This window comes from Oncorhynchus nerka, linkage group LG15, assembly GCF_034236695.1.
Source record: "Oncorhynchus nerka isolate Pitt River linkage group LG15, Oner_Uvic_2.0, whole genome shotgun sequence".
In the NCBI taxonomy this organism is placed as follows: Eukaryota; Metazoa; Chordata; class Actinopteri; order Salmoniformes; family Salmonidae; genus Oncorhynchus; species Oncorhynchus nerka.
This window is the reverse complement of record NC_088410.1, coordinates 80247285-80391463: the sequence shown is the minus strand read 5'-3', so window position 1 is coordinate 80391463 and position 144179 is coordinate 80247285. Positions and strand designations below refer to the sequence as shown.

General features: G+C 42.4%; 9 protein-coding genes across 16 annotated transcripts in view; 3 read left to right on the top strand and 6 right to left on the bottom strand.

The window, feature by feature from the left end:
- Positions 1-9677, top strand: part of gata1a (GATA binding protein 1a) — a 13974-nt gene extending 4297 nt beyond the window's left edge. Inside the window, exons 4-6 of the mRNA XM_029683725.2 lie at positions 8400-8545; positions 8704-8829; positions 9091-9677. Coding sequence (XP_029539585.1) covers positions 8400-8545; positions 8704-8829; positions 9091-9378 — 560 coding nt within the window. The 3' untranslated portion in view covers positions 9379-9677. The remainder of the gene's footprint in view (positions 1-8399; positions 8546-8703; positions 8830-9090) is intronic.
- Positions 9678-13605: 3928 nt separating this feature from the next.
- On the bottom strand, positions 13606-16515 carry LOC115143375 (bcl-2-like protein 1). 3 transcript variants are annotated; one of them, XM_029683723.2, is made up of 3 exons: positions 16334-16515; positions 14959-15628; positions 13606-14711 (listed from the first exon to the last, which is right to left on the bottom strand). In XM_029683723.2, exons 2-3 carry the CDS (start codon positions 15472-15474, stop codon positions 14568-14570), a joined length of 660 nt encoding a protein of 219 aa, XP_029539583.1. In that variant the 5' UTR covers positions 15475-15628; positions 16334-16515; the 3' UTR covers positions 13606-14567. The 3 variants fall into 3 exon arrangements, with proteins under 3 accessions (XP_029539583.1, XP_029539584.1, XP_064858001.1); XM_029683724.1 differs by lacking the exon at positions 16334-16515 and adding an exon at positions 15745-16327; XM_065001929.1 differs by lacking the exon at positions 16334-16515 and having other exon boundaries at positions 14959-15737.
- A 4307-nt stretch (positions 16516-20822) lies between these two features.
- adnpa (activity-dependent neuroprotector homeobox a) lies at positions 20823-26056 on the bottom strand. The gene is made up of 4 exons (XM_029683722.2): positions 25699-26056; positions 24441-24557; positions 24132-24224; positions 20823-23716 (listed from the first exon to the last, which is right to left on the bottom strand). The coding sequence occupies exons 2-4, from the start codon at positions 24546-24548 to the stop codon at positions 21521-21523; spliced, it is 2397 nt and encodes a 798-aa protein (XP_029539582.1). The 5' UTR covers positions 24549-24557; positions 25699-26056; the 3' UTR covers positions 20823-21520.
- Positions 26057-26593: 537 nt separating this feature from the next.
- si:dkeyp-97e7.9 (DEP domain-containing mTOR-interacting protein) lies at positions 26594-47559 on the bottom strand. The gene is given in 8 exon segments (XM_065000729.1): positions 26594-26748; positions 26904-26943; positions 44759-44924; positions 44926-44937; positions 45203-45320; positions 45580-45600; positions 45603-45757; positions 47510-47559. Coding segments are annotated over 8 exon segments (717 nt in total).
- Positions 47560-48396: 837 nt separating this feature from the next.
- On the top strand, positions 48397-50418 carry mafbb (v-maf avian musculoaponeurotic fibrosarcoma oncogene homolog Bb). The gene has a single exon (XM_029683721.2). The coding sequence runs from the start codon at positions 48664-48666 to the stop codon at positions 49648-49650; it is 987 nt and encodes a 328-aa protein (XP_029539581.1). The 5' UTR covers positions 48397-48663; the 3' UTR covers positions 49651-50418.
- Positions 50419-82821: 32403 nt separating this feature from the next.
- fam83d (family with sequence similarity 83 member D) lies at positions 82822-90132 on the bottom strand. Of its 2 annotated transcripts, none has more exons than XM_029683720.2 (4): positions 88060-90132; positions 85462-85629; positions 85218-85342; positions 82822-85008 (listed from the first exon to the last, which is right to left on the bottom strand). In XM_029683720.2, exons 1-4 carry the CDS (start codon positions 88540-88542, stop codon positions 83997-83999), a joined length of 1788 nt encoding a protein of 595 aa, XP_029539580.1. In that variant the 5' UTR covers positions 88543-90132; the 3' UTR covers positions 82822-83996. The 2 variants fall into 2 exon arrangements, with proteins under 2 accessions (XP_029539580.1, XP_064858000.1); XM_065001928.1 differs by lacking the exon at positions 88060-90132 and adding an exon at positions 87147-88047.
- Positions 90102-111521, top strand: LOC115143370 (zinc fingers and homeoboxes protein 3-like). Its single transcript, XM_029683719.2, has 3 exons — positions 90102-90370; positions 106548-109522; positions 110126-111521. The coding sequence occupies exons 2-3, from the start codon at positions 106758-106760 to the stop codon at positions 110157-110159; spliced, it is 2799 nt and encodes a 932-aa protein (XP_029539579.2). The 5' UTR covers positions 90102-90370; positions 106548-106757; the 3' UTR covers positions 110160-111521.
- A 1415-nt stretch (positions 111522-112936) lies between these two features.
- top1a (DNA topoisomerase Ia) lies at positions 112937-124728 on the bottom strand. 5 transcript variants are annotated; one of them, XM_065001926.1, is made up of 22 exons: positions 124601-124663; positions 124137-124161; positions 123637-123738; positions 121016-121112; positions 120620-120737; positions 120415-120452; positions 119521-119604; positions 119150-119228; positions 118965-119059; positions 118658-118773; positions 118414-118535; positions 118145-118267; positions 117764-117951; positions 116833-116981; positions 116199-116338; positions 115932-116117; positions 115707-115775; positions 115401-115515; positions 115054-115181; positions 114678-114772; positions 114434-114583; positions 112937-114288 (listed from the first exon to the last, which is right to left on the bottom strand). In XM_065001926.1, exons 3-22 carry the CDS (start codon positions 123704-123706, stop codon positions 114186-114188), a joined length of 2265 nt encoding a protein of 754 aa, XP_064857998.1. In that variant the 5' UTR covers positions 123707-123738; positions 124137-124161; positions 124601-124663; the 3' UTR covers positions 112937-114185. The 5 variants fall into 5 exon arrangements, with proteins under 5 accessions (XP_064857998.1, XP_064857999.1, XP_064857995.1 ...); XM_065001927.1 differs by lacking the exon at positions 123637-123738 and having other exon boundaries at positions 124601-124727; XM_065001923.1 differs by having other exon boundaries at positions 118965-119228; positions 124601-124665.
- A 7754-nt stretch (positions 124729-132482) lies between these two features.
- Positions 132483-142070, bottom strand: LOC115143368 (ubiquitin carboxyl-terminal hydrolase CYLD-like). Its single transcript, XM_065001917.1, has 14 exons — positions 141556-142070; positions 140669-141168; positions 139768-139900; positions 138916-139160; positions 138633-138801; positions 135746-135878; positions 135477-135584; positions 135123-135202; positions 134907-134973; positions 134559-134691; positions 134327-134435; positions 134025-134143; positions 133678-133882; positions 132483-133091 (listed from the first exon to the last, which is right to left on the bottom strand). Exons 1-14 carry the CDS (start codon positions 141602-141604, stop codon positions 132904-132906), a joined length of 2238 nt encoding a protein of 745 aa, XP_064857989.1. The 5' UTR covers positions 141605-142070; the 3' UTR covers positions 132483-132903.
- Between the last annotated feature and the right edge of the window lie 2109 nt (positions 142071-144179).

The following is a 144179-nucleotide window of genomic DNA, read 5'->3' as shown; positions in this document are numbered from 1 at the left end:
CAGGACCTCCACATCCGGATTCTTCACCTACGGGATCGTCTGAGACCAGCCACTAGGACATCTGACTAAACTGTGGATTTGTATAAGCGAAGAATTTCTGCACAAACTTCACCAGGATCTTGACATGACTGCAGTTTGGCATTGTAACTGACTTTAGTGGACAAATGCACACCTTCGATGGCCATAGGCACACTGGCGAAGTGTGTTCTTCATGGATGAATCGCAGTTTCAACTGTATTGGGCAAATGGCAGACGTTGTGTGGAACAGCGTTTGCTGATGTCAATGTTGTGAACAGAGTGCCCCATGGTGGCGGTGGGGTTATGGTATGGGCCGGAATAAGCTACGAGCAACGAACACAATTAAATTTTATCAATGGCAATTTGAATGCACACAGATACCATGGCGAGATCATGAGGCCCATTGTCGTGCCATTCATCCGGTGCCATCACCTCATGTTTTAGCATAATAATGCACGGCCCTATGTCACAAGGATCTGTACACAATTCCTGTAAGCTGATCATTTCCCAGTTCTTCCATGGCCTGCACATGCACCAGACATGTCACCCATTAAGCATGTTTGGGATGCTCTGGATTGATGTGTACGACAGTGTGATCCAGTTCCCACCAATGTCCAGCAACTTCGCACACCCATTGAAGAGGAACTGGGACAACATTCCACCGGCCATAATCAACAGCCTGATCAACTTTTTGGAGGCAAATGGTGGTCACACCAGATACTGACTGGTTTTCTGATTCACGACCCTACCTTTTATTAAGGCATCTGTGACCAGCAGATGGATATCTGTATTTCCAGTCTTGTGAAATCCATAGCGTAGGGCCTAATGAATGTATTTAAATTGACTGATTTCCTGATATGAACTGTAACTCAGTCAAATCTTTTAAATAGACTCTTGTTGCGTTTATATTTTTGTTCAGTGTAATTATAATTCCCTTCTCCCGGCTGCTGTGCTCCAAAGTACTTTCACTCACATGGCTTTCTCAGATATCTAAATTCTTATTAGCTAATGGCCATCACGTGGTCAGGTCCTTGTCACAGCTAAGGAGTAGGCTACAAGTGAAGACAGGCACATCGGGGATGCAATTGCACGTGTCCCTCTTATCAAATTCCGAGGCGCATATTGAAGATGTTAGAACTGTCCAAATTTAGCCTACTTTTCGTCAGCCAATAAGATGAGCAGGCAAAAGCATTAGCCTATGTCAATCTACTAGCTCCCATCGTACAGAAGTTGACCTATTCTATTGGAAAACTTGTCCTTCTGTGCAATAAATAAATATTCCAAACATGCTCTGGGACAGTTGTGGGATGTGATAGATCCCAAATTAATACAACCACTCGCATCAATTTCTTTTTTTTTTAAACGAGGCTGATACAACAGATCAGAACATTTTGCTTAAAATGTTGATAAACTATTCGACTATTTCTTCATATTATAAGTGTAGCAATGCGCACACGGCAGTGGGCTAAAAAAGTGTGATTTGTCGATAGTGCAATTAATTAGCGGAAAACACTGTTCTCAAAAATTACCGCAAATGCGATTATGCAAATGCACCTTTATTATAAAGGGTTATATTTTCCCAAAAATTGAAACTCGTGCTGCCTATGTATTTCTGTTAGGCTCTACACCCGTTGTAAAGAAGATTAATGTGCTTCATTTTAAGAAGTTATTTGGCCGCTTTAGATAGAGTCCTGGGTACCCGACAGTTGTCAAGTTTGGTAGGCTATTAATGACCATCAGCAGCATCAGAGCTTGGAGAAGCCAAGTTACCATGACTAAATGGTCATGTGGAATTTTATTGTGAATTTGATTGTGTGGTGGTAATATGTTCACCTTAACAGCCCTACAGTATTAACAATGAGACCTATAGGCCTATACCCTCAACAACAATTGCATTTCACTCAAGTTCTACTCAATACCTCAAAACCATACCAAATAGTAGCTTATTGAGCTGAATATTCAGAGTTGAGAAATAACAATTATAACTACAGAAAGCTGAGACTCTCCTCTCTTTGACAGTGACAAGGGAGTGAAGCTTCCAAAGCTGTGTTTTAACCGCATTTTCATTTTGAAATGTTCAGTGGCGTAAAGTACTACTTAAGTACTTTACTATTTATATTTTTGACTACTTTTACTTTTACTTCACTACATTACTTACGAAAATATTGTATTTTTTCTCCATACATTTACCTTGACACTCAAAAGTACTCGTTACATTTTGAAATGCCAAGGTATATAGTCAAATTCACACACTTATCGACTGAACATCCCTGGTCATCCCTACTGCCTCTGATCTGGTGGACTCACTAAACACACATGCTTCGTTTGTAAAATATGTCTGAATGTTGGAGTGTAACCGTGGCTTTCCGTAAATAAATAAAAACAAGAAAAAGGTGCCATCTGGTTTGCTTAATATAAAGAATTTGAAATTATTTATACTTTCACTCAAGTAGAATTTTACTGGGTGACTATTACTTTTACTCGAGTCATTTTCTATTAAGGTATCTTTACTTTTACTCAAGTATGATGGTTGGGTACTTTTTCCACCACTGGAAATGTTATACGATCAGAACACATTTTTCTCTCAAGCGCATTTTGGGAGAGGAGAGTGGCTCACTCATCACAGCAGCAGGCCTCAGCGAGTGCATAGGCACAGGGGCAGGGCAGACAGTTTTAATACAGGAATCATGAGCATAATGCACTTTACTGTTTGACTAAATCATGCTTTTAGCCTCCCAAAAAACTGGAAGTTTTAATTGAGGTGACAATGTAGAATGTTTTTTGTTTTCTTTATTTTTTTATTTCACCTTTATTTAACCAGGTAAGCCAGTTGAGAACAAGCTCTCCTTTACAACTGTGAGCTGGCCAAGATAAAGCAAAGCAGTGCGACTAAAACAACAGCACAGAGGTACACATGGGATAAACATACGTACAGTCAACAACACAATAGAAAAATCTATGTACAGTGTGTGCAAATGTAGTAAGAGGGATAGATGTGCAGATGATGATGTGCAAGTAGAGTTACTGGGGTGCAAAAGAGCAACAAATAAAAAAATAACAATATGGGGGATGAGGTAGTTGGGTGTGGTATTTACAGATGGACTGTGTACAGGTACAGTGATTTTTGCAATGCGTACCAGTCATTGGCAGCAGAGAACTGGAAGGAAAGGAGGACAAAGGACATGTTGACTTTGGGGATGACCAGTGAAATATACCTGCTGGAGCACATGCTACGGGTGGGTGTTGCTATGGTGACCAGTGAGCTGAGATAAGGCGGGGCTTTACCTAGCAAAGACTTATAGATGACCTGGAGCCAGCGGGTTTAGAGACAAATATGAAGCGAGGGCCAGCCAATGAGAGCATACAGGTCGCAGTGGTGGGTAGTATATGGGCCTTTGGTGACAAAACGGATGGCACTGTGATAGACTACATCCAATTTGCTGAGTTGAGTGTTGGAGGCTATTTTGTAAATGATTGCCGAAGTTGAGGATCGGTAGGATAGTCAGTTTTACAAGGGTATGTTTGGCAGCATGAGTGAAGGAGGCTTTGTTGTGAAATAGGAAGACAATTCTAGATTTAATTTTGGATTGGAGATGCTTAATGTGAGTCTGGAAGGAGAGTTTACAGTCTAACCAGACACCTAGTTATTTGCAGTTGTCCACATATTCTAAGTCAGAACCGTCCAGCGTAGTGATGCTAGTCGGGCGGGCGGGTGCGGGCAGCAATCTGTTGAAGAGCATGCATTTTGTTTTACTAGCATTTAAAAGCAGTTGGAAGCCACGGAACGAGTGTTGTATGGCATTGAAGCTCGTTTGGAGGTTTATTCACACAGTGTCCAAAGAAGGGCCAGATGTATACAGAAGGGTGTCGTCTGCTTAGAGGTGGATCAGAGAATCACCCATAGCAAGAGCGACATCATTGATATATACAGAGAAAAGAGTCGGCCCGAGGTTTGAACCCTGTGGCACCCCATAGAGACTGCCAGAGGTCTATTTGAGAAGTAGTTGGTGAACCGGGCGAGGCAGTCATTTGAGAAACCAAGGCTATTGAGTCTGCCGATAAGAATGCGATGATTGACAGAGTCTAAAGCCTTGGCCAGGTTGATGAAGACGGCTGCACAGTACAGTACTGTCTTTTATCGACGGCGTTTATGATATCGTTTAGGACCTTGACCATGGCTGAGGTGGACCCATGACCAGTAGAACCTTGAATTGTTTGGGCACAGACCTGGATAGTATGACAGAACTCTTCAAGCTATCTCTGCAGTAGATTGAAACTCTGCCCCCTTTGGCAGTTCTTATCTTATCTTGTTGGATAATGTTGTAGTTGGGGATGGAAATATCAGAATTTTTGGTGACCTTCCTAAGCCAGGATTCAGACATGGCTCGGACATCTGGGTTGGCTGAGTGTGCTAAAGCAGTAAATAAAACAAATTTAGGGAGGAGGCTTCTAATGTTAACATGCATGAAACCAAGTCTTTTACGGTTACAGAAGTCAACAAATGAGAGCGCCTGGGGAATGAGAGTGGTGCTGGGGGCTGCAGGGCTTGGGTTAACCTCTACATCACCAGAGGAACAGAGGAGGAGTAGGAGTAGGATAAGGGTACGGCTAAAGGCTATAAGAACTGGTAGTCTAGTGCGTTGGGAACAGAGAATAAAAGGAGCAGATTTCTGGGCGTGGTAGAATAGATTCAGAGCATAATGTACAGACAAGGGTATGGTAGGATGTGAATACAGTGGAGGTAAACCTAGGCACTGAGTGACGATGAGAGAGGTTGTGTCTCTGGAGGCACAAGTTAAGCCAGGTGAGATCTCAGAATGTGTGGGGGGTGGGACGAAAAAGCTATCTAAGGCATGTTGGGCGGGATTGGGGGATCTACAGTGAAATAAAACAATAATAACTAACCTAAACAGCAGTAGAAAAGGCATATTGACATTAGGGAGAGGTATGTGTAGCCGAGTGATCATAGGGTCCAATAAGCAGCAATAGGTGAGTCAGGGAGCCGTTCGGTCATCGCTACTACGCTAGGCGAGCTGGAGACACGGCGATTCAGAAAGCTAGCGGGCCGGGGCTAGCAGATGGGTCTTCGCAACGTCGCAACGGAAAAGCCTGTTGAAACCACCTCGGACGATTACGTCGGCAGACGTACTAATGGATCGTGATGGATCGGCGCAGCTCCGTGTTAGCAATAAAGGGCCCAGGCCAATTGGCAAAAGAGGTAATGTAGCCCAAGAATTAGCTGGTAGACCTCTTCGGCTAGCTGGGAGATGGGCCTAGCTCGAAGCTAGCTCAAGGCTAACTGTTGCTTGCTTCGGGACAAAGGTGTTAGCCAGCAGTAGCCATGTACTCTTTCTACATTTATAGGAGCTCTTTCTGTTTTTTACTATCCATGATCTTAGCTGTCTAACTGATGACACTAGAGTCTGGGAGTCAGAACAGGTCTCTGCTGATGTCGCATTTAACTTTGAATGTGAGTTTGCATGACCTCAGCTCAGCCTATCACAAAACTGTCCATTGCACACTAATCAGCCAAAGGCTCATTATATACTAAACAAAAATATAAACGCAACATTGAACAATTTCAACTATTTTAATGAGTTACCGTTCATATAAGGAAATCAGTCAATTGAAATAAATTCATTAGGTGTCACGTCCTGACCTTAGCTCCTTTTTTATGTCTCCATTTTAGTTTGGTCGGGGCGTGAGTTGGGGTGGGCATTCTATGTTTTGTGTTCTATGTTTTCTATTTCTATGTGTTTGGCCTGGTATGGTTCCCAATCAGAGGCAGCTGGCAATCGTTGTCTCTGACTGAGAACCATACTTAGGTAGCCTGTGCCCACCTGGTGTTTGTGGGTAGTTGTTTTCTGTGTCTGTGTTTTCCATACAGAACTGTTTAGTTATTTTCATTTATTTCTCTTGTTCTTTTGTATTCTGTGTTCAGTTTATTAAATATATTATGGACACTTACCACACTGCGCATTGGTCCGATATTTCATACTCCTCGCCAGAGGAAGAAGAAAACCGTTACATTAGGCCCTAATCTATGGATTTCACTTGACTGGGCTGGGGCGCAGCCATGGCTGGCCATGGGAGGGCATAGGCCCATCCACTTGCGAGCCAGGCCCACCTACTAGGGAGCCAGGCCCAGCCAATCAGAATGAGTTTTTCCTCACAAAAGGGCTTCATTTTAGACAGAAATACTCCTTAGGTCTCCTGAGTGGTGCAGTGGGCTAAGACACTGCTTTGCAGTGCTAGCTGTGCCACTAAAGATTCTTGGTTTGAGTCCAGGCTCTATCGCGACCGGCACATTGGTGCGGCTGGCTTCCAGATTAAGTGGGCATTGTGTCAAGAAGCAAAGCGACCTGGTTGGGTTGTGTTTCGGAGGATGCACGGCTCTCGATCTTCGCCTCTCCATACGGGAGTTGCAGCGATGAGACAAGACTGTAACTACCAATTGGATTCCATGAAAAAGGGGGTAAACATTTTTACAAATTTAAATAAAAAATTAATAAAATAAATAGTCCTCAGTTTCAACAGCTGTCCGGGTGGCTGGTCTTAGACTCTCCTGTAGGTGAAGAAGCCGGATGTGGAGGTCCTGGGCTGGCATGATTACACGTGGTCTCGGTTGTGAGGCCAGTTGGACGTACTGCCAAATTCTCTAAAACGACGTTGGAGGTGGTTTATGGTAGAGAAATTAATATTCAACTATCTGGCACCAGCTCTGGGGGACATTCCTGCAGTCAGCATACCAATCGCATGCTCCCTCAAACCTTGAGACATCTGTGGCATTGTGTTGTGAGACAAAATTGCACATTTTAGAGTGGCCTTTTATTGTCCCCCAGCACAAGGTGCATCTGTGTAATGATCGTGCTGTTTAATAACCTCTCTGGGCTAGGGGGCGGTATTTTCTCGTCCGGATGAAAAGCGCGCCCAAAGTAAACTGCCTGCTACTCAGGCCCAGAAGATTTGGATAGAAAACACTCTGAAGTTTCTATAACTGTTTGAATAATGTCTGTGAGTATAACAGAACTGATTTGGCAGGCGAAACCCCAAGCACAATCCATCCAGGGAATTTGTTTTTTGAGGTCAATCTATTTTCTATTGGTTTTCTATGGCAAGCCAGTTTTAATAGAAATATGCTTGCAATTCCTATGGCTTCCACCAGATGTCAACAGTCTTAGAAATTGGTTGATGTTTTTCCTTTGAGTAGTGAAGAAGTAGCCCTTTCCATTCTGGGTGTATAGCCAAGTGTACTCTTTTGTTTGGGGCGCGTGACTTGAAGCTCGCTCCACTTTCATTTCGTCCTCTATTGAACACAGTTTATCCCATCTTAAATTTGATCGATTATTTACGTTTTAAAATACCTAAAGTTGAATTAGGAAAGTTGTTTGAAATGTTTGGACAAAGTTTACAGGTAACTTATTAGATAATGTGTAGTCATGTCGGGCGAGTTGGAACCAGTGTTTTTCTGAATCAAACGCGCCAAATAAATTAAAATTTTGGAGATATAACAACGGAATTTATCGAACAAAAGGACCATTTGTGATGTTTATGGGACACATTGGAGTGCCAACAGAAGGAGATCTTCAAAGGTAAGGCATGAATTATATCGTTATTTCTGAGTTTTGTGTCGAGCCTGGCGGCTTGAAATATGATTGTCATGTGTTTGTATGCGGGGTTCTGTCCTTAGATAATAGCATGGTTTGCTTTCGCCGTAAAGCCTTTTTGAAATCTGACATGGTGGCTGGATTAACAACACGTTCAGCTTTAATTTGGTGTATTGCACTTGTGATTGTATAAAAGTTAAATATTTTGAATAATTTAATTTCAATTTGGCGCTCTGCCATTTCACCGGGGGTTGTCAAATCAATCCCGCTAACGGGATCTGATCCATAAGAATTAATCAGTTTCTTGATATGCCACACCTGTCAGGTGGATGGATTATCTTGGCAAAGTAGAAATTCTCACTAACAGGGATGTGAACAAATATGTGCACCAAATTTGAGAGAAAGAAGCTTTTTGTGCATATGGAACATTTCTGGGGATCTTATATTTCAGCTCATGAAACATGGGACCAACACTTTACATGTTGGGTTTACATTTTTGTCCAGTTTATATTAAGAAATTGAGCAACATGCCCATGGTCCGCCAGCCATGTTAGGTTTTTTAATTGTTTTATTTTTATATAGTTTAATTTTTGTGTATTAATTTCAACCAGCCCACCCAACTAAAAAATGGTCCAGCCCAATAGGTATTTGCCAGAATTTCCAGATGGCCAATCCATCCATGCTTTCCTCTGAACATCCTTTGGGATTTCAGATGATTCTTTGGGACAAATGACCGGTAGGTGACTGATGTAGTGTGTTTGTGATTTGTGGCAGACGCCAGGGAGTGCGTCAACTGTGGAGCCACTAACACCCCTCTATGGCGTCGAGATGGGACAGGACACTACCTGTGTAACGCCTGTGGGCTTTATCACAAGATGAATGGCCAAAACCGTCCCCTGATCCGGCCAAAGAAAAGACTGGTATGATATGGCACAAGGATTGGATAAGCTAATCAGTTGTAAATTCTATTGTGTTGACATGTCAATCTACTGATTGAAAAACTCAAAGATTCCAAATGAACATTGGAACTCACCTTTCATCCACAGAATTGACGTACATTCCTCTCTCTCTGTTTCAGATTGTCAGTAAGCGGGCTGGGACACAATGTGCCAACTGTAACACCAGCACCACCACATTGTGGAGACGGAACGCCAGCGGTGAGCCTGTGTGCAACGCCTGTGGACTCTACTTCAAGCTGCACAACGTGAGTCAATGAAGAAGATACACTGATACAGTATACTGACAGCTAGAGAGCTACTATTACCAGCTTCTAGCTAGCACCCCTTCACTGGTTAAAAAGACAAAACCCCACACAACTCCAAGCTACTGAACCCTAGTCATTGAACCACAATAGCAGTTTGTTTTAGATCTACCTCATGTAGTATAGTAGTTTCAGGGTAATAACGTAGAAAGAGAATGTACTAACTTATGTATATGAAGTAAAGGCACACTTCTCTTTTCACAGGTCAACAGACCCCTTACTATGAAGAAAGACGGTATCCAAACACGAAACCGTAAAGTGTCCAACAAGAACAAGAAGGGCAAGATGAGTGCCATGTTGGAGCAATACCCTGACCTATCACAGGGTCCCACCCTCGATTACCACGGGGGCCCTTACTCCCTTGGCCCAGGGTCACTGCTCTCCTACAGCCACACCCCTCACTTCCCCCCCCTCCCTTCCGGCCTGCACCCATCTGCCAACCTGTCCTACACCCAACACCCAAACACTGCCATGGTGCCCACTCTGGTGTGAAACAGACCTAGGCATATGCAGACCCATAAAGGCAGCACCATACAGAGCATACAGACACAAAGTAGCCTACTGAGGAAAAGCTTCTTTGTAGCAATGGATGCCCTGTACATAAATGCATTTATACTTGCTTACCAATTTTGTGTGTGAAGTTGATCTTGTCTAAACACTGGACATAATATGGTGGCAAATTCTTTCAAGATCAAAAAATTTTAACTTTTACAGAATAATTTGACTGTATTTTGTTAAAAGGCATATTCTATGTTTATGAAAAGTAAAACAATAAAAGTAAAGTTTATACATCCCACTGTGATCATTGATACGGCTAACACTGGTATGAGCTTGTAGCTGTATTTTGTAAATACGCACCGACTACAGTTGCCTTTTCAAATGTTTATGATTTTAGTAGACCAATATGAAAGGGCATTTAAATGTGAAATTGTTTTGCATTTGCTACATTTCTATATTTGTCATTTCTTACAAGCTCCACATAAACAATAAAACATGAATGGTAATATTAAGATAACTTCTATACTATTTCTGGTTAATTACTAAACAAATACCTGGGTTTTAGGCACAAGTTGGTCGTTTTCAATGTGTAAATGGTATTTAAATTATCAGCACTGTTTCAGGTGCTGCAGTGAGTATCACTATAGTGGCATTGTACTCTCACTTGCTGAGGTATAATGGTGTCTTTGTCCAGGTTCTGTTGGGGTAAGGCTCTGACAGCGGAATTGTATTGGAAGCACCAGACATGCAAATCCTCGGTTTTCCATTAAGCTGCGGGAAAGTGACAAAACATTTAACTCAAGTGAGGAACTTGTGCCAGGTTCTAAATGTAGATTGATGTGGCATTACTTACCGTTAGGTGAACAAAAAATGACACATGCGCACAAACACACACACCATGGGCACACACAGTGTTCCACAAACACCTGTATGCTCATGGTGTTTCATGCATTACACAATTTCCCTGCTGTTTGCTATGGTGCGTGAACACAAAGGTCATGTATTAACAACAAACAACATTTGCTTTGTAATAACTCAGAAACAAATATGATATGAGAGTTTGATATTCTGATTAAAATCAGCTTACAGGCAGAATAAATATGTTCAAATCAATATCATGTGATAATATCTAACTGTAAGTCGTTCTGGATAAAAGCATCTGCTAAATGACTTTTTTTAAATGTAAAATGTAGCATGGCTGAACTAGGCAACATTCGACCTGCTATATGTACAGATTGGTATGGACAAGTACATCTCAATATAATATAGAAGTTGTGACCTCGAAAGTCTCTTTTTCTATTTCATGGTGGGGAGCGGGGTTGGGGTTATTCAGTACAGTGGCTGTCGGACTACTGATAACTTATCACTGAAGCCACACACTCTAAACCATCCACCTGCTGCCAAAAGCCAATCATACACACTCCCCTCCAGTTACTCACTAAGAGGCTCTGCAGTGCACATATGTACTCAGCCCAATGCCCACGCATGCTTCAACAGACTTAATCTAACAATAGACAGACTATTCAATCTAAACAGACACATCAATCTAACAATAATGATTATCACAGTAATATTAATCCAATGATAATATCAAACTAATAAATGACAGTATGGCAACAGTCACATTTTAATAAAAAACATGATTTGTGGTGTCAAGCTATTCATGAGGCATGACCATAAAGAAGGCTACATTTGTGAGCAGCTCTCTAAAGAGAATCATTTTGATTTCAGTATTACTGTACATTCCTGTACATAAACTTATTTTCAAAAACACAATAATATCTTCATAAACATGCCAAGCTGTGGACATAAATCCCGACAAATAGATTCAATGGACCAGATCTAGATGTAAACAGTCATTTGCAAAGTTGTGTTTATACAACCCTTGAATCCACGCTTCACTGACATGACGGTCACAGGGAGAAAGGACTCTGACATGACGGTCACAGGGAGAAAGGACACTGACATGACGGTCACAGGGAGAAAGGACTCTGACATAACGGTCACAGGGAGAAAGGACTCTGACATGACGGTCACAGGGAGAAAGGACTCTGACATGACGTCACAGGGAGAAAGGACTCTGACATGACGGTCACAGGAAGAAAGGACTCTGACATGATGGTCACAGGGAAAAAGGACTCTGACATGATGGTCACAGGGAGAAAGGACTCTGACATGACGGTCACAGGGAAAAAGGACTCTGACATGACGGTCACAGGGATAAAGGACTCTGACATGACGTCACAGGGAGAAAGGACTCTGACATGACGGTCACAGGGAAAAACGACTCTGACATGACGGTCACAGGGAGAAAGGACTCTGACATGACGGTCACAGGGAGAAAGGACTCTGACATGACGGTCACAGGGAGAAAGGACTCTGACATGACGGTCACAGGGAGAAGCAGGACCTTTATTTATGCAACATTTTGTTTCAGCCTTGTGAGCACACCACCCTGTTGCAAGAAGAGCCAGTGAACATAGGGACATGCCACCTAGACTCAAGCTTACATCCACTTTCATTATGAGAGCGGATCATAATCATCTTCAGCCTGCTTTTGAAGAATGCATATCAAAAATGAACTTCATACAGTATGCTTCATACAGTATGACTTCCAGGGCTCTCTGACCATAGTGTCAAGCCAATGTATATGAAATAAATCACTGAGAATTCAGCCATCTCTATTTCCCATAACTATCCCTCCTAATATTATATATATAGTATATATCATTTATTTGATCATTTATCACTCCAGTGTTAATCTGCAAAATTGTATTATTCGCCTACCTCCTCATGCCTTTTGCACACATTGTATATAGACTGCCCATTTTTTTTCTACTGTGTTATTGACTTGTTAATTGTTTACTCCATGTGTAACTCTGTGTTGTCTGTTCACACTGCTATGCTTTATCTTGGCCAGGTCGCAGTTGCAAATGAGAACTTGTTCTCAACTAGCCTACCTGGTTAAATAAAGGTGAAATAAAATAAAAAAATATACAATACATGCTCTCTATAATAATTTATTTTTGAATACACAACTTTGCCTGTTTTTCTTCCTCTCACTGTTTTGTGAGCTTAAAAAAAGTTGAATTAGTGAATATGACATGAGAATATGAAGAGTAAGAGTTAGATTATCCTAGAGGCTGGTGAGTTTCCATAGTTTATTCAGCCTTTCCTTAATTGGCTTTATCTGCTGGTGCGGCCAGCTATGGTTTGGGGAAATGGCAAAAAATGACAGGGAGAGATTAGCAACCACAGGCCATCCGTTGGTTCCCATCTGTCTATTCCATTGACACTTTCAGTATTATTCTTTGAGAAGTCATTGCTTCATGTGTTTTGAATATCATACACTCCAATGAATAGATACAATAGTATGTAATCAGAAATAACCTAAAAGTTTGGTATTAGCCTATGTGATCATTTTTCAGAGTAAAACATCAATAAACATTGTGTAAGAAAAAACACCACTATGTGAATCTAATTCTGCTCCTGTGAAATGACTGCAGAGTTGTTTTGTATGTGCTGTACATGTTCTGTACCTGCTCTTGAATATACATTTACGTTGAAAAAGACAAACAAGTAGGATAAGAAATAAATATACCGGTACATGATTTACAACTACATGTATATATACAAATATTGAATTCAAAGGGATTGTTATAGCCAGGGATAATCATCTGTCAGTGCACAAGCAGACTGGGCTTATGTAAACATGACAAACTCTTAAGTTCCATTTTTGTTGATTTAGCATTTATGTGCTGGAGGTAAACTAAATGTGGCTCTTTTTACACATCATTGGTGTTTACAATGATATACATTCAAATATTACATTAAAAGGGATTGTGATGTCTTCTTTTAATTGTGCAAGGGTAGAAGGACTATGATTCCAAACCAAGTTGGATGTTTCACTGCCATCAGTACTGTAGACAATTTCCAAACTCTACTAGCGAGGAGCTCCGAGAGACAATGTGATATTGGCAGTATAGAGGTAGACTTTTCAGAGCAACACTTTCTCTGGGAAACAGGACAAGGTATTCCTGACATGTTGCACTGAGTTGAGGCTGAAAAATAGTCGCTTCAGAAATGGTATTTGTTGAGAACATGCACCCCCTAAAGGCATATTATGAGAATGCAACATGGACAAACTGAATTCATTACTTTCTCCATGTTCCCACTATCTGTGTTGAAATGTTGTCTGTGAATCACGTAGAAAACCCCCACTTAAAACATAAATATGTTTTATTATTTAGTGCATGCCTGAAACTCCAGTACAGCAAGGAAAGAACGTAACATTTTAAAGAAATTGTCACATTGAAACTAAGGTTTCAGTTAAAGGCCGAATGCAGTAAAAAACATGATATTACTATGTTTTATATATATATTTTCACTAAGAGGTTGGTAGAATACTGTGAAAATGATGATAATGCCCATTTTGTGAGAGCTGTTACCCCTCCCTACTAAGACCACAACCAGAGTCCTAGCTGAAATTCCCTTGCTAAGGGAGTAAAAAATAAAATAAATTACCATTTTCATTGAAAGCAATCACAGTAAGGTACTTAATTGTTGCACCAAAATGATTACATATGAAGATAAAAACAGCAGCATTGGGCCTTTAACACAAAATAAAAAAAACAATATTCTAAAATCTTCAATGTAATTGGTCAAATGTCCATTTGGAAAGAATGTATTTAGTTGGTACTAGGGTAACACACAAACCTAAAAATAAAAAACCCTATAAAGGGTAACACACAAACCTAATAATACATAAACAATCTCCTATGTCCTACCACACCAGCTGTAGTTTTCCCATTCACGCTTAGCTTCAGATCCATTTAAAGCACCTCCAGTCTCAAATGCAACACCCTCTATCCAAGTTTTAAAAAATAAAACCAATAATAATTATAAAAGTAAGAAAATAATGTCATAAAATGTTATTTTACATATTACTTTTCAAATGTAAAAACAAACGTTACAGAGCGCAGGACAGGAGAGGTGAGTTGTGAGATAGCTCACCAAGCTACATATTCATTGCCCAAAAACTGTTATAGCCATGGCTAATCATAAGGTTTGTCAGTGCACAAGCAGACTGTGCTTATGTAAACAAACTATAAAAGTTCTATTTTTGTTGATTTTGCGTTTATATGTGCTGGGGGTAAACTAGATGTGGCTCATATTACACCACTTCATTGGCGTTTCTTCATGATGAGAGTGCCGACCAGCACTCCTGAAAGCAGAATCACCCCAACTAGCAGCCATTTAATTATGCTCTCCTGGGACCGTCGACCGTCTGCAGCAGCATCTCTGCCAAAGATCTCTGCAAAACGGTCCTTTCAAGGAACAGAGACAGAGGAAGATTAATACAGTGAACTATGTGTTAGCAGCCCAGCTGTTTGCCAGAGTACTTCTCTGTAGCTTCACCCTTTAGTGTAGTCTATCATGGTATTCTCTATTTCTCCGAGTGGGTGCAGCAAAGGATGCGCACGCACACACAATAGTGTTGACAATGAGAATGTATTACTAAATCCCATAACAAGGATGTATAATGTGCAGAGTAAAGTATCAGCTCCAACCTACCCATCCTCCTTGGCTCTGGATCCAGGGCTGGATATGGTTGTCCAGGTAGGTGGTCATCCAATCTGCGATGCGCGCCACCAGTGGGCTCATATCCTTCTCAACACACTCGACACACAAGGCCCCACCAAAAGCAAACAGACCCACCACGCGACCCCAGTTGACCCCGTCCCTGAACACTTCGTCCATCACACTCTCAAAGCTGTGGTAGGCTGTGGCAGGGGTGATGTGGAGCTGGGAGGAGAGGTCACTGAAGGCGCGGGTGTAGCGCAGCTCAAATTCATCCACTGAGTCCCGTAGTGCTGCTTTCACCGGCTCCATACCCCCCTGTGGAGAGGAGGGCTTCGCCAAATTGCTTCTGCTGTTCCGGTAGTTCCCCACAGACCCATTTGCAATGGCCTCATCACCCTCAGTCCGTCCACAAGCACCCTCCAGCCCCAATTGACAACATGAATAATTCCTCTGGGACAGTCTATAGCTTATAAAAAACACCACCAGTTCCCTGTTACTGTAAGACATCTTTTCCACCTTCTACGCACCCTCTTTAGCCATTGACTTTTCACTCTATTTGAATTCCCAGGGCTCTTCTGCCATACCTCACACTAACTAAGATGTCTGGAATAAAGGCTTGCTGTCTGGCAGTTTCCTCTGGGCTGCAACAAGTTATCATACCCTGGAAGAAAAAAAAACACTCACACAAATTCTCTGGTGCAGAAACCATGAAAACACTGGATTCTATTGTTCATTGTTATTAAGAATGGAACTCTGCCCCAGCAGCATCACAATCACCTTGAAATACTGCACTGCTAAACCCAGGTCTGTTGGGTATGGTAGATGTTTCTTTTTTTTTTTTTTAGACACATAACTGTATGAAACGTATTACGCCATACCATTGGGGCGCCGCTTTGATGTCAGGTAACGTTAGCAAGCTATCGGTCTTGGCTATCTAAAGCTATAACCATCATGTTAATCATTTCCACCGAACAATGCACTTCTTTGGCTATATACAACGAACCAACTAATATAGCTACTATTTTACATTATAACACGTTTGACAAGAGTGCATACCAAATTGTCAAAATGTGTTTGCTTTAATGCTGCGCTACTGCCATATAAATGGATTTCAAAGATCAAAACCAAACGTATTAAGATCAAGTTAATATCACCTAGGGTACAAGTGACAAACAAGCAGAAATGTCCTAATACGGTATTCATAAAATAAGTCAAATGTATGTATGTATACGTAACTAGCAAATTAGCATCGCCGCTACCTAGCTACACATGACAGCTGCTTTCACACTCACTATACAAGCTTCCCATCTCCATAGCAATATTTCTAAACCAATCTTTTTAAAATATCATGGTCTGTCATACTTACAATTGCAAATAAGACTCAAGTACCGTTCAATAAATAAGTATCGATTTTTTAAAAGGTAAATTCCATTTTTGTGCATAAAAGCTTTTAAAATAACGACATATTTCAAGCGAATTGGAGCGGAGAGAAGGCCAATAATGCCATTGGCCAGTTTTGTCACGTAGATCGGATGTTCCGCCTTCTCACAAAATTCATCACCAATCAAAGACACACCGGAAGTTGAGATCCTGTTCAAATTATCGCGGGCAGATTATCCGTGTTCAGATATTTATGTCAACGTGTTCCCCCAAAAATGTTGGAGTATAATCTCTAGTATAGAGAGTCGTACAGCGTCTAATGCACTGCATCTCAGTGCAAGAGGTGTCCCTAAATTCAAATCCAGGCTGTATCACATCAGGTTGTGATTGGGAGTCCCATAGGGCTGCGCACAATTGGCCCAGGTTTGGCTGGGGTAGGCCGTCATTGTAACTAAGTGTGTTCTTAACTGACTTGCCTAGTTAAATAAAGGTAAAATATATACAGCACCAGTCAAAAGTTTGGACACATATTTTTACTATTCTCTACATTGTATAATAATATTGAAGACATCAAAACTATGGAATCATGTAGTAACCAGTGTTAAATCAAAATATATTTTAGATTCTTCAAAGTAGCCACTCTTTGCCTTGACAGTTTTGCACTCTTGTCATTCTGTCAACCAGCTTCACCTGGAATGCTTTTCCAACAGTCTTGAAGGAGTTCCCACATATGCGGAGCACATCACACCTCCTCCTCCATGCTTCACGGTGGGAACCACACGTGCAGAGATAATCTGTTCACCTACTCTGCGTCTCACAAAGACACAGAAGCTCGAACCAAAAATCAAAAATGTGGACTCAGACCAAAGGACAGATTTCCACCGGTCCAATGTCCATTGCTCGTGTTTCTTGAACCAAGCAAGTCTCTTCTTATTATCGGTGTCCTTTAGAAGTGGTTTCTTTGCAGCAATTCAACCATGAATTTGATGCCCGAGATGTGTCTGTTACTTGAACACTGATGTATTTATTTGGGCTGCAATTTCTGACGCTGGTAACTCTAACAAAATCATCCTCTGCAGCAGAAGTAACTCTGGGTCTTTCCTGTGTTGGTCCTCAAGAGAGGCAGTTTCATCATAGCGCTTGATGGTTTTTGGGACAGCACTTGAAGAAACTTTCAAAGTTCTTGACATTTTCCATATTGACTGACCTTCACGTGTTAATAAGGTAATGGACTGTCATTTCCCTTTGCTTATTTGTTCTCGACATAAATAGGGCTAACTTCTGTATACCACCACTACCTCGTCATAACACAACTATTTGGCTCAAATGCAGCAAGGAAAGAAATTCCACAAACTACCTTTTAACAAGGCACACCTGTTAATTGAAATGCATTCTAGGTGACTACCTCAAGAAGCTGGTTGAGAGAATGCAAAGAGCGTGCAAAGCTCTCATCAAGGCAAAGGGTGGCTACTTTGAAGAATCTAAAATATATTTTGATTTATCACTTTTTTGGTTACTACATTTGTTTTTTCATAGTTTTGATGTATTCACTATTATTCTACAATGTAGAAAATAGTAAATTAAAACCATTGAATGAGTAGTTGTGTCCAAACTTCTGACTGGTACTGTTAGGGTTGCACATTTTGGGGGATATTCAGAGATGGAAACTTTCCATTGGAATTAACAGGAATCTATGCAAATTAATATTGATATTTTTGCATTGGATAAATTTACCATATCATATAGAGGCAGAAACATAAACCTTTTACCTTATTATAAGTAGACAATTGCAAATTATTAAATCCTTCCAAAATAAATAAAATAATTAGTTACGAATTGAACTTCAATTAAATGAGTTGCCTCTTCACATAGGATGATTTCACTGAACAAAAGAAAGGGAATATTGAATCATCCCCAATGATCCATCGCATCTCCCCAAAAACATTTAACATACATCTGTAAAATGAAAGCCTAGAAACTAAAGCTTTGGTTGTCTTCCTCTCAGGCTTCCATGTTTTTCTCCCTCGACCTACTCAATGTCCACCTCTTGAACATCAGAGGCCTCATCTTCATTGTCACTTTCCAACCTTGGGGATGGCAACCACTTTTCAACCCTTGTATTGGTCAGCCTGTTGCGTGCCTTTGTGTGTGTTCCAAAACAAGGACCAGTTGCACTCTGAGGCAGCTCATGGTGGGATTTGGAGGATGGTGGAGGCAACAGGGGAAAGAGCCTCAGATTCACAAAGTCCCTTCCACCAGGTGGCTGATGAGATATGTTGGCACGACTGCCATATTGCATATCCATCCCAAAGCCCTTGCTTGGAAGTGTACTTCGCCATACTGCCAAGAACCTTGCCCTCATCCAGGCCAAGGTGGCGAGACACGGTAGTGATGACACCATAGGCCTGATTGATCTCTGCACCAGATAGGATGCTCTTGCCAGCATACTTGGGGTCCAACATGTACTCTGTATGGGCTTCAGGCAGAGGTCTTCACGCTTTTTGATGCATTTCAGAACTGCAGTTTCCTCTGCTTGGAGCAACAGTGAAGTGGGCAGGGTAGTACAGATTTCTTCTCTTACATCTGCAAGCAGTCTGAAAATCATACAGGATGGCATGGTCTCCCTCAATCCATGCAATGGATACTGCTATAGGTTTCAGGAGTTTCAGTCTGCTTACCACTCTCCCAAAATAAATCATCCAGGAGGATCCTCTTGATGAGGTTGTTCATATCGGCAGACTGTGATATGGCCATTTCTTGGAGATTCCTTCCCCTCCAGGACTGTCAAACATGATGACAACAGCACCCCAACAGATGTTGCTGGGCAGCTTTAATGTGGTGCTCTTATTCTTCTCACTTTACTCAGTGAAGTAAATAAATTGCTGCTATAACTTGACCCTTCACATACCTAACCATTTCCTTGGCTCGCTTGTAGAATGTATCCATTGTTTTCAGTGCCATGATGTCCTTGGGGAGCAGATTCAATACATGAGCAGCACAGCCAATAGGTGTGATGTGAGGGTAGGACTCCTCCACTTTAGACCAGCAGCCTTCATGTTTGCAGCATTGTCTGTCACCAGTGCAAATACCTTTGGTCCAAGGTCATTGATGACGGACTTCAGCTCATCTGCAATGTGGAGACCGGTGTGTCTGTTGTCCCTTGTGTCTGTGCTCTTGTAGAATACTGGTTGAGGGGTGGAGTTGATGTAGTTAATTTTTCCTTTCCCATGGACATTCAACCACCCATCAGAGATGATTGCAATAGTCTGCTTTCTCTATGATTTGCTTGACCTTCACTTGAACTCTGCACCCAGCAAATTAGTGGATAAAGCATGCCTGGTTGGAGGGGTGTATGCTGGGCGAAGAACATTCAGAAATCTCTTCCAATACACATGGCCTGTGAGCAGAGGTGAACCAGTTGCATACAACTCGAGCAAGACATTCATCAGAATTTATCTGATTACATTGCTCCATTGAGTCAAAAAAACTGGATTCCAGGAGGACCATGAGCTGTTGCTATCGATAAGGTGTCCGATTCATCATTTTCACCTTGAATAGAAGTAGAGGGACTTTTGTCAGAGGTTGCTTGTTGTGAGCACTGAGGAAACTTTATGCACTTGGCCAGATGATTCTGCATCTCACATATGCATTCTTCACATATGATTTGGCACAGTATTGGCAAATGTACACAACTTTTCCTTCTACATTAGCTGCAATGAAATGTCTCCACACAATCAGATAGTGCCCGTGGCATTTTCCTGTACAGGTTAGGGGGAAAAATTAGTAAAACAATATATATAATTCCCATGTACAGATAGTTAGGCAGTTAAACTCCTTTGTAAGATAAATGATTTAAAATGAAACATGTATGGAAACAGGTTAATTAACACTCAGTTAGCAGGCTCAAGCAAGTCCAAATCCACATGGTAGCAAAAACTGACTTGCAGAAATTAACAAGTTAGAAATGCTTTAAAACACACTTTTCTGTAAGCTACCATTTACTATTAACAAAAAGATAATGCATGTCATACAAAATATATTCACCCCACCCATTATTGTAATCAAAACATACCAGAAAGCAAGTAGTCCTTTGCTCAGACAGTGTAGTAGTGTGGGCTCAATAGCATCTCATTAGCATGCAAGATCTTGAGAATCAGCTGTACATGTGATGGAAGAGTGCACTGTGCATGCAGAGGGTTGCAATTCCATTGAATTGAGGTTAGTTTAACCAAAATATGCCACAAGATCTAAAATTTCCTTGTGTATCCCACAAAAAAAGGTTCACTGTTATAAGCTAACCTTTTTGATGAATTTAAGCAAAATTCCCCAAATCCAAGGCTTAAATTCCCATGGAAAATTTACCGGAAAGTTTCCGAACCTTTGCAACCCTAGGTACTGTATATATATTTTTTTATTACAATGGAGTATATTTGTATAATGGAGGGGCACAAAAACATTATATAGTGTTAGTCAAATGAAGATTCTTTGAAAAAGCTTTATTAAACCAATTTCTTTGTTTAAACAAAAGTGAACATAGGTATGTATACATGTTACCCTGCTATCTCTAAAATTGAAATGACAATAATACATCATATGGGAGGACAATCCATATGCCTATAAGAAGTGAAAGTTTTTGAATTTTACTTAAAACTGACAGTCTAAATGTATGCATAATCTAATGTAGGCCTACTAAATATGTACAATGTTCCCACCAATATTAGCTACAGACACCATACATTTTCTTTTGCACCATTTCAGCATACCTTTATCTGGAGCCAGAAGTTTTAACAGCTATTTTCTATACTTGTGTAGTTCCTAATTTATGAATGAGTAATTATTCTTTACTTAAACTGAGCATCCCACTGACTTTATGAAGTCTTAATTTGTCCTGTCAGTCTCCCCTACCTTCTCTGACTTTCCTATAACTGAAGAACTGCAGTGTAAGGATTACCTGCACCAAACCCTCATGCTTCCCCTGTACCGCAGGTCTTCTAGGCTGCTCTCATTTTGATGCATCATCTTACCAACCCAAGGCACCTTATTTAGGCCTAGAGTCTGTAGTAAACTAACAGAAGGTGATTCAGGTTTTTGATCAACCATCTTGATAAGGGCCCATCTCTATTTTAGGCCCCTCAATGCTTGGAGAGTTCTCTTCTGGCAGGTTTGATTTTCCTTAAGACGTGACATCCACAGATTTTGGTGTGTCAACTTGCCCATTCTCAATGGAACAGTCCTCTGGTTCCGACTCACTATCAGACGAGTCAATAGATATGGGTTCTGTGTAAGTACTTAGCTTGAGGGTACAGTTAATGGTCTCGCATTGCTTTCTTTGGTCTGTGTTAAGTGCCGGCCGAGACTTAAAGGCCTTCTCCACTGATGTGATGGGGAGCTTGGTTTTCTCCTCAAAGTCCATGTCATGCTTCAGTCCCTTGAGTGCCTGCATGTCAAAGCCAAGTAGCACTTTCAATTTCCTGGTCTCACAGTCTCCCTCACATGACCTCCGTCGATTAGCGAAGTGACTGGCAATGTCAGACTTCCAGAGCCACAGGCTTGCAGACAGCTTCTCTTCTTCCTGTGAAGTTAAATAGGGGCAACGATTGAAATAGGTCGTGAGGAAGGCTTTGCGTGCTTCATAAGTCTTGTGCTCATAGTTCCTAGGGTCCAACACTAGATCCACAGCCTCCCCTGGCTTGTCCATATTCATGGGGGAATATACATCATTTTTTATCTTCATCCTCTTGGAGCCAGACATGGGTTGGGAGGGTAGCTGACGCTTTAAGAACCCTGCACCAGAGGAGTTGAGTGTCAAGGCAGACTTTGGTCCCAGGCCCTTCTGGGCCCTTCCCACAGCTCGGCACTGCACAAGGTGCAGAGTGATCGTGGAGGCCACCATGTTGCTAGTATAGACGCCCAAACAGTGGATGCACTTGTATGTCATCTTCTTCTCCACAGGGTGCATTGTCTGAAGCACTTGGTGTCGTTCTCTCAGATGCTGTGACAAGGCATCAGATATAGGACCCTTGAGGATGGTAAAACATAGTGGACATAAGGTCTTGCCAACCTCATTGCTGCCAGATACAGTGGCTTGACTTCTGGCAAGCATGTCTTTCTTATTCACTGGCATCTTTGAAGGCATACTCTTCACTGGAGTGTGGAAGCTGTTCTGGGCATGGGAAGCCATAGACTGCTCCTGAGCAGCTACAGGTTCCTTCATGTTATAGGTTATAACAATAAGCTGTATGATTTTGTTCTTAGCCTGCCCAATCGTGAGGTCGAAAGTAAGCGGGGAGGCGGCTGGAGGACCAACAAAGTCATCTGGATGAGCCTGCCCCACATGATCTAGCATTTTCTCCACATTATTGAAGCTGGCATGACACTGTGGGCAGGTGAGCCCATGAATCAGCATGTGGTTAAGCAATGTGTCACTAGGCAGATATCGGTTGCAAAGCAAACACTTACTGGTGAAGTTGTGGATCTTCATGATATACTTGGCAATTGCCCATACCTTCTTAGCCCTGTGTGCCTTCTCAAAATGAGCACTGTACAGGTTTTCAGGGAAGAGCTCATTGCAGACCGTGCACATTTTCCACTTCTGTGTTTGGGATGTAAGACTAGCATTAGCACCTTCTCCCAAACCACCATTGCCAGGAATGGTCAAACGCTGGCCAGCAATAGAGGACTGACATGTCACATTCTTTAGTCCAGTAGGTCCCTGCTTTAGATGGACCCCTACCATATGGCTAACCTGTTCAGACGTCAGGGTACGACCCCCAGTCATCACAGAACCCTTCTGGGCCATCCCATAGCTTTGCGGTCTGGACACCACAACATTAGCATGTCCAATCATGGTTGTCACCTGAGAGCCAATGCGCTCATGATATTCAATGACATGCTGCACTAGCGCCTCATAACTACGGGTGGAGAACTGACAGCGCTTACAGAGGATGTTGTTGCCGTTGACAGCATTGGCTCCATTTTTGACTGATGTTTCTGAGACCATGGCAACATAGGGTGAGACCACATGCTGGAAGTGCTCCCTGTAGATGTGCCTTCGCACAACATTGTACAGAGGGTCCCGGAAGTTACACTTCTTGCAATAGTACATTGCCTTCTCCACCTTGTTATTTGCCCCCACAGCAGCCCCCTGGTAGCCCCCTAGACCCTGACGTGCCACACTAGATATGTGGAAGACCTTGACATGCGTTTCCATTGTCTTCTTGCTCGCAGTGAAGGTGCAGTAAGGGCAGTTGAGCAGGATGCGGTTCTCAAAGTTGTGCCTGTGGACATTTCGGAAGTGGTTTTTGTAGCCCGAGTAGTACTTGGAAGAGAAGTTGCACTCTGTGCAGCAGAAAGGTTTTGACCGGTACTCCTGTAAAAAAAATATATATATATATACAGGCGAGTTTAATAACGTTGTTTAATTTTTCGAACTTTGTAATCACAACATTTACAAAACTGAAATGGTTACTCCTTTATCCAAAACTAGTTGTATTTATGATTGTGACAAACAAAGCAGCACTATAATCATTACAAGCCCCAGAATTTTTTAAACATTTATTTTACCTTTATTTAACTAGGAAAGTCAGTTAAGAACAAATTCTTATTTTCAATGACGCCATAGGAACAGTGGTTACCTGCCTGTTCAGGGGCAGAACAGCTCTGGGATTTGAATTTGCAACCTTCTGGTTACTATTCCAACGCTCTAACCACTAGGCTACCCTGCCGCCCCCATAAGGGGTAATTAACTTAATTATCTTGTCCCTTTTCTAGTGTGAATCATTTACCTGTGTTTTTGAGAATGTCGGATCCCATGAACAAAGTTCCAGACAGAGAGTATTCTTCACATAGTTCTCATCTGGGCAAAATTCTTTGAGGTCCTATGTGAGAGGGACAATTATTCTGATCAGAAATCACAGTACTGTATGCTGGAACTTGTCAAATTAGATTATATGCCTACTAATTTCTACCACCATAATTTTTTCGGAAGCACAAATGACTATAAAAATATGAGTGAAACTCTTACGTTAGGCACACACACCACACTAAAACCTTAGTGATAGGTAAAAGCTATGACTTGTTTTATTTTCTCTCACCTCCGCTTGCTCCTTACAGTACTCCAGCCCAATGTCACAAAGTGCCGCCTTCACCTGTTTCCTTGCTCTCCGTATCCTAGTGAGGTTGTTCACAGGGAGTTGATACATCTTTCCAGACTGCAATAATAAATGACAGAGAATTCTATTACTACTCATGTCAAACTCATATGGCCTGCTCATACCCAAAGCTAGCCAAGTACCTCAACTCCATGATGATTTTATCCAGGGTTGATCTCAGACTAGTTTTTTTCCAAACGAACCACTGACTTGCTATGAAGTCAATACAAAAAAAAGTATTCTTAAACCCTTACCGTGTACCAGTTTATCCTCTGATGTTGCGAGCGTTTGTTTGTTGAAACGTTTTAATAAAACATTAATCAAATACAACCGTTACCATGTTGAGATTTAATTGGCACATGCGCATTCGTGCCGACTTGGCATCTTAGAGCTGGTTGTAGCTACTTCATTAACGTCTTGTTAAAAAGTATGCATTTCAGCAAACAAAGAAATGCACGCAATAGAGGACAAACATTGTAATGTTTGACGTATCGACTGCATAGAGACTCGAATGCGTTGTAAGGTAATAAAAAAAACGATAGTCTACATTCAACTCCGTAGATGAAATCGTCGTGGAGTTGAGGTACTTGGCAATAACGTGAAGATTATTTGCATTCGAAGATCATAGCTAAATCACAAACAGCATCGATTGGCACAGACATGATGGGACTTCAGTTTTGGGAAAACATTCTCATCTATTGGTTTCCTGTACAGCTGAAACGTCCTTATGTAGCTATGCGGCCGTCACTACTTACCATAGCCACAAAATCATAATTTCTACAATTTATCTTTAAGTGAATTTAAACCTAACCACAGTGCTAACCTTATGACTGACCTTAAATTAAGACTAAAAAGCGAATATGGGCCTAACGCGTTAGCGAATTTAGCTAGCTAACATCACTTAGATCTCTGATGGTTAGTTACAAATCCTTTGTCAAAGGTTGGTTATCTAACTAACGTTATAATGTCAGCAATCATTATGAAGAGAGGTAAAGAAAATATACAATGGATGCTTGTTAGTTACCTTACTTGTTAGCTAGCGTCAGTTTAGCAAAGGCGAACTGGCTAGCATGCAGTAGCTAGCCAACGTCTAGCCGAACAACTAGTTAGCCGATGATAGTCAGGCATGTTTGTTCGCTAGTTAACTTGCCGCCATAACTAGTTATACAAAATGCTGCGCCTCAACTCTAACCAATCTTACCTGGTATGTCTCCGAATCCAACCACACAAAAACTGGCTGCCCAAATGGTTTGCTGAGATAAATGCTAGCTAACAAGAAACGGTAGCTCGTTGGCTAACAAATGAATCCAACTCAATGATGCGGTTGTTGTTCGTCCTCGCCAAGCCGGTGGTGCTGTTTAGCTAGTTAGCAAAATCTCTGCAATATACGTTAAATTAATTGCTAGCTAATACCCACGATATGTTGGGTGGATTTCTAGTGCATATTTTACAACATACATGGCCAATTAGACTGTTACAATTGAATCCGACAATCATCAGCACTTCTCTTGAACGTTCCCAACTAACCCGAGCCAAGTCAATCCAAAATGGCGAGGAGGAAAAGACGGAAGTGAATGTTTGGGGGGATAAGTTTTAAATCTACAATATTTTTTTTCTGAGATATGTGCTTCCCTTAGTACGGAGTATCTAATTGTTTCAAAAGTCACACCTATGTTTCTTGGGTGTAAAATCAAGGAAAGTGGTCCAAAAGCATCATATATTTTTTACTTTGACTGGACCCACCCATCTATTCCACGACATGTGGGCCCATAGAAGACTAGGCCACAGACAGAACAATGAGCTAGTTATAAAAATTATTTGACTAGGCTAATACACCCTGACCCTGTGATATAGTTTTAGTTAGTTTTGCCAATTTTTCTCTAGGTTAGCAACTGTAGCCACCACCATGAATAGGCTAATACTATTTAACTAAACAATCTACAGCATGGATGCTCAACAACAAAGCCATGCACTCTGATATTTATTTTTTCAAGAGACTCCCAAGAAATTGGAAGTAGTATCTCACAGATCAATATATAGCTTTACAGATCAATTTGTACAAATCTAAAATAAAAACACAGAACACAATAGTTTAGCTAGTTCAGGAGATTTCTGGGGCAGGTTTTGGAGAATTTAGAAGGTACTTCTGGTTCCATGACCTCCAACACAATAGTGCGAGGTCCGGTCATCACCAGCCTGGTGACCTGGCAGTAATCCAGGTGAAGAATGCTTTTCCCATTCACCTGACTCACTTAGGCGTACAATAAGAATCAGGAGAATGTCACAAAAAATAGGCCTACATATTAATATATTACTGTGTGTGGCACTATGTTTGTGTTACCTTAACCCCTGCAGCAGCAGCAGGGCTTCCAGGATCGACTGCCTGGACGTAAACTGGGGCCATACCTCTGACCACAAAGCCCCAGCCCACTGCATCCCCCATCACCTGAGATGCAAAACACTGTTATAAGGAGACTATATTTATTTCCCCCAATAGAGACAAGACTAGAAAATGAAGGTCAAACACTACATATTTTATTTTATTTTACCAGGCAAGTCTGTTAAAGAACAAATACTTATTTTCAATGATGGCCTAGGAACAGTGGGTTAACTGCCTTGTTCAGGGGCAGAACAACAGATTTGTACCTTGTCAGCTCAGGGATTTGATCTTGCAACCTTTTGGTTACTAGTCAAACGCTCTAACCTCTAGGCTACGCCGCTGCCCCATATTTATTTGGACAGTGAAGCTACAACTTTTAATTTGGTTCTGTACTCCGGCATTTTGGATTTGAGACTTGGGAGAGGGTCCGAAAATGAAGACGTTCTTGCTCAATATTATTATTCAAAAATGTTGTTATCAGTGGCGATTCTATCATGTAAATCTTGGTGGGGCAGAAAAAAAGTGGGATGCATGCCAGCAAAGCCACTACACTACACAACACTAAACAATACATAAATTGCACTATAATGGTAACTGTTCAAACGGCCAACTCATCTCCTTTCCAAGACCCCAACTTTCTTTTGGTTTTCCTATTGGAATGAGGTCACGCCAATCATCATAATTTTATTAGCCAATAAGCAGTCTTCTATCCCGGGACATGGTAATACCCGACGAGGCAGAGCCTCATGCAGTCTATAGTGTCCATTCTGATGATCAAGCTGTTTTTCTCTCCTGCTTATTTTACCTCCTCAGAAGAAATTGCTTTTATTTCTGATGTTATTGTGCATGCAGCTAAATAACCACAATTAGTATCAGAGAGAGAAGTGTTGTATGCGTGTGTGTGGATCTTCATTAAATCCTTGATCTGGAACTACTGCTTCCTCATGTTCTGAACGGACACCCTATGGTGGTTGCTACCAGCCTAAAACCCAGCACCTAACTATTTTACAGTAACAAATGGTGCCTACAAACTGTTAGGGCCTACATAAAGCTGTCCCAACAGCAGTCCCAACACCTTACCACTGCTATACCTGGCTATCAGCGGAGCCTTGTCTGGCAGCGAAACAGTTCATTCAGCCTCATTTACTGCCTTTTAAAAAACATAGCTGATAAGGCAGACTTGCATAAACAAATGTGGTTTCTACTGACAATTGAGATGTACAAACTATGGCATAAGGGGATGACAAGCGGATAAGAGGCCATCCGTAATTTCGATTAAGACATTAATGAGCAAGCGACGACGGACGTAGTCAATTGAACTATTTGTTCAGCATTTTTGAAATGTACAGCGACAGAATTCAGAACATGGGCCATTCTTACAGTATGCTCCCTGTACAAGTCAGAAACATAGGATAAATAAATGGGGCATATAACCAGACAATGACAACTCTTACAATATTCAATAATTACATTTCTCTGAAACAGGTTATAGGTTATAGTCACCACCAAGTTAGAACAGGAGGTGAAAATAGACCAAATTATTAGGGTGAGGCACATTGAACGCCATTTTTATCTTTGTGTGTCAAAAAAGATGTACGTTATATAACACTATTTGACACGTTAAAAAAGCTTTTAATTTGACGTGTCAAACAACACAAATCTATTATAGAATGTTGTGTGTGCTGAATTTGCACATGCAAGCCAAGCACCACAACTACTATGTGTTTACAATACCGCATTGGTGAAAATAGACCGAATTATTAGGGTGAGGCACATGGGCTACTGACAGCTTACTACACAACATGCACTTAGTATTATGTTACTTTTTTAGCTACAGTATACATTTCTCCCTTGCATATTACATAATTTATGCAGTAGCATACAAGACTTTGCGATTTCCAACTTGTGTAATCTTTATGTACAATGGCCGATGAGCACCGATACGTTTTATCTATAATTTCTCTTCATTATTTTTCATCATATGACAAGGATTAAAAAGGATTTGCCAGTAGATTGTCAACTTGATGACAACTGATGATGACTTCTAGCTAAGACATTGAAAGTGAGATATTGACATGATCAACATCTCAATCAAAGTTCAATCAAACTTACTGTAGATATAACATGATTTGATGTCATTCTTTCTGTGGCCAATGACCTTGAGCCTTCTTAGATGGGCACTTCTAATATAACTCTATGGCAGAATTCAAGAGACTAACATTTTCGAGCTCTAATCTTAGAATTGGGGATGACGTACTGTCCCATGAGTGACAGATAACTGGGCCAATCATGACAGAAAACTGAGCCAATCAGGTGCAATGCTCTGTATTTTCTGCTGGCTAGCCCCACCATCACAGAAAGCACTGAGCTAGGCTGGAACACCAGCATTTTGGAGCAGCCTTACTCAAGAAAGCAAAAAAGAGACCATGTTTGTATGCGGCTTTGTTAACTCAATTACATTTGATTTTTTTTTTTACATTGTTTGAAAACGGATATGTGACACGTATTAATGCCAAAATAACAAACAAAAAAATGTACCTAAAAGTGTGGTGCTCTGCCTCACCTGCATCGAACGACGGGTCGCCACTGGTTGCTATACTTTTCAGTTAAAACATATTTTGGCCCAAATGGCCTTCAGAAACGAACTGCTCAAGTAGACTACATACACCTGAGTAAGCCTGAAAATAACAAATTATGTCAAAGAAGAACAGAGGGACGATCTGACCTGATTTTGGATTTCATCTCACCACTGGGGCAGAGGAGAGTGTGGCAGGGGGTAAATATCCACTAGTATGTACAGTACCAGTCAACATTTTGGACGCACCAACTCATTCAAGGGTTTTTCTTTATTTTTACTATTTTCTACATTGTATGATAATAGTCTTGACAGCAAAACTTTGAAATTACACTTATGGAATCATGTAGTAACCAAAAAAGTGTTAAACAAATCAAAATAGATTTTAGATTCTTCAAAGTAGACACCCTTTGCGTTGATGACAGCTTTGCACACTCTTGGCATTCTCTCAACCAGCTTCACCTGGAATGCTTTTCCAACAGCCTTAAAGGAGTTCCCACATATGCTCAGCACTTGTTGGCAGCTTTTCCCTCACTTTGCGGTCCAACACATCCAAAACCATGTCAATTGGCTTGTGGTCGGGTGACTACGGAGGCCAGGTCATCTGATGCAGCACTCCATCACTCTCCTTCTTAGTCAAATAGTCCTCACACAGTCTGTAGATGTGTTGGGTCATTGTCCTGTTGAAAAACAAATGATAGTCCCACTAAGAGCAAACCAGATGGGATAGTGTATTGCTGCAGAATGCTGTGGTAGCCATGCTGGTTAAGTGTGCCTTGAATTCTAAATAAATCTCAAACAGTGTCATCAGCAAAGCATGAATTAACTTATCCTCTGCAGCAGAGGTAACTCTGGGTCTTCCTTTCCTGTGGCAGTTGAAGAGGGTTAAACCAAGGCCTTATACCTTTTAAAGGGTTAATAAATTATGTTATGATAAACTGTAAGGTCTCTTCTTCAGGAGACCTTTGTGTGTGTGTTAAAACCTTTTTTTAGTGTTGTGACCTTCAGACACTATCAGAAGGCGTCTACGTTCAGACTCCTCCTGTCTGGATCACACTGTGGCAATCTGGTTTTCTGAGAACACAAGGCTGCCACAGACCTGATGAAATCAGCTACCTGTCAGAAGATGCTTACACTCATTCACATTGTTATGACTCTATACTTGTGATGAAAGGTAAAGTTTCGGTCAAACCCACTTCTGAGCTTTTAATTGTTGATAAGATGGTTACTGCTGTCAGGGGAGGTTAGATTTATTAAAATGTTGTTGCCAGGGAAACTCACGCAAGGAGGACTGGGAGAGGCTATTTGAGTTACAGGATGTCTTAGACATTTTGCAGAACTTGGGGAGAACTATCATATATTGTTATACTGTACTCTGTACCAACTTCTGCCTACAGTTGTATTACTAAAAGGAGTATTTTAATACTTAAACAAAGAGTCTGTGTTTCCTTTCCATTACTAATGTATGTTTGATAATAATATAGACCTGATCATTTGTTGAAGAAATTTACCAAAACTTTGGCGAGCTTGCCAGGAGCGAGTGACCACTTCGCTGGACTGACCATTGATCCACGTGCAAGCGCTACAAAATTACAAGGTAAGCAGACGCCTGTTATATCTAAAGTCTGAATTTGTATAGCAAGCTGTGGTTAATGAGTCATTCTGGCAGGTAAGTGGCACCTCGCTGTTAAATGTATATGAACCTAAATTTATTTGTAACAGTGGAATAATTGAAAGTGTGAAATTATTGTTACACAACCAGTGGGAGGAAGCACAGACGGTTGGAAATAGGTTATAAATTCCTGGGTTAATTGTTATTATTATTGTGAGACTTGGTGATAAGTTTAGGGCGAAATTCCAAGTATAAACTCCAATTGTTATTATTGTGATGACACTTGGTGATAGGATTTAGGGTGAAATTCCAAGTGTAAACGCCGATTGCTGAGATTAAGGTATTCTGTAATTGTTCTATGTATTTTGTAATTGTTCTTTGTGTCATGTCTTCTGTGTGGTATGGCTGGAGGGTGGGACATTAAATCAGGAGTTAGTCATAAACAATATAATGCCTGTGTATTTGAATTAACTGAGTGGACATTCGGATCAGATGCTGGAAGAGTTGCCTGTGGAGGTATGAACCTTAATGCATACACCCTTGCTGTATTAGGAAATAGACCTACCCGTGTGTTACTGACCCATGTTATTTTAAAAATAAATCGTTTTGAAGTAATAGTTTCTCCCTTGGAAGGAGAAGGTTATCACAGAGTTACTAGGATTATTGTGGAGGTTACACCAAAGTCTATACCAGCTATAAGTTATCTTGAACCCTTTACTATTTTGTGGTTGCTCCATAGAGGACGATTATTTTACACCACCCATACATTACATGGTATTCTGTTATCATTTACTTAATACCCTGCTTTAAATAAACGTATGTGAGTTAAGGGATAGACTATACACATATAGGGTTATTTTGCATTCATTTATCTGTATTCACATTACAAGTAGAGCCTAATTAAAAATAATAATAATAAAAAATAAAAACATTTTGGAGATACGGCAGACGGGAGATCTGAGTTGTCTGAGGGGGCCGGTCACAATGAAAGCCTGCCATCCCGCTACAGTTTTTAATTGGGAAGTACCACACTATGAAAAAAGACAACCTGGGTTTTCATGAAAAGGCATGATTGGACTAAAGACGCCACTGAATATAGATGGCCTACGGACGGGTCATTTAATAAAACCAAATATCAACATGTGCAGGACATCGTGAAAAGAAGACACGAAAAAAAAAAGACCATGGGAAAGAAAAAAAGAAAAAAATTCACCCTATTTTCTGTGGCTGCTTTTCGATGTTCAAAACTGAGGGTGACCTATTCTGGACTCAACAGAAAGCTACCTGTTTGGAAAAGGAATTGACAAAGATTAAAGACCCTGCCTCCGTCAAGACAGAGAAGTTTCCTATAGAATGCAGCGCTCCACCATATGCTCCACCAAGCCCCACCTACTGCGGAGATAGGTTTAAAGGAATTTATCCACTACTCCCAAACTAACTAGTAGCTCCAGGTGCTTGGTCTCCAGGACCAGAGGGAGGAAGAGCCGAGACAAGGAGGGGATTCGGATGGTACCAGGAGGGTTGTCTTTACTGGAGACTTAACTTTTCTGAATACGGAGACACAGGAACCGGGTCCACTGCCAGACCAAGATGACAAGTCTCCCCACCATCGGGTAGAATGTATCAAGAACTAGGAGATATATGGAATGATGCCAAGACACAATCAACACCTCTCTATCCTAGAGTACCACGGCATAGGACCTCATGGCAGCTCAAGAAAAGAAAGTACAGAGAGAAATGGATAACGCTGTTGAGGTTATCAGACGTGGTTGTAATGATGAAGATAAAGAATAAAGTCTAAGTGGTAATCACACAGTGAATGAAGAGAACAGAAGAGAGGAAGAAGAACTGGTACGACTGAGAACAGAATATGAAGAAAAAATGAACAACACAGGAGAGAGTGGGAGGAGAAGAAGAGAGAGGAGAGAGAACATGGATAAATCACTGAACACGAGAGTGGAACTGCCCTTCACCCATTTCAGACAAGCACTCTACTGACAGGTGAGGGAAATGTTTCCCACCACCAGAGGTGTGGCAAGACTGGGTGGACTGCTCTTCACTGAAGATGATGATATCCTCGACTGGATGGATAAGATGAAGACAGAATAGCAAGGAGAAACCACTGAGAGATTTGAAGGCCCTAATAAGGAGGACCACATTAGACACCACTGCAGAGCCTGGAAAAAGATGAAGACTGAAGAAAAAGCAAGGAAGACTGGACTTGATACACAGCTCGAGAAGGCCCAGCTTGACAAGGGGAAGACCAGCAATCTAATGGTGGCTGTAATCCCAGCTGCTGTGCAGCAGCAGCCTCCTCCACCATCTGCTTCACAGTTTACCCAAGCACCCACTACTCAGTTCCCTCCTCAACCATATGGGAACCCACAACCATACCTACCCACAATGAGACAACCGCTGGTGTGCTGGTACTGCGTTGTGGCAGGCCATATGAGAAACGTGCCCTCACCAACCACAGAAGCAGCAGCCATCCTTGCAGCAGAGAGGGAGAGGTCAATGGAGAGGGAATGCTGGCAGAGGGAACTTCCAAGGTGGAACACCAGCCTACACTGGACAGCCTCAACCTGGCTTTTCTCAGACTCAACCAATGAATGGTCGACAATATGGATGGCCCCAACAGCCTCCTGTGACAAACCAGGCGTGGTTCCCACCGCAGAATAATCAACAATAGGGATGCACTGACCCCCTTCTCCAATGTCACCAGTACATATTTCCGGATGGTACCAAAGAACCAATCATTACTCTGAAGGTCAACAATTAAGAGGTACCATTTTTAATAGATACTGGAGCTCACACCTCCTGCATTGGATCTACAGGCCAACACCTCGGTCTGCGACTCACATCTAAGTCAGTGAGGACGATGGGAGTCGCTGGGATATCGCAAAAGCTGTACTGGACTGAAGATAAAACAATTGACCTGGGGGTAGGTAATACTATTAAGGCTCCCTTTCTGACCTCTCCGGTCACTCCTGTTAGCCTACTAGGTAGAGACATTTTCCCGATCAAGTCCAACGTGATTCCAAGGCCCGACCTGACCTTTATGATGAACCTCTTGAGCTCCCTGATGTAACTCTCTTTGTTGATGGCTCTGCCTTTATTGATAGGGAGACTGGTAGGAAACATGCAGGTTTTGGTATAGTCTCACTGGATAGGTCATTGTTGATTGAACAGCACTTGCCTGAACATTGCTCAGCCTGAACATTGCTCAGCACAACAAGCTGAGCTTCTAGCACTCACTGAAGCATCTAAATTAGGTAGTGGCTTGAAGGTTAACATTTATTCTGACTCTGCATATGCCATTGGTGTTTGCCTGTCTTGGATAGGGGTTTGGAAAGGTAGGGATTTTGTTAACGCGTCTGGTACCCCTATTAAACACTGTTTACAGATAGAAGCACTGCTTGAAGCTAAGTTGCTTCCTGCCATGTTGGCTATTCTTGAGGTCAATGCCCACACAGGCACAGGGCGGCAGGGTTACGGGGCGGCAGGGTAGCCTAGTGGTTAGAGCGTTGGACTAGTAACCAAAAGGTTGCAAGTTCGAATCCCCGAGCTGACAAGGTACAATCTGTCTTTCTGCCCCTGAACAGGCAATTAACCCACTGTTCCTAGGCTGTCATTGAAAATAAGAATTTGTTCTTAACTGACTTGCCTAGTAAAATAAAAAGGCAACACTGATAGCGTTAGTTTAGGCAATGCTGCTTCTCGCTGCCATACTCATGCTGTTATGCTTTTCTACCCGTGTACGTCTGAAATTACTGATTTGGACCAACACCAGGCTGCTGATGCACTGAATCACCCTTTGTGGGAGTCTAGAGTCTATTCCAGAGGCCCTGGTGGCCTGTGGAGACAATCACTCTCTGGCAAACCAGTTCTGCCTCTGCCTCTCGTCTCCTCTGTGTGTCACCTGGCCCACATGGTGGGCCACTCGCCAAGGGGGAGATGGTTAGAATAATAGCTGTCCAAATCTGATTGAAATGTGCAAAACACACATGTATAAATGTACTACATGCATTGGTAAGGGTACCCCCTGAAACCAGAGAAATGTCCAGTTCCGGCCGGCCCGTTCACCCATTTAGCTATGGATTTCACAGACATGGCTGAACGAAAAGAAAGAAAGAGATACTGCCTGGTAATAATTGGCCGTTTTACTAGGTGGGTCAAAGCATTTCCAACTGTGCACTGTGATGCTAAAACGGTAGCAAAACTTTTGGTAAGAGAAATTCTCTCCACAGACTACACCCATTTCACGGGAGATTTGGTTGCACAGGTGACTGCCCAATTGTGGATAGATCAGAAGTTTGTTTGTATGTACCACCCACAAAGTAATGGGATTACTGAGAGGGCTAATCAAACCATAAAAGGGGGGCTTACCAAAGCATGCCACTCCACCGTGAAGTCATGGGTAGTGTCTCCCCTTAGTCTTGATGAAAATGTGCAATAATATAAACCACGGAACAGGGCTTAGCCTACATGAGCTCTTAACTGGCCATCCAATGAACGTTCCTTTACACAGACCAATGACTCCAAAACTGACTGACCTGACTGCTCTGGACGATGATTTGAACAAATATATGAAGGAACTAACCCATGCTGTTAGGTCTTTGTATTCCCAATACAGGAAGGTCCAGGAAGTTCCAGAACAGGGCGACCCAGACAGCCTGCCCGTTGATGTTGGAGAATGGATCAAGCTGAAGGTCTTCAAGAGAAAATGTAACCACCCCAGATGGATGGGCCCATACCAGGTCATCGCAGCAACACCCACAGCTATCACCTATCACACACCTATCACACTGCCAAAAGACGTCCCAACCATCATAACAGATAAGAGTGCACATCCAGACCCAGATGTTGTTACACATGACCACTATGGTCACATTGTTAAAAACAAAACTTGGGGTAAACCTTTAAGATACATGTTTTTGGTGCTTCTTATTCTGCACCAGCAGTCTCTGCTCAGAGGAATAGAGATCCAGGGGAACCAATTGAAAACCAGTAATCAATGGGTAAATATTGGTCCAAAATCTGAGTAGACGAGCCATGCCTAGTGGTTTGTCTATAGTCGTTTTGAAAAACCCTCAGAGTCAGAGTGAGTTGTTAGGATCAATTGTCGTAGGTGATTGGATTAACAACATCACCTACTCCATGCAGGCCCATATGAATTTGACTATTGCTGGTTTTGCCCTTCTTTCTACTGATGTTCAGCATCTTAAAGCTGTTACAGCCAGGCATAGCCTGGCATTAGACTACATCCTGGATAAGGAGGGGGGATATTGCAGGGCCCTAAATTCTATTTCCCCCACTGAATGTGTAATGCTTCTCCCTGACTCCTCTGATAATATGACAGAGATATTGAAAGGATTAACACAGTTGGCTGATACCTACACTCCCACAGGAGAAGACTCCTGGTTCCCCTTTGGGTGGTTGAAAGATAAACTAGGACATTTTGGATTTAAGTTGTTTTCCATTTTGGTTCCGTTACTGCTCCCACTGATTGTTTTGTTAATTTGCATTTGTGCATTCTGTGCAGCTGGCAAATGTGTACTTCATAAGGCTATGCCAGGCATGTTTATGCTTCATGTTCCTCATCCCCCAGGCCCTTATTTCTATCCTCAATCTCCTGAGGATTGCTTGCAATCTAATGCATCTTTTATGGATGATTCTTATAATTACGATGCTTGAGTTGCTTTGCTTTTGTTGAGGCCTGCTGGCCTCAAAGGGGGGGATGAAGAGGGTTAAACCAAGGCCTTATACCTTTTAATGGGTTAATAAATGATGTTATGATAAACTGTAAGGTTTCCTCTTCAGGAGACCTTTGTGTGTGTGTTAAAACCTGTTTTTGAGTGTCTACGTTCAGACTCCTCCTGTCTGGATTCCACCGTGGTAATCTGGTTTTCTGAGAACACAAGGCTGCCACAGACCTGATGAGACCAGCCAGCTGTCAGAAGATGCTTACACTCTTTCACATTGTTATGACTCTATACTTGAAAGGTCAACTTTCGGTCAAACCCACTTCTGAGCTTTTAATTGCTGATAAGATGGTTACTGCTGTCAGGGGAGGTTAGATTTATTAAAATGTTGTTGCCAGGGAAACTCACGCAAGGAGGACTGGGAGAGGCTATATGAGTTACAGGATGTCTTAGACATTTTGCAGAACTTGGGGAGAACTATCATATATTGTTATACTGTACTCTGTACCAACTTCTGCCTACAATTGTATGGCATAGCAGTGAAGACGTGTTTGTTTTGTCCTCTCGTGTACTTTTGTATTTTTTCATATTTTTTGTATATATATTTCAATTTATTTTCAATCTCTTTTCGATTTTTGATTCGATTATACCTTCCGGTAACCTGCCTCACCCAATGTGATACGGAATCGCTATTATTTTCAATTTTAGAACACATTCAAGAATCTCCAGAAGCTAACCAGCTAATTAGCTACAAGCTATTTAGTCATTGTTAGCCACTGCTAGCGGCTTTTACCTTCTCCACAGATACCAGCCCTGTTTTTAGCCTGGATAATACTCGCCTGTCTACTAATATCGCTTGTCTACCAATATCGGACTGTCTTTCCACAACAACGCCGGATTCCTGCCGTAATCCCTGGACCACTACTTCTGATCTTCACAGCTAGCTTGCAGCTAGCTAGCTAGCTCACAGCTTGCAGCTAGCTAGCTCACAGCTAGCTTCCACTCACTGTGGCACCCAGTACCGAAGCTATTCCCTGAGGGCCACCTCCCGGCCTACTCAGCTGTTCACCCGAACCCCACTCATACACGGCTAGAGCCCAAAACTCCACCGGATCCCTGCTGTAAACTCTGGACCTTGGCACCGGATCACCGCTGCTACCGATTGGATATAGTGGCTAACGCCACTGCCACGAAGCTAGCACCAGTTAGCCGTGAGCCAGGCACATCTCCCGGCTAGCAAACTAAATTCCACAATACCTATTTCGCCATCTGGCTTTGATTCTCTGTCGACACGGCGCCCCCACCGCACCTCCACGACTGGTCTGCCGACGAATACTCCATCCGCTGTGCCTTCATCCGGTCTCCGTCGGAGCAGACGCTCCTACTAGCCCAGGGCTACTAACTTTAAATGCAGTGTCGCTAGCGTAGTGGGGCTCCCCTGTTCCATCTACTGCTGCCCCCTGGACACTATGATCACTTGGCTACATAGCTGATGCCTGCTGGACTGTCCATTAATCATGGTACTCCATTCTGTTTATTTATTTTTTATCTGCCGGCCCCAGCCGCGAACTCAGGCTCTGTGTGTAGTTAATCCGACCCTCTTTGCATAGTCATCGCCATTTTACCTGCTGTTGTCGTGTTAGCTGATTAGCTGTTGTTGTCTCACCTGTTGTTTTAGCTAGCTCTCCCAATCAACACCTGTGATTACTTTATGCCTCGCTGTATGTCTCTCTCAAATGTCAATATGCCTTGTATACTGTTGTTCAGGTTAGTTATCATTGTTTTAGTTTACAATGGACTCCCTAGTTCCACTCTTCATACCTGATACCTCCTTTGTCCCACCTCCCACACATGCGGTGACCTCACCCATTACAACCAGCATGTCCAGAGATACAACCTCTCTTATCATCACCCAGTGCCTGGGCTTACCTCCGCTGTACCCGCACCCCACCATACCGATGTTTGCACATTATGCCCTGAATATATTCTACCACGCCCAGAAATCTGCTCCTTTTATTCTTTGTCCCCAACGCTCTAGGCGACGAGTTTTGATAGCCTTTAGCCGCACCCTCATCCTACTCCTCCTCTGTTCCGAGGGTGATGTGGAGGTAAACCCAGGCCCTGCATGTCTCCAGGCACCCTCATTTTTTGACTTCTGTGATCGAAAAAGCCTTGGTTTCATGCATGTCAACATCCGAAGCCTCCTCCCTAAGTTTGTTTTACTCACTGCTTTAGCACACTCTGCCAACCCTGATGTCCTTGCTGTGTCTGAATCCTGGCTTAGGAAGGCCACCAAAAATTCTGAGATTTCCATACCCAACTATAACATTTTCCGTCAAGATAAAACTGCCAAAGGGGGAGGAGTTGCAGTCTACTGCAGAGATAGCCTGCAAAGCAATGTCATACTTTCCAGGTCCATACACAAACAGTTCGAACTTCTAATTTAAAAAATTAATCTCTCCAGAAATAAGTCTCTCACTGTTGCCGCCTGCTACCGACCCCCCTCAGCTCCCAGCTGTGCCCTGGACACCATTTGTGAATTGATCGCCCCCCATCTAGCTTCAGAGTTTGTTCTGTTAGGTGACCTAAACTGGGATATGCTTAACACCCCGGCAGTCCTACAATCTAAGCTAGATGCCCTCATTCTCACACAAATCATCAAGGAACCCACCAGGTACAACCCTAAAGCTGTAAACAAGGGCACCCTCATAGACGTTATCCTGACCAACTGGCCCTCCAAATACACCTCCGCTGTCTTCAATCAGGATCTCAGCGATCACTGCCTCATTGCCTGTATCCGCTACGGGTTCGCAGTCAAACGACCACCCCTAATCACTGTCAAACGCTCCCTAAAACACTTCTGCGAGCAGGCCTTTCTAATCGACCTGGCCCGGGTATCCTGGAAGGATATTGACCTCATCCCGTCAGTTGAGGATGCCTGGTCATTCTTTAAAAGTAACTTCCTCACCATCTTAGATAAGCATGCTCCGTTCAAAAAATGCAGAACTAAGAACAGATATATCTACTGGTTCACTCCAGACCTGACTGCCCTCGAAGAGCACAAAAACATTCTGTGGCGGACTGCAATAGCATCGAATAGTCCCCGCGATATGCAACTGTTCAGGGAAGTCAGGAACCAATACACGCAGCAAAGGCCAGCATTTTCAAGCAGAAATTTGCATCCTGTAGCTCTAACTCCAAAAAGTTATGGGACACTGTAAAGTCCATGGAGAACAAGAGCACCTCCTCCCAGCTGCCCACTGCACTGAGGCTAGGTAACACGGTCACCACCGATAAATCCATGATAATCGAAAACTTCAACAAGCATTTCTCAACGGCTGGCCATGCCTTCCTCCTGGCTACTCCAACCTCGGTCAACAGCAACCCCCCCCACCCCCCCGCAGCTATTCGCCCAAGCCTCCCCAGCTTCTCCTTTACCCAAATCAAGATAGCAGATGTTCTGAAAGAGCTGCAAAACCTGGACCTGTACAAATCCGCCGCCATTGTCGCAACCCCTATTACCAGCCTGTTCAACCTCTCTTTCATATCGTCTGAGATCCCCAAGGACTGGAAAGCTGCCCCTCTTCAAAGGGGGAGACACCCTGGACCCAAACTGTTACAGACCTATATCCATCCTGCCCTGCCTATCTAAGATCTTCGAAAGCCAAGTCAACAAACAGATCACTGACCATCTTGAATCCCACCGTACCTTCTCCGCTGTGCAATCTGTTTTCTGAGCTGGTCACGGGTGCACCTCAGCCACGCTAAAGGTACTAAACGATATCATAACCGCCATCGATAAAAGACAGTACTGTGCAGCCGTCTTCATCGACCTGGCCAAGGCTTTCGACTCTGTCAATCACCATATTCTTATCGGCAGACTCAGTAGCCTCGGTTTTTCTAATGACTGCCTTGCCTGGTTCTCCAACTACTTTGCAGACAGAGTTCAGTGTGTCAAATCGGAGGGCATGTTGTCCGGTCCTCTGGCAGTCTCTATGGGGGTGCCACAGGGTTCAATTCTCGGACCGACTCTTTTCTCTGTATATATTAATGACGTTGCTCTTGCGGCGGGCGATTTCCTGATCCACCTCTACGCAGACGACACCATCCTGTATGCTTCTGGCCCTTCCTTGGACATTGTGCTATCTAACCTCCAAACGAGCTTCAATGTCATACAACACTCCTTCCGTGGCCTCCAACTGCTCTTAAATGCTAGTAAAACCAAATGCATGCTTTTCAACCGTTCGCTGCCTGCACCCGCACGCCCGACTAGCATCACCACCCTGGATGGTTCCAACCTAGAACTTGTGGATATCTATAAGTACCTAGGTGTCTGGCTAGACTGTAAACTCTCCTTCCAGACTCATATCAAACATCTCCAATCCAAAATCAAATCTAAAATCTGCTTTCTATTTCGCAACAAAGCCTCCTTCCCTCACGCCGCCAAACTTACCCTAGTAAAACTGACTATCCTACCGATCCTCGACTTCGGCGATGTCATCTACAAAATGGCTTCCAATACTCTACTCAGCAAACTGGATGCAGTTTATCACAGTGCCATCCACTTTGTTACTAAAGCACCTTATACCACCCACCACTGCGACCTGTATGCTCTAGTCGGCTGGCCCTCGCTACATATTCGTCGCCAGACCCACTGGCTCCAGGTCATCTACAAGTCCATGCTAGGTAAAGCTCCGCCTTATCTCAGTTCACTGCTCACGATGGCAACACCCACCCGTAGCACGCGCTCCAGCAGGTGTATCTCACTGATCATCCCTAAAGCCAACACCTCATTTGGCCGCCTTTCCTTCCAGTTCTCTGCTGCCTGTGACTGGAACGAATTGCAAAAATCGTTGAAGTTGGAGACTTTCATCTCCCTCACCAACTTTAAACATCTGCTATCTGAGCAGCTAACTGATCTCTGCAGCTGTACATAGTCCATCGGTAGATAGCCCACCCAATTTACCTACCTCATCCCCGTACTCTTTTTATTTATTTACTTTTCTGCTCTTTTGCACACCAGTATCTCTACCTGCACATGACCATATGATCATTTATCACTCCAGTGTTAATCTGCTAAATTGTAATTATTCGCCTACCTCCTCATGCCTTTTGCACACAATGCATATAGAATCTTTTTTTTTCCTACTGTGTAATTGACTTGTTTATTGTTTACTCCATGTGTAACTCTGTGTTGTCTGTTCACACTGCTATGCTTTATCTTGGCCAGGTCGCAGTTGTAAATGAGAACTTGTTCTCGACTAGCCTACCTGGTTAAATAAAGGTGAAATAAAATAATTACTAAAAGGAGTATTTTAATACTTAAACAAAGAGTCTGTGTTTCCTTTCCATTACCAATGTATGTATGAAAGCAATATAGACCTGATCATTTGTTGAAGACATTGACCAACACAGTCCTCATGAGAACCAGTTTCATCATAGTGCTTGATGGTTTTTGCGACTACACTTGAAGAAACATTCAAAGTTCTTAACATTTTCCGGATTGACCTTCATGTCTTTAAGTGATGATGGACTGTCGTTTCTCTTTGCTTATTTTTGCTGTTTTTGCCATAATATGGACTTGGTGTTTTACCAAATGGGGCTATCTTCTGTATATCAACCCTACCTTGTCACAACACAACTGATTTGGCTCAAACAAAATAAGAAGGAAAGAAATTTCACAAATGAACCTTTTAAGAAGGTACACCTGTTAATTGACATACATTCCAGGTGACTAACTCATGAAGCTGGTTGAGAGAATGCCAAGGGTGTGCAAAGCTGACATCAAGGCAAAGGGTGGCTACTTAGAATAATCTAAAATCTAAAACCCTTGAATGAAACCCTTGAATGAGTACTGTCTATATATATATATATATATATATATATATATATATATATATATATATATATATATAGACAGTACTCATTCAGGGGTTTTAGATTTTAGATTATTCTAAGTAGCTACCCTTTGCCTTGATGACAGCTTTGCACATCCTTGGCATTCTCTCAACCAGCTTCATGAGTTAGTCGTGCCTTCTTAAAAGGTCATTTGTGGAATTTATTTCCTTAATGCTTTTTAGCCAATTAGTTGTGTTGTGACAAAGTAAGGGTGGCATACAGAAGATAGTCCTATTTCGTAAAAGACCAAGTCCATATTATGTCAAGAACAGCTCAAATAATCAAAGTGAAACGACAGTCCATCATTACCTTACGACATGAAGGTCAGTCAATACGGAACATCTTAAGAACTTTGAAAGCTTCTTCAAGTACAGTCGTAAAAAACATCAAGCGCTATGATGAAACTTGCTTTCATGAGGACTGCCACAGGAAAGGAAAACCCAGAGTTACCTCTGCTGCAGAGGATAAGTTAATTAGAGTTACCAGCCTCAGAAATTGCAGCCCAAATAAATGCTTCAAAGAGTTCAAGTAACAGACACATCTCAACATCAACTGTTCAGAGGAGATTGTGTGAATCAGGCGTTCATGGTCGAATTACTGCAAAGAAACTACGACTAAAGGACACCAATAAGAAGAAGAGGCTTGCTTGGGCCAAGAAACATGAGCATTGGACATTTGCCTGGTGGAAATCTATCCTTTGGTCTGATGAGTCCAAATTTGAGATTTTGGGTTCCAGTCGCCGTGTCTTTGTGAGACGCAGAGTAGGTTAATGGATGATCTCTGCATGTGTGGTTCCCATCGTGACGCATGGAGGAGGAGGTGTGATGGTGTGGGGGTTCTTTGCTGGTGACACTGTAGGTGATCTACTTACAATTCAAGGCACACTTAACTAGCATGGCTACCACAACATTCTGCAGCGATACGCCATCCCATCTGTTTACGGTTAGTGGGACTATTATTTGTTTTTCAACAGGACAATGACCCAACACACCTCCAGGCTGTATAAGGGCTATTTGACCAAGAAGGAGAGTAATGGAGTCTGCATCAGATGACCTGGCCTCCACAATCCCCTGACCTCAACCCAATTGAGATGGTTTGGGATGAGTTGGGCCGCAGAGTGAAGGAAAAGCAGCCAACAAGTGCTCAGCACATGTGGGAACTCCTTCAAGACAGTTGGAAAAGAATTCCAGGTGAAGCTGGTTGAGAGAATGTCAAGCGTGTGCAAAGCTGTCATCAAGGCAAAGGGTGGCTAATTTGAAGAATCTAAAATAGAAAATATATTTCGATTTTGTTTTTAACCACTTTTTTTGGTTACTACATGATTTCACATGCATTATTTCATAGTTATTCTACAATGTAGAAAATATAAAAAATAAAGAAGTTTTGACTGGTACTATATACAGTATATGAGAGGACCACAAAAAGCATAATTGTCACGCCCTGACCTTAGAGAGCCTTGTTTATTCTCTTTTGGTTTGGTCAGGGTGTGACTTGGGTGGGCAAATCTATGTTTCTATTTCTTTGTTGGCCTAGTATGGTTCCCAATCAGAAGCAGCTGTTTATCGTTGTCACTGATTGGGGATCATACTTAGGCAGCCCTTTTTCTCACCTTAGATTGTGGGATCTTGTTTTTGTATAGTTGCTGTGTTAGCACTACAAAACCTTACATGTCGGTTATCTTTCTTGTTTTTTTGGTGTTCATTTAATAAATTCAAAATGTACGCCTACTATGCTGCACCTTGGTCCAATCCATATTTAAACGATTGTAACAATCATAGTAATTGGTTATGATAGAAGTAATTTAAGTAGGCTAGCAACTGTGAGGCTGAGGAACCCGTATTACCTCCAATTTTAATTTAATTTATTTAACATTTATTTAAGTAGGCAAGTCAGTTAAGAACAAATTCTTATTTTACAATGACGGCCTACACAGGCCAAACCCGGATGACACTGGGCCAATTGTGCGCCGCCCTATGGGACTCTCAATCACGGCTGGTTGTGATACAGCCTGGATTCGAACCAGGGTGTCTGTAGTGACACCTCTAGTACTGAGATGCAGTGTAATGGGCCAAAGGTCAAAAGGTAACATCTCACAACGGGATGAATGATGCCATGCTCCAGCAAGGCACGGCAGAGCTCCAAACCCTGGCGCCTGCTCTCTGTCTTTCCATTCTATAGCAACTAGTCGATCAACTGGCAGCCAGGGAAGAAGCGCTGGTATGCAACACCCTGCGCCTCCCTTAGATGCAGAATGGAGTCTGCCAGTTATTACACTGCAAAACACAACACACACACAAAACATGTCACATCCATTTTGCACTCGAGAGATAGAATGAATGGAACAGTTACACACAAACTTGTGTACACAATTGGTAGAGTTGAATGTTTCAGTCCATAATCACCAAAACCAGCACATACTGAGAACATTCTGTAATTCAGATGATGTGGCTACCCTTCTTCCCAAGCTAGGCTTGACTTCTTCAAGGGCACCAGTTCCTACCAGGCAGAGACCCCCAGGGTAAACAACGTAGTTCTTACTACTTATACAATCATTGTCCTTGGATGATTACCTTAACAGTGTTCAAAAATATGCCATCATCCTTACGGAAACGGTACAGCAATTTTGCATCCTTGAACATAGGGTACTTGTCACAAACTAAAGAGATCAGAGAGGAAACATTTCCTGAATTTTTTTTCACATTGCCCTACTTTATAGTTCAGCATTTTGGATCTCCTGTATCAATGTTAGTATATTGGCAAAGCTCCTTGGCTCTTGGTATCCCTGATGTAGGAGGAAGTGTATAATAGGAGTTGAATATACACTTGGTCCTGTGTCAGGGCTATAGGCTCTTGGAAAAGCTATTACTATGCATTTTATATCCCCTTAGAGATGTTACTGTGGTGCCCTACAGTACCATGGTGCACAATGTCATGTCCATAAGGTGTTGCAAGAGGCAGACCACCGTTGCCCGATCAAGGGCTTCCTTGTGGCTGTTCAGCCAGTCTGTAAGCTCTTGGGCCAAAAAGTAGTTGGGGTAAGTGCGCAGATGGTACAGTCGGTCCTTGATCAGTTTGCCATCATGCAGCCTCAATGTTGCAGTGAGATACAATGTACAATTAATCAGCTATAACTATTATAAGTGGCAAGGGCACATTAAGAACAAATATTGAAACATGTATTTAATCAATTTCAGTTATGACATTTCTGCATGATACAGTGGGGCAAAAAAGTATTTAGTCAGCCACTAATTGTGCAAGTTCTCCCACTTAAAAAGATGAGAGAGGCCTGTAATTTTCATCATAGGTACACGTCAACTATGACAGACAAAATGAGAAAAAAAAATCCAGAAAATCACATTGTAGGATTTTTAATTAATTTATTTGCAAATTATGGTGGAAAATAAGTATTTGGTCAATAACATCTAGAGCAGTGATGTTTTGGGGCTGTTGCTGGGCAACACGGACTTTCAACTCCCTCCAAAGATTTTCTATGGGGTTGAGATCTGGAGATTGGCTAGGCCACTCCAGGACCTTAAAATGCTTCTTACGAAGCCACTCCTTCGTTGCCCGGGCGGTGTGTTTGGGATCATTGTCATGCTGAAAGACCCAGCCACGTTTCATCTTCAATGCCCTTGCTGATGGAAGGAGGTTTTCACTCAAAATCTCACGATACATGGCCCCATTCATCCTTTCCTTTACACGGATCAGTCGTCCTGGTCCCTTTGCAGAAAACAGCCCCAAAGCATGATGTTTCCACCCCCATGCTTCACAGTAGGTATGGTGTTCTTTGGATGCAACTCAGCATTCTTTGTCCTCCAAACACGACAAGTTGAGTTTTCACCAAAAAAGTTATATTTTGTTTCATCTGACCATATGACATTCTCCCAATCTTCTTCTGGATCATTCAAATGCTCTCTAGCAAACTTCAGACGGGCCTGGACATGTACTGGCTTAAGCAGGGGGACACGTCTGGCACTGCAGGATTTGAGTCCCTGGCGGCGTAGTGTGTTACTGATGGTAGGCTTTGTTACTTTGGTCCCAGCTCTCTGCAGGTCATTCACTAGGTCCCCCCGTGTGGTTCTGGGATTTTTGCTCACCGTTCTTGTGAATTTTTTGACCCCACGGGGTGAGATCTTGCGTGGAGCCCCAGATCGAGGGAGATTATCAGTGGTCTTGTATGTCTTCCATTTCCTAATAATTGCTCCCACAGTTGATTTCTTCAAACCAAGCTGCTTACCTATTGCAGATTCAGTCTTCCCAGCCTGGTGCAGGTCTACAATTTTGTTTCTGGTGTCCTTTGACAGCTCTTTGGTCTTGGCTATAGTGGAGTTTGGAGTGTGACTGTTTGAGGTTGTGGATAGGTGTCTTTTATACTGATAACATGTTCAAACAGGTGCCATTAATCCAGGTAACGAGTGGAGGACAGAGGAGCCTCTTAAAGAAGAAGTTACAGGTCTGTGAGAGCCAGAAATCTTGCTTGTTTGTAGGTGACCAAATACTTGTTTTCCACCATAATTTGCAAATAAATTCATTAAAAATCCTACAATGTGATTTTCTGGAAAAATAAATGCAAATTTTGTCTGTCATAGTTGAAGTGTACCTATGATGAAAATTACAGGCCTCTCTCATCTTTTTAAGTGGGAGAACTTGCACAATTGGTGGCTGACTAAATACTTTTTTGCCCCACTGTATATTGTATCTATTATTGTTAGATTTTTATGGAAGGTCGGCTGAAGAAAATATGTGAATTATCTGAAATGAACTTTTTGGATTTCAACACAGTATGTTTCTACAGGTAGCATAACTGTAAAGAAAATCAAGCTTCTCTTTCGCTCTCTTCCATACCTCAGTTGTTCTACAGCAATCATAATTTCAGCCTTGTGCAGTCTGGTCATATCACCACAAGAGGTCAGCATAGATCTATAAATATACAATTTGGCTACCAGAACTCTCAGGAGAAACCCCATAGAAATACAATTATTTATAATTAGCCTATTTCTAACTCTATGGTCCACCCCTTATGCTTGTCCATATAATATAACCAGAAATCAAATAATAGCACATACAAGTGGAAAATAAAGATTTATTTTCAGTGGGCTAGTCATGGACTGGAGAGAGTATAGGCTATTTGTTTATTATGGGCGGTGGTGGATTATTGCAAACGTACAACAGCTCTATTAGAATTCTTGAATTATGTTTTTGCATGATGGACTTCCACTTAAATATAAAGACCACTGTCCAAATACAATTGTGACTTTAAAACTGTGATAGTTGTATGTTATTTATATGGAAAGTCAGATGGTAATTTAGTGCGTCTACATTTTTAATAACTAGCCATATTGACTATAATATATCCCTGGACATATAGCCTACAGACTACATATTTAGTCCTCAGATGCTTTGCATTCCAGCATCAGTTCCCTTGTGGTCTTTCACAATACACTATTTTAATATATCAAGTGGTGAGGTAGTGTGTGAGAGAAAGAGAAACATATGCACAAATTAAATAAAGTAGACAGTAGCCTGTAAAATGTCTAGTCTACAATATGTCTTTGCAGGTCTATGTAAAAGAAATGTTGGGCATCATTCTACATTCAACCTTTGTTGGATTGTCAAAACGCACACATCAGCTATTATGCAAATTACCCTTCTCGTCGTCTTTTTATTGGAGAAGAGCAGGGAGGTGTAGTCTATACCGTGTGACATCATGCAACGGTTCTTTATGAAGAAAGTGCGCTCGCAAGCATAAACCAGTACAGCTACACATATGCAGAGCTTTTGGCCCCGCCGTGGACTCAGAGCACCTTTCTTCTATCCGATTAAGAGGACGGTTTTCTTTCCATTTTTACGCACGCGTGTTTTCACTGTAGATTTAATTTGACGGACTTACTAATTGTATGAAGCGTCTCATCAATAGTGCAATTGTTGCAAAATACTGCATGAAAGAATAGAGTTTTGTGCCCCTTGGAAGTGGCCAAGACAAATAGATCCTGGAAAGAATGACCGCCGAATCGCATACAAATCTGGGTCTGCCGAAAACCCCTTTGGGTTATGTCAGTGAGTTCGACTTGATGAAGTTCGAAGTGAAGAAGGAGACAATGCAGGGGATTGATCACTCGTTCATTGGGCCGTGCAGCGAGCTCCAGAGACCGGACTCAGTCTCATCTACACCGGTCAGCACCCCTTGCAGTTCGGTGCCATCGTCACCGAGTTTCAATCCGGGTGAGCAAAGGAACCCTGATGATCTTTACTGGACGCCCAGCAGTGGAGGTTATTCTCAGCAAATGTATCCCCACACTTTTGGCCTGACACCTGAGGACGCAGTGGAGGCCCTTATCGGTACCACAGTCCACGGGCACCAACCCACTCCAAACGGTCATCAACATGCTCTCCAAGCAGAATTCGAAGGGTACGGGGCGGCACATAACCTCAACGGCCATGTCCAGCAGTACCCTGGACTTATCCGTCAACCCGACGGTCTCTCGGGTCACCCTGATATGCAAGATATGCACTGCCAAAATCAATATCACCACAAGCAGGACCTCGACAGCTCGGCTCCGCACTCACCCGACTCCCAGCTTAGTGCGCACCACCTCCATCAGCAGAATCGCCACGACAGACGACTCAACGTGGAGAGCGCCTTCTCGGACGACCAGCTGGTCTCCATGTCAGTGAGGGAGCTCAATCGGCACTTGAGGGGTCTGACCAAGGACGACATGATGCGTCTGAAGCAGAAGCGCCGAACCCTGAAAAACCGTGGTTACGCACAATCGTGCCGCTACAAACGCGTTCAGCAGAAACACGTTCTTGAGCACGAGAAGACCAGCCTTGTCACACAGGTGGAGCAGCTGAAGCACGAGCTCAACCGACTGGCACGCGAGAGGGACGCATATAAACTCAAATGCGAGAAATTGACTGGTTCGAATGGTTACCATGAAACTGGGTCTACCAGTGACAACCCTTCCTCGCCTGAGTATTTTATGTGAGTTTATTCTTTGTATCAGCTACCAAAGTTATTTTACTGATTTTATTGATAAACTTATTTGTTTCAACAATATTAATGATTTCTTACCAGTTCTTGATGCAAACGTACCATTTAATTCACCTTTTCAAATTAAGATAATAAGATTTGTAATATGAATCTATAATCAATCATGCATGCTGGACATGTATGGAACTGTCTATTTAGTAGGTCTAAAATCTGTTGTACATTGTCACACAAGTCTTCGTGAAAATACTTTAAATAGTTCCTCTTACTTTTGTTGAATTGAAAAACCAGTCTGGTTTATGAAATTACATTACTTTTGGCTTCATGTACTAGGCCTACTCTCAATTTAGTCTTAAATGGAATCATCCATCAAAACAATTTGAAATTATTTTTATTTTTGTGTTAAAATCTTCACTTGAGTGGTATTCATGTGTTAATTCTGCCTGCTGTAGGCTATCTATTATAACAAATATAATGAGTACATGGGTGATGATGATGTATCTACTTGTTCTAGATATCCTTTTATGTTATATTACATTACATTTTGAGGAGCTGGTTCTGCTGGCCAGATGTGGCTAATGTTTTTGTTGTTTTCTTTCACATACATTTATGTTAACTGTACAAGAAAAAGAGCGAGATTTTTTAAAAGTATTATTCATGCATTATTGCCTGCAAATGACCATCATTGTTACCTGTCCAGTTGTGTTGAAATCTATTGTCACCTGCTTTAGACTTGTAAAGATCAATAAAGCCATTAATACTTTTATTCTGCAACTTTGTGTTTAATCTGTTGAGTAATCATTGGATCCACTTATAGACATTGTGCAGGCTCACTTAGCTATGTATTCATTTGGAGCTGGTCTGATTAATTTATTGATTACATTTATTGAGCATGGAAGCCAGTGGCTTTAAAATACAAATCATATTTATTTTTCCAGAATATTTTGTTTTTACAGAGATAAAGGTTTGCTTCATGTGGCCATATTGTTAGCAGTATGAGAGTAGTTTTTCTCATGTCTATAAAGAAGAAGTGAAGTGCGACTGGCAGACATAATGTAAAGGAACATCTTGCTTACATCTAATTAAGCTAATTGATGTAGAAATATTTGATTGCTGAAAAAGAAAGAGTCATTACAACAAGAAGGAGCTCAATAAAACGCAAAATTCAAAGCTGTGACCAATGTGTTTTAGATTTTTTTTTAAACAAATACAGTTGAGTGATTGATTGATTAAAACAAATGTCTCTTCATTTACACTCTTTCTTTCACCTTACTATACCTTCTATTATTACTTTCATCATGGAAAAACAAATGCAAACCTTGCACCTGGTGTGTAAATCAGGTGCCAAGTAAGCTGCGGAATCCTTTTTTAAAAGTCTGTTCTGTGCACTGCATACAATATATCACACAAATGCCTGTGCTGCATAATACACATAATCCTACACCATTTTACTCATTCACTTGTGTGGAAGACAGAGCAGTGAATGTCCCCAATGCACAGTATTACATTCCAGGTTATTGGTACTGTCATGACAGGAATAAAGTTTTTTGGCATTTATAGTGAAAAAATGTAGTTGTATTTATTTTTATTTTTATCACACGGTTATTGCATTTTACACACAGTCAACTGATTTGATAGACAAGTAATTGGAATACAAAAAGTAAATATAACTGCGAGCAGCAATGAATGGGGTTCACAGGATGACGGAAAGGACACAACACCAGTTGCATAACAAAGCAAGCACTCTATCATGTAGGAACTCATTGTCTTACATCAGATCGCAACGCTCATCCCTCAACCAATCTGTCTTGTAGGACGTGGAACACATCTAAAAAAAATGTGATTTTGCTCATCCGCCTAATACTAGTTCCTAATTCTGAAAATCACTCCGCTCTCGGTAGCTATAGATGCACCTGATATTATGGCAAACCATGCTCCAGCTAGCAGCAAAGTGCAAGCTTGTTTGAATGGTCATATGTGACTCCACCTGGATTCGGTCTTATGTAGCAAAATTTGAAATTGTGTTTTTTACAGAGCTACAAAAGGGTATATCATACACTGCAGTTGAGGAACAATGTGAAAGTAATTCTGCTATGAAAGTTGATCAACTTGTAAACTTACTTTTGAGAAAATGGCCTTTGAATATTTTGGTATCTAGAGAAGAGCTCCTCTTTGTGTATACCCATTCAGGATCGTTCACACCCTTTTAGACAGTTGTAAATCATGCAGCGCCTTGTGTTACAAACGCAGATTTTAGAGAAACAACAAATGTCAGTACATATAAGTGCCTTATATCGGCTGAAAGCTTATATTCTTGTTAATATAACTGCACTGTCCAATTTACAGTATCTATTACTGTGAAAAAATGCCATGCTATTGTTTGAGGAGAGCTCCTAACAACAAAACACTATTTTCCCCGCGATAGGTTTGATAAATAAACCAATACAAAAATTCACCTCTGAAGGTGAAATGTCTACTTCCATTTCATCCAAAGGGTCCCAGAGATAACTTGATGCGTCGTTTTGTTAGATAAAATCCTTTTTCATATCATTAAAACGTCCATATAGCATGCACGATTGATTTTATATTTCCACTCGTTTAATTTGTAAAGAAGAGAATCTGTGAAAATCTAACCCTAAACATGGTTTCAACCAGTCAAATTAAGTTTGTACATATTCCTCAGAGATCTTAAAACGTAACCAGACTTCACTATATCATTAGGGGTGTAGTATATCCTATAGGACACCAAATTTGGTCATAGCACGCCGATGATGCGGGCGGTCTTCACTTGAACAACTCAAACTTTGTGAAATAAGCGCCAATCGGGATCAAACAAAGATAGTTAGATAGCCAATGAGCTGGGCTTTACGGGAGTATCTGGAAACCCTGTATCTGTCGTAAAATTTAGCTACTAACCTTGTGCGACAGCATGCCTTTTCCTTTTGGACAAAAATTATAAAAATATACACAGAGTAATAAAGTTATGAAAACTGGTTGTTTTGCAAATGTTTAACTTATAATATGGCTACTAATACTTGAAAAGCTAAATCAAAGTCCAAGTATACAGATTTGACGATATTCTTGCAAATATGAATGCAAATGTCTTCTTCACGATTTGCCCAAATGTACCTGGGTGACTTCACACTAAATGTCATGTAGTTATCCGCCTGACACTTTGCACATACACTGCTGCCATCTTGTGGACACCATCTGAATTACAACCAGAGTGATGGCTAGAACTGGGAACTTTCTCTTGAATTTCAAAGATGGTGGTAGAATTATTATTATTTTTTTTTTGTATTTTCTTCTTCCAGATCTATTGTGTTATATTCTCATATATTCAATTCACATTTCCACAAACTTCAACGTGTTTCCTTTCAAATGCTACCACAAATATCCATATCCTTGCTTCAGGGCCTGAGCTACAGGCAGTTAGATTCGGTATGTCATTCTAGGCAAAAATTGAAAAAAAGGGGGCTATCCCCAAGAAGTTTTAACCTCTCTAGGGTATGTGGGACACTAGTGTCCCACCTGGCCAACATCCAGTGAGATTGCAGAGTGCCAAATTCAAATACAGAAATACTCATAAAAATTCAAAAAACAAAACATATTTTACATAGGTTTAAAGATGAACTTCTTGTGAATCCAACCACGGTGTCAGATTTTTAAAATGCTTTACGGCGAAAACATACCTTACGATTATTTGAGAACATAGCCCAGCAGACAAATCATTACAAACAGTAACCAGCCAAGCAGAAGAGTTACACAACTCAGAAATAGAGATAAAATTAATCCCTTACCTTTGATGATCTTCATATGGTTGCACTCAGAAGACATTAATTTACTCAATAAATGTTCCTTTTGTTCGATAGTCTCTTTATATCCATAAACCTCCGTTTTGTTTGCGCGTTTTCTTCAGTAATCCACAGGCTAAAACGCATTCAAAACAGGCAGACAAAAAAATCCAAATTGTATCCGTAAAGTTCATATAAACATGTCAAACGATGTTTATATTCAATCCTCAGATTGTTTTTAGCCTAAATGATCTATAATATTTCAACCGGACAATAACATCGTCAATTTAAAAAGTAAACAAGAAAGGCTCTCTCTCGGTTGCGCACATGAAAAAGCTTTGTGACACAACAAGGGTCCTCTCATTCAGACTGGTCTTACTCCCGCATTTATCAGAATACAAGCCTGAAACAATTTCTAAAGATTGTTGACATCTAGTGGAAGGCATAGGAACTGCAATTTGAGTCCTAAGTCAATGGATACTTTAATGGCATTGAATAGAAAACTACAAAACCAACAAAAAAAAACGACTTCCTGAATGGAATTTTCTCAGGTTTTCGCCTGCCAAATCAGTTCTGTTATACTCACAGATACTATTTTAACAGTTTTGGAAACTTTAGAGTGTTTTCTATCCAGATCTACCAGCTATATAGCTATATGCATATCATATCTTCTGAGCCGAGTAGCAGGCCATTTAGTTTGGGCATGCTTTTCATCCAAAATTTCGAATGCTGCCCCCTACCCTAGAGAAGTTCAGCTTTAGCCCCACACATCTAGTTTCGCTCTCGGAGCGCACGCTTGATGTTCTGGCCAATGATTTGTTTACCTAGGGATAACATGAAAACAGCCTAACCAGCTCTGCTGACAACAATTTCATTACACTTTTTTTGCAGACTTTTACGGGTGTTGTACACACGTCACGTAACGTTAGCTAACAAGCCAGCCAGCTAACGTTAGCTAGTTAAACAACAATGAACACTTTGCCAATAATGCCACAGTGCTGGGAGCTAACCAACCAGGTTCAATGTTAGCTAGCTAACATTAGGCTCTAACTAGAAAAGCAAACTGCTTTGGGATACGAATAATAACTTCTGCTAGGGAGCCAGCCAGCTAATGTTAGCTAGCTAACAGTACACTTTAGCTTGAAATGAAACCACTTTCTGTCAAAGTTAGAAATGTGTAATATCTGAAAACGCTAGACTATCTTACCTGTATACATCATCATGCACGATGGGCACGTCTCACTGTCAGGAATGCCATGCCACGGTTGCCCTTAGTTTGAAGATGTAATCTAGAGACAGGTGTTTTCTCCATCTCTTTAGCTATCATACTCTAATTCCACTGATTTCAAAACTTGATCCTCCAGGAAGTGGAGAGCAAACAACTATGCAGCTCCACTACACAATAAAAAAATTTAAACAGCGTTTCTTAAGTATTACCAACACAGACTGATGAGCTCAAATAGACAGAAGCCTTCTATATGCCAGACCAATCCGAACTCATCTCTCAGCATGTCCAGCCCACTCATTATCTAAGCCAATCATAGCTAGTGGGAAGGTTGCTTCCTTTTTTTGTGGCTTAACCAACAAGGCTCGTAATTTAACAATTTTATTGTATTTACAGATGGCATACACGTTTGTTATTAAAGCACATAAACGTTTGCAAGTTTGAGAAGTTTGTTCTTTTGTTCTTTAAAGTTTTCTATTCCAAAATAAAGGATGGAAACATACCACGCTGCATCTTGGTCCAAGATCTCACCACAAACGGACCAAGCAGCGTGGCCAGGAGGAGAAGACATCCTGGACTTGGGAGGAGATAATGGCAGGAGATGAAAGCCTTCCATGGAAGCAGACGCAGGAGGATCAACGGCAACGCTGAAGTTCACGACCACGACGGAAGCCCGAGAGGCAGCCCCAAAAAATGTTTTGGGGGAGGCACACGGGTTGGTCGGCGAAGCCGAGGGGCGAGTCTAAGAGTGAAGAGGAATATTGGGATAGACTGAGCAAGGAGTACTGTGAGATAGTTGAGGGGAGTGATGAGGTAGAGTGGATGTTTTGGTGTCTGGAGCAAGACAGTCGCCGTGAGGAACGTGGGACCAGTCAGGCACCATGTTTTGCGGAGATACGCAATGTGTCTCCAGTGTGCATCCACAGCCCAGTGCATTCTGTGCCAGCTCCTCGCACTTGCCGTGCAAAAGTGAGCATCCAGGACAGGTTGTGCCGGCTCAGCGCTCCTGGTTTCCAGTACCCCTTCTCGGTCCAGGATATCCTGCGCCGGCTCTACGCACTGTGTCGCCAGTGTGCCTTCACAGCCCAGTGCGTCCTGTGCCTCCTCCCCGCACTCGCCCTGAGGTGCATGTCATCAGCCCGGTGCCACCTGTACCGGTCCCACGCATCAGGCCTCCAATGCGCCTCCACAGTCCAGAGCTTCCGGCGACAGTTCCCAGTCCAGAGCTTCCGGCAACAGTTCCCAGTCCAGAGCTTCCGGCGAAGTTTCACAGTCCGGAACCTCCAACGACGGTCCACAGTCCGGAACCTCCTGAGATGGTCCACAGTCCGGAACCTCCTACGACGGTCCGCGGTCCGGAGCCTCTAGCGAAGGTCTGCGGTCCGGATTCCCCGGCACCGAACCACAGTCCGGAGTCCCCGGCGACAATCCACGGCCCGGAGCCCCCGTCGACGATCCACAGTCTGGAGCATCCGGCGATGATTCAAGGTTCCGGTTCCTCTGGCGATGACCCACGGTCCGGTTCCTCCGATGACGTTTCCACGAGCGGAGTGGGTACTTCGCCCCGCACCGGAGCCGCCCCCGACGGTTGATGCCCACCCGGACCCTCCCCTATTGAGTCAGATTTTGCGGCCGGAGTCCGCACCTTTTGGGGGAGGGTACTGTCACACCCTGACCATAGAGAGCTTTTATTCTCTATGTTGGGTAGGTCAGGGTGTGATTTAAGGGTGGGTTATCTAGGTGAATTATATTTCTATTTTGGCCAAGTATGGTTCCCAATCAGAGGCAGCTGTTTATCGTTGTCTCTGATTGGGGATCATATTTAGGTAGCCATTTCCCATTGTGCTTTGTGAGATCTTGTCTATGCCTGTGAGCATTATATTAGCTTTATGTTTCGTTTGTTCATTTTATACTTGAAAGTTTTCTATTCCAAAATAAAGGATGGAAACATACCACACTGCATCTTGGTCCACTCCTTATAACAATCGTGACATTCAGAAATACTGATTCTACTACCACAAAACACCTTAGCTAGATGTAGAATTAGGTAGTGAAGACTTCCTCATGAAAAAAATGTAAATATTAGCTATAGGTGTATAGTTTCTGGTAAGATTTTGAGGATGATTTCTCTAACTCTTTTGAGGATGAAAGGGCACTGGGGGGAAAAGGTCAATATAAGGGGATATTTATGTATATAAGGGGATATTTATGTATATATTTCTAGATATCAAACATTTTATTAGACATAAGGAGTAGACATACTCCAGATATGCATGTCCTTAATTTCATATATGGAGCTAAGATATTCTCTGCAATGGGACAGTTTCTACTTGCATCCAATCTGGATCTCAGACATCTCCCTGCTACTATGAGTCCAGGGATATATCCGGGGTGAGATATGTTCAAGACACTCACCTGATGCGTGTGAACCCGCTTACATATTTGTAGAATATTCTAACTCCGGAAAGGGTATGTGTCAACATGTTGACATATCTAAGACTATACGTAGGGATTAAAGAATCAACATATTTCCAGAAATGTATCATATCTGTAGGCATTACCTGATAATTTATGTATGTATTTATGTATGTACATTTCAATAGATATTCTTACATGATATGTACTATTCATCCTCATGTCTGATCGAAAATGGGCTAAATCCGACTCCATTTTATTTTACCTGTTCAAGTGCCGAAAATCATTGTGCTTCTTCACATGAAGGTGACAAATGCATATCTGAGCATGCATTTGCACCGTATTCAGTTGTAGGCACGGAAAGGGAAACATAGTCATATTTAATCAAAGTCGTTATTTCCAAAGCTATTTCTGTTGTGAGCTCCTATCACAACACGTTTTTATAAAGATGCAAACATAGGCCAATCTTTGCTAAACATTGATTTTATTTATTTAACAGAAAATAAAAGTTGCACACCCTCAATCCCCCAGACTAAACTCTTTGTTATGGACGATAGATGCGATGAGTGCAGATTGGATCGTCAGCGGCGGTCCCTTGCAGTCCTGACCCAACGTGATGGTAGTTATGGTCTGTGATCCCCTCCAAACTGCCAATGCATAAATCATGAATTAAAATTGTGTCAATATTGCAACAAAAATATTGTAATTTCACATAACAATACCACAAGGTAGCTACTCTAACTGCTTCATTCACCATGAGAAAACTAACTGGAACAAGCTAGATAGCCTAGTTAGCTTATATTAACCAGTAAAGTTAATACAAAATACTCCTAAACATTTTAAAATGTTAACGTTAGCTGTTCCCTTGAGGCTATTTAGATATTTGTTTACTAGCTATGCTACAGGTTAGCTTTTATCGTAATGGCTACTGGCCAGATTAGCTAGCATTCTTGATTCTAGTTACTAAAATGAATAAAACATCTCAAATTAGCTACTCACTTTAGCGTTAACTTCTTTGAGGTATTTTCTGAACAGCTTTCTCCAGTTGTCAGTTCGACTAAACACGGTTTAATGCTACACACTAATTTGTGGTGCCCAAATTTAAAAAATGACAGTTGGAACTCCACAGCTGAAAATACATGATTCTTGTTGCTAGGCAACCAGTTACAGTGCTTATGGTTTCAAAATTACTTTATCCAGATGGAAATACAAAAATTATAGCTAGCGTCTGAAAGAATGATATGGATTTAATATTTGTCAAATTATTGAGCATGTCCTCAACTCATATAAGCATCAGAAATGTTCCTTATTTAGCATATCAAAATTCACATCAAGATCCTGATATGAACCTCACTCAAGAGCATATGCATTGTATAATATAAAATAAAATATAAAGTAAAATATACTATGTAGGCCTACTGTCAGTATTTCTCAGCATATAGAGAAAATAAGATAAGAAGTCCACATAGGCCTATCTCAGGATATCTAATGAGTCAATATCATGTATGACTTACGGGGGGAATCCAAAAATGATTTGTGCACGAAATAAAATTATAGATTTCATATTTGTCAAATTATTGAGCGTGTGCTGAAAACTCAGAAATGCATCAGAAATCATCCTTATTTTCAGCATATCGAAAAGCCCATCAAGATCCGGAGATGGACCTCAGCCAAGAGAAGGATATCTGGAATCAATATAGCTTCACATCTTGAATGTGCTGAGAAAACACAAATATGCAATGTATACAGTCAGTATTTGTCAACATAAGGAGAGAAAGTAGGATGTTGCATATTTCAGGATATTGAATGAGGTCATATCCAGGCATAAGAAATGTCCATGTGTGATATTCAGAGTAATCCCAATATCATATATATCTAAAAGAAACATCTGGATTCGGAATTCGCCAAGATATGGTGCATATCCACAGGATATGGTGCATATCAACTCAAAATATTAATTGGAAATTGTCTGTATTCTTTAAAATATCAAAATGTGTCATGTATTGACCCTTTTAACCCAGTGGATGATGTCAGCTTGTATATTGTAGCCGGACTTCTTTTTAGCTATCCCATCAGTGTTTTCGAGTTATTAGACAGATCAGTGCAGACAGCCGTATCTGATGTGAGACGATGGTAGGAACTATCTTCCTTTATGTGCAATCATGAGTCTATTTAAAAAAAAATCTGAAGTGAATCTGAGGTATGGTTCATGAGGAGAAAATTATTACAGATGATTTTGAGCATTAGTGTTACATTTGCAAAGAATTAGTTATTAATAGTTTCCTTGTTTTTTGAGGTATCAATACCAAATTTAGTGTGGTTCATGTAAGGGACATCCATGATAGCGATTTCAAGTTTCACGTTGATAGGCCACTGTGGAGATGATTGATTTAAATGGACGCGTAAATGTATGATTTGTCAATAACTCAGCCATCATTTGAATAGTACATTAGCTTTTCTCAAACGAAGATAGATGTACCATCGGCCTACATTCCAAATGTGGTGTCATTTGGTCTTTTTGATTCATGAGAATAATATTTTTTAAGTCTTTTTTGCATATTTTAGTATATTAGTGTATGTGCTAATATGCATCTACTGGTATAGTGTGGCCATCTTTGAATGCATCAATGTTATTTTCTCATACTCTTTAGGGACTATTGTGATGAGTTCAAAGACAACATCTGACTTTTAGTCCGCGAGAAAACATTTTTTATGATTATTTTAAGCATTAGCATGACATAGTCCAAAAACTGAATTGTTCATAGTTTCCTTATTTTTTAGGATATCAATGCCAAACTTAACATGGTTCGTCATGGTAATGTATTTGATGGCGATAAAAGGTTTCAAACTGATAGTCCATTGTGGAGTGGATTTATAATGAATTTAAATGGAAATCTGATTTCCTGATTCATTAATAACTCAGCCATCTCTTAAACAACCCCTTAGCTTTTCTCAAACTAAGTTAAGAGATGTACCATGGGCCTACATACCGAGTTTTTATTTTGACTTATTGTTCATGAGAATATGTTTTTTCAAAGGTTTTCAAATATTTGAAGATTGAGGAAAATCTATCCTGATAGACCTTTTTGGTGCTTGAGGCAAATGTATTCAGCTTGAAGAAAGACAGCGACATACAAAGTTTAAAGTCTCTAGACCCACAGGGAAGCGGATATGAGGGTTTAAGTGAGACTGTTTATAACAGCGGCACTTATTTGCTAATCGGTGCCATTCTTTTTGACCAAGTACTCAAGGCTTCTAGTTGCTGTGTTCCAAATTAGAAAAAAGTTACCAATCTATGCTTGAGTTATTTGACCATCTCAAGGAAAAAAACAATCCTAAGAATAACATTAGGTTTCACAGCTTTGCTGTGAACCCCTAATAATAAACTATTTTCCATACCAATGCACTCATTTGGCTCGTGACAAATGAAAGGATGAGTGTCTTTTTTCTCTGTGCTGACCTTTGACCTTCATGGACGGCTGCTTCCTGAGGGACCCCTGGATGTGAAGGCACTGAAGACTCGCTGGCTGGGGCTGTGTGGTGGAGATAATATGAGTGGAAATCAGGCTTCCCCTCTGCTCTCTTCCTCAGACAAACAGGTCACCTCTGCATTCATTAACAGAGGAAAAGAGAAACACCAAGCACAGCACATTGTTGTGCACTTGTCTCTTTCGGTGAACTCTATAGGGTATTTTTCATTAGAACTGTTCCAACCTTTTTAGTTATTTTCAAGTTTTGGTAAAGGTTTAATATGATGAAAGGAAACACCTTGGACAAAAGGTGACAGTTTCTGCCTGGTGAACAGTGCTGAAATGCACAGAACCAACCATATTCACAATACATGCAGTGGAGTTGATCTTAGAATGTATCTTCATAAAATGTCCATGAGATGATGGCGATCATTTAATACTTTCTGTAGATCTAAAAGTTAAATGTATATAAAGCAATCACAAACTTCAGTACTGAAAGCTTGTTCAGATTTTTCTTGTTTGTTATTTTATTTAACCTTTATTTAACTAGGCAAGTCAGTTAAGAACAAATACTCATTTTACAATGATGGCCTACCCCGGCCAAACCCTTCCTAACCCGGACGATGCTGGGCCAATTGTGCGCCGCCCGATCACGGCCGGATGTGATAAAGCCCTGGATCGAACCAGGGTGAGTAGTGACGACTCGAGCACTGAGATGCAGTGCCTTAGTCCGCCACTCGAAAGCCCGGATTAAGGGGCTTCTCAGAGTCGTATATGTGGAGAAATGGCTTGGAATACGTTTAATTGAAATTGTGCACCATAGTCCCATTTCATATTAAGTGTTGTTAAAGCATTTATGTAGTAGTTACAAACTGTAGGCAGGTGTAATTTTATATTACTGTATAATTACACGATATATACACATTTGTACAATGTGGTTGGTGTGACTGCATATTGATTTTAATAAAATGTTGTACATCTATTACATTTGCAAACAAACTCATTTATTGTATTAAGCCTTACCCTCACGTTTTATCACACTAATTGTATTTAAAATCTCTGAAATTAGGCAAGTTGCAAAGATATTTAACATGTGTAAGTGCTACAGTACTGTACCAACCATGTAGCCTAAATAGGCTAGCACAATATTTGCAATTCTTTCACAATAAAGTGGGACATAAATGTGTAGTTATTTTTGGTATGATATTTACATATACCCACTTGCTGTTCAGTAGACACAATAAAATTGCATTAAAAAATACATTGAAAACAGATTGAAGTGTTGTCTCAGTGTGTGTTCTTTTTCCCTCCACAGTTAGATGGGCAGGTAGGGTACTATTGGCTCTAACCTTTAACCTGGCTGACTGTTTCTCCTCCACTCGTATATTACCTCACAGTGTTGACCTTAACCTCTGTGCAGTGTGCAAACTGCCTCAGAAACAGAGCACAGGTGCAAAGGCACTTTCCCACTAAAAACAGAAGGTAGATTCCTGGAAGGTCACCCCACTGCTCAGGGTGAGGATCAAGTGGTCTGTAGCGTCTTCAGCTTACCATCACCAATGTGACACACAGGAGGAGAAATATGTGAAACAGGGATGGACCCACCCCAAGATCTAAATATTGACTCTAATAACCAGTGCAGTTACCTTGCAAAATCCCACCATAAAATATTTTTTTCACACACTTTCATCTGCATAAGAATGTGTTTATTTGTGTTTGTGTGTGTGCCTGTGTGCACGTGTGCGTGCATGTCTGCCTGCATGGTCACTGTGTTCAGTATGGAGTAGACTGTTGGAAGAGAGGAGACAGCGGTTTGTGGTCCTGTAACACAGCTTGCAGGGTGCCATTGTAAAAGCCATTAGCCAGCTCTTTTTCTTTGCATGTGATACGCTAGTGTGCCTGATGTGGGAGCCCAGCACTTCCCCCTCCTTGCTCGCGGCCTCGCTCTCTGCCACCAACACCCCCACCTCAAACCCACCGCCTCAGGCTGATTACTGAGTCAGCAGGAGGAAAAGGTGTCTGCTTCTCCGTGGCGTCAGAGAGAGTTGAAGAGAGTGGAGAGAATGTTGGATAGAGAAAATAGACGAGAGATGGAGAGGAGATAGAATATATGGATGGGAGAACAAGCGAAACAGAGAAATATTGAGATAGTTGAGAGCAAGAGTGGTTGAGAGGGAGGAAAAAATGAAGAAGGAGGGCAATCATCATCAGTCACCTTTACTCCTTTCAATGTCACAAAAGGTGAACCTTCATTGATACCAGCAGGTCATCACAGTAGAGTAGACCATTTTAAAGTGTCATCATCATTTATTACAGTTGGTTTAGTTGTATTTGTAATGTAATAAATATCAATAGACTGTTTAACTTTAAACTCTGTCACTCAATAAAAATGTGTAAACGGAGGTGACAACATTAATTTAGGGATACTGCTCTCAGTTGTAGGGATGGTGACTGTGAGATGAGGTTTGGGACAGGCAAATGGAATTCTGCTTGGCGCTTTGTGCTGGTTTGCAGAGGCCTGGCTGCTCCCAGTGGGCACTGGTGACAGAGGAATGTCAGAGATGTGCGCCATTGTGTGGGGAGATGCACAGGAATGCAGGCCGCCAGGCTGCAGTGTCACCAATGAACACAGCCAGGGGCGTCAGTAAAGGAGGGGTGCGGGGCAAAAGGGGCTGTTCCTTCTCAAACATGAAGCCAATCCACCACTGCCGTTCTCACAGTCATACCCATTATTTAGCTAAACCCATACATCAGAAATGCAAGACCTTGGTATAACATTATAACTAATCCCGCTCCTGCCAACAGTTCCAGTAAAATTATTATTTCTCATTATTCAACTGCTTGCTGAGGATATTTCTATGATAATACCATCCACTGACCAGACATTTGACCTCTACAGCAGCAGGACGTTACCAGTCAGAGCCAGTTATTTCCAACTTAACCATTGTTATTGTGCAATGGATGAGGCTGGTTCAGATGACCAGTCTATCTGTGACTTCACATGAACAGCAGAGCAAAGAGTGGAGTAGAGGATGAAATGGGGGGGTTCCTCTTTCACTTCCTATATGAGGGTCCAGTCAAGTGACTCTTTGTGAGAGCGGGTTGTTTAGTGCAGGAAAATGCAGCTTGTGGTTTCCGCTCAGGATGTCCAGTCCTATCTGTGCAGAGTTGTGACAGTCTGAATAATTCACAGATTGTGCATGCACATGCACATGCACTCATGCACACACACAAACATGTACATTAGGTTAATTATTGAAAGTACTGCATGATCCTAAATGTATTAGTTAAGTCTCTCAAGTCTTAAGTTTATCTTGTTCCTAAAGCTAGTCCCTTGGGCATACCATAAAATACACGTCTTCAAGCCAAGATGGCCACATTTTAAAGGGTTGTATTGTAATTATGTTGGCACTACTGTAAATGTCCCAGGTTATCACATGACGGCCTTAGCAGGCTTCAGCAGAGGACACTCATGATTCAGATTAATGTGTAGCTCCAGTGTTGTAATAAAGGTCGCAAGCTATCTGGTTTGATGTCATAGAGCGTCAGGAGACGATACTGTTTACTGCGTGTTTGCAGGCGTGAGTCACTGAGGATCTGATAAGGATCCCCCCCAGTCACGTCTCACTGAGCACTTCTGAGAGGGATGTGACAAAGTCCTGTCAGATTACTGACCATGGACTTTTGAGAGAGAGCAAAGGTGATGTTCTGCATATAATAATTCACAGTTTAAAGGCCCTCAACAACTGTAACAATAATTAAATGGGGGGTATCTATATAATTTGAATATCAGATCGAAATCCAGACATGAGTACAATGTAACGTTTAAATAAATTGTACAGAGACCTAAAATCATCTTGTGTCCAATTCCTACCCTTGTGCTTCTGAAACTCCTGACAGTTATTACAGTAAACAGTGCTTTCTCTTTTTTTCTATTCATAGAGGTGACATGGCAGTTGATTGGCAGAGAGGGGAACATGAAAGTTAATCCATGTAGTGCTTAATGAACAGAGTGCAGCAGCAGTAAGCTGGAGGTCAAAGATTGAAACTGGTCATGTGAGAGATAACAGAGAGAAGAAAGAGAGAGTGGTTGAAGGAGAGAAAAAAAACTAGTAGGAGTTCCTCTGTCCCTCACTCTCGTTCCCCTGCTAGGATTTCCTGCTCTGTTTTATGGGGGTCACGCAGCTGGCAGGCGCCCTCCTGTTTCAGTCCATAACGATGACAGGCCTCCATTAGTGCCCAGTAGAAACATGAGCCACGGAGGTTAACTCAGGCTGTTCCCCCTTGACTGCCATTTCCCTTTTCACAGCCCTGGCACTGGTTCTGGTTCTGTATCTGGACGGCAAGGGCAGAGTTGGGGCTCTCAGTGTTGTTAGCAAAGCACTGCTGATAAAGGCTCAGCCCCATTCAGACGCCAGTCTGCACCCTGTTGAGTTCAACACAAACTGCAAAGCAAGTCCCGAAACTGTGTGGTCTTATGCACAGCTGTTTAGTGTTTGAAGTAATGAGACTGACATCCTGAAGTCACTGAGGCGTTTGGCAAGTAGGCTGTTGTAAAGCTAAATAGCTGTTTCCTCATGGTTCAATAATAAAGCAGAACTCTAATTAAGATTAGGATGATGTGACAGTGAGAATGAATAAGAAGGTAGAGTGTCACAACAAATGTTAGTATGTGTGACTGCCTGGCGTATGTGCATGTCTGTTTGTGTGTTTGGAACAGGGTTAGATCCTTCTCTGCTGCTGGGGTTAGCTATTCTGGACAGTGACTTAAATGTCTTGTCAGTTGTTTATCCTAAAGGCTGCATTCATATGTGCAGTACATTAACATTAAGAAGTCTAGTCACAGGCATCCTTTGGTTTGTATGACTAACCCCAGATTTAGGGAGGGACTTCCTTTAAAGACAAGATTGTGCAATTTAGAAGTAAAGAGGAAACTTGCTCACCATCTGTCATTCTTTGGTAGCAACTAAGGTAAAAATATAGATTTACCGGAAAATTGCTCATCTTCTTACAATAAAGAGTGAATACGAAACTTCACTTTGACAGTAAACACGTCTGGAAAAAACAATTAGCCTTATACCCAATAGAGCACTCATCATTCATCGACCTGGCCAAGGCTTTCGACTCTGTCAATCACCACATTCTTATCGGCAGACTCAACAGCCTTGGTTTCTCAAATGACTGCTTCACCTGGTTCACCAACTACTTCTCAGACAAAGTTCAGTGTGTCAAATCGGATGGCCTGTTGTCCGGACCTCTGGCAGTCTCTATGGGGGTGCCACAGGGTTCAGTTCCTGGGCCGACTCCTTTATCTGTATACATCAATGATGTCGCTCTTGCTGCTGGTGATTCTCTGATCCACCTTAATGGAGACGACACCATTTTGTATACTTCTGGCCCTTCTTTGAACACCGTGTTAACTAACCTCCAGACGAGCTTCAATGCCATACAACTCTCCTTCCGTGGCCTCCAACTGCTCTTAAATGCAAGTAAAACTAAATGCATGCTCTTCAAACAATCGCTACCCACACCTGCCCGCCCGTCCAGCATCACTACTCTGGACGGTTCTGACTTAGAATATGTGGACAACTACAAATACCTAGGTGTCTGGTTAAACTGTAAACTCTCCTTCCAGACTCACATTAAGCATCACCAATCCAAAATTAAATCTAGAATCGGCTTCCTATTTCACAACAAAGCATCCTTCATTCATGCTGCCAAACATACCCTCGTAAAACTGACTATCCTACCGATCCTTGACCTTGGCGATGTCATTTACAAAATAGCCTCCAACACTCTACTCAGCAAATTGGATGCAGTCTATCACAGTGCCATCTGTTTTGTCACCAAAGCCCCATATACCACCCACCACTGCGACCTGTATGCTCTCGTTGGCTGGCCCTCGCTTCATATTCGTCGCCAAACCCACTGGCTCCAGGTCATCTATAAGTCTTTGCTAGGTAAAGCTCCGCCTTATCTCAGCTCACTGGTCACCATAGCAGCACCCACCCGTAGCACGCGCTCCAGCGGGTATATCTCACTGGCCACCCCCAAAGCCAATTCCTCCTTTGGCCGCCTTTCCTTCCGGTTCTCTGCTGCCAATGATTGGAACGAATTGAAAAAATAATTAAAGCTGGAGACTCATATCTCCCTCACTAGCTTTAAGCACCAGCTTTCAGTGCATCTCTCAGATCACTGCACCCTGTACATAGCCCATCTATAAATAGCCCATCCAACTACCTCATCCCCCATACTGCTATTTATTTGATATATTTTGCTCCTTTGCACACCAGTATCTCTACCTGCACACTCATCTTCTGCACATCTATCACTCCAGTGTTTAATTGCTATATTGTAATTATTTCGCCACTATGGACTATTTATTGCCTTACCTCCCTTATCCTACCTCATTTGCACACACTGTATATAGACGTTTTATATTGTATTATTGCTATATTTGTTTTATTCCATGTGTTACTCTGTGTTGTTGTTTGTGTCACACTGCTTTGCTTTATCTTGGCCAGGTCGCAGTTGTAAATGAGAACTTGTTCTCAACTAGCCTACCTGGTTAAATAAAGGTTAAATAAATAAATAAATAAAATGGTAATTTAGTGAGTTTACTCTGGGTGTCATTACCATGAGTTTGGTCTTGGCGTCTTGCTATATTTGAGATAAAGTTCTATTGGCAGTTGGGTGCTAAGATGTACTATCTGGGAGTTGGGTGCTAAGATGTACTATCTGGGAGTTGGGTGCTAAGATGTACTATCTGGGAGTTGGGTGCTAAGATGTACTATCTGGGAGTTGGGTGCTAAGATGTACTATCTGAGAGTTGGGTGCTAAGATGTACTATCTGGGAGTTGGGTGCTAAGATGTACTATCTGGGAGTTGGGTGCTAAGATGTACTATCTGGGAGTTGGGTGCTAAGATGTACTATCTGGGAGTTGGGTGCTAAGATGTACTATCTGAGAGTTGGGTGCTAAGATGTACTATCTGGGAGTTGGGTGCTAAGATGTACTATCTGGGAGTTGGGTGCTAAGATGTACTATCTGGGAGTTGGGTGCTAAGATGTACTATCTGGGAGTTGGGTGTGTCCATCCAAGACCAATGTGTCATGTCAACTTCTCCAATGTGTCATACCTCTCCTCTCTCTCCATTTTTATCAAAAGTTTGTGTTTCTCAGAAGAGCCAAAAAGGCCTCAAGGCCACTCCTCCCTCTGGTTTCTTCTTGACATCTTTTTCCTTCCTCCTTCTCTTCTTCCAACACAGTCATAACAGCTGAAATGGTTGCTTTTCCCATACACACACCCATTCTTTGATTCCAAACCCAGTTTTCTCACCATCATTAAAGTCTGGCTAAAACAAACAACTAAAGCAACCAGACGCAAACCAATTCTGTGCTGTGGTCTAACTGCATGGAGGAGGGCTTTTCATTGACACAGCATAGAGCCTATAAGAGTTATATTTAAGGCCAAGTCATCCTTTATACATTATGCTTAAGTATTTGTTTTCTCTTTTTGTGGTTGAGATACAGGAAGTACTTTGTTCTGGGATTTTAACAACAGAAAGAAGAAAAAACCCAAGCAGTATTTTCCCAGAGTAGGAAAACGAATGAGAAGATTGAAAGTTGAATGACCATGTTCTTTCGAAGTGGGAAGCAGATTTTGGGGAAAACAGTTGAAATATTAATTAAATGTTCTTCTCCCCTTCCTTTTTATTTATCTCCACTGTCCACTTTTCTTTTTGTATGCTATCTTACTTGATAGCATGCGCAAACACAAGATACAGAGCCTCATTCCTGTTAATACAAATCTGTTGACATGACAAAGGGCGTGCTAGAATAGAGAAGGGAGAGAGGTCTGTTTAAGGGGATACCATGCCCACATGTGGCTGAGCAGTGATCCTGCATCCCTCACAGACAATATGTTGTGTAACTGTGTAACAGGGGTTTACAGACCCCTGACATGTGACCCCACACCGTTTGACCTTAACCTATCCCTGTCAGGTGTTCTGGAACGCTCAAGAGGGCTCCATTGTTGTGGGAATTTCCAACTGTCTTTCTCCCGTACACTCACTTAACCAACATAACTGGTGAGATAAATGATGTCGAAGAAGTCAGCCACAGATATACTATTATGATAACCAAATCATCACAAGTGAAGTCAGCCACTAAACGTATGGTACTTTTACCTAACAAAACATATGGTGGGAAAATAATTTGCTACAGTGGGTATCATAAGTACTCACCCCCCTTGGATTTTTTTCACATTTTGTTGCAATACAACGTGGTATTGAAATAGATTTAATTGTGATTTTTTTTGTCATTGATCTACACAAAATACTCCAGAATATCAAAGTGAAAAGAACATTCTACACATTTTTACAAATGAATAACAATTTAATAACTAAAATATAGCCATTGCATACATTTTCACCCCCTTTGTTAGGCAAGCCAAAATTAGTCCAGGAGTGAAATGTGGCTTAACAGATCAACAAAATAAGTTACATGGACTTTGTGTGAAATAATAGGGGTTGACATGATTTTTTTGAATGACTACCCCTTCCTCTGTCCCACAAACATACGACATCTGTAAGGTCCCTCAACCAAGTATTGAATTTCAGGCACAGATTAAACTACAAAGACCAGGGTGCTTTTCGAAAACCTCATAAAGAAGGGCAGTCATTGGTAGATGGTTAACAATAACAAATCAGATATTGAATTTCTCTTTACGCATGGTGAGTTAATAATTATGCTGTGGATGATGTATTAAACCACTCAGACACAATCAAAGGTACAGTCATCCTTCTGAACAGAGCTGCAGAACAGGAAGGAAACTGCTCAGGGATGTCACCATGAGGCCATTGGTAATTTTAAAACAGCAATGGAGTTGAATGGCTATGATGGGAGGATGGATCAACAACATTCTAGTGACTCCACAATAATTACTTAAATGACAGAGTAAAAAAAAATAGAGAGAGAGAATACATGGATCCTGTGTGCAACAAGGTGCTAATGTAATACTGAAAAAAAACATGGCAAAATAATATACTTTTTGGCCTAAATGCAAAGCCTTATGTTTGGGGCAAATCCAACAAAACATTACTGAGTAACCTCCTCCCTAATTTCAAGCATGGTGGTGGCTGAATCATGGTATGGGTAGGCTTGACATCGGCAAAGACTGAGGAGATTTTCCGGATAAAAATAAATGGAATGGAGCTAGGCATAGGCAAAATGCTTTACATCCCGATCACTCTGTGGCATGCAACGAGTTCAAGGAAAGCAGGTACGAACTCCGCAAATCCAATAGGGATGCAAAAAGACAATGTAGATTCAAACAACTCAGATTCGCATCACATGTGACGCATGTCACGGACTACAAAGGCAAATCCAGCTGTGTGGTGCCCACCGATGTCTACCTCTCAGATGAGCTTAACACATTCATGCTCGTTTCGAGTCAGACAATACCAAGCCATCCAGGAAGACTGTCGCTGCTCTGACATCTTCAACCTGTCCCTGTCCCAGGCTGTAGTCCCCACTTGCTTCAAGGAGACCACCATCATCCCAGTGCCCAAGAAAAACAGTGTGACATGCCCAAATGACTGTTGCCCCGTAGCACTCACCCCGGTCATCATGAAGTGCTTCGAGAGGCTGGTTATGGCCCACATCAAGGCCAGCATGCCAGGCACAGTGGACCCACTCCAGTTTGCCTAACGCTCCAACAGATCCACGGAAGTTGCCATGTCCATCGCTATTGACATGGCCGAAACAACAACACCACCACTCTTGTCAAGAGGGTGCAACAATATCTCTACTTCCTAAGGTGGCTGAAGAAATGTATCGAATACTACTGCTGCATCATTGAGCGCATCCTGACCAGTTGCTTCACGGCCTGGTGCGGGAATTAACCTGTCCAGGACCGCAAGGCCCTCCAGTGTGTTCCCACCCATCCAGGACATCTACTAGAAATGGTGCCTGAGGAAGGCCCCCCACATCATCAAGGACATGACACATCCAAGCCATGAGATGTTCACTCCCTTACCGTCAGGCAGACAGTATCGGAACATGAGATCTGATACCAACAGGCTCAGAGTTTCTATCTACAAACCATCAGACTGCTGAACACCTGCTCTGATTCTCCGCACCTTAGCATAGATGCACTGTCTCACGTACACACCCACACAGACATCCACACATCCACACACACACCAGTGGAGGCTGGTGGGAGGAGCTATAGGAGGATGGCTAATTGAAATGGCTGGAATGGAGTCAATGGAACAGAGTCAAATGTGTTTTCCATATGTTTGATTTGCTTGATATCGTTCCATCAATTCCATTCCAGCTATTACAATGAGCGCGTCATCCTATTGCTACTTCCACCACCACACACACACACACACACACACACACACACACACACACACACACACACACACACACACACACACACACACACACACACACACACATACACACACACACACACACACCGAGTGTACAGTTGCACTACCCATTTTGGACTCTACAAGATGTCGAAAAAGTTCCACAGGGATGCTGGCCCATGTTGACTCCAATGCTTCCCACAGTTGCATCAAGTTGGCTGGATGTCCTTTTGGTGGTGGACCATTCTTGATACACACGGGAAAGCGTGAAAACCCAAGCAGCGTTGCAGTTCTTGACACACTCATACCAGTGTACCTTACACCTACTACCATACCCATTTCAATGGCACTTACGGTGCATTCGGAAAGTCTTCAGACCCCTTGTCTTTTTCCACATTTTGTTACGTTACAGCCTTATTATAAAATTGATTAAACTGTCTTTTTCCTCATCAATCTACACACAATACCCCATAATGACAAAGCAAAAACAGTTTATTTTTTATTTGTGCAAAATGTATAAAAAAATACAACATTTGAGAAACTCCCCAAATACAGGTGTGACAAGCTTGTAGCGTCAAACCCAAGAAGACTCAAGGCTGTAAATGCTACTAAAGTTGCTTCAACAAAGTACTGAGTGAAGGGTCTGAATACTTATGTAAATGTGATATTTCAGTTTTTTTTTTTAAATAAATTAACAAAAATGTCTAAAAACCTGTTTTTGCTTTGTCATTATGGGGTATTGTGTGTAGATCGATGAGGAAACGTAACAAAATGTGGGGAAAGTAAAAGGTTCTGAATACTTTCTGAATGCACTATATAGACAGGTGTGTGCCTTTCCAAATCATGTCCAATCAATTGAATTTAACACAGGTGGACTCCAATCAAGTTGTAGAAACATCTCAGAGATGATCGATGGAAACAGGATGCACCTGAGCTCATTTTCAAGTCTAATAGCAAAGGGTCTGAAAACAATATTTAATCTATTTTAGGCTGTAATGTTACAAAATGTGGAAAAAGTCAAGGGGTCTGAATACTCTCAGTATGCACTGTAAATATTTTGTCTTGCCCATTCACCCTCTGAATGGAACACATACACAAACCATGTCACAATTGTCTCAAGGCTTAAAAATACTTCTTTACCCTGTCTCCTCCATTTCCTCCTCTTCATCTACAGCGATGAAGTGTTTTTAGGTGACATGAAGGTGACATAAATAAGGGAGCATAGGTTTCATGACATCGTCAGTCATGTCATGGAAAGTGCAGGTGATCCTAATGTTTTTTTACACTTAGTGTACGTTCATGCTACACACACTCAACTGTTGCTACCAGAGTTAGACTATGGTTGCTAAATGCTGCACAATTTAACATTAACATTTCCCCCCAATCCCCGCTTCCCTTTAAGACGTATAAATATTGGACTATAAATTGTGCCTTCCTCTATTATACTTATGCCCCCAAAAATGTTATTTTCCACTGAACCATTTACTTTATGTTTGTATTCTTATATTTCCTTATTTATTATTGTTGTTGCATTGTCGACAAGGTCGACAAGGCAAGTAAGAATTTGGTTGGACGGTGTATACCTCGTGTATTACATACGAGTAATAAAACTTGAAACTTAAAAATGTAACTACACCAGACACTGGGAGAGGAATTCGCCTTTTGGCAGTAAATAATCCACAACAAGGCAAAATCTACACTAACGTTGCTTACCAAGAAGACAGTGAATGTTCCTGAGTGGCCAAGTTACAGTTTTCACTTAAATCTGCTTGAAAATCTATGGCAAGAGACATTTGCTGTCTAGTCATGGTCCCCAACACCTTGGCAGAGTTTGAAGAATTTTTAAAAGAATATTGGGCAAGTATTGCACAGTGCAGGTGTGTAAAACTCTAATAGACTTCCCCAAGAAGAGTTACAGCTATAATCGCTGCCAAAGGTGTTTCTAACATTTATTGACTTGGGGGGTGAATACTTATCTAATAAAGATATATTATTTTTCATTAATAAAAATACATTTTAAAAATAGTATTTTATGTAGATCGTTGAAAAAAAATGAAGCTCTAATTTTAAGCTTGCATGCCAGGAAAGTGGTCATGCCTGGATTCAAGATCATATTAGGCTCCTTTGGCTGCTTTGTGTTTCTCACATGAAGATAAAAATACATCTTCAAATCCTTTGGATATTTAGGACAACCCAGAAATGTCGTATCTAGGTCAACAAACAGGTGAGATACAAACTATGCTACTACTTATTGATACAATAACAGGCTTTCAATACCATTTGGTTTATATAGAGTTAAAATGAACTCCCCCCTCGCCTCCCAAATTGTGACTTCTCAATATCGTGTGGAACACATCTGACAGAGTCCTCATCCTGCTTTGCGTTCACTAGTTGACTATGATGACTGGAACTGTGTGGCAGTTGTGGTTTCTGGTGGAAGTGTAAAGCAGGGACATTGGGCTAACCCACAGCATCAGGGGAGACACTTTGAAATAGGAGCAGCTTCTATCACTGATCACTTGCTAAACCTGTTCAAATCAACCCCGAGACTCCCCCCACAAGTAGTTGTGACTGTCATTTCAACTTTACACATTGACTAGTTACACAAAGGGGAGACAGAGCAGAATAATACGTTTTGAAGTTCTAATCCTGTTAAGGCTAATCCAAAAACCAATTTAAATTCATAAGTAGATAAGGAAACACATTGCTTCATCTCTATGTGTTTGTCTGTGGAAATGTTGATACACTCATTATTTATTGTATCAATTTAACACCTCACTGATTAGTTTATTATTATTATTATAATTTTTTACTGAAACCAGATATGGAAATGTTGGAGTTGTTTGGCTCTCATTCTGTCAGGCACATACACCGTCTCCCACACTCTTCATGTTTCTAAACTCACCGGCCCCCACGGCTATTTTGACACACACATACATAACTATCTCTGGCCCGATCTCTGTATAGCCTACCAGTATCGGTGTCAGCAGTGGGCTGAGGCTGGAGCCTGAGACACAGGGGAGAGCTCAGTCCTCAGTCCCACAGATAGGGGCTGTCAACTCAGCTGTGACTCCCCTGGCTGTGATATTAACACTGTTAAACAGTCTGTGTGTGTGTGTGTGTGTGTGTGTGTGTGTGTGTGTGTGTGTGTGTTTCACTGGAAAAGCAGCAGGACGAGCCTTCCCTCAGGAGTGGAGAGAGAGCTACAGTCCCACACCGTGCTCCCCGGCCTGACAGGTGACTTATCACTGCCTTGATCTACAGGGCAGATATGGGTCTGTTCTGTCACTCCACAGAGGCGTTTGGGGATTAAAGAGCGGAACTGCACCCATTGTGGTGTTTAATACAGTTAACGTGCCAATAAGGGGCTCTCTGCTTGTAACCCAAGACAATGCACTCCTATATTCTGTCATCAATGCTAAAAACCCTGCTCAAGTACGTTCACAAAGGCACTGAAATTGTGCAGCCTCAAAGGTAAACCATTATTCAGCGCTTCGACAACAAAACACCAAAACTGATTTTTGGGAAATTAGCCTATTGTGTCATGTGACAATATGTTACAGGGAGCTGTGCCAGACAGACAGACATAACACAGATACTCAGCATCAGATCATCCCACTGGCTATAACGAACTAGCTTTGACTTACACATTTATGGAAATTATTTGTTTATTACTGGCACTCTCCATTGTCCTTGGCCTTGGCTTGCGTAGTGGGGAAAAGCTGTTTGTTTATAACTCAGCAACTACAGTCAGTACACACAAACACTCTCAAAGTCTCTAACATTTGATTATGGCAAAATGTATCATTCAATTCCAACAAGAGTACAATAATGGATGAAAGAGAAAGGAGACAAGTAACATTTAGCCGTGCGCTGCACTAAGTTCAGAAGATTCCAATAGAGAAACCAGCAGCATCATCAAAGCAGCGATTCCACCTTTCCTAGTCACCCTCCATTATAAAGAAGAGTTGACCTTGCCTTTGGCCTCTTGGCTCTCTGACAAAGCACTCCCCATGCTCTAGTGCAGTGCGGCTATCCTCTAAATGAAAGTAGCTGAGAGGGGAAGGGCAGAAAGGCCTTTGGAATATCAATGTGTGATGCTCTCAATTAAGATTAAAGCTTCCAATAGAAGACTATGGAACCACATCCCTGAGAGATGGTTGACATCACACCCTTGCTGACTCTGTATAAAATCATTGAGTCCAGAACCACGTCTACTACTAACTACGATTACTACTATTACCTGTCCCTCCTTAATATTGACTCATAGTCACACTTATTAGAAAGACGTAAAATATATCATTTTTCTGCTGCTGGATGATAAGAATATTGAAATATGAGAAATGTTTGGATCAGCAAAATTACAAACTGGAAGGAATATATGAGGCAATCAGAATAAACCTTCAGGCACAGAAATCCCTTCAGCTAGATGGAGAGAGAGAAAGAGGGGGGTGGGTTAGGTCGCTGGGAAAGATTTTTCCTAAAATGTCTCTTTGTCTCCTTGTGACTAACTGAAATAGCGCACTAGCATCAGACCCTTCCAACATAAAGGACAGCCCCACAGTCTTTATGCTAAATATTGTTGACAGAGAGGCACACTTGCAGCAGATTAAGGCCTTTAATCAATTAATGTATGAATTATGTGCTCGTTAGGAAATAAAGACCTTGGGAAAATGCATTACAGGCATTTCTTTTTACCACCAAAAACATTTAATCAACATCACCCACACATCATTGTATTACACTAATCCTATCTCGTGTGCAGCTATACCACATTGTACTACGCTACTGCTTACTGTAAGTAATAGAGCATAGGATGATTATGGCTACAGTGTAAGAAATGAGAACAAAATGGAGACCAGCGTGTAAACCTCCCCCGATAAACAGAATTCCACATCAAGCGCCAACTCTGCAGTTAACTGAATCAATGCAATTCCAGTTGTGCTGATCTTGCAGTCTGTGCCCCTTCCCCCACTCCTGCACCCCTCTCCCTGCGCAGGTCTACCCATCGTAACACATTAGCAGCGGTAGCCATCACACAATCAAGACAAGCTACTGTATGAGATGTCAGCCCAATTTGTTTCCTTCTTCCAGCAACATCACATTAGCTGGGTGGATGTACCCTTGAGCTAAATCCAAGTTCACATACAGAGACAGTGTGGTGTTGGGCAGAAACTGGCTGCATTGTCAGCATTATTGAGACAGCTGCAGACATGCAACCAGCAGACTGACATGCAGAAAATGCTTAATGGTTAGAAATGGTTGTTTCATTGTTGTTTTTGGAGCTCCTCCAACATAATATCATTTAGGGTTATAGCGAGGTTTATACTGTATACTGTATAAAAGGAAAATAAAACCAAAGGAAAATTGGGTCCTGATTCGATTTATGCAATGACTGCACCAGATCACTCAAGAATTAGTCACATTTCAGTATTATCTCATGCTTCTCAACCAAGCCCATACTGTTCTGAACCACACATGTAGGACACCGGGATCAGTAGCTTTATCTGCACCACTCGTTATTATGAAAGACAAATGTTACTGAGAGGCCAGTCAATAGTTCAATTATCCAAGGTCCATCTCAGTTAATTAAACAAATAATTGACCATCTAAAGGAGTAATGATATCAATCCCATTAGCCATGAATCCATCCAATACGGCACACCCACCACTTGACCCCACTGTGGATTGACTGGCCTCAGTAACAGGGTCAAAGTTTATCCTCTGTTAACTGGACTCTACTTTCTCAGTGGCAGCCTGTTGCCTTAACTAGCCTAGGCCAGTGTCAAGGGCTGTGATTACACAGGCAGTCCAATTCGGATTGTTGGGGGAAAATGTCTGATCTGATTGGTCAAAAGACCAATTAGTGGAAAAATATCAGAATTGGGCTGCCTGTGTAAACACAGTCATAGACGCAGGCCTAGGCCAGATAAGGCAACAAAAATATAAAAGCAGTTATTGTAAAATAATTTTAGTTCCTCTGACTTTATTTCACATAAACTGTTGACAAAATATTTCTATGAAATCCCTTTTATGTTGATATGTCCATTTCAATCCACTCTTTTCTCAATCACTTTATCCATGCACTATCCACCATGCCTCTGTCTCTGTTTGGCTATATCACCAACCTTTGGACTTCACCAGCACTCACCTTAATAGCTCAGTCTGACTGGTCATTTAAAAGCCAGCTGAAACAGACAGATGGGTAATGGATTGCATGGCAAATCAATGCCTGAATCAATGCAAGGCATGCATCAATACATGGATAGAGAGCTGCTGAAATAGACACCACAGTAGGTGTCACGCGGAACACACAGAATACACTGTCCAAAATGCTTTGCCAAAAATAGTTGTCTATTTGTCATTGTAAAATAAGAGTATTTGACTGCATTGTATTGTGTGTACGTGCGTGTGTGTGAATGTGTGTGTTTGTGGTAAGGACCGTAACTGAATGATAAGGTGTTTCCTTGCCTACCAGTGTGATCATGTATACTGGTCTCATTAAGAGAGGGAGGTTGTCGCAAAGCCTTAGCCGGGAACTGGACTACAGTTACAGTATCAGGGAGTGGGGGGTTGTCTCTTTGTGCAAGGACTTGTCTGTGGGTTGGATACCATGGAATTACCACAAGTGTGTTACTTGGGTTGGGTCCAGGTGCTGTTGACTCATCATTACTGTGACTGTGTGACATCATATGACAAGTGTTAGAGGTCTAAAACATGGTTGTTCCCTGTCTGACCTCAGCAAGTGTGTATCTGCAGAACCGGAGCCAGCACTTCTACGACAGCAAGGACAACAGCAACATAACAACAGTTGTCACTTTGAGGGATTTCTCCTGGTACTTACACATTACAAATAAAAATAGTAAATGTCGTAAATTTGAAAATATGTAAAGCATAGGCCTATATATAGTTTTCATATTTTCATATAGTTTTCATATTCACTTTTCTAATAAGTATCACCATTAATGAGGCCTGACCAATCTTAGCTGGCACTGCTCTTACAAACCTAACATGTGTCCCAACACCACAACTGTTTCACATGGACTCTTCCTATAAATCATTGGTGAATAGCTGGTTAAAGGGTGGTGCAGGGGAGCAGCTGGACTCATCTAAAAATAGCAGTCATGCTGTTGTTGGACAGTGTGTAAATGCAGAGCATGCAGTTAGCATAGAGAGTCTATCAACAATACCCTCCGCCTGAGTCATCAGCATTTGAAGGCAAGGAAGTAACAGAATTCCGTGCATTTGAACCATGATACTTGCCATCTTACTCACCCACCCAAACAACCACAGAACAACAGCATTAAACCTGACTACATGCTTTAGAATCACTTTATTTTCCAATGACTTGAACATTTATTATCTACGTTTTGTCGCCTGAGGCAGAACACTCCCTCTCCAGTGCAGTGACTACCCCTGCATCCCTTCATGGAAAATAAAGCAGAGATTAAAAACAGGATTCATCAAGACAGGAGACAGTTAAACAAAGCAGGATTCAGCCAAATGAGCAGGTTTTATCAGTATGCATATGTCAGGGTGTTTTAACAGTTAGTAGCCTTCTGAAATTAAATGCTTAGACCAAGTTATTCAGGCTGATAACAGAGAGAAGTGTGTGTGTGTGTAATTGAGAGGTTTACTTTAGGCATCAGGAAAGCCATTTCAATCTGTCACATTAATTAAACACTAGGCAAACCAGAAGGTTGTGGTGACCAGAAAATGCCTTAACATTTATGTTGGCATTATAAACCCTACATTTGAAACTAGTATTAAAACAATTTGAGTAAAACTGCACAGAGGATGAGTGTGCCTACCTCGCTATGTGTGCTCTTCAAATCACCCTCTAATGAATGTCATTGCAAATGTGTGACTTAGGCTACAGATAGAAGCAGTCAATATCTCAGCACCCAGGCACCAAGGGAGCCAATACAAATCCACAGGGTGATGGATACAAATCCAATAATCAATGGAGGTGGCTGTTACTGTCCGTCTCACCCAGTCTATGCTGTTCAATAAGGGATCAGTGTGGGGTGGACAGGGTGGGGTCAGTTGAGGGGGGGGTGGACAGGGTGGGGTTGGTACGGAAATACTTGACAAAAGTAAAGGGCAAGTGTCCCTTGCCAAATACTTTTCTTATATCTAAAGATTTCAGCAAGATTTCCGGTGTGAATTTACATTGTTGATGTTATAGGTGAGAGGAATTCCCCAGCACATGTGAACACTCGCTCACGAGCACTGACACAAACACTGTCCACCTTATCTGAGCTATAAAACAAGAATGTAAAAACTGTGACCTATCAGCCAAAAAGGTTAATGCACAAAGCATTAGTATGACTGGAATGCATGCATCATGTCTGCCTCAGTTATAGATAGTAAAAAGTGATTATACAGATGTTGCTCTAAAAACAGACAAGCACAAGGTTAATTATCTTTTACATAATTTTGATTAAAGCTAATCACTAATGGCATACTCTAAGTTAATAATCTAATTACATTTTAATTCAATATGTGTCGGGACATAATGTTACACCTTTTGTCAGCCACTATGACAGCCAAGATGACTTTACCCAGCATGCGTTTGGTTTAGGAAACATTCTGCCCTCCTGGGATTACAGAAATGACCTGAAAAGGACATCAAATGACTCTAATTGTGTACATTGTCTATATCAAGCCTCCCATGAATTTGAGAAACTGGACTGTTGTGGTAAACAGATGATATGAAATGGTTAAGTCCTCGAGTCTCAGAGGAATTGAAGACCGACACAATAGAGCACGCCATATGCCATGTTGATATAACCAAGGCTACGGCTCTCTCTGGTGGCAGAGACATGGTACTGTTGATGCAATGAATAATTAGGAAGATCCCTTTACCCCCATACAATACTGTTTCAGACAGCATTCAGCATTAGTTTAAGTTATTAGCAATTTAGTAATTATAGTAGATCATTATAGTCGTTCCTAATGAATGTTATGACGGAACATGGTAGAACTTCTCCAAGAGACAGTCAACTGTAAATAAACTTGTTTTCAGTACCAAAATTGCTCATCAAGAGCCAGTTTAAACCCTACTAATAATCTCAATCTTTGCATGCCTTTCTTTCCTGTCAAAGTAGTTAAAGCACAACTTAATAATGTAAAACCACTAGTTGGGTCCAAAAGCATGTACAATTGAAAACAAATACAATATTTTAATAGCAGAAGCCTTTCAGTGTCTGAAAATAGGATATACTTGCAATTGAAAACAAGTTTGTCAATTATCAAATCAAAAATTAAATCAATTTGTCTTTGTCACACGCCATGTAGACCTTACAGTGAAATGCTTACTTACAAGCCCTTAACCAACAATGCAGTTAAGAAAAACAAGTGTTAAGAAAGTATTTACTCAAATAAACTGAAGTAAAAAAATAAATAAGAAGCCTTTTGGACCTAGACTTGGCGCTCCGGGAACATTTGGCGTGCAGTAGAATTGAGAGCAGTCTATGACTAGGGTGGCTGGAGTCTTTGGCAATTTTTAGGGCCTTCCACGGACACCACCTGGTATAGAGGTCCTGGATGGCAGGAAGCTTGGCCCCAGTGATGTACTGGGCCGTACGCACTACCCACTATAGTGCCTTGTGGTCAGAGGCTGAACAGTTACCATACCAGGTGGTGATGCAACCAGTTAGGATGCTCTCGATGGTGCAGCTGTAGAACTTCTGAGGACCCATGCCAAATCTTTTCAGTCTCCTGAGAGGGAATAGGCGCTATAGTGCCCTCTTCATGACTGTCTTGGTGTGTTTGGACCATGATAGTTTGTTGGTGATGTGGACACCAAGGAACTTCCAGCTCTCAACCTGCTCCACTACAGCCCGTTCATGAGAATGGGGGCGTGTCCGGCCCTCCTTTTTCTATAGTTCACCATCACCTCCTTTGTCTTAATCACGTTGAGGGAGAGGTTGTTATCCTGGCACCACACTGCCAGGTCTCTGATCTCCCCCCTATAGGCTGTCTCATTGTTGTCTGTGATCAGGCCTACCACTGTTGTGTCGTCTGCAAACTTAATGATGGTGTTGGCGTCGTGCTTGGCTATGCAGTCATGGGTGAACAGGGAGTTCAGGACAGGACTGAGCACGCACCCCTGAGGGGCCCACGTGTTGAGGATCAGCGTGGCAGATGTGTTGTTACCTACCCTTACCACCTATACACTAAATGATATACATTTCATTAATAGTGCTGTGTGTAGCAGGAAATGCACAGACAGGAGGTTGGTGGCACCTTAATTGGGGGGGACGAGCTTGTGGTAATGACTGGAGTGGAATTAGTTGAAAGGTATCAAATACAAACACATGGTTTCCAGGTGTTTGATTCCATTCCATTTGCTCCGTTCCGGCCATTATTATGTGCCGTTCTCCCCTCAGCAGCCTCCTGTGACACTCACTATTTACAAATGAGTGAAAAACCTAATAGAAAAATAAATAATGCAATATTATGGAACCCCTATGGATTCTTTCATTACAAACACACTTGTTGTCTTAGGCTGCGTTTATACAGGCAGTCCAATTCCGATATTTTTTCACTAATTGGTCTTTTGACCAATCAGATCAGCTCTGAAAATGAGCTAATGTGAAAAGACCTGATGGGATAAGACCTGATGGGATTGGTCAAGACTAATTAGTGGAAAAAATATCAGAATTGGGCTACCTTTGTAGAAACAGCCTTACAGCACTTAATTAGAATCTCGTTTTACCTCACAACACAACCAGCGCATTTACTCACAGATCAGTTCCCTTAGGTTGCACTACTAGAATACATGAATACAGTGGGTTCTAATATGCTGCCCTGTGGGGATATACAAGTCTGAAAGAGAGTTGTTAAAATGCCTGCCTTATTTTGGGAACATAAATTGAGCCTGCTGGCTTCTGATAACGTCATTAAAATAAAAAACATGTTTCTGTTAATGTATTTTTCATTGTTATTACTTCAATAATATGATCATATTTTATGGAGATTATAATGAGGCAGTGGCCCTAAAGTGATAATGTTAGCTACAGATCACACAATAATGAAGCACTACTACCTCTGGTCTTCAGCGGGGGTGTTATCATACTTCTAGGTAACCATCCAATGTTTTCCTTTTGTAAAAGTTGAATGAACTATATCAAAAAATATTTACAAATAAATATTTTTTTATATAAATGTGGTATACCAAGGGACATTCCAATCAATAAACTGGTTTATAGTGAAGTGATTCCTAACTTCAGACTTCAAACTTGGGACAAAGTTTAACCTATACTACCAGTCACCGTGTCCCTCCCCTCTGGGTTAATATTGCTCACAAAACTCAGAGTAACACATTTATGAGGGCATTTTTCAAAGGAGCCAAGACATTGGCTTGATCATCGAAGGACCTTTGTGCCCAGATGAGAGAAAAACAACATGTTCTTGCCAAACCCAGATGACGCTATGAACTATTGCAGTATAGTACAAGGCCTTACATATGTCATAGGAGATAACCGACACATACCGGAAATACATTAGTCTAATGCGTATATTGTTATTGTATTACTGCATTTGTGCTGCCGCTCAACTTCCCTTGACATATTCTCTGAAAATATTGGCTAGATGAACGTCTACCACATGTAAAGCCAAGGCTACAGAGTGAAGAGAGATGATTTCCCTTGCAAAGTGGCCCACAAATACCCAGATGTTAAACTGAGACTCAAAAAATGATTGCCCTCAACATTATCATTCATATATAAAAAATAGATCTCCATAGTGATCACGACTCATAATACAATGATCAGCATGTTTAAGCATTGGGCTTCAGGACACACTGTCACTGGTTCCAAGTACTCATTGTGAGGTTAGAGAGTGTACATGTAATAACAAAAAAAAGTGATAGATGAAAAAGATATGTAAAATACTCCTTTATTTTAAGTGTCAGCAATAAAGTACATACATTGATATCATAACACGTAACTGCTTTCTCAGTACTCAGATTTAGTTTGTTCGATTCTGGGTAAACTTTTAACATTGCTATACTAGAGACATGATAGATCAGAAGTATGGTATCTGAGAGATGATAGAGACTGGTTTTTACATCAGAAGTGAATGGTTATCTGTAGGAGTTAGATGGCTTTGTGAATGTGTAGGGGAGACGGGTGGAGAGCTTAGAACCTAATGTCACGGAGGGAAAGAGGGTGATGTATAATTATGTCAGGATATGTTATTTTTAGCCATCGGGGATCCTCTGGGTGGAGAAGAGACACCGTCTGGTATCAATAACCATGACAGCATTGGAGTTGGGGAGGAGTGAGCACTTTGGGGTAGAGGTCAGGTTAGATGAAGTGAGGAAGAACAGATATCACTAAAGTTCTGTCTAGCAACAGAGATGCATTGGCTGTTCAGTTGCAAAGGAGACTCAGCCTAGGAGAAAGGGTTAAATATCCGTGCTTGTGTGAAGAGAGTTTTGGTCTGAATTACAGCTGTAACGACTCTTTGGGAAGAATTAAACTTGGTTAAGCTTCTCTAGTGTCCGTGAGTTATTTACTCAAAATTGGAACCTAACAAGTTAAACTGAATGTTAGAATTCTGTATAATAAAATGTTAAAATGTTCATCAAATATCAATTTCTGAATTGCAATTACAGTATTTCTCAAATAAATCTTTGGACAATCTTATTGTTTCAATATATATTTTTTTAAATCATCAAAACCATATATAGATTGTGTCTTACTGCACAATGTCTACACTTAAAAACATTACATTTTGTAGCAAAAAAAGTCAAGGCAAATTACAGTATATCCATCGCCTGTCTACTGCCATTTGACGTCAGTTTCTAAAGTAGAAATGTTCAAACAGGGGTCAAAGAAAAGGAACAGATTCACAATAAAAATAGGAAGAAGGCTACATCACAACACAGACACAGTGACACATACTTTCAAATTCTAAACTCTAAGGAAGACTAATTCTCAAATGTCATATTGCTCTTTAAACCCATTTGTTTCAAGTAGTGTATACCTACGAAACACAGAGCGGTTTCTACAACACCCTCCACCTTCAAGCCCCTGCAGCCCTGTAAGTCCTGTTAGTGTAAACATCTAGCCCTTGGCCATGTGCCCATGCCCACACTGTCCATAAGCAGGCCAGGGTTATGCCCCTGCCTCTGTCTCCGCTCTTTCTGGGCATTGCATGCTCTGTGCAGCCCGGGCCCCAGGGCCATGTTGGTGAGGTCCACCAGCTCACGGCGGTGGGACAGCATGGTCACCATGTGCTCCAGCTTGGAGCGGATGGTGGAGTAGTGATACTGACGCTCTTTGGTCAGCTTGCGGAAGCACTCCCTCAGGTTCCCATCAGGGGGTGCAGTACAGTGACGGACTGCAGGGCGACGGTCCACCCCATGGGGGGCGAGGTGCTGCCTGGGGGTGGTAGAGACAGAATCTGAGGAGGCGGCAGCTTCACTCTGAATGTTGTTTGTCTGAGTCGTGGTGCTGGTAATGGGAGTAAATGTAGCCTTGTTGGGGGAGAGGTGCTTAGTGTACTGAGTCAGATCAGTCTGCACTCCAAGGTCCACCGCAGGGCAGCTGGTCTGGGTGGAGACATGACAGCAGGTAGGGATGGAGGGTGTGACCTGCACATCCACTGCTGATGTGGCAGTGGTAGGGTCACCTGTGGGCAGGCACTGGGCGGCACTTCCAGCCAGGACCTCCTGCATGTGTCTCTGCTCCATCCAGTCTTCCCCTATGGTGGAGGAGGCCGACACCGGGCTGCTCTTCCCAGTCATTTCTCTGGAGGGCGGCACTGCCACAGCCTGGGCCCGGCTGGGTGTGCTCGTCAGACAGACAGTTTTCCCCAACACTTCCAGACACACAGGCTTGACTGGGGGCCTCTCTTTGCCCGGCTGAGGGGATGAGGTGACGGGGTGTTTGATGAGAAGGTGGTCGTAGATGCCACTGTTTCGGGCACTGGCTGGGCCCCTGGTAATAACAGGCATGGACTGAGCGTACAGAATCCGGAACTCCTCATCAAAGTGCTCAGTGATCTGGCCAGACAACTCGATCATGTTGCTGCTGTTTAGTTTCCCATCAGTCCAATTGAACCTAAGAATGTAAGCAAAGGGCTTTACAGTTCTATACCCCATATCAGTCAAATAAGGATGGCAAAGTCACTCACAGCAGCTAGGTTCATACAAGTTGAAAGTATTGAGTGTTTTATAGGCTTTTTGCTCAGGGGTCTTGTAAAAAAACTGGGACATTTTTCAATGCTATACTGCATATAATTATATGGTAGTAAAGCAAGAAGTCTTTACCTGTAGGAGCCTGTAGTCACTCTGTTCCCATCAATCAACATGAACCGTTCATGAACCTTCCCAGTAATCTTGGCCCCTGACCTCATGAAGTATGTACCACCAGTTATGGTCCGCACTCGCATTTGCTTTGTTGAGGAATGAAACAAAAACAGTATGAAATACAAGCCAGTCACAGGTCACTTATTAAATACTGAATTATCATGCTTCTAAATCAGTAATAAAATACAGTCAAAACAACATATACCTTAAGATCGTCCAGGCGCACATTGATGTTGTTGCACATTTTGAGGAATGCCGGCACACAGGACCAGTCCAGCAGGATGTAGACTGGAACTCTGCGCTGTGTGCACGCCTCCTGGAGATCCTTAAAGATGTCCAGGTCTGTCAGAGAGTCTGTCACTATGGCGATCACCTGTAATGGTAAATCAAATCATTCGTTAGTCAAAGCACCATTGATATAGACCCAGTTTACAATTTAAGAGGCTGCTCTTCTGTCTTACTATTTGTGAGGCGGGGTCACTCTAAATGGGCTCTTATGCATGCTTGTGCCCACAAACCAGGTCTTAATCAAACATTAAGAAGGAGAAAACACTAAGCGGCGCCTCTATTGGCCACACTCTCTCTGTCGTGTATCTAGATGAGCCTCACTGCAGTCAACTGTGGTCTGCTGCCATGGCAATCATCTTTAATGCTTGGACTGCAAACAAATGTGTTTCTATGACATGGACAATCTGGACAATCAACAATAACTCAATAGTTTACAGATCAAGGGCCATTTGGGGCATTTCCTAAATTGTTATTCTGAAACTGATGCTGATCAACTATAAGGCCTGAAGCAGAGAGAGTAATTAAATTCACTGTAATTACAAAGATGTAACTCAACTCTGATTTCTCCCACTTAGCTGTAAACCTACCTACAGCTCACCTGCACACAGAGGCAGATGACACACAAGGCTAAGCATTAAGAAAAGTGCACACCAACACTATTACATGTGAAAAGCATGTTCAGACACATTCATTAATGTACTATTACTGTAGGCGCTCCTCTGAACCAGACTTGGAGTTGAAGCTTTTCATCAATCTCGCCATTCTGGAACGCTAACTCATCAGGATGGTAAGGAAACTGCATTAAACTGACAGTTCCAAACACGTCCAGAAATGTGTTGAGTTTGAACATGTGACTAACAAGTGTCTTTCTTTCCTCTGACCTTTCAAGTATCTAGCACTCCTCACATTGGGTGATATAGTTTTCAAAAAGACTATCTGTGAATTATAAGAAAATGCAACAGTACTTTAAATTTGACTATTGAGAAGAGCATCACAGTATAAAGGTTCATCCAGACCCCAGAAAGATGTAGTGTATTCGGAAAGTATTCAGACTGCTTACCCTTTTCCACATTTTGTTACATTACAGCCTTATTCTAAAATGTATTAAATATTTTCCCCCTCAATCTACAGACAATACCCCATAATGACAAAGTGAAAAGACGGCCAGTCTTCCTAGAGCTGGCCCCCCGGCCAAACTGAGCAATCGGGGGAGAAGGGCCTTGGTCAGGGAGGTGACCAAGAACCCGATGGTCACGCTAACAGAACCCTAGAGGTCCTCTGTTGAGATGGGAGAACCATATCTGTAGCACTCCATCAATCAGTCCTTTATGGTAGAGTGGCCAGATTGAAGTCACTCCTCAGTAAATAGCATATTTACAACCCACTTGGAGTTAGCCAAAAGGCACCTAAAGGACTCTCAGACCATGAGAAACAAGATTTTCTGGCCTGAACTATTTGGCCTGAATGCCAAGCGTCACATCTGGAAGAAACCTGCCACCATCCCTATGGTGCATCACGCTGTGGGGATGTTTTTTAGCGGCAGGGACTGGGAGACTAGTCAGGACGGAGGAAAAGTTGAACGGAGCAAAATACAGACAGTACCTTGATGAAAACCTGCTCCAGAGTGCTCAGGACCTCAATGACCCTAAGCACACAGCCAAGACAACGCAGGAGTGGCTTCGGGACAAGTCTCTGAATGTCCTTGAGTGGCCCAAACTTGAACCTGATAAAACATCTCTGGAGAGACCTGAAAATAGCTGTGCAGCAACACCGCCCCATCCAACCTGACAGAGCTTGAGAGGATCTGCAGAGAAGAATGGGAGAAACTCCCCAAATACAGGTGTGCCAAGCCTCATACCCAACAAGACTCGATGCTGTAATCGCTGCAAAGGTGCTTCAACAAAGTACTGAGTAAAGGGTCTGAATACTTATGTAAATGTAATTTTTTAATACTTTTCCAAAAATGTATAAAAACCATTTTTTTGCTCTGTCATTATGGGGTATTGAGTGCAGATTGATTGGGGGGACGACGAGGACGACAATGTAATCGATTTTAGAATAAGGCCGTAATGTAAGAAAATGTGTAAAAAGTTGACGTCCAAATGCACTGTATATAGGCCTAGAATACCAGTCAGTTAGTGAGTGAGTGGATGCTTTGGTCACGTTTGAGTAAACAGACACACCCAGGGTCAGGAGCCGATTGACTTGTCTGACTCAAATCAAACAATCAATACGTGACTGGTATCGTTTGAATTTGACATCTGAGGTGTACAAAATTTAGTAAAATAGCAAAATGGTTCTTTCCATAGGATATAGGCCTAGTCCTGAAACAATCTGTATAAATAAGGCCATCATTGTAAATAAGAATTTGTTCTTACCTGACTTGCCTAATTAAATAAAGGTTACATTTTAAAAAATGCACACATTAAACACTGTAGTCTACAGAGCCGACTAAGCTCAACAATTGAGTTGATGTTACTGTGGTCACCGTTTTAGTGTTTTGTTAATGCATTACCTCCTTGGCACTTTGAATCATTCTTCTCGCAGCTTCCTTGCAACTATAGATGCATTCTCCATAACTGGGTTGGAAGTGGGCGACAGCACGAGTGACTCCTCGGTAAGAGCCCGATGTAAAGGCGGGCCAGCCGATTTCCAACAGCGGTGGCTCCACGTCCGAGATCTCGGGGAAGTAAGTGACCGAGGAGCAATCCATGGAGCTGCTTACCGACTGTTCAAAAATCACGTCCTCTGCGTGGAGGGACACACCGCGTGGAACCACCGCAGCACGGCCAATGCGTCTGATCTCGTCATCCGAGAGAAAGTTCGGTATTCTCTCTTTTCTTAGAAATCCCAAAAACGAATCAACTCCACTTGAAATAAGTTCCTCTAACGCCAGTCGGTGCCTTTCGTTGTATAACTCCTTTACATTCAAATCATTTTCCTGTCTTCTTGACGGCCACCTTACAGGTGAATCTTCCAAACATTGCGATAGAGCCATAACGTTAAGTGAACTATTTAGAATAGACAGTAACCATTCAATTCAGTGTCCCTCGTGATATAATGTAGCCTAGCCAGAAGAAGCAAATTTGTATTTCGCAATTTACTCAGTTCCAGCCCATCCGTAGTCAGTATTGGCTACTCGAAAGTTAGGAACCAGAATCGTGCAGACAAGCCTGCGCTATACACCTGTCACTCCGCTATAAGCGCTCGCTCATTGGCCAGCAGTTTGAATTTGGAGGCAAACAAACCCTATCCAGTATCCACTCTCAAGTCACGACCTCAAATGCCGGGACTAGCCTACTGTAGAACGACTGTACATTTTGACACTACGAAAAATCACGGAAGGAGTAGGCTATATCATATGATTATAAAACTAAGCACAAGCCTAATTATCTGACTGGCGACATTTATGTCCCTAATATTTAAAAAGGAGACCACTTAATCATTAATCATGTGTGTTATCAAGTTATGTTAGTTGTGGTATCATGGTATAGATCATGAATGTGTAGTTTATGCCTAATAATTCAAACGTTTAAACAGTGTAGTTGGCAATAAAAATTAATAATTAACCTTGCCACATATTGGAACATTCTGTATTTACCACAAGTCTATAACCAAGGAGTAAGACCATGTACATTTTTACAGACACGATGAAGGTTCACGGTAGGCCTTTGGGTATAGGCCTGGTCTGAAGTAAGCTATATCATATGATTATAAAATAGCACGTCTAATTGGCTGATTTATCATGACATTGATTCCTAATATTTAAAAATAATACCAGCCCAGCATGATTTAAAGTGATTGATAAGGTCTATGTATTCCTGAATTGAATTCAAAAGATTAAACATGTTGTTGGCAATCAAAATAATAATTATCATCTGGCAATGCACATGATGGAGTCAATGTCCCCATATTGCCACTTATGGTGCCTTATTTTTACGCACACGTACTGTATAACCAACCAAGGAGTAAGAGCCTAGTCTTTGGTATACCTTATTTGTTTAATGGACCAGGGAAGCTAGCTAGCTATGACCTCAGATGGATTGTCCCTCGATGAATCTTGAGTCAGTAAAGCTGGAGAATGTAAATAGAAATAGGATATGGCGCGTCGGTGCGACATATTTGTGGCATGAGCTATCCACCCCTTTACGCGCACTATTCATTACGCTGAGCAGGCCTTTTTGATATTCAGGGACAATCTCACTCTCAACGTTCCTGTGGTTCGACAGACGAGGCGCCTTAACACACGTTAAATTGGCAAAACAGAGTTACCTCATTATTATGTAGCCTATTCATTAGGCTAGACTGCTTTCATTATGTGGCAGGTAAGACCTTTTCTGATAGGAAAGGACGTCAAAATTATTAAGCCACATCTTTGGCAAATTCTCAAATACACTTCAGTTTTCAACAGGCAGACATCAAAATTATGACCGACCGTGGTTCGTGTCCAACACTTTCACTTCGTTAGAGCGTAATCTCTCTATACATTCACCGTCCAACCCCCGCCCTCCTCCAAAATTTAGATGAAAGGGTTTAGGATGTTGGGTGACGCTCTGAATCACGTGTTCATAGGAAATACACTCCGTATAATTTTTGGCTACCTCGTCCTGCCGCCGACCACAGTTGTTTTCTGTCCATACAGTGTGCGAGGAGAGGTAATGTACCTTGCTGTGGTCACTGTCGGATGGGTTCACGCCAGTTTATCGGGTTCAACTGAGGAGAGGACCCACCCCCCTCCTCTCAAAGCGCAACGAACGGAGCTAATCTAATATTAATAATTTCTATATTCATGTCGTATTCCATTTTACCCCGGTCCAACTATCAAGGTAAGGACACCTTTCCTTGTAGCCTACAATAGAATAGCTCTAATGATTTTTGTATAATCACAGATAGTTTACTCCAATTCTGGCTATTGAATTGTATCTGGTGCTGTAGTCTAGGCAGTATATATGAAGTCGCCAATATATAAAATGGCGACAGTAGGTGGGGGGTGCCGAGTTAGGATTTTTGGGAATATGTTTTATTCTAACGTTACAGTATGAGTTGAAGATAGTCGCAAATAGCCCAAACACCGAGCCAATGTTTGCCAACAGGCTACTGGAGTGAAAGGGTTAACTCGACTTTTTGTTACAGTTTCAAGAATGTAGTCTACTCAACGTTGTACTTGCCCTGTCGCACGCTACAATGTGACGTTTCTGATTAATTTATTGCACAACGCTGAATATTTCCCCAGCTTTTTGAGCGAGTCAGTGCTGACTATTTCAGTATCCAAGTTCTAAGGACTTTTTATATAACGAATACATAATCTTATTGGATGTGATGTCGGGTAGTCTAATTTAGACGACCAAAGACGTCCGGCTGGATTTACTAGCCAAAATGTCTTCCTTTTTAAATCTATGAATTTTAAAGCGACGTTAATCCTTCCTTTCAATTAATCAGTTCAGTAGGCTAATGTATGATGTTTAATTGCAGACATTGTTGTTTTAGCCTATGTATTGAACAATCTTGTTTTCCCACCTGTTACTGCCTTGCGTTGATGCTTAGAGCTCGACAATCAACTGCATTTTGGGAGCTGTCATCATGTTTTCGTCTGTCTTTTTTAATGTGTCAAACTGTCAGAATATTGCACACTGTAAACTTTTCCTCACGATTCCAATCTCAGTAAAACAGACAAGACAGCGCACATTATTCATGTGTAGCCAATTAATTGACCCTGTAAAATCACATTTTTTGTTGTCTCTTAGCTGGCCATCATGCCTACACTTTATATTGGACCATAAGATGGTATTCTACCTCTTGAATGAGCAGCACAAAATATTCATCCGAAAACTATTGGTTTAAATATTCAACCTTCTAATCAGGGGAAATGTGTGAGTGATTCATGCACATGCAATGAGCCAGGGGCATCATGCCCATTGGAACTGAAGGAGCATGTCATGCTACCAGTGGTATAGGAAATATCATTTAAGGTTATTAAACTAGAATGAATATGCAGACACCTAATTTGACCATTATTGCCCCCTCAAAATACATAGATGCATGAAGTTCGTGAAAGAGCCTCATTCTGCTCCTATGCTTGGCAGATGTCTCTCCTTACTGACTAATACAAAGCTAGACAAGCTAGCTCCCATAGCTTGGCTCCTCTAGGCTAGCTAGGTTCAGCCTAGTCCAGTGAGTGTGTCTGTGTAGAGGTTTGCACTCTTCTAGGCGGTTACACTGGGGGAATGTCAATTCCCTTTGTGGATCCCTGGGAACGTTCTTCCATCTCCCTTCTCGGAACTGTTCTAATGAGGCTAGGCATATTGCTTTTTATCCTGACTCCCTGCAATTAGGAACAGCTCACAGTTTTGGTTATGGCCATAACAGAGAGTGTTTGTATACACATACACTGTGTAATGGGCAGAGAGTGCCCACCCCACTCTACAAAAAACATCCTTGTATGCCACTCCTTAGTTACTGTACGAATATACCGCGTTGAGGATTAAATGTTCTGTCTATTGACACCAGTCAGATAATATTTTTATGTCTTTGGCTTAGGTTTCACTGTGCCGTATAGTCATTGCCAGAGCACCCTCAAGGAGGTCATATGGTCGTGATTTGCAGTTTTAGCTGACATCGAGTGTATAACATTCCTCGAGTTCAGAGAGGAAAATCAGCAATCTAATGCCAACCAGATCTATTTCCCAGCAGTTCTGTACAAACAACCATATTCGTGATAACAGCATACTTCCCCCTCCTCACAAAAACAGTCCCATAAGCATACTACTTAGAGAGCTTTGTTATGTTGGTCTGAAAGTCTATACCACTCTGTATGGGTTTGCTCTTATTCTCTCCTATTCATCGTATGGTATTGCTTTTGTCTTAGGAGTATCGAGGCACAAAGCGATCGAAAGCCTCCCTGAGACAGCATGTTTGCTCAGTTCCAACCAAAAGAAACTTCTCTGCACTCGTGGAAGAAAAAAACTGGGGGCTAGAGAGGAGAGAGCCCCTGCCACTTTCTCTGTCCCGTGCAAGAAAGGTTTGGTCAGCAGGAGCTGGCATTTGCCAAGCTCTGGTACTTACAAGAGGCTGTGATGTCAGCCATTTTAGGTTGGACAGTACAATGCGCGATACGCCGCCATTTTTCTTAGTTTTTCTTTTTAAGTTGCCATATCAATGGCCTGGAGTCCAAGATATAGAACTGAAGGAGATATATTCATTTTAAAAAAACACAGAAATAGGTTCTCATTACTCAGGATTGTTTTTATACATTTTTGGTCTGTCATTCAGCCAGGCCATAGAGGAAGGCTTTGGTGAATAATATAAGATTGTGATGGATGACATGAAAATGCATTTGAACAGAACAAGAGATGCTTTGGCAGTGTACATTATACTGTATTACAATACCCCAGTCCTCAGACCTCTGTGCCAATTTTACAAGACGACACTGACAGGATGTCCTTTGCAATGTATATATCCCACATTTGTCTTTTATGAAAGGACTGTCACAAACACTTAATCAGTAGAGTGGACTGTGCAGTCGAGCAGGTATTTTTGTATTGTCGTTGTGAGAAGGTGTCTTTAACACTGGCCAACCCAACCCCAATGGTCCGAAACAGCTAAGCCAAGACTGGCATTTTCAAAGATGGCACAGCAGGAGGATTAACTTTGTCCTTTGCTTGGCATAAAAGGTGGTCATTTATGTGTGTGCGTGTGTGCGTAAATGCGTCTGGTGGGTGTAGTCGAGAGACTCCTCTGTGTGTGGTGTGGTGGGCAAGGAGAAGAGAGGGGTTGCTATGGCAATGTTAACACATGAGTGGCACCGCCGACTGGTCTCCCAGCGGACCGGGCTGCAGTCATGGAGGTAAGGGGGGCAAGGAGGAGACGGTTGACAACACCTGCGTCTCTCAGCAGGCATTCACACGTTCACACACCCTTACTCATATACTGGTACACACATAAATACATAGAACAGACAAATACACACACACGCCCTGAAGACACAGTCAAACACAGAATTAAGGGGCATACAAACGACCAGATGCTGAAGACGGATACACTGGGTTAACCACTTGCATCCTTGGCTGAAGGTGTGACAGTGGAGCTTACAACTCTGTAGTTAATGTGGATATTATGGACATACAAACATTAACCCATTGGAATACACTTAAATGATGATGTGCAAACTAAGTCGCAGCCATTCAGTCAAACACACATTACTAGACACAGAAATCATAATAGACACAGCAGACATCCAGACATGCAGGAAATTGAACAATTGCAAGTTGACGGACAGTCGTCTAAATAAGGTTCCCAGTGCTGGATCACGTTTCTCTTATAAATGAGACGCCATTGTTCCCAACATCTTCCTTGTTCAGGGAAGTAATTGCTATCTGTTTCTGACTTATATTTGGATGTCCAGTAGATCCACTCACATGACTTTAATCTATTTAATGAACATTTGGCAGAAGATGTACTCCTAAACAGATTTTTCCTATTGTTTAGGTGTGTCTATCGGGAACTGTTTTGTCTGTCCCACACCCACTTATGCCAGGCACAGTTTCTGTTGATTTTCAACTCAAAACCAGGGAAGCAGGCTGAGGCTGTCAGACTTTCAAGACAGCCGTGGATCACTGAAATGCTAATATATGGGAAACAAATGTTGTCATAAAACAGCCAAGATTTCTCATCAGCCCTTGTGTGACTGCAGCACCACAGACTGTTTACTGGCAGTTGAGTTTAAAGAGAAATATCTCTGAAAGCTTTGGTGTAAAACTATGTTGAAGAGAACAGGCAAGAAGGGTGTGTGTTGTGTGCGTGTATTGGAGGAAGTGGAATACTAAAACACTTTCTCTGTCATAATCACCCAGCTGTCTGTCTGGGTCTGCTTTCCCTATGTCGTTCTTCTCTGTCCCCTCACTCCTCAGTCATGTGACCAGCGACATGGCATTGCAAATACCAATCCGTTTGCAAATGTCAACAGTGCGAGTGCCTATGGGCTATTTTATTGAATTTGTACCACTTTACACCCCTTCAGATATGAAGCCATTTTTTCTTAACATTTTATTCTAAAAAGCCAAACATGAAGTAGTCTCTTGAAATGAAATCATGCTGGCTGAGTTGAGCACACAAGGTAATACGAGGACTTTGCTTGTGAAGAGTGAGAGGAGGTGTTCTAAGAGCTTGTCTGAGAGCTCTGTCACTTTGCTTCAGTTCAGATCAGTACTCACCAGAGATGAAACTCTTTTAATCTCAGCCATAGAGCCAGTGCCAGTATCGGGACATATGACACACCAGGAGACGGTGCTCGTCTGAGTCGTCTCCTTCAGCGCTGAAACACGAGGCCCCTCTTTTCAGAGTGCACCATTCATTGGCTCCAGTCCCTGTCTGGGAAGCCCTTGTCTTGTGTCTGATCGCACGTCTTGCTCGCTAGATAATGCACCCCATTCTTTTGAAAGGTGACCTGGTTCTTTATGTACCCTTGCTCAACTTTTGGCCTGTCTTTGGTTTGTCATGCAGGAAATTTGATGTTTTAGGAGGAGAGATACCAGGGCAACGGCTGTCTTGCCACTAGAATATTGCTCAGCACAGTACTCCTGTCCTGGACCACATCCACACAGGCTACATCAAATAACTTATTAGTGCTCAGATAACATTATTTTCCATCACATGGTCTTTTTTTTAAATGGCATGGCCTTTGTATTTTTTTACCCCTTTTTCTCCCCAATTTCATGGTATCCAATTAGTAGTTACAGTCTTGTCTCATTGCTGCAACTCCCGTACGGACTCGGGAGAGGCGAAGGTCGAGAGCCGTGTGTCCTCCGAAACCCAACCCAACCAAGCCTCAATGCTTCTTGACACAATGCCCATTTAACCCGGAAGCCAGCCATACCAATGTGTCGGAGGAAACACCGTACACCTGGCGACAGTGTCAGCGTGCACTGTGCCCGGCCCGTCACAAAGTCGCTAGTGCACGATGGGACAAGGACATCACTGCCGGCCAAACCCTCCACTAACCCAGACGACGCTGGGCCAGTTGTGCGCCGTCCCATGGATCTCCCGGTCGCGGTCGGCTGTGACAGCCTGGAATCGAACCCAGAATCTTTAGTGGCGCAGTGGTTTAAGGCTGTGCCACTATAGATTCTGGGAAGCCCCTCAAGTCGGAAAATCTGGCATCTTTCTAGAGCTCGGATTTTCTGACCTGAAGATCACTGAGATCATGATTCAACCTTGTTTTTTTTTCTAGAGTTCCCAGTTGTCTTGAAAGCACCATTCGTCACTTGCCACATCATCATGATTGCATCATCATCATGATGTGGCTAGTCTGATGGTGCTTTCAAGACAACTGGGAACTTGGAAAAGAACAAGGTCAAATCATAACCTCAGTGATCTTCAAGTCGGAAAGCAAGAGCTCTAGAAAGATGCCTGAGTTTCCGACTTGGAATTCCGAGTTCCAAGTCGGAGATTTCCGGGTTCCCAGTTGTTTTGAACGCAGCATCAGTACCATTCTCTTTTAGTCTGGTTACCGGTCTTTTTAGCTAACATTCCACTCCTTGCCACTCTTGTCATTTGCTTTCTGCAATCTCAACGTTCAATATAGAGCCGGATTTATGGCACAGTTGCTGATTGGTAGTTGGAAACAACATAAATATTTTCCATTACAACGTAATGGAACATGTGGGGCTTGCAAATGTTGCGCAATATATAGTTTGAATTTTAAGAACAACAATAAACAATACCGTTACGACCTGCTGCAGTCAATGCAAGATCATGTTGTTCATAGTGGCTAGAGAAGACTCCGTAATGAGAGAGAAATAATGATACTGAAAATATTAGCCAACAAGATTCAATCGAGCTATGTTTGCTTCAGTTGCATCCCCATTAATGATAACGAGAGGAAAGAAACTCAAAAACCTGTGGTCATTCCTCGCACATATGCTGATCATCATAATTTTCTTATATTTTTACAATTTTTTATATTATTTGTCATTAAGTGATGGAGTCTAGACAGGTTACTTTAGGAAACTTTTTGAATGGAATTGGCGAACTCACACGTGTCCTAAAAGTCTAGATGATAAAAGCAAACTACACTGAGCACTCGTGCTTGGCTGCCATTTTGGGACACTATCAACAGTTGACTAATGAAAAACACACCAAAACATTGTTTTTAGTGGATTTTTCCTTTAACTACGGTATCATAACCAGTAACTTAACTTCATCGGCTGCCCATCCACTGTCCACACTATACTAAAACCATAGCATCACATTTAATTAGATGAGCACGAGAAGACCAGACTCTTCCATGAGAGCTATAGCCTTCGTCTCAATGGAATGCACTCACTAAACCTGCTGTCAGGGGTTAATTGTGTGCTGTATAATGACCTCTCCGCTGGCTAAACATACAGCAAATGCCCACGTCTGTATGCAGCAAACCGGGATTACTGCATAAGAGGCTGGTGACCTATTTTTTTGTGGTGTTTTTTTTTGTTGTTGAAAGGGAGCCGTCATTATAAATAAAAAGAGGCAGTTACAAAAAGGACGTCACAGCCCATCTGGGATCAGCATGTATTGTGGGCAGTCATTTGGGATTTTAAATTCTGGAACAGGTTCATTTTTTATTTACCGACCAGCAGGCCATGGTGAATGCATACATGTGACTCCATTCAGTTTCACTGGCTGAAGACATATCGTTTTGTTTTAGGAGTGTAGCCATGTTCAAGAGAATGCGGATGACTAAATCATTTGACTTAAGATTTCAATAACGTAATAGTGTGCTCATTCTGCATACTGAGCAGTGGGCTCCATTGTAATATATAAAGTAATAACACTCCTTGTAATAAATACTTTTAAGTACTGAGAGCGGCACTGATGAGGATGATGATGAACATTCGCTAAAGAGAGCTGACACATGTCTATCTACCAAAGCATCATGATATCTCTGTGATAACTAGATGAATCAAGAGCAGTTTTCAACACCACATCACACATCAACAAATTCACAGCAAGAGAGGCAGAGAGAGGGAGAGACATAAATATATATATATAGAGAGAAAAAATATGTGTGGGGAGGGTAGGGTTCACCAAGAGTGCAGCGTGTAAGAGAAGCCGATTCGTGTTCTCACGTTCTGATTCTGTTTTTGTGCTCAGAATGTTGTTACATATGATAGAGTGCCCAGAGAAACAATCTTGAGATATTTAGCTACATAATTGTAGAAACAGAATAAGTGGAAATCACTGACCTGTGTCCTGACGCGGTTTCAAACTGCATTAAGGGGTGTGTGTGCATATGTGAAATTTTAAGCAATTGTGAGGAACGTCATGTGTGAGTGTTTTAAAGTACAAAGGGGGTATTCATGGATGGATAGGCATCATGCACCCCAAAAATCTGACGGGGCACAAAGTACGTGAGGATGGCTGGGGGTTGGTCTGGAAGGGGGATAGGCCCCCGGTCCGGATGTTGGAGAATTTAACATTTTTCAAACACCTGAAATAGCTTTTTCCTGCAATCTAGAGCCATAATCATTATGCTTAATTCAATGCAAATCAAATCAAATTTTATTTGTCACATACACATGGTTAGCAGATGTTAATGCGAGTGTAGCGAAATGCTTGTGCTTCTAGTTCCGACAATGCAGTAATAACCAACAAGTAATCTAACTAACAATTCCAAAACTACTGTCTTATACACAGTGTAAGGGGATAAAGAATATGTACATAAGGATATATGAATGAGTGATGGTACAGAGCAGCATAGGGAAGATACAGTAGATGGTATCGAGTACAGTATATACATATGAGATGAGTATGTAAACAAAGTGGCATAGTTAAAGTGGCTAGTGATACATGTATTACATAAGGATGCAGTCGATGATATAGAGTACAGTATATACGTATGCATATGAGATGAATAATGTAGGGTAAGTAACATTATATAAGGTAGCATTGTTTAAAGTGGCTAGATATATATACATCATTTCCCATCAATTCCCATTATTAAAGTGGCTGGAGTTGAGTCAGTGTCAGTGTGTTGGCAGCAGCCACTCAATGTTAGTGGTGGCTGTTTAACAGTCTGATGGCCTTGAGATAGAAGATGTTTTTCAGTCTCTCGGTCCCAGCTTTGATGCACCTGTACTGACCTCGCCTTCTGGATGATAGCGGGGTGAACAGGCAGTGGCTCGGCTGGTTGATGTCCTTGATGATCTTTATGGCCTTCCTGTAACATCGGGTGGTGTAGGTGTCCTGGAGGGCAGGTAGTTTGCCCCCGGTGATGCGTTGTGCAGACCTCACTACCCTCTGGAGAGCCTTACGGTTGAGGGCGGAGCAGTTGCCGTACCAGGCGGTGATACAGCCCGCCAGGATGCTCTCGATTGTGCATCTGTAGAAGTTTGTGAGTGCTTTTGGTGACAAGCCGAATTTCTTCAGCCTCCTGCGGTTGAAGAGGCGCTGCTGCGCCTTCTTCACGATGCTGTCTGTGTGAGGGGACCAATTCAGTTTGTCTGTGATGTGTATGCCGAGGAACTTAAAACTTGCTACCCTCTCCACTACTGTTCCATCAATGTGGATAGGGGGTGTTCCCTCTGCTGTTTCCTGAAGTCCACAATCATCTCCTTAGTTTTGTTGACGTTGAGTGTGAGGTTATTTTCCTGACACCACACTCCGAGGGCCCTCACCTCCTCCCTGTAGGCCGTCTCGTCGTTGTTGGTAATCAAGCCTACCACTGTTGTGTCGTCCGCAAACTTGATGATTGAGTTGGAGGCGTGCATGGCCACGCAGTCGTGGGTGAACAGGGAGTACAGGAGAGGGCTCAGAACGCACCCTTGTGGGGCCCCAGTGTTGAGGATCAGCGGGGAGGAGATGTTGTTGCCTACCCTCACCACCTGGGGGCGGCCCGTCAGGAAGTCCAGTACCCAGTTGCACAGGGCAGGGTCGAGACCCAGGGTCTCGAGCTTGATGACGAGCTTGGAGGGTACTATATGGTGTTGAATGCCGAGCTGTAGTCGATGAACAGCATTCTCACATAGGTATTCCTCTTGTCCAGATGGGTTAGGGCAGTGTGCAGTGTGGTTGAGATTGCATCGTCTGTGGACCTATTTGGGCGGTAAGCAAATTGGAGTGGGTCTAGGGTGTCAGGTAGGGTGGAGGTGATATGGTCCTTGACTAGTCTCTCAAAGCACTTCATGATGACGGAAGTGAGTGCTACGGGGCGGTAGTCGTTTAGCTCAGTTACCTTAGCTTTCTTGGGAACAGGAACAATGGTGGCCCTCTTGAAGCATGTGGGAACAGCAGACTGGTATAGGGATTGATTGAATATGTCCGTAAACACACCGGCCAGCTGGTCTGCGCATGCTCTGAGGGCGCGGCTGGGGATGCCGTCTGGGCCTGCAGCCTTGCGAGGGTTAACACGTTTAAATGTCTTACTCACCTCGGCTGCAGTGAAGGAGAGACCGCATGTTTTCGTTGCAGGCAGTGGCACTGTATTGTCCTCAAAGCGGGCAAAAAATATATTTAGTCTGCCAGGGAGCAAGACATCCTGGTCCGTGACTGGGCTGGATTTCTTCTTGTAGTCCGTGATTGACTGTAGACCCTGCCACATGCCTCTTGTGTCTGAGCCGTTGAATTGAGATTCTACTTTGTCTCTGTACTGACGCTTAGCTTGTTTGATAGCCTTGCGGAGGGAATAGCTGCACTGTTTGTATTCGGTCATGTTACCAGTCACCTTGCCCTGATTAAAAGCAGTGGTTCGCGCTTTCAGTTTCACGCGAATGCTGCCATCAATCCACGGTTTCTGGTTAGGGAATGTTTTAATCGTTGCTATGGGAACGACATCTTCAACGCACGTTCTAATGAACTCGCACACCGAATCAGCGTATTCGTCAATATTGTTATCTGACGCAATACGAAACATATCCCAGTCCACGTGATGGAAGCAGTCTTGGAGTGTGGAGTCAGCTTGGTCGGACCAGCGTTGGACAGACCTCAGCGTGGGAGCCTCTTGTTTTAGTTTCTGTCTGTAGGCAGGGATCAACAAAATGGAGTCGTGGTCAGCTTTTCCGAAAGGGGGGCGGGGCAGGGCCTTATATGCGTCGCGGAAGTTAGAGTAACAATGATCCAAGGTTTTTCCACCCCTGGTTGCGCAATCGATATGCTGATAAAATTTAGGGAGTCTTGTTTTCAGATTAGCCTTGTTAAAATCCCCAGCTACAATGAATGCAGCCTCCGGATAAATGGATTCCAGTTTGCAAAGAGTCAAATAAAGTTCGTTCAGAGCCATCAATGTGTCTGCTTGGGGGGGGATATATACGGCTGTGATTATAATCGAAGAGAATTCTCTTGGTAGATAATGCGGTCTACATTTGATTGTGAGGAATTCTAAATCAGGTGAACAGAAGGATTTGAGTTCCTGTATGTTTCTTTCATCACACCATGTCTCGTTAGCCATAAGGCATACCCCCCCGCCCCTCTTCTTACCAAAAAGATGTTTGTTTCTGTCGGCGCGATGCGTGGAGAAACCCGCTGGCTGCACCGCCTCCGATAGCGTCTCTCCAGTGAGCCATGTTTCAGTGAAGCAAAGAACGTAACAGTCTCTGATGTCCCTCTGGAATGCTACCCTTGCTCGGATTTCATCAACCTTGTTGTCAAGAGACTGGACATTGGCGAGAAGAATGCTAGGGAGTGGTGCACGATGTGCCCGTTTCCGGAGTCTGACCAGAAGACCGCCTCGTTTCCCTCTTTTTTCGGAGTCGTTTTTTTGGGTCGCTGCATGGGATCCATTCCGTTGTCCTGTTTGAAAGGCAGAACACAGGATCCGCGTCGCGAAAAACATATTCTTGGTCGTACTGATGGTGAGTTGACGCTGATCTTATATTCAGTAGTTCTTCTCGACTGTATGTAATGAAACCTAAGATGACCTGGGGTACTAATGTAAGAAATAACACGTAAAAAAACAAAAAACTGCATAGTTTCCTAGGAACGCGAAGCGAGGCGGCCATCTCTGTCGACGCCGGAAGTGTAATGTTATGCGCCGGAAGTGTAATGTTATTATTATTATTGAGCTGTCTGTATCCTCCCGACTGATGGTTCGTACATTTAAAACGTATATCACCGTTCTCCCCACTGTGTATATATACGGTGATATACGTTTTAAATGTACGAACCATCAGAACAAGTATTTGATACACTGCCGATTTTGCAGGTTTTCCTACTTACAAAGCATGTAGACGTCTGTAATTTTTATCATAGGTACACTTCAACTTTGAGATGCGGTAAATCCAGTAAATCACATTGTATGATTTTAAGTAATTAATTTGCATTTTATTGCATGCAATAAGTATTTGATACATCAGAAAAGCAGAACTTAATATTTGGTATAGAAACCTTTGTTTGCAATTACAGATATCATACGTTTCCTGTAGTTCTTGACCAGGTTTGCACACACTGCAGCAGGGATTTTGGCCCACTCCTCTATACAGACCTTCTCCAGATCTTTCAGGTTTCGGGGCTGTCACTGGGCAATATGGACTTTCAGCTCCCTCCAAAGATTTTCTATTGGGTTTAGGTCTGGAGACTGGCTAGGTCACTCCAGGACCTTGATGCTTCTTACAGAGCCACTCCATAGTTGCCCTGGCTTCAGCCACGACCCATCTTCAATGCTCTTACTGAGGGAAGGAGGTTGTTGGCCAAGATCTCGCGAAACATGACCCCATCCATCCTCCCCTCAATACGGTGCAGTCGTCCTGTCCCCTTTGCAGAAAAGCATCCCCAAAGAATGATGTGTTCTTGGGGTTGTATTCATCCTTCTTCTTCCTCCAAACACGGCGAGTAGAGTTTAGACCAAAAAGCTCTATTTTTGTCTCATCAGACCACATGACCTTCTCCCATTCCTCCTCTGGATCATCCAGATGGTCATTGGCAAACTTCAGACGAGCCTGGACATGCTTCACGGTTGGGATGTTGTTCTTGGGGTTGTATTCATCCTTCTTCTTCCTCCAAACACGGCGAGTAGAGTTTAGACCAAAAAGCTCTATTTTTGTCTCATCAGACCACATGACCTTCTCCCATTCCTCCTCTGGATCATCCAGATGGTCATTGGCAAACTTCAGACGAGCCTGGACATGCGCTGGCTTGAGCAGGGGGACCTTGCGTGCGCTGCAGGATTTTAATCCATGACGGTGTGGTGTGTTACTAATGGTTTTCTTTGAGACTGTGGTCCCAGCTCTCTTCAGGTCATTGACCAGGTCCTGCCGTGTAGTTCTGGGCTGATCCCTCACCTTCCTCATGATCATTGATGCCCCTCGAGGTGAGCTCTTGCATGGAGCCCCAGACCATTTTATAATAATTGTGCCAACAGCTGTTGCCTTCTCACCAAGCTGCTTGCCTATTGTCCTGTAGCCCATCCCAGCCTTGGGCAGGTCTACAATTTTATCCATGATGTCCTTACACAGTTGTCTTGGCCATTGTGGGTGAGGTTGGAGTCTGTTTGATTGAGTGTGTGGACAGGTGTCTTTTATACAGGTAACAAGTTCAAACAGGTGCAGTTAATATAGGTAATGAGTGGAGAACAGGAGGGATTCTTAAAGAAAAACTAAGGTCTGTGAGAGCCAGGATTCTTACTGGTTGGTAGGTGATCAAATACTTATTGCATCCAATAAAATGCTAATTAATTACTTAAAAATCATACAATGTGATTTTCTGGATTTTGTTTTGGATTCCGTCTCTCACAGTTGAAGTGTACCTATGATAAAAATTACAGACCTCTACATGCTTTCTAAGTAGGGAAACCTGCAAAATCGGCAGTGTATCAAATACTTGTTCTCCCCACTGTATATATGCTTCTCTGCATCTCTGCAAAAATCTGGGTAAAAGATTGATAAACTTATTCATTACATTTAGTTATTGCTTGCTTTTCTCAAGTCTACCAACCTTGCAGCAGGCATGCCAGCTAAGGTAGTTGGACAAGCTAGCTACTCTAACTTGATTGATAGCCTGAAATGGCTTCTTGTCTGGTAGTTGTGAGGTTGGCAACCTATCTGAGCTAGCTAAATCTAACTTCATAAAATTGCTAGGTGGCTACCCCAACCATGATCACCCTAGAAATATCAGACTGTAGGGACCATGGCACTAAATCAAATCAAATCAAATGTATTTATATAGCCCTTCTTACATCAGCTGATATATCAAAGTGCTGTACAGCAACCCAGCCTAAAACCCCAAACAGCAAGCAATGCAGGTGTAGAAGCATGGTGGCTAGGAAAAACTCCCTAGAAAGGCCAAAACCTAGGAAGAAACCTAGAGAGGAACCAGGCTATGAGGGGTGGCCAGTCCTCTTCTGGCTGTGCCGGGTGGGGATTATAACAGAACATGGCCAAGATGTTCAAATGTTCATAAATGACCAGCATGGTCAAATAATAATAATCACATTAGTGTTCGAGGGTGCAACAAGTCAGCACCTCAGGAGTAAATGTCAGTTGGCTTTTCATAGCCGATCATTGAGAGTATCTCTACCGCTCCTGCTGTCTCTAGAGAGTTGAAAACAGCAGGTCTGGGACAGGTAGCACGTCCGGTGAACAGGTCAGGGTTTCATAGCCGCAGGCAGAACAGTTGAAACTGGAGCAGCAGCACGGCCAGGTGGACTGGGGACAGCAAGGAGTCATCATGCCAGGTAGTCCTGAGGCATGGTCCTAGGGCTCATGTACTCTGAGTGAGAGAAAGAAAGAGACGGCATAAAAGAGCACCAGTAAGCCAGTGACTCAGCCCCTGTAATAGGGTTAGAGGCAGAGAATCCCAGTGGAGAGAGGGGAACCGGCCAGGCAGAGACAGCAAGGGCGGTTCGTTGCTCCAGAGCCTTTCCGTTCACCTTCACAATCCTGGGCCAGACTACACTCTATCATATGACCCACTGAAGAGATGAGTCTTCCGTAAAGACTTAAAGGTTGAGACCGAGTTTGCGTCTCTCACATGGGTAGGCAGGACATTCCATAAAAATGGAGCTCTATAGGAGAAATCCCTGCCTCCAGCTGTTTGCTTAGAAATTCTAGGGACAATTAGGAGGCCTGCGTCTTGTGACCGTAGCGTACATGTAATGCTTTGTAGGTTAACAGTAAAACCTTGAAATCAGCCCTTGCCTTAACAGGAAGCCAGTGTAGGGAGGCTAGCACTGGAGTAATATGATCACATTTTGGGATTCTAGTTAGGATTCTAGCAGCCATATTTAGCACTAACTGAAGTGTATTTAGTGCTTTATCTGGGTAGCCAGAATGTAGAGCATTGCAATAGTCTAACCTAGAAGTTACAAAAGCCTCGATTAATTTTCCTGCATCATTTTTGGACAGAAAGTTTCAGATTTTTGCAATGTTATGTAGATGGAAAAAAGCTGTCCTTGAAACAGTCTTGTTATGTTCGTCAAAAGAGAGATCAGGGTCCAGAGTAACGCCGAGGTCCTTCACAGTTTTATTTGAGACGACTGTACAACCATCAAGATTAATTGTCTGATTCAACAGAAGATCTCTTTGTTTCTTGGGATCTAGAACAAGCATCTCTGTTTTGTCCGAGTTTAAAAGTAGAAAGTTTGCAGCCATCCACTTCCTTATGTCTGAAACACAGGCTTCTAGCGAGGGCAATTTTGGGGCTTCACCATGTTTCATTGAAATGTACAGCTGTGTGTCATCCGCATAGCAGTGAAAGTTAACATTATGTTTTCGAATGACATCCCCAAGAGGTAAAATATATAGTGAAAACAATAGTGGTCCTAAAACGGAACCTTGAGGAACACCGAAATTTACAGTTGATTTGTCAGAGGACAAACCATTCACAGAGACAAATTTATATCTTTCTGACAGATAAGATCTAAACCAGGCCAGAACTTGTCCGTGTAGACAATTTTGGGTTTCCAATCTCTCCAAAAGAATGTGGTGATCGATGCTATCAAAAGCAGCACTAAGGTCTAGGAGCATGAGGACAGATGCAGAGCCTCGGTCTGACGCCAAATAAAGGTAATTTACTACCTTCACAAGTGCAGTCTCAGTGCTATAATGGGGTCTAAAACCAGACTGAAGCATTTCGTATACATTGTTTGTCTTCAGGAAGGCAGTGAGTTGCTGCGCAACAGCTTTTTCTAAAAATTCTAGAGAGGAATGGAAGATTCAATATAGGCCGATAGTTTTTAATATTTTATGGGTCAAGGTTTGGCTTTTTCAAGAGGCTTTATTACTGCCACTTTTAGTGAGTTTGGTACACATCCAGTGGATAGAGAGCCGTTTATTATGTTCAACATAGGAGGGCCAAGCACAGGAAGCAGGTCTTTCAGTAGTTTCGTTGGAATAGGGTCCAGTATGCAGCTTGAAGGTTTAGAGGCCATGATTACTTTCATCATTGTGTCAAGAGATATAGAACTAAAACACTTGAGTGTCTCTCTTGATCCTAGGTCCTGGCAGAGTTGTGCAGACTCAGGCCAACTGAGCTTTGGAGGAATACACAGATTTAAAGAGGAGTCTGTAATTTGCTTTCGAATGATCATGATCTTTTCTTCAAAGAAGTTCATGAATTTATTACTGCTGAAGTGAAAGCCATCCTCTCTTGGGGAATGCACTAGGTATTACAGAGAGAGAGATTTTTTTATAAATAAATAAATATTTTCTTAAACCGGACAGATCTGGGGGTGCACATGCCCCTGTGTCCCCTATGGGTATGAAGCCTCTGCATGGATGTGTGTGTGTGCCAACACTCATACCAAACGTCTTAAATATGTGAACAGTGGCTCAAATGTGAACAGTGGCTCTCATCCAAGGTTGGCAAAAGAGTTTGGCATTAATATGAGGCACATGATCAGGATGATCATTAGACACTCGCTGATGGTATGGGTAGGGGGTTAAGGACCCATATAGAAGGATAGGATACAACCATTGTTTTTTTACTGACAGTGTAAAAATAACTAAATAACTAAATAGCTAATAACCAATTGTGTGTGGTGTTATTCTTATAAGGAATGATTTACCTTATCACATATTTGTTCTGTTTTCTCTCCTATAGGTTCCCAGTGAACTGCTAAAACAGTCTAACCCTAACTCATCGTGTGAGAGGAGCCCCAGAAGCTGAGGGCAAACATGAAGCAACACTGTGAAGTCATCGCGGCTGGCCCATGACACTTAAACTCTCAGCCCTATCCACAAACCACTCGCCCTCCGTTACCATACGGGACAACCAGTCAGTCACCCATCATCTGCACACAGCTACATTACAATGGCCAGCAAAAGGAAGTCAACAGTGCCCTGTATGATCACATCCAAAAGCAAACACATGCGTGAGGAGATCATACTTGGCTGCCTTCCTGAGCTCCTACCCACAATCCCAGAGGACAGCATCCTCAGTATATCTGGAGAAGACAGAGGCCATTTCTCCCATGATTCCTCCAGACCTGAAAGGGGCGACAAATGGCAGAAAGGTAGCACATACAGCTGCCCACCCTGCCGCTTTGAGTCCAGAGAGCTGAACTACTTTTTGGACCACCTGCACAACTGCCACATAGACTTCAGGGCCCAACCCTGCTTCTCCTGCCTGAACTGTGGCGTGTCAGTGGTCAGGTTTGAGGCCCTGGCCCTGCACAATGCTAAAGCACACCCTGGGGTGTCAGGGGGCTCTGTCTCCGCTTCCCTGCATGTCAGTAAGAGAGATGGTGCGACCACCGTAGAGCAGAGTCTGTTCACCACCAATGGGGAGGACTCGAGCGATACTGCAATCTTTCTCACTAAAACACCTATAGTGAGGGTGATGAAGGCCAAGGGAGAGCACAAGAAGATTGTAGTTTCCCACACGGTGGAGGTGCAGAGGATAGACACTGGGAAGAAAATGGAGCGGACAGACCCCACCATGTTGACGAATGTGCCTGAACTACAAAATGGGTCTCTCAGTGAGACCGGTGGTGCTGCTATGTTGAGAAATCCTGTCACTCATGTGATAACAACAACAGTGCCCAATCAAACCTATCACCAGCACAGCTCTCCCACCTTCTCCTCCATCTCGGATTCCAGCAAAAACCTTCCAAAGGTGATGATTCCCCTGAGCAGCATCCCCACTTATGATGCTGCCATGGACACCAGCAGCTTTCTCAAGACTTCCTTTGGTAAGTTCCCCTACCCGACCAAAGCTGAGCTCTGCTACCTGACTGTGGTCTCTGATTGGCCAGAGGAGCAGATCAAACTGTGGTTCACTGCCCAGAGACTCAAACAGGGGATCAGCTGGTCCCCCGAGGAGATAGAGGAGGCCAGGAGGAAGATGTTCAACACGGTCTTCCAAGGAGCAGCACCCCAAAAACAGCCCCCCAAGCAACGGCACACAAATCATATTGTGACCCATCACACTGTCCATGCCCAGCCTGCTCCAGTGGGCCCCAGACACCAGGCTGCCAAGGTGACCCATGGCAGTGTAGTGAGCAGGCATACTGGAGTCATATCCACTTCGGCTAGCGTGTCAGCCGCTGGTCACCCGGTCACCACTAGGGTCTCTTATGCTACCCCAACCATGATCCCCCCTAAATATCAGACTGTAGTCAGCAGAACAACACAGGTAGTGGCCAGGAACACTATCCCCACTACTGTGGCCAGCCAGGAGTCTGACAAGACTGTTGCTCTGAGGCTGGGAAACAGTTGTGTCATTAGCACCAGCTGCAGAAGCAGCCGTAACAGTAGTAGTTGCAGTAGTAGCAGCAGTAACAGTAGTAGTTGCAGTAGTAGCAGCAGCATCAGTAGTAACTCCTCCATCAGTAGTAACGACAGGGACCATGGCACTAGGAAACTAATGAACAACATCAGTTCCAGCAACAGCATTGTCAGTTGCTCCTCCAACATTGGCAATAAAGATGACTGTAGCACTGACAGCCATGACAAACCAAACAATCAAAGCAACAGACATATTAGCATTGCATCTGTCTTGGAAGGCTTCAGCAACAGCAGCAACAAAGGTAAAGTGATCATGAGTAACACCAGCAAATCTAACGTTATCGCCTATAACATTCATAGCAATGGAAACACAGCTAACCAGGATCAGTACACATCAACAAAGAGCGATGATGACAGTAACAACAACAATATCCACAAGTCCAAAAATGGCAGTTTTAGCAGTGGCTACTCCAGCACTAGAAATAATGACAGTGTCAACAACCTGAACCTTGCCAGCAAAGCCCAAAACGAAAACACCAGCATCAGTGTCATTACCAAAAGCAGCAGTAGCAGCAACAGCATATCTATCATTAAGGATGGCAAATGCATCAAGGAGGTTCCTATGAAAGCTTTTTCAGTCCTGCGGCAGCTTATCAAAGAGGAAGACCATTTTGGGGACGACAGAACCTGCCCTGAACTAAAAATTGACCCCATCAAGATCAACCTGCAGAGGCTCATGGTGAGCGATCCAGCTGCCAAACCTGGTTCAGAGGCCTTCCCTCCAGAGCTCAAGTCTGAGACACATGTCTCAGACCGGTCACACCCATCCAAGAAAAGCCCCCAGCAGGTGCACCTTTTGAGGCAGGCATTCACCAGCACACTGTGGCCCAGCAGCCAGCAGTATGAGGAGCTGAGTATCATGACGGGCCTGCCAAATCCAGAGGTGGTCCGCTGGTTCAGCGACAGCCGCTACATCCACCAGAACGGCCAGCTGAAATGGCTGGAGGGCTACCAGTGCCTACCAGTAGAGGGAGAGGAAGGAAAGGGCCACAGAGACTCTGAAGCAGGGGCACTGATCAATCCCCAGGAGGTTAATAGGAAACTAGTGGAACTGGAGGTGAACAAGCAGCTTGATGAAGGACCTAAGGAGCTCCACTCGGGGCAGCTGGGATTCTGGTGGGGCGCAGACACACAGAGGCCACTGCTGAGTGCAACAGAGCCAGAGGACACTGGGGAGAGAGGGAGAGCTTTGGAGACAGAAGAACTACATGGTCACTGGGCAGAGAGGGAGGAAGACCACCCTCAGCCGGTTAGCAGCCAGGCCTTTGGGGAGAAGCAGGCGGAGGCCAGGTGAGTTCTATCAGTTACCGTTGTCTAATGAAAATGACTCAATCTGTGATCACCCCATACCTTCATGGAATGTACTGTATATGTTAGGTCAGTTGTTTACTTGTCAGGCTCTTTGAGACTGATGATGATGATTTTTCAAAGGTTAATATTGCTCCTTGGCCATAACAGAATGTCAAACACTATACTGTTGATTTCTACAGTAGCTATATATTGTTCTGAAACTGGATATGGTTTATTTAGGGCTTTGTAAACTGAAAATTAAGTTTGTAGTTGTTACTGTGATTTCTGAAGAAACAAAAAAACCCGGGGAGGGAGTGTGGGTACTCATACAGAGTGGCTTTCACAGACAATCAAAGGTCTGTGTATTTTTAGAAGAGTTGGAGTCTGGGCCATTGAATTATAGATTAAGAGAGAGTGCTAATATATGTGAATAAATCATGAAAATTGTATTTTATGAGTTGGCTGTTACATAACTTAGTCTCTGATTTCCAACCACCTGTTGACGGTGCTGATTCGAAAGACACTTAATATGACGTGTATTCATGGGAAATGTAATTTAATCAGAACAATATTGTACTAATACGTGTGTGCACGTGTTTTCAGGGATCGTCTGAGGATAGAGCTGCTTGAAGTCTGATGGAGTGGCCCAAATGTACTAGGGGTACAGGATGGGTTGGCTGTCCGGCTTTACAGATGGCCATGGTCTGGTGTGTTCATTATGACAGCAGATGTGATTGTTGCTGGACCGTTGGACTGTAACTGTGAATACCCCCCCCCTTAAACCATCACTTCCTGCCATCCTCTAAAGAAATAACTTCTCACCATTGAGTCCTGTGATGTTCAAGCCTTTCTTCATACTTCTTTGTGGTCATGTGGTGAATAGGATGTATGTAGAGGGCGGTAAGACATGAGACAGAAAGGAGGCGCACACTGACTGGACAACTGACTTGAGGGAAGATGGGAGAGGGATGTACAGTATATGATTCAAACTGCACTATAGAGGGTTTTCGTTGACTGGACAAAATGACAAGTGTCTAGGAGATGTTATTGTTGGCTTTGTGATATTTTTTACTTTTTTTTAGCAACCAGTACTTCACTGTCTTGAATTGTACTTTTCTCTGTAAAACATTTTTTTCCCAATTCTTACTCTTCTTCTATAGTCACTGTAAGTCCAGAAGCAATTGAGCCTTTAGTTTTATTTAGCTCTGTATAAATGTTGGTGATCACTTAACAGTTCAGCTATACGCAACAGACAATACAATGGACTAGCAGACAGCAATGCTAAAACCACACTGCCCCAGAGTAAAGATATTGGCAGAGCGCTAACAGAATCAATACACTGCCCTGGCTTCATCTGCAAACCCAAACATAAAAGAAGCCTGTCATGCAAACGTTGCCTTACTCAGTCTGTCCATGCATTTATGACTGGTCTGCCCATCACTTATAGCTTTCCAGCTGCTGTGATGTTGAGATCAAAACAAGGTGCCAGTGCATTAGTCACTCCTGTGATGGTCTACATCTATGAAGAAAAAAAAGATGCTGCTTCTGTATTCTTGGAAAAGCTTAACATTCAGCTGTAATAATGAAATATCATTACTGGCAAATGTTATAAAATAAAGGTAAATTTGATCAAATGCCCTGGAGGACACAGAGGTAGGTCTTGTGCTAGCTAGAGAGCCAAATGAAGAGATCTTTTCACTCTACTGAATTTTCATACAAACGTAGTCACTACATAAATCCTACAAAGCTGCATCTCTAATAAGCTGCTAAATAAGCGAAGAACGGTGCTATACCATCCAAATTGGAGGCGATCTCCTACCAGCAGTGTATGCACTTGTGAATGTTACCAATTTATTTTGGTTAGAAAAATAATGAAAACAAATCTGGACTTACGGTGTTATGATCACTTTAACTTTTATGAAATAGTTTGATCAAAAAGCACTGTTGTATCATCCTTTCTACACTTTGAATCTTTACTGAATAAATACTCACTGAGAAACTGTTTACTTGTTTTTTATTGCCACATTAAAAGCTATCACACCTGTAGAATGATTATAGTACATGACATTTGCTAATGGATATTTATATGGGTGTATTAATTTACATAAATTGCATTGAAGAATTGGCAGGTTATTTTATAAACACAGGTAGTGCCATCTACTGGTAGAGGACAAGTTGATGCACTGTTCTCTCCATTAAGAACTACATGCCAACAAGAAAAATCAATTGGTTAGGGAAATTGAGCTCTTGCTGCCATAGCAGCAGAAGTCTATAATCATTATTTCCAGTGTACTGTATTTGGCAAGTTGTAATCAGAGACATACAAAACTGTATTGTGTAGGCCTATGTCAATATGAACAGCTCGATCTTGGGACTCCAAATCTAACAAGGCCTGATCACTAGCTACTTTTGAAATGGCATTTCACTGGTCCTTCGAGTGATTTTCCATACTTAAGTCTAGGGACATGAAAGAATGCATAATAATGGGTTTAAAGATGAAAGACATTTTAGATACCTTTGTTACGATAGAGGATATCCAAAATCTGCAGATGTTTGCCTTACTGATGATATTTATTGAACAATGCTGAAAACATTATTCATATCAGTCCAATCAGCCTCAGTTATTGCTCATGTTGAATGGATCCCAGCTTAGAAACATGCCCTCAAGTGCAAATGGACCATCTTAAGCAATAAGGCACCTCGGAGGTTTGTGGTATATGGCCAATATACCACGGCTAAGGGCTGTTCTTAGCACGACGCAACACGCAGTGCCTGGATACAGCCCTTAGCCATGGTATACTGGCCATATACCACAAACCTCCGAGGTGCCATAAGGCCATTATTAATTGGTTACCTATGTCATTAGCAGTTAAAAAATGTTTTTTTGTCATACCCATGGTATACGGTCTGATATACCACGGCTGTCAGCCAATCAGCATTCAGTGCTCAAACCACCGTTTATAAGAAATCTTACGTAGCACTTGTACGGGCCTTGACGTCTGCACTCAACTGGTCTCGGTCATCCTGCACACAGCAGTCTGTCAGATGTCAAGGATTGATAAAGAGATCCAAGGTGTTAAAGAACTCCAAACATGAGAGCCAGGCCTGCGCCAAACCCTGCTAAATCCCTCATAGCGACTGGTCTAAATCAACAGGCAGTGGCGCTTCCTGGGTTCTGTTGTTCTCAGGAAAGATTGAGCTACTTATTACACTGGGTTTTGGGAACACAGGAACCCTCCTGAAACATAACCACAAAACACATTCAAGAGAAATGTTGAAAAGTGACTAAGCAGGCTGAACATACCAGTGACAGATCCAACTTTAGTGGAGGAAATTTGACAAGAAAAAAAAAACTATCCCTTTGGTGCAAGGCCTATCAGTCAAGTGCAGCAATAACACAAAACAGACCAAGTGTAGAGTTGAGGGGTTTTATTCATTTTCAACCTACAATGAGCATAAAACAAGAACATGATTGGAGGCTATGACAGAAGAGGTTGAAAAACAGGAAAAGGAAGTTGAGCTTACCACTATAAACACCAACTTTCCTTTGACACTAGAGTGGAATAAAATTCACATTGAAACTCCTGTTAATGTTCTTCATCCTCAGTCTCCAACACAATTAAAACAATAACTGCCTAAAATGTAACAGATTGGTATTTTTTTGGCAAAGTTGATATCCCTCACATACCCTTCTGGAAGAAAAAAATATTTTCAATTAACTACATTTTAAAATAGCTTCTTTTTTTTTTCAAGTAACAGATAAGGGAGTTGTTTTCCACTCAAACAATCATTAGAAATTATAAAGTTAAAACCAGATAGACTATGCAGAAAGATCCAGAGGATGCTGGCAACGCAAGGGGAGAAAAATTAAATGATTGGTTCACATTGAAAATCAGTCCCTGATAGATACTGTAAAACAAATTAAATCACATCCTGCCTGCTTATGTAAATATTGACATGGGTGTAGCATTTTCCCCCTTCCGTGTCAACGCATCCTCTTTATGGTACACAATCAACATAGTCCAGTTTAAAACATCACACTCACCAAAACACAGCTTTCATGGTCTTTATCCCCCCTACAACTCATACCTAGAGATCACATTTCATTTCCTCAAAGGCGCATGGGTGTACTTTCAGGATTTCATTTGATTTAACTGTTCTCTATTAAAATATAGAATCCATTAATAATACATGGGAGGGCTAAAAATACAGACCAAGTGAAACAAAAATAATAAAATCTAATACACAAAGCAGTCATTTTTTGTTGAATACAGTAGCAATAGGACCCCAGAGTTCAAAGTTCAGACACCTTTAAGTCGTGCATGTGGCTGAAGAGGAAGAGAGCCAAAAGGCAAAAAAGGCAATCCACTGGTTCTCATCCAATCAGAGATTACCGCGTCACCTTTGGGTATGGGTATAGTTCTGCCCTTGAATCTGACATCCGACCAGACCTCAGACTAACCCACCTCACCCCCCCCCCCAGCTCATCTGTAATGGCCTATACGTCCTGACCCCTGACATTCAACCTCACCATGCTTGTTGAGTGTGCACTCATTCTATAATTTCCTTGTCAGGCTGGCCATTCTGTATAATCGGTTAAGCTAAAAACAAGTATCCAATAAAATTACAATAGAAATCACAATTATAAAACCGCAAACAGGATTTAAAATTCATAGTCATCCTCTGCCATGTCGATAGCCCAGGCAAACTTTTCACGCTGAGTTTTGTTGTAGATCTTCTCGATAGGGATACCCCACTTCTTGCACCTAGGAGACAGCAGGAGGATATTAGAATGATAAACCCTCCAGGAGTTAAGACACTCGAAACTAAAACCATCAACTCACTCACTACTTTTAACTAATCAAAAGACATGTGCCACATATCCTGAACAAGTTCGTGGTCATGTCTCACCAGGCCACAGAGATGCGTGGATCCAAGTAGTTGAGTTTGGAGGTGCCCAGAGCAATCTGCTTGTTCTCCTCGCGGTCCGTCGCCTGCACCTCTAGCTTCATCAGCTGCTCTTCTAGCCTCTCCACAGCCTTCTTCTTGGTCTCCACAGCTCTGGGGGAGTAAGGGAAAGAATCAGCTACTTCTACATCCCAGTGTACAAGTACCAATGGATGCCTCAACAAGCCAATCATATCCACATGCTTACTTTTTGGACTTCTCGTCTCTCCGTACTTTGAGGTCAGCCTTGGCGCTCTTCACATCCCTCTTTGCATCAGATAGCTGGTCCTTCTTTGCGTCAATCTGGTAGAAATATTATCAATGTCAATAATCTTGAAACTAAGGCGAAGTATAACTGGATTCTTACTATGCAGCTATTAAAAAACACATTACCGAGCCAAGTATTCCCAAAATAACAAAGAGTATGCATCCAGCAGACAAACATAACTCTAAAAACAAGTCACAAATAAACCCCAAACAAAATCCCAAATCATAGCAATAGTATTTTGTTTCCTTTTCTCCCATCAGCAAAGAGCCATCTCATCTGTCAGGTCGATTGGCCGTGTGTCCTCCCTGTGACTCACTTTAGTCTGGAGGTTCTGCATGGACTTCTCAAAGGTCTTGGGTGGTGCCCTCTGATGGTTACACAGGATGGCCACAGCTCTGTTGGCCCTGTTGTATGACAGGATCTTGGCTGGAAGGTTCTCATCCGCTACAAGTAGGGGAGAAAATGGACATTACTATGACTCTTGCTATAGCCTTTACACCGTATTACAAGTGACCACCAGCACACAACTATCTACAACAGCTCCTCCCAGTTCCCACCTCTGGTCATACCAAAACCAGAATATGAGATAAATGTGCTTTGGGTAGGTTGTGCATTCTTAGACCCTCTGTCTCTGGGTGGGGCTTCATGACCGTGGGGACTTACGGCTGGTGAGCTCCTTCAGCTGCTGCTGCAGAGTGATGGAGGCGTTGTAGGTACGAAACACTTTGGCCGTCAGCCCGTCCATCAGCTCCTGAAGGTGCTTGTTCAGAATGGAGGTCTGGAGAAATGGAGGACAGAGAGGAATGCCACCATTAAATATGACTGATGGCAAGAGACGCAGAATTACAAGAGGATATCCAATTCCCACACGTCAAACAGGGTACTCATTTTCCCTCACAAGGTCCAGTGACATGACTAATACACTGCAATTCACAAGTAACGTAAATTGAAAGTATTTTTTGTTCTTACATTGAGCCGGTCAAAGAGGTCATCCTCTGGCTGCTTGTTTTCCATGAACAGCTGCAGGTTCTTGAATACCTAAGAAAAGGAGGACAGAATATTTACAACTCATAAGAATAACAAGGTGAGAGTTTCTCTGAAGTGAGAGTAATCTGGAAACCATTGTAGTTCAACTCGAGGGAAAAAGCACAGAAATGTTCTGGTGAACCAAATGTCAATTCTTCAAGGCCTTACCCTCTTCTCCACGGGGACTTTGTTGTAGTAGCGGATGGAGTCTTTACCCAGGAAGTCAAACTCCACCACAAACTCCTGGCCGTCCTTCTCGGGGTACAGGTTGATGTGTTCCACTCGGAGGGAGCAGCAGCCTACTGTGTCCGCAGACTCCCCTTCCTCCTTCTCATTACCTGCTCTCAGAGCCAGCTGGTGCACAACACCACAGGGAACATGTTACAACAAAACTTGGAGCTGTGCGTGTGTGTGCGTGTGTGGCAGCAGTCTCACCTTATCGATGAAGTAGAGTGCCACGGCTCTCTGTCGGATCCTCATCTCTTTGGACTTCCAGTCCTCGCGGTACTGGTTCCTTAACCGGTCCACACACTTCTTCAGATTTCGGGCTGTCTCATACTTCTGCCAGTCCTTCTCTCCCTGCAGATCAACACACACCACCATTACAGCAACCAGGGGGAAGAGACAGGGGGCACAACAATGAACAAATATGTAAAAAAATAAATTAAAACAGAATTGAGAAACGTTGGGTCTCATGGGTGTTTTCATCCCATCGCGCTCTAGCGGCTCCTGTGGCGCAGTGAACGATGAAACAGTTGCCAAAGTGCAGTGTTTCCGCCAACACATTGGTGTGGCTGGCTTCTGGGTTAAGTGGACATTGTGTCAAGAAGCAGTGCGGCCTGGTTGGGTTTGAGGATGCATGGCTCTCGACCTTCGCCTCTTGAGTCCGCGCGGGAGTTGCAGCGATTGGATACTTCAAAATTGGCGAGAAACGGAATAAAAAAATATAAAAAAATGGATTGAGAAATGTTGAATAGGATTGCAGACTTTTGTCGTCTCTAGAGACTTCATTAAAAGCTAACAATACAAGACGTCACTCGCTCCCACTTGAGCCATAATAAAGATGAACCTGCCTTGATTCTTGAGCTGGGATTCAGCATGATATACTTGATAGAGCCTTGGATGTTCTCTGTCCACGACACCAGCCAGGTCACCTTGTTGTCATGACGCAACTCCTTCCATCTGGTACCAGGGGGAGGCTTGGGGTGCTTGGAGTCCCTGTATGAGAGAAATAGAATAGAGCGGCTGAGTCAGAGCAAGTATCCAGACATACACTAATCTGGTCCAAACAAGCAGTCCATCGGTTAATATAATCAAGAGAAGGGGAAAGCGCTGTAGAACATTTTGTAAGCCTTTTCTTTCATTATGTTCATATTGCCACCTGCACCCAGGACTATGAGTTTAATGGTTCACCCCACGGTTTGTAATCAACTGTGGAAAGGGAAAGGTGGATACCTTCTGGTTACTGGCCCAACACTCGAAGGGCTGCTTGAATGCAGAGCGAATACAAAGTTGTGTTTTATTGCGATTTCCGTCTTGCTCCGGTGGTAGGAATACCGGGGTGATGTTGGCGTAAATGTGTCAACATGTTTGAGGTGTTGGCAGCGGCATAGGGTACTCTTGTAATCTACTGGGAAGCCAAAATGTTCCCAAACTGGAGATTTAAATGACTGAGACTCCTATTTTATGGACGCCACCACTCGCCATCGTACAGAACTAGTTCCCAGCTGCGCCTTACAAAACGTGCCAATTAAGACTAGAATTCTGATTACAATGTTTGCATAGGCTCTAGTCGTTTTAACAGAATAGCCTGAAATGTTCTCAGCTCAGATTTACCCAAGAGGCATACAACGCAGAGTAGGCATAGCCATATAGCCTGGTGTTATATTTTATGTATTCATTTAGGTTCACAGTGCGGCCCGGATTGAGGACCCCATACCAAACGGTTTGGTACGAATACATGTAACCATTGCACCCCTACCCAGGACCATGTCACTCACTTGCTGCAGTTTATGATGATGTCCTCAGGGCGGATGCGGCGTTTCAGCATGCCCATCTTGGGGTGGTCTCCTCGGCCACGGAACAGGCCCGGGGGCTCAATGCGAAAGTTAGCAATGCGCTCCTTGTGGTTGTCCATGATGCAGAAGCCATACTCCTGTAGGAGGCGTTCGTTCTCCACTTTGATTTTCTACAAGAAGCAGAGAACCAGAGACAAACTAGTTAGATCTGGGTACAGTTGTTGGAACTCTGGATCAGCCTGAAGATTCCAGGTATTATTACGCCACTGCCTAATGTAGAACTTCACTGGACAGTCGTGGTCTGAACGGGGTTATACATTTTTTTTAATGTAAGAAAAAGCACCAAGTATTGTTCTTGCTCACCAGTTTATCATCTTTAGTCATGGCCTTTCTGGCCTCAGACTGAGCCTTGAAGTATTCCCCCATTTCATTGAAGTTACACTTCTTCAGGTCTGTGATCTTAGACTTCTCCTCAGAGGTCATTTCCTGTAGGAGGGAACAGAGGTAGACAAGTCATGATCATGTGTGTATGGATTTACTGTTCCAAATCACCATTTCTAAAAAATTTTTTATGAAAGACATTAAGTAACGCAATTGCAAACTCCAGGTATACAGCCTTAAACATTCACTACCTTTCTCCAGTCTTTGAAGAAGTTTTTCCGGAAGGCATCCTTGGTAGTGTACTCATGGTCCAGCATTTTGGCAAAGAAGGTGGCCACCTCCTCAGCCTCTGGGCCGAGCTTCATCTGCTTCCCTACAGAGGGATTTCAGCAGAGACTTGTTCAACCAGCCAAACCCTTCACTTCCACTCAGCAAAGGCCACTCATAAATGGACCAAGTGTCATAGAAATAACAGCACTTGAGTATTAATATTACCATCATAGAAAAATCGGACTTTGCTGGGAAGAGGTTCGTAAGGTGCTGCCATGACTGGGCCTTTATGTTCCAGAAACCTCCATTTGGAACCGTCAGTTGCCCTCTCCTCTTCCCACCTGTAGTCCAACATGGTACAACAACGTGAAGTGATGGTTGATGCACAAACTAAATCCTTTGTCCAACAGAGATACAAAGAACATCCATATTTTACCCATCACCATAATGAGCATTCCATAACGAGGCAGTCAGTGTGCCTTCACAAAAGCTCTGTGCAGCAACACAGCTGGAGGGCAACTATGACACTCACCATTTCCACTTCTCCTCAGGCTCCTTCTTTGCTTTCTTTTTCCCATCAGCAACTTCCCCTTTCTTGTTTTTTTGTGTCTTTTTGGGCTTGATGTCCTTTACAAGAAACAAAGAACGTGTGAGTCTCCTTTCTCGCAACGGATCACTGAAATATATCCAATATGAAATCCAAAGATTTCCACGTACCTCATCTTGTTTCCTCTTCTTTGCTTTCTTGTCCACTCTGTCATTTTCAATTTTAATTTTTTTGGGCTTGAATTCAGTTCTAAAAAATAAAAATAAACACCTTATAAAGAGGCCTGACTAAAGGTAGATTCAACAACTATCTTGGTCTTCTCTACACCAAACTACATAGTCATACCGAAAGGCAGCTGTGTGGTTCTTGCAAAGCCAACAATGACCAAACATTGTCATTGCCCAACAGAACGAAGAAAAACCAGATGGGGTTGGTCTAAACATGGCAACTACAGCCAACATTTTTATCATACAAATGTAACAGGGCCAAAGACTAAGGAAGAAATGGGCCTGTTGACAAAGTTAAGTACAGATCTACTCACTCGTCATTGTCACGCTGTCTTTTCAGGGACTTGGGAGAGTGGTAGAAGTGATCATTGTCCGGCTCAGTCTTAATGCGATGAGGGCTGGTGATAGAATTCGAACATTTACATTAATTGTGCATTTGAAATCAAATATGTAGGGTCCTATAAAATCTGTTGTGGAAAACGCACACGGAATGTAGACATGACGGAATTTAACAATATTAAAAACGTATTGAAATTAGTAGGAAATCTTAATATATTGAACTACAGAAAATGCATTAATTTGCCCAAGTTAATCATATCACATGAACAAAATCTGATTAGTATTTTCCTGCAACGGCACAGGAATGCCCCCGTACACATGTCTACACTGTGTAGACGATAGCAATGATGCTAATAATAACCTGCTGGTCGAGATGAAAGGCTCTCAAAAACCTTCTCAATTAAATGTTAAATACAAAGTAGCCTATGTCTAACTGGCAGAATGATATCGTGATTACTTGCATCAATCAAGGAGCAATTTATTTAGCAAACTCTGGAATCACATAAACGCTACAGAAACATTGCTAACCATCTCTGGCACTTAAAGGATAACTGCATCCAAAAACATACATTTCTTAGCTTTTTCCAGACCTCAAAAGTGGTCTCCAGATTTGGTTTAAGCATGGTTATGGACTTAGAAAAACAACATGGGATGTTCTATTTTTTTTTTTTAAAAAAAAAAAAGTGTGATTGAGACCAAAAACTGGAGAAAAAAAACTATATTTGGGGAAAAACATTAAACTTCTGCACATAAAAAAAAAATATATATATATATATATAATACAATCGCTGATTTTATAGGGCCCTAGATATGTAACCAGCATTTGTAAGCAGCACAAATGTCAAATGAACAATACAAACCAAACCTACCTGGCAAAGCCATTCTCTTTTTCCTTCTTCGGCTTGATCTGCAAGATGACAACGAAGAGTTAAAACATGGATCTTTTGAAATGTTAAGAGCTATAAATTCAGGTTTTCACTGAGAAAGAGACTGGACAAATATTTGACAAACTGATTGGCACATCTAAACCAAAATGGCAGCGATGCATCCCTCTCCGTTGGATAATTAGCACACCTCATCCTTCCTGTGGTCTTTTTCCTTGTGTTTGTCCTTGTGTCTGTCTGTGCTGACATCTTCGTGCTTTATTCGCTCCTTCTCTCTGTGTTTCTTTTCCGAGAACTCCTTATGGTCACTGGAAATTCACAGATTACATCAGCATCAGATTGAACATACCAATAAGGAAATCAACTAAGAGTGTATATTTGAGGATATACTATAGCAATAAAACAGTGAGGAGTCTCTGGCTGGTCCTACGCCCATTCATACACACCCTGCTTATCAGACAAATCATCAAACAAACAGCTACGTTAAAGAGCTCAACAAAGCAAATGTGTGGGTGTCAATTACTGCCCTAGTGACGCACTAAGTTTCACCTATGTGACCCTGCTTAAAAAGACTGGAGAGTCATACCTGTTGCCATATTTTGATTTCTCACGCTCCCTGTCCTTCTTGTGGTCCTTGTGTTTGTGTTCTTTATCCTTGTACTTATCTTTATGCTTATGAGAATCTGCAAAAGAAGAAAGTTATTCAAACGCGGACTGACGGAAAGGCTAAATGACCATTGCCAAAGGAATAGGAAACATTTAGGCCACAGAAACATTCTGTAAATATATCCACTTTTCTTCAACCCTTCTCTAAACCCAGCAGGTGAAAACAGCTAACACAAAAGAAGACATCTACCGCACCAGGAACAATAAGTAAACAATACTCCAGTCTATGCTTAAGAAACACACAAAACAAGTTCAGACAAGTTTCCATGGTAAAACTAAAAGGTTAGTAAAAAGAATACAACAGGCAATGTGAGAAAAAAAATGTTATGCAAAATACAAATATGTGCACAAAAAGACATGGGAAGATTTGACAGTGTTGTAATGTCTGAATGACTGACTAGATAAGAGTGCCTCTTGGCTCAGGAAGTGCTAGGCCAGAACACTCATCCAACACCTGGGTGTGAATCTGAATATTGACAGTTGGATTGTATGTGCACCCGTGTCAGCCGGAATACATTACTGGTTGGTAGAGGTTACATAGAATAGGACCATCTCCAGTCAACTTCAGGCACATTTGGAGTTGGGGACCTTGTTCATGACAGACCAAAAACTTAACAGAACACCCTTCACAAATTAAGTTTTAAAAAATTCAGGTCAGACTTAGGGCCATGAGAGGATGTGCCATACATGGTAAGACAGCACCTCCTAGTGCCCATTGACAGTTGAGGTTCATTTTTACTCAGAAACAGTATCAACATGGATGAAAAGAGGGAGCAAGCTCTAACAGGCCTACTAGTCCATCTGCTTTCACTTAACCAACCCCCTACAAGCAGCAATAGTAGCTAAATGAATGCCAATCTTCTCTCCTTAGTTGATACATATACAACACAGGTACTTCACACAGTCAAACAAAAGTTGACAGCCAAAGAAACATAATACATTAAATTACTTTCCCCTACTGCAATCGAGGCATGTTTTGAAAGGTGTGAGGCTTTAAAATAAGGGACTCAGTCACAAGGCTCTATGCCCCACAGCAAGCTACTGGCCGACACACCAATAAACAACAGATTTCCACTTCCTCATGATCTGACATCACCTATGGCAGGCAATAAATGCATTTGAAACCAAAGAGAACACATATGCAAGATTAAATTAATATGTTGGCATCTGTAGATTCTATTAGTTAGGGACTGCAGTAGGAATGTGGGCTATAGGTCTTCAGAGCCATGAAATAAAATCTAAACAATTTGTATCATGGTATTTATAAACAAACTAGTCTGAGGATTCTTTGGGGCAAGCCCTTGCAGAGCTTGGACTGATGTTTGCCTATATACCTTGTAATGATGTAGGTAGTGGGTATATCATTACATCATTTCTTGTAGATCTTAAATCTAACAAACAAGAGCAAATCAGTGACTGGCTGTTCACTTCAGGGCCCCAATGCTCCACTACTGCAGAAGACAAAATAAGAAATAAATATGTCTTGTATACAGGGACAACTCTTAACCCCCGAGTCTCCATTGGACCCCTGTATTCCGTTCTAACAAGGTATCAGGTTTTGTGCTTGACATAGACTGTTCTGACCAACAATGGACAGCCCACACTACATTTGTCATTCAGCAGACGCTCTTATTCAGAGCAACTTAGTGAGTGCACACATTTCCATACTGCCCCACCATGGGAATCGAACCCACAACTATGGCATGTCAAGTGCAGTGTTCTACCAACAGAAAACACAACCATTTCAGGAGCCCACTATGTGATGGTGAGAACCAAAACCACAAACCAAATATGATATAGGCCTAGTATTAATTCAAAAATAGCGGTGAGGAGGGAATTATTTGATGCCGGAAAGGCTGTTCTGAGATGTGCCAGAGTAGAAAATGCATTCAATGCAGTGTCTTGACAAGTTTATATTTGAATTGGTACAGCAATCACTTCTTTGCATGTTAAAATCCCTATCTGGACTTTGAAACAGATTCCCACAAAACGAATCTGGAAAGATGAATAGTTTATCTAAAGCTGTAGGATTTTGAGGCAGCCAACCATGTTGTCCCAAGGGCTAGGAGTGGAGTCCTTGTCCATAAGAAATACAGTCATATGAGAAATAAACATGAATTGAAATGACCCTTTTTGAAATTGTTCAGAAATAATCTTTCACAAAAAATGTGTACCTAGTGGTGAGGGGAAGCATGTTGTAGCTTCTGAAACCTTAAAAAAGGTCATTCATTCTTGTTAAATACCACTGCTGGGGGTTTAACTTCTTAGGCCTCAGTGGCCATGTGGTTCAGACCATGCCAACAAAGCTGTCAAATCAATGAATTAAGTCATCAAAAATTGTGTTAGCAGTGGAAGTCAATGTGCATTGTCAAACTTGCACCACAAATCTGTCAGGGATGTTATAAAATCGCGCATTGGACTTGAGTCCACAACTAGTTAATGTAAATTAACTTATATATGATACAGAATTATCCATAATACATTCGGATAAGACTATAAAATATTATTTAAAAACAAAACGGGGCCATCAGGTGATTTTACTTCCTCCGCCGCTGGAAATCGTGTCTTGATACAAACGGTCCTGCGTGTTTCCCCTCCATATCACAGCCATCTGCACTTCAGCTATGTTTCCTAGTCAGACCGCTAGACAGAAAAAAGAAAATGGCGCAGAGACTAAGTTCTCAACCCCCAAACCCTTACTTTTAGACTCGGAATGTGGCATTTTAAGCCGGCCAACAACAAAATCTAATTTAGTATACCAATAAAACACCTCTAGTTCTTTAAGAATTTGTGATCAGATCGAGATTATAAAATGTTTAAAAGCTATTAAAGAGCCACCCATTTGAACAATAGGCGCTTGTGAGTGAGGCAGAGGACTTAGTCTCTGGACGCCATTTCTGCCCTTTGCTAAACTAGCTATATGTCTGGCTAGCGAACTAGCCCATGTTAGCAGATAGCTAGCTAACTACAGTGTGGACACGTCAGAATTTGAAGGAGACAATCATTTTGACAGTTGTTTGACACATTAACGTTACACTTACCATTGACCCGAGAGCCGGAGTCTATCTGCAAATTGTAAAACAAAGATTGGTTAACTAGCCATGTCCCTTGATTGATGGCTTGCTAGCTGGATAACTTTGAACTTGTTGGCTAGCTCGCTGGCTAACGACTAGCTAGCAACCCTGCTGATGGTTGGCAATTGAGACCAGTCTGATAAAATGGCTAACGAGCTAGCGCACAGTGCCATCCTTAGTTAGCCACAAAGTTTAGTTGAATGGACTTTACTTTTTATTATCTGAAAAACACAATATTGAAAGAATGACAAAACACTTATTTCTGTCACATTTGTTGCAATTATATTCACTGTTGATTGGCTAGTTAGCCAAGTTACCTAGCTAGCTAACGTTAGTGTAGCCTGGCTGCTGAGGCAAATAAAAAAAGCAAGCGAGTTTAATGTCCTACAAAGCTCTTTCGCAATGACACGGCAAACGATTACAAATGTTACCTGGCTATCGTTGTGGGAATGATCTCCACTCATTTTCAATTATTAATCTGTTAAAAGCAAAGTGTGAAACGTGTTGGAGGAAACCGCCGACGAGGTGATGCGAGCAGAATGAAGAAAGAAACAGTTGTGTAACAGACTAAGTCCAAATTGTAAGTAAGTGCGCATGCGCGTGTCTTTTTAAATGGGTGGGAAAAAGCAGTTGACCACTTTTAGCCCCCCCTCCTCAAAACGTGCTCTCGGTCCCACGCGTTCAGTGGTCCCACGTAGTTTCTCCAAAACATGCATACATATATACGACTATATACGAGAAATTGTGTAATATAATTATTGTTAACCTAAAATATTGTCCTATTCAGTGGTGGAAAATGTACCCAAATGTCATACTTGAGTAAAAGTAAAGATACCTTAATAGAAAATTACTCAAGTAAGAGTGAAAGTCACCAGGTAAAACACTACTTGAGTAAAAGTTTTAAACAGTTTGGTTTAAAATATACTTAAGTATCAAAAGTAAATGTAATTGATAAAATATACTTAAGTATGAAAAGTAAAATTAGCAGACGTAATGTGTGTGTAGCATGAGTGTGGGTGTGTGCGTGAGTGAATGTGTGCTAAGGTGCGGAGAATAAGAGCAGGTTTTCAGTCCAGTTCAAGTGTTCAGCAGTCTGATGGTTTGTAGATTTGTTATCAGACCTCAAGCTCCGATACCGTCTGCCCGATGGTAAGAAATTGAACAGCTCGTGGCTGGGGTCCTTGATAATTCTGCGGGCCTCCCTCAGGCACCATTTCGAGTAGATGTCCTGGATGGGTGGGAGCACAGTCCCAGTGATGTACTGGGCGATCTTCATAACCCGCTGGAGGGCCTTGCGGTTGTGGACGGAGCAATTCCCGTACCAGGCCATGATGGAACCGGTCAGGACGCTCTCGATGGTCCAGCACTAGTATTTGGAGAGGACCCGGGGTAGCATAATCTTAAAATGAATTGTTTTACACAATATCTGTTTCAAGTCCAGGTGCCCAAGAAAGCGAAGGTAACCTGCCTAAATGAGCACTCAAGTCGGTAGCCATGAAGTGCTTTGAAAGGCTGGTCGTGGGTCACATCAACGCCATCATCCCGGAAACCCTAAACCCACTCCAATTCGCATAAACGCCCCAAAAGATCCACAGATGATGCAATCTCAATCGCACTCCACACTGCCCTTTCTCACCTGGACAAAAGGAATACCTATGTGAGAATGCTTTCATTGACTACAGCTCAGCGTTCAACACCATAGTGCCCACAAAGCTCATCACTAAGCTAAGGACCCTGGGACTAAACACCTCCCTCTTCCTGACTGGCCTACCCCAGGTGGTAAAGGTAGGCAACAAAACATCTGCCATGCTGTACTGTTCACCCACGACTGCGTGGCCAAGCACGACTCCAACACCATTAAGTTTGCTGACGACACAACGGTGGTAGGCTTGATCACCGACAACAACGAGACAGCCTATAGGGAGGAGGTCAGAGACCTGGTAGTGTGGTGCCAGGACAACAACCTCTCCCTCAACTTAAGCAAGACAAAGGAGATGATCGTGGACTACAGGAAAAGGAGGGCCGATCACGCCCCCATTCACATTGACGGGGCTGTAGTGGAGCAGGTTGAGAGTTTCAAGTTCCTTGGTGTCCACATCACCAACAAACTATCATGGTCCAAACACACCAAGAAAGTCGTGAAGAGGGCATGACAACGCCTTTTCCCCCTCAGGAGACTGAAAAGATTTGGCATTGGTCCCCAGATCCTCAAAATGTTATCCAGCTGCACCATCGAAAGCATCCAAACTAGTTGCATTACTGCCTGGTATGGCAACTGCTCGGCATCCGACCGTAAGGTGCTACAGAGGGTAGTGTGTACAGCCCAATACATCACTGGGGCCAAGCTTCCTGCCACCCAGGACCTATATACTAGGCAGTGTCAGAGGAAGGCCAAAGAAATGGTCAAGTCCTAGACTATTCTCTTTGCTTCTACATGGCAAGCGGTACCGGAGCACCAAGTCTAGGTCCAAAAGGCTCCTTAACAGCTTCTACCCCCAAGCCATAAGACTGCTGAACAATTAATCAAATGGCTACCTGGACTATTTACATTGATCCCCTTCCTTTGTTTTTACACTGCTGCTACTAGCTGTTTATTATCTATGCGTTGTCACTTTACCCCTACCTACATGTACCCTCGCACTTTGACTCGGTACCGGTACCCCCTGTATATAGCCTCGTTATTGTTATTTTATTGTGTTACTTTTTTTTTTTACTTTAATTTATTTAGTAAATATTTTCTTAACTCTATTTCTTGAACTGCATTGTTGGTTAAGGGCTTGTAAGTAAGCCTTTCACGGTAAGGTCTACAGCTGCTGTATATGGCGCATGTGACAAGTATTTGATTTGATTTAATTCAATCTTATCACAGCACACTGGCTGACCATGGTTTACCAACTCCCTGACCAAAATGGCTGACCTTTACTGTCATAAGACCTTTTATGTCCATTTAATATTCTAATTCCTAATTCTATGCAACATAGCAACAAACAGCACACACCTAAGGGCCATTTTGATCAGATAGAGGTTCCTTTGTGCATTAGAACTGAATAGATAAATAGCTGCAACATATCTTTCTTTAGCAGTGACAATTTGAAATGCAGAAGAAACTGTGTGGAGCCCATAGGAGATGGGATGGTGATTTTATAAATCAATTGATGCTGTCCTGGCCCTAGTGGAAATACTGCAGTCCACCACCAGTATCTGAGAGAATGTCCATAGGATGGAACTATCATGACCAGCCAGATCATCTGTGATACATGTCAGTATTCGATGTCCATCAATGTCTGAGGACACTCTAGTGCATTTAAAACACTTATTCAAAGTGCACAGTGGAGACCACTGACTTGGTATATCAATATTATAAGCCTATTTTTGGATTGAACATTTTACAGTGTGTTGATATAATGCTCTCTGCTGTCAATGAGGAATATTGCAGTAAGCCCAACTCCCTTGCATCCCACTTAGTTCTCTTCCAGGGCTCATAGTTTTTGGCTGGCAGATTTGAGGATGTCTGGCAAGATCAAGTTGAATGAATGTGGAATATTTGAGAGTATTACTCTATTTACACTGTAGTCAAGGTACTACTGCACAGGAATACATTGTGGAAATAAGAATTTTAGTGGTGCATGTACATTGTGTGGATCATACACACTTTTGCTGAGTCAGCAAACCATTCATAGTCAATGAATTATTCACATTTAGAACATTGGTGTTTCTACAATATTTCCCCTCAGTTCTCAGATTGACCAGTAGAGAAGTCTGACCCTCTCAGATCAGTGTGGCTAAATCTCATTATGAGGATTATCAACGTTGATGGAGGAACAACATGAGATAATACCAACAACTCCTCCCCTCAGTAGAGACCACATGCTTTAGTTCATGATATGCCAAATCTGTACCTTTCTTTGTAAAGTACACTATACAGTATATACAAAACTATGTGGACACACCTTCAAATTAGTGGATTTGCCTATTTCAGACACACCTGTTGCTGACAGGTGTATAAAATCGAGCACACAGCCATGCAATCTGCGTAGATGAGCATTGGCAGTAAAATGGCCTTACTGGAGAGCTCAGTGACTCAGTGAAGCACCATCATAGGATGCCACCTTTCCAACAAGTCAGATCGTCACCTTTCTGTCCTGCTAAAGCTACCCCAGTCAACTGTAAGTGCGGTTATTGTGAAGTGGAAACATCGAGGAGCAAGAACGGCTCAGCCGCGAAGTGGTAGGCCACACAAGCTCACAGAACAGGACTGCCGAGTGCTGAAGTACGCGGAGCGTTAAAATGGTTTGTCCTTGGTTGCAACACTCACTACTAAGTTCCAAACTGCCTCTGGAAGCAACGTCAGCACAAGAACTGTTTGTTCAGGAGTTTAATGAAATGGGTTTTCGTTGCCAAGCAGCAGCACACAAGCCTAAGATCCCCATGCGCAATGCCAGAGTCGGCTGGAGTGGTGTAAAGCTCGCCGCCATTAGACTCTGGAGAAGTGAATCACGCTTTACCATCTGGCAGTCCGATGGACGAATCTGGGTTTAGTGAATGCCAGGATTGTCATGGTTCTGACGAGCTGTGCAGTTACCTCCCGGCTACCCAGTCACCGTCTGTTACTACCCACAACCCTCCACAGTCAGCACCAGATTCAAGCCTTCGTGGACTCCGGGGCCGCAGATTACTTAATTGATCAAGATTCTGCCAGAGAATTACAAATCTCCTGCGTGAAATGTCCTATCCCTCTGCAGATTCAAGCCCTCGATGGACACCCCATTGGCTCAGGCCAGGTGGAATATCAGAACAAGCCCATTCTACTGCAGCTTGAGCTGAATCACTCAGAGACTCTTAGATTTATTTTGATCACTGCTCCCGAGAACCCCCTTATCCTAGGGTACCCCTGGCTAGCGCTACATAACCCACTATTCTCCTGGTTCACGGGACACTTACTAGACTGGGGCAAGGACTGCTATACTAAATGTCTAAGACCCCCACCAAGAGTTTGTCGTGTCCTCCTGCATCCATTGGAGACCGCTCTTCCTCCCGAATACTTTGACCTCCGGGAGGCTTTCAGTAAGAGGCAAGCGGCCACCCTCCCCCCTCATCGTCCATACGACTGTGCTATAGAACTCCTACCCGGCTCCACACTTCCCCGGGGCCGTCTGTACTCCCTCTCAAGCCCTGAAGCAGTGGTCATGGACAATTACATCCAGGAGTCGCTGGAGGCAGGATTCATTCGCTCCTCTACATCCCCAGCTGGTGCAGGCTTCTTCTTCATGGGTAAGAAGGATGGAGGCCTGCGTCCGTGCATCGATTACAGAGGGCTGAACCAGATTATGATCAAGTATCATTACCCCCTACCCCTGATATCCGCTGCCTTGGAGTTGGCCCAAGGCGCCCAATTCTTCACCAAACTGGATCTCCGCAACGCTTACAATCTGGTGAGAATCAGGGTAGGAGGTGAGTGGAAAACTGACTTTAACACCTAGTGTTTATCACTGGGCTACCTCCATCTCAAGGGCTTACAACTATCCTGATGGTCGTCGATCGATTCTCCAAGGCAGCCCATTTCATAGTCTTACCAAAGTTGCCTTCAGCGAAGGAGACAGCTGATCAAATGATTACCCATGTCTTCCGACTACACAGGCTTTCCCAGGACATTGTCTCAGATCGGGGGCCCCAGTTCGTTGCACGGTATTGGAAGGCCTTCTACTCTCTGTTGGGGGCATCGATGAGTTTCTCCTCGGGGTTCCACCCACAGTCGAATGGGCAAACTGAGCGTCTCCACTCAGGCTAGCAACTGGAGCAGGTTCTTCGTCTGGGCGCAGTATGCTCATAATACACTGCCAAACTCGTCCACTGGACTGTCACCGTTCGAGTGTCAGTTTGGGTTCGCCCCCTCCCTGTTTCCTGAACAAGAGGCCGAAGTGAGGGTGCCATCGGCTGAGGCGTTCATTCAACGATGTTGTCGCACCTGGATCAGAGCGCGATCCTCTTTGCTCCGCTCCTCTGCCCGACATCAACATCAGGCAAGCCATCACTAAAGACCTCTTTGGGTCCTCCGACCGGGTCAATGGGTGTGAATGTCCACCCGTGATCTTCCCTTAAAGGTGGAATCACGGAAACTCGCTCCTCGCTACATTCCTCGCTACATAGGACCCTTCAAGATCCTGAGTCGCATCAACCCGGTTACCTAACGTCTCCAGCTTCCCAGGTCCATGAGGGTCTGTCCGTCCTTCCATATCTCCTGTCTCAAGCTGGTAAGTACCAGTCCTTTCTCTCCCCCCACACCTGCTCCTCTGCTACACTGTCTGGCACCTGTTGGAGGCTCGCAAGGTCCAAGGGAACCTGCAGTACCTGGTGGACTGGGAAACCTATGATCCTAAGGAGCGGTATGGGTCCCGGCCTGGGACATCCTGCATCGGGGTCTGGTAAGAGTCTTCAACAGACTACGTGGTGGTTGTCAGGACTCCGCGGCTGGAGCCTGGAGCCGCTCCTAGGGTGGGGTACTGTCATGGTTCCTCTGGGCACCAGAGGGCGGCAGAGACTTTCTTTGTTACTTAGATGTTGCTTATAATTTCATTATGTTTTCTGTCCTTGTTTGCAGAAGCTTGATTTTGGTTGCCCTGTGTGTCGCCTGAGTAAGTTATCTAGTAGTAGTGTTTTTTTGTTTTTTCAGTATTACTGTGATCATTCTGTTACCTTATTTTTTGTAAAGTATTTACATTTATCCTAAACCACTGATTCCTCATCTGGTCCATTCTCTGCACCTGGATCCAACTCCACCACGTCACAAGGACAACGCTACCTGCCCCATTGCATAGTGCCACCTGTCAAGTTTGGCGGAGGAGGAATAATAGTCTGGGGCTGTTTTTCATGATTCTGTGCTTCCAACTTTGCGGCAACAATTTGGGGAAGGCCCTTTACTGTGTCAGCATGACAATGCCCCTGTGCACAAAGCGAGGTCTATACAGAAATGGTTTGTTGAGATCGGTGTGGAAGAACTTGACTGGCCTGCACAGAGCCCTGACCTCAAACCCATCAAACACCTTTGGGATGAATTGGAATGAGTCAGGCCTAATCGCCCAACATCAGTGCCCGGCCTCACTAATGCTCTTGTGGCTGAATGGAAGCAAGTCCTCGCAGCAATTTTCCAACGTCTACTGGAAAGCCTTTCCAGAAGAGTGGAGGCTGTTAAAGCAGCAGAGGGGGAGACCAACTCCATATTAATGCCCATAATTTTGGAATGAGATGGGGTTTTATTTAAAGGACAATCACTTCCCATACCATAACTACTTTTTCCACTGTGTGAGACATTGAATCCACAAGACATTGAATCCAAATCCACAATAGGGCTTCTCATCCCTTTTAACTTCCCTGGCCTCATCAACAGTTGTACTCAGGCCAGAATTCAGGCATAACCAGCTACCCAGCAGCTTTATCAACAGCCCTGCCTACCTCTTGGCAAACCCAAGCTCTTTCAAATATGACCTGAGAATAAAATCTATCTATTTTAAAGAATTCAACATAGAGTAAACCTTGACATAGAATCAAATGTTATTTGTCACATGCAGATTGTCCAGGTAGCTATTTGGTTATTAACTATTTAGTAGCATTATGACTTGGGGGTAGAAGCTGTTCAGGGTCCTGTTGGTGCATTGGTACCGCTGGCTGTGCAGTAGCAGAGACAATAGTCTCTGTCTTCGGAGTCTTTGACCGTTTTTAAGGCCTTCCTTTGACACCGCCTGGTAAAGAGGTCCTGGATGGCAGGGAGCTCGGTCCCAGTGATTTTATTTGGCCCCAAGTTCTGATTTAATTTATTTTCATAAAAAGGTTTTTCGTTGTTGGACATAAGACTGTACAATTACCAGGAAATCAGATCAAAGTGATTTTAAGTTAAGAAATCTGTTCCCAAGTTTTCCCACGCATAAATAGAGCAATAATGTGATTGTATCCCAATGTAATCAATGTTTTTGACAAATATTATATCTGTTTGGGCTTCTTCAGTCAATTTGCAGGTTACTAATTATTTGTAATTGTTTCAGCCCCCAAACATCCACTCAATAAAAATCAGTCTGTGGCTTAATGTAATTGGGGACCCCTGATCTACAGCATGTCTCTATCTCCCTTCCATACCCAAAATATGTTTTTTTAAGAACTGGGGGATTTCTGGGCATAATTCAATCTTAACCGAAGCACAATTGAAATAGTTTAAATGCACATTTTTATCATTTTAAGCAGACTATTACAACCAAATTAACCTGGGAATGGATAACTTAGCCCTTTTCATTCAACATTTTCAGTCAATAAAACACAAGGTACTACAGTATATATTATTTCATTCCTTCAACATAAAAAAGCAGGAAAACACTGACATTCAACAGAATTCCACAAGCAGTCATAGATCCACTTAAATTCCATAAATCTACAGTATACATAGAAATGTGCAACAATAAAACATTACCAATAGTTCAATTGCCCTTCCTAACCCCAATTTCATCAATCAACCTTTATTGAAACAAAGGTCAATTACATTGACAAAGGAAAACATTTGAGAAGACCTTGGTGATTATTTCAGTTATCATAAAAGCATCCCTTTAAAGTTTAAGTTCTTCAACTAATCATCAGTGTTTTGTTTTTGTGAAAACGAACTGATGTCATGGCGATGCTGAAACCAAGGTTATTTTAGCACTGTTGTGAGAACACTGTGTTCTCTTCAGTACACTTCAGCCTTGTGCTGGCTTTATCTGTAGAGGGCCATGGATGCGCTCTGGTACAAACACATGTAGGAGTCACACAGCAGCCTGCGGACAGGCTCTCCAGCCTGGGAGGGGTCAGCCCACACTAGCTCCTCCTCTGACTGAGACAGGAAGTCACCCACCTCAGGACAAGCCCTGATCTCTGGAATGTTGTAGCCACTGTGGTCATCACCTGTAGAGGGGGCAGATGATTATTTATCAGAGTGGAAGATAGATAAGACTAGACATATGTCATGGTGCAGTGTTTTCTCAACATCAAGTCAGGAGGTTCAGAGACAAACGCATGTTATTGGATAACTAGTGAACAGGAAAGACAAATAACATCACAAAGCATGGAACAGTCTGCAATTGTACATTCGTGATTATTTGTTCAGCACCTCGGGAGAAATGAAAATAGTAGTATGTTCTTCCTTTTAGATTGTTTTACCAACCCGATGCCATTAACACACATCCACTGAATAGATTTTTCAAATAAACAGTGCTTCAACAGACTTGTGATGGTAATAGACTAAATTCTTATTTATAAAATAATTGTGTTCTTTGAGGTCAATCTCACCACATCTGTCCGCCATGCTGCACCTCGGGAGAAATGAAAATAGTAGTATGTTCTTCCTTTTAGATTGTTTTACCAACCCGATGCCATTAACACACATCCACTGAATAGATTTTTCAAATAAACAGTGCTTCAACAGACTTGTGATGGTAATAGACTAAATTCTTATTTATAAAATAATTGTGTTCTTTGAGGTCAATCTCACCACATCTGTCCGCCATGCTGTCGAAGAAGAGCCAGGAGCGAGGGCCAGGCCCATACTTCACAAAAGACACATAGTGGCTGGTGTGGATGCAGAGCACAGCGAACAACTGCATCATGTGCCTGGGTAAAGGGGCATCTGCCGGAACCTCCGCTGGCACTGCCAGGGCTCTAGGGCAGTGGCCCTTCCGAGACGGATGAGTGTGCACCTGTCACAAAGGGAGAAGTGGAGATGGAGGAGGGGAAGAGGGAAAGTAGAGGGAGATTCAGTAAGATAAAGAAAAATAAATCAATACACTTGCAAGTAGAAAAGATGTAAATCAAACAGTAATGCTGCTTAACGGTGTCTACCTGTGTCTTGCAAGTAGTGCAGTACTGTTTGACTCTTCCTGGCTGGAGCTTGCGGTCCTGTAGGCACTGAGGGCACTCATACTCTGCCAAACGCCCACAGAGGAAGCACTCTCGGGGGGCTGATGGGAGAAAGAAGGTGGGAAGCTGTCACTCAACCTGAAGACAGTTTACTATGGCAAGCTATGCTTAGGGATTTACTGTATGGCCTTTAATTCATAGTTACATGCGTGGCAGACGTGTGACCAGCGTTTTGCAAAAACACTCTGTCAGTCTTCATTACATTGACTGATGGTGTAACTCACAGTTGTACAGAAGATCTGTGATGTCAAGCTCTGTTGAAGGGATGATGTGGGGGAACATCTTGTACTTTTTCCCAAACCTTGGCATCTGGACCATGAGACAGGATGGGATCTGAGGGATATATTAGAAACATTAAACATTAGAGCAATGGGATTGCCTTCCAAAAAGAACGTGGGCGGCTTACAAGGCCTCGTAAACATAACTCCTTAGACAACCTTGCACAGTATCACCAACCTCCTCAAACTTGAGGCCACAAGACAGGAAGGAGGTATCCAGCAGCTGCTGAACCGTGGGAGTCTGTGTCACCTGCTCCTTATCCAGAATAATCTGGAATGTGTAGGCATCCTGAGATGTGTTGTTATTCGATCTGAGACCCAGAGAACAATCAAGCTAAGCTACTCAATCATGGCAGAGTGACCAAACAGAAACTCAGAGAAAAGTCCAGACAATTAGAATGGAGATGAGCAGAGTGAGGAGGGGAAGCAAGGAGCAATAAGTAGCCTACAGCATAACCTGCAAGAAAGAGAAAGATATGGGTCAGGAGGTCAAATAGAGCAGCAGAGAAAGGTGACTGGTTCAAACCTGAGTTTAAGCAATGGCTCTATGCACAGCACCCGCTGTATAAGGATTGTGATGAACTCTTCAGGGTCTGCAGGGAGGCAGGATAACACCATTTAAGAGAAATCAGAGACACTGCAGCCACTCAAAATTGAAAATTTAGACATAATTTCCCTTAGCTGGTATCACATTTATGTTAAGAGACCCATAGAAACAACACTATGAGAAGTGTGTGAGTACCTTTCTCTTCTGTTACAAAGGTGTCACAGCCGAGTTGTTTGCGGAAGTTCATTACGCTCTCAGCAGGCACAAAACCTTGTCTGTGGATTACACCCACTGATGTCACTCTCAGTGGCCACACAGAAATACACACAACACACAGAAATGCACATTCATATAAAGTGCCTATACTGGGCCTGAACATACACTACCAATGTGCCAAAGTAATACCAGACATGCATTGAGAGAAGGCGTTTTCTTTCTCAGTCTGGGTAGATTACAATGTCATAACGCCCTTATTTTGAAGAGCAGTTGATAATACAGGCACGCCTGAGGGTCAAGAGGATCTAGGAAAAAAGTACAGAATGTTTATACCGGCGCAAACAGTTAACGATGTCTCTCCTCAGAGAGCGAGATATGCTCTGTTCTGTGTCAGCTGGTTTGTGGCAAACACTGTCCAGGGTCATGGATGAGCTGAACAGACTGTGGAAAGATGTATTACCTTTGTTAGCTTGGCAGTGGTCCTGGCACAGCATTAAGTCATTCTTACAAGAAACTGGGCTTAACAAAAAATGATGCCCAACAGTGTAAAATTGTCATACAACTATGAGTTAGGAACAATGAGCAACAGGAAGTAAGTTTACCTGAAGAGAGTGGCATCGAGGTAGCAGGAGTTGTAGTGCCCCTGGATCCCCTTCATCTTGCCCACGAGCAAAGACAAGGCTTCCGACTCAGGGATAGGAGGGACATTCTCATCGGTTTCCTCCAATGGAGTAACTGATGAAAACCAAACAAAAACATGAAGTACCACTTAGATAATAGAAATCCAACTGATGAATGCTTTATATCTGCTGTTGGTGGGTGTTTGGTTCATTGTGTGTATGGTTTATGGCTACCCGGGCTATTTGCATTGTGTGCTCCCCCCAACCCCTCTTTATAATTTTTTTACCCCCAATTTCATGGTATCCAATTGTTAGTAGTTACTGTCTTGTCTCATCGCTACAACTCCCGTATGGACTCGGGAGAGGCGAAGGTCGAGAGCCATGCGTCCTCCGAAACACAACCCAACCAAGCCGCAATTCTTCTTAACACAGCGCGCATCCAACCCGGAAGCCAGCCGCACCAATGTGTCGGAGGAAACATGGCTCTCGGAGGAATGTGTCGGAGGAAACACCGTGCGCGATGAGACAAGGCTATCCCTACCGGCCAAACCCTCCCTAACCCGGACGACGCTGGGCCAATTGTGCGCCGCCCCATGGGCCTCCCAGTCGCGGCCGGCTGCAACAGGGCTCGAATGCAGTGCCTTAGACCACTGCGCCACCTGGGAGGCCCCTCCAACCACTCTTTTTACACTGCTGCTACTCTCCGTTTATCATATGCATATTCACTTTAATTATACATTCATGTACATACTACCGTAATTGGGCAGACCAACCAGTGCTCCCATACAGTGGCTAACCGGGCTGTCTGCATTGTGTCCCACCCACCACCCGCCAACCCCTCTTTTACGCTACTGCTACTCTCTGGTCATCATATATGCATAGTCACTTTAACCATATCTACATGTACAGTGGGGCAAAAAAGTATTTAGTCAGCCACCAATTGTGCAAGTTCTCCTACTTAAAAAGATGAGAGGCCTGTAATTTTCATCATAGGTACACTTCAACTATGACAGACAAAATGAGAAAAAAAATGTAGGATTTTGTAGGCCATTGTAGGATTTTTAATGAATTTAATTAATTTATTTGCAAATTATGGTGGAAAATAAGTATTAGGTCAATAACAAAAGTTTCTCAATACTTGGTTATATACCCTTTGTTGGCAATGACAGAGGTCAAACGTTTTCTGTAAGTCTTCACAAGGTTCACACACTGTTGCTGGTATTTTGGCCCATTCCTCCATGCAGATCTCCTCTAGAGCAGTGATGTTTTGGGGCTGTTGCTGGGCAACACGGACTTTCAACTCCCTCCAAAGATTTTCTATGGGATTGAGATCTGGAGACTGGCTAGGCCACTCCAGGACCTTGAAATGTTTCTTACGAAGCCACTCCTTCGTTGCCCGGGCGGTGCGTTTGGGATCATTGTCATGCTGAAAGACCCAGCCACGTTTCATCTTCAATGCCCTTGCTGATGGAAGGAGGTTTTCACTCAAAAATCTCACGATACATGGCCCCATTCATTCTTTCCTTTACACGGATGAGTTGTCCTGGTCCCTTTGCAGAAAAACAGCCCCAAAGCATGATGTTTCCACCTCCATGCTTCACAGTAGGTATGATGTTCTTTTGATGCAACTCAGCTTTCTTTGTCCTCCAAACACGACGAGTTGAGTTTTTACCAAAAAGTTATATTTTTGTTTCATCTGACCATATGACATTCTCCCAATCTTCTTCTGGATCATCCAAATGCTCTCTAGCAATCTTCAGATGGGCCTGGACATGTACTAGCTTAAGCAGGGGGACACATCTGGCACTGCAGGATTTGAGTCCCTGGCGGCGTAGTGTGTTACTGATGTTAGACTTTGTTACTTTGGTCCCAGCTCTCTGCAGGTCATTCCCTAGGTCCCTCCGTGAGGTTCTGGGATTTTTGCTCACCGTTCTTGTTATCAGTTTGACCCCATGGGGTGAGATCTTGCGTGGAGCCCCAGATCGAGGGAGATTATCAGTGGTCTTGTATGTCTTCCATTTCCTAATAATTGCTCCCATAGTTGATTTCTTCAAACCAAGCTGCTTACCTATTGCAGATTCAGTCTTCCCAGCCTGGTGCAGGTCTACAATTTTGTTTCTGGTGTCCTTTGACAGTTATTTGGTCTTGGCCATAGTGGAGTTTGAAGTGTGACTGTTTGAGGATGTGGACAGGTGTCTTTTATACTGATAACAAGATCAAACAACTGCCATTAATACAGGTAACGAGTGGAGGACAGAGGAGCCTCTTAAAGAAGAAGTTACAGGTCTGTGAGAGCCAGAAATCTTGCTTGTTTGTAGGTGACCAAATACTTATTTTCCACCATAATTTGCAAATAAATTCATTAAAAATCCTACAATGTGATTTTCCTGATTTTATTTCCTCATTTTGTCTGTCATAGTTGAAGTGTACTTATGATGAAAATTACAGGCCTCTCTCATCTTTTTAAGTGGGAGAACTTGCACAATTGGTGGCTGACTAAATACTTTTTTGCCCCACTGTACATACTACCTCAACCAGCCTGACTAACCGGTGTCTGTATGTAGCCTCGCTACTTTAATAGCCTCGCTACTGTATATAGCCTGTCTTTTTACTGTTGTTTTATTCCTTTACCTACCGATTGTTCACCTAATACCTTTTTTACACTATTGGTTAGAGCCTGTAAGTAAGCATTTCACTGTAAGGTCTACACCTGTTGTATTCAGCGCACGTGACAAATAAACTTTGATTTGAGGTGTGGGCTGCAAACCAATGCTTATAAGGCTATTATTACAATGGCACAACCTGAGATTATCGACACTGTTTCTGCATGTGTTAGTGTTAGGAAGGACCTATACAAGTAGTGTCTAACCTGGGAGGATATTTGTGGCTTTGAAGGTCTCCTTTCCAGAGCAGAGACATAGGAACCTTCCATCTGGACTGCACTTTGTTAGGGGCAAAAATAGGGCCCTGCCCCCTTTACAAGTGAAATACCGCTGGCCTCCATACGTCCCATCTGAGCAATTATTCACCTCATAATCCTGATGGCAAAAGAGTTGCTGAGGAATCAAATCTGATTGAGATATTGAAATCTCAGAAAGGAGAATAATAGGTAAGCTCAATAACATTGCTTAAACAGTTCACATTACACTCACCAGCTCAATTCCTGCCCAGTCAGTTTTATTTTCTGAAAGGACTCCCATCCACTGGATTACCCCATATACAGTGATCCCAGTGTTGGACGTTACCTCCACCAGGGATCCCACATCAAAAGTGTGGTGTGACAGGCTTTCGGGTGGGGTGACACTCTGGTCTACGTGGTTTATATCTCTCACTTGTCGTCCACAAGATCCCATATTAGGCATGGAGTTGATACGTGACCCCGCTTTTCTGTTAAGACCTGGGGGAGAAGAAGTTGAAGAGGGATAAGAATGACGGATCACATGGTTTCTGTCCTTGTCACAAGACCCATGTCATGAGACAGACATGTTTACCACAGATCAATCTCCATAAGAGGTATGTAGAGAGCTCAGAGCATGTGATGATCTCTGCTGCTACATTCCAGAGCACCTGGGCCAGTTTTACCAGTTCTGTACAAGGAACCGCACTTTGCCCACTGTCTAGCCACAGGTGCTGCTCATTGCCGTCCAATAACGTGTAGCACTTATATTTGAGCATTTCTTTCTGATAAGGGGGAGGCGGGTGGAGGGGTATTTTGCTTGCAGGTACCCCAATGCGCAGCAAGTCCTAAAATGATGATAACCGTTCAAAGAATTATGTCTGTGCAAAGCACGTTTGAAATGAGAGCCCAAAGCCACTGGGTTCTGAAAGCTGATATTCTTTCCTTACAAGAAAACAAGTAAAGTATGTAATGGGTTTAAAGACTAGAAAATCCAGGTAAATGTGTCATATTTTGTAAATAAATGCACGTAGGCCTATGAGCTTGCTTACTGATCAATGACAATGCATGGGGATTGAACACCAGCAAGTAAACATGCACTACTGACCCTCTGAATGACTGTCTTTCCAGCTAGGGCCAAGGCCTACAGAGTACGCTGGGACAACCTGGACAATGTCTGCTGCACTGAACAGGGGAAGAGGGGCGGGCTTCTTAGATGACACTGTTTGATTAGAGTCTTGCTGAAATGGAAAGGAAAAAATAGATCAAGTAAACACAATCCCTATACAGTAGCAATGCTGAGAATTGTTACTGGTAAGCCAGAAATACAACAAAATGCATTCGAACAACTGCAAATTCCTCAGTGTTATTAAGTTTCAGATGTTACGTAAAAGTTTTGAACTGTAACTAATCCGATAACATTATGGATCTTCCCCTGATGCCTTGTTTACACCTACAGTGTCATTGTGCAAAAATGGTACACAGCGTCATCTGGATATGTGTGTAACAAAAGTAAAACAGTAAAACAACCTTCTGCTACCATTTCTGTCAAGCTGTCTATGCATACAGTTTGACGCATATGTTTGATAAATCCAAATATGCACCATACAGAATGCACTGTAACTGCCTCTGCAACGCAATGCTGCAAGGCAAATGCAGTGTTCCATTGGAAACTAATGTACTTCTGGTGTACCAAAATGCAATGACGCTGTCGGTGTGATCGCAGCGTGAGAGACATTCTTGTCTCCTGCTGTCACTTCCTGAAACTCATGTAAATCAATGAGAGGTTCAGGTGTACTTGACATGTACAGTTTACAGTGTCTGTCATACTGTGTAATCATTAGGCTACATTTTTCAATTATCGATGAGAGGATCAAAGACAGTAGAAATTCCTGATGATTTGCTTATACATTGGGAAAAATGCTCAAAGTTATTCAACTTTCTCTATGGCAGTGTCTATGCTGATATGGACATACCAGATACCAGATTTATATAAGTTGCATACTCACCACAAACTCAACCTCAAAGCCCAGCATCAGCAGGTCTCCTTGGTTCTCCTTCTTACCGATCAGCATTAGGTTCTTAACCAGCCCTGGTTGGTGACCCTTCTTGTGCTTAACTACCACCAGGTCATCCTGAGACAGCACACAGATAGCCAAAAAAAGCTGGGGGTTACACAGGAGCTCCAGGCGTTTGCTGGAGGGGGACACGAAGAGCAGCAGCTGGGCCTGGTGACAGGTGAGGGGGTATGTGTCCTCCATCTTCACCATGCCCCCACTCTTAGGGATACCCCCACTGCTGCCACCTCCGTACAACAGTCCCATCAGCTCTCCCTTCTGCATCTCTGCCTCCACACGGCCGATACATCCTCTTGCAAAACCTTTTCTCGCCTTCCCCCGTGTCACTATGAAGAACTTGTCCTTCCCTTCTCTTTTTGAATCCATCCCTCTTCTAAAGTGCAATATTCCTGCTGACAAGCAATACAGACGTTGTGTGACTAGAAGCCACCCTGTCAGGGAAAGAAGTAAAGAAAGTATTATTGTATCCTTCTGATAGTGAATGTGAATTCACAGCCATTCCATTGTGCTGTCACACTCAAAGCATGGCTTTAAAGACTCTAATTTACAAAGAAGTGACAGATAGGTAGAATCAATGAATGCAAAAGGACTTCCTTTATACATTATTTGGGTATACAGTTTTTGAAATCAATTCAGTTTAGGATATTTTTTCACTGTCGTGACCTTTGGCAGTTTTTAACGATAATTTAACATCAATCTCTGTGGTAACACTATAAGGGTTTTAAAACATTGTTTCAACAAAATAAGATACATGGCAACAATGTATCTCTAGTAATTACCCTTTATTACTAGAATGTAATTGAGTCAATCTTACTGACCGTTTTTCCAAGTATTTGAAGAGCAGTTACTCCGAAGTTCTACACACATTCGATTGCAAGGTAAACTAAATCCTCGCTACCGTAGCTCGGGTATAAGGAAGTCATTCAGCCCAGTTAACTGATACTGTAGCTCTGTGACCGAACACGCCCGTTTTATACTTTATACGGTTCTCTATCTGACAGAGACAATTCAGCATGAAAATCGTGATTTTTCTTCAAGATAATATTGCGTCAGAGAATTCACAAATTATCATTAGGATTTGGGTGACGTTATATCTAACGTTAGCTACATGATAGTAGTTATTTACTAAGCAAGTAACTGTTACTTATTGTATCAGTCACAGAAAATTGCAGGTTGTCAATCACAGTGTCACAAATAATTGAACAGTATCAAGACAGAGTAGCCTACTCGGGTATTTAAACTTCAATGTGGGGTAATGTTAACCTTATCACTCTTATTATCTACAATATAATATCCCCCTCCCCATGAGTGACAGAGGGAATATCAGCTATGCATATATATATATTTATTTTTAAACATGTATGCCCTAGGCCTATTGTTAGAAACAAAAACACCATCTGGTTATAACCTTGGTCGGTTACACTGCGTGTTGTGGTGGTGCAGCAAACTAAAAGGAGCTAGCTAGCTGTTAGCTAACTAACGTTCATTAGCTAGCTGTGTTAGCTAGCTCATTGAAAACTCTTGCTTGCAGGCAGTTGAAGAAAATATCGTCTTCCTGTCACCCACCAGGTGAAAACATATTTTAAATAATTGTTCGGATTATATAATCAAATCAAATGCCATTAACAATGAGAAAGATTTTGGGCGCTTGAAAGCTGCTTTTTATCTGATTAAAATTAAACCTCTGCATTGTCAGTTTAGACGCGGGGCTGGAGAAGGGGAGCTAGGGACGTTTAAAATTTTGATTGACAGATCGGTAGAAATATGTTCTTTAATTAACATATATTTAAGCAGTAAGGCACGAGGGGGTGTGGCATATGGCCAAATGCCACGGCTACGGGTTGTTCTTAGGACAAAGCCTTTAGCCGTGGACACAGCCTTTAGCCGTGGTATATTGGGCATACCACAAACCCAAGGTGCCTTATTGCTACAATAAACTGGTTACCAACGTAATTAGAGCAGTAAAAATGCATTTTTGTCATACCCGTAGCATACGGTCTGATATACCACTGCTGTCAGCCAATCAGCATTCAGGGTGTGAACCACCCAGTTTATAATTTAAAATAAATTCACATAAATATTCTATGATATGCTCAAGTTATATATTTCATAAATATATTCTGGACATATATGTAAATATATTTTGAATTCCCAGCATGTATGTACATACATGAATACTTTCAGAAAGTATTCACAACCCTTGACTTTTCCACACACATTTTGTTGTTACAAAGTGGGATTAAAATGGATTTAATAGCAAACATGTTGGTCAACGATCTACACAAAATAATCTGTAATGTCAGTGAAAGACATTTTTTAAACATTTGTAAAAAATAAAAAAAATAATGAAAAACAAAACACTAGTACTGTATACCTTGATGAGATAACTACTCAAACCTGAGTCAATACATGTTAGAATCCCCTTTGGCAGCGATTACAGCTGTGAATCTTTCTGGGTAAATCTCTTAAGAGCTTTTCACACCTGGATTGTGAAACATTTGCCCATTATTCTTTTCAAAATTCTTCAAGCTCGGTTGTTGATCATGGCTAGACCATTTTACATTTACATTTACATTTAAGTCATTTCAAGCAGATTTAAGTCAAAACTGTAACTCAGCCACTCAGGAACATTCACTGTCTTCTTGGTAAGCAACTCCAGTGTAGATTTGGCCATGCTCAAAGGGATATTCAGTGTCTGATTTTTATTTTTTACCCATCTACCAAATAGGTGCCTTTCTTTGCGAGGCATTGGAAAACTTCCCTGGTCTTTTTAGCCGAGTATGTGTTAGAAATTCACTGCTCGAGCGTGGGATACAGAGATGAGGTAGCCATTCAAAATGATCTAAAACACTATTATTGCACACTGTGAGTCCATGCAATTTATGTGACTTGTCAAGTTTTACTCCTGAACTTATTTAGGTTTACCTTAACAAAGGGGTTGAATACTTATTGACTCAAGACATTTCAGTTTTACATTTTTAATTAATTTGTACAAATGTTGAAAAACAATTCCAATTTGACATTAAGGGATATTTTGTGTAGGCAGTCAATTGTTTTTCTCAATTGAATCCATTTTAAATTCATGCTGTAACGCAACAAAATGTGGAAAAAGTCAAGGGGTGTGAATACTTTGAAGGCACTGTATGTGAAATACATTCATTTTCCATATGGGCTGGCCAGCGACATAATCCATCTCCCAGGAATATGTGGTTAGTCATCTGTCATAATTATGGTTTTGTATTGTTCTCAATAACAGAAAGTTTCATAAAATGTGTTCTTAAGCCATTATGATACTGTTTTGTCTTTTTATAGTGACATTGGAGGTATGTATTTGTTTGTCAACCTTCCTATGCCAATTTCCTATGACATCAGCCCTTTGGCACATTCTCTACTCCGAAGATGCCCTGGCTAGTAGGAGAGTATGTGTTGTAAGTGTAACGGA

Excerpts from the sequence above, each read along its gene's own strand:
- LOC115143375 (XM_029683723.2), bottom strand. The coding sequence starts at position 15,474 with ATGTCTTACAGTAACAGGGAACTGGTGGTGTTTTTTATAAGCTATAGA. Across the intron at positions 14,712-14,958 it reads TCCAGAGCCAAGGAGGATGG|GACCGTTTTGCAGAGATCTT; the intron begins GTAGGTTGGAGC and ends GTTCCTTGAAAG.
- adnpa (XM_029683722.2), bottom strand. The coding sequence starts at position 24,548 with ATGTATCAACTCCCTGTGAACAACCTCACTAGGATACGGAGAGCAAGG. Across the intron at positions 24,225-24,440 it reads ACTGTAAGGAGCAAGCGGAG|GACCTCAAAGAATTTTGCCC; the intron begins GTGAGAGAAAAT and ends CCTCTCACATAG. Across the intron at positions 23,717-24,131 it reads CGACATTCTCAAAAACACAG|GAGTACCGGTCAAAACCTTT; the intron begins GTAAATGATTCA and ends TTTTTTTTACAG.
- mafbb (XM_029683721.2), top strand. The coding sequence starts at position 48,664 with ATGACCGCCGAATCGCATACAAATCTGGGTCTGCCGAAAACCCCTTTG.
- fam83d (XM_029683720.2), bottom strand. The coding sequence starts at position 88,542 with ATGGCTCTATCGCAATGTTTGGAAGATTCACCTGTAAGGTGGCCGTCA. Across the intron at positions 85,630-88,059 it reads TGATTCAAAGTGCCAAGGAG|GTGATCGCCATAGTGACAGA; the intron begins GTAATGCATTAA and ends TTACCATTACAG. Across the intron at positions 85,343-85,461 it reads TGCGCCTGGACGATCTTAAG|CAAATGCGAGTGCGGACCAT; the intron begins GTATATGTTGTT and ends TCCTCAACAAAG.
- LOC115143370 (XM_029683719.2), top strand. The coding sequence starts at position 106,758 with ATGGCCAGCAAAAGGAAGTCAACAGTGCCCTGTATGATCACATCCAAA. Across the intron at positions 109,523-110,125 it reads GAGAAGCAGGCGGAGGCCAG|GGATCGTCTGAGGATAGAGC; the intron begins GTGAGTTCTATC and ends ACGTGTTTTCAG.
- top1a (XM_065001923.1), bottom strand. The coding sequence starts at position 123,706 with ATGGCTGTGATATGGAGGGGAAACACGCAGGACCGTTTGTATCAAGAC. Across the intron at positions 119,229-119,520 it reads AGACAGCGTGACAATGACGA|AACTGAATTCAAGCCCAAAA; the intron begins GTGAGTAGATCT and ends TTTATTTTTTAG. Across the intron at positions 118,268-118,413 it reads TCTTCAAAGACTGGAGAAAG|GAAATGACCTCTGAGGAGAA; the intron begins GTAGTGAATGTT and ends TCCCTCCTACAG.
- LOC115143368 (XM_065001917.1), bottom strand. The coding sequence starts at position 141,604 with ATGTGTGTAGAACTTCGGAGTAACTGCTCTTCAAATACTTGGAAAAAC. Across the intron at positions 139,161-139,767 it reads GAAAGACAGTCATTCAGAGG|GTCTTAACAGAAAAGCGGGG; the intron begins GTCAGTAGTGCA and ends CTTCTCCCCCAG. Across the intron at positions 134,144-134,326 it reads CACAGATCTTCTGTACAACT|CCCCCCGAGAGTGCTTCCTC; the intron begins GTGAGTTACACC and ends TTCTCCCATCAG.